The sequence below is a fragment of the Stegodyphus dumicola genome, chromosome 8, assembly GCF_044657685.1.
Source record: "Stegodyphus dumicola isolate Sdum_Otavi_A_Nest chromosome 8, ASM4465768v1".
NCBI lineage: Eukaryota > Metazoa > Arthropoda > Arachnida > Araneae > Eresidae > Stegodyphus > Stegodyphus dumicola.
The window spans coordinates 126,542,334-126,657,915 of record NC_140775.1 but is presented as its reverse complement, the minus strand read 5'-3'; the positions used below and the strand labels follow the sequence as shown (position 1 = coordinate 126,657,915).

At 31.3% G+C, this 115,582-nt stretch overlaps 1 protein-coding gene across 5 annotated transcripts; it reads right to left on the bottom strand.

The window, feature by feature from the left end:
* Positions 1-20,546: 20,546 nt before the first annotated feature.
* Positions 20,547-113,840, bottom strand: LOC118181978 (membrane-bound acylglycerophosphatidylinositol O-acyltransferase mboat7-like). 5 transcript variants are annotated; one of them, XM_035351224.2, is made up of 8 exons: positions 112,601-113,840; positions 100,232-100,481; positions 95,638-95,764; positions 54,318-54,465; positions 53,981-54,132; positions 42,282-42,490; positions 36,939-37,118; positions 20,547-25,414 (listed from the first exon to the last, which is right to left on the bottom strand). In XM_035351224.2, the coding sequence occupies exons 2-8, from the start codon at positions 100,441-100,443 to the stop codon at positions 25,081-25,083; spliced, it is 1,362 nt and encodes a 453-aa protein (XP_035207115.1). In that variant the 5' UTR covers positions 100,444-100,481; positions 112,601-113,840; the 3' UTR covers positions 20,547-25,080. The 5 variants fall into 5 exon arrangements, with proteins under 5 accessions (XP_035207115.1, XP_035207114.1, XP_035207113.1 ...); XM_035351223.2 differs by having other exon boundaries at positions 112,626-113,840; XM_035351222.2 differs by having other exon boundaries at positions 112,725-113,840.
* Between the last annotated feature and the right edge of the window lie 1,742 nt (positions 113,841-115,582).

Below are 115,582 nucleotides of genomic sequence, written 5' to 3'. Positions count from 1 at the left end.
CTAAATAAAAGGCTGACTGCATTAATCCCCTAAAACTATGAAATTCCCCCATCTAAATATTCCATCATGAATATCAAATTTTAAAATACCTATTTAAAAAATTTTGTTGCTAGAGCAGGATCAGAATTTTTTAACATTTTTCTGGAGTTCAGTTTAGTTCAATCATATCCAAATTCAGAATTTACGTTAAGAATATATTTTAAGTTGTCAATTATTATTCTGAAAGAAAGCTTTGAACAAACAAAAACAATAAAAAAATATTTTAAAAATCTGAAAGAAGTTGCTCAAAAGGGTTTGTTTAAGTTTTTTTTACACTCTTGCTGAGCTCACAGTCTATTCAGTCTGCTATTGCATTCACTCCTGCTAACCCATTTCTTTTGTCCTTTTAGCTTAATTATTATCCATAATTTTCTTCACACTTAATGCCATATACAATTCAAGAGTACAATCACATTTTTTTAAATTTAACAAAATTTAGAATTTCTGATGCATTATTAAATAATGGCATACATTTATATATTTTTTCACTCTTTTGTCAGTTTATTGCACCAGTGCTCAGTTTTCTTAGCAAAATAACATTTTTTTTTTTTTTTTTTTTTTAAATTTAACAAAATTTAGAACTCCTGATGCACAGTTAAGTGTTGGCATACATTTTTATTTATTTTTTTTCACTCTTTTCTCAGTTCATCATGTCAGTGCCTAGTTTTCTTAGTAAGATAGCTGGAAAAAAATGTTTTTGTCTTTTTATTCTTAATGTTTTGTGTATTAACTTTATGTATTAAATATTATGACCTACATATTTCCACCACATAAAATTCAACTCAACAGTAAAATCTCCAGATATTTGCAAACAACATGTCTTCAAAATTTTCGATAAATAGTCTCGTGCGCTGGAGATAGAAATGTTTTATTCACTACAGTGTTGCCACTACTCGCTTTCAGATCTTTTGAGTTTATTAATCAAAAGCTCATTAAAGTTTTAGAACAGATAATAAAACCAATTCAGAATTAAAAATTTGGGCTTCCAGGTGTACATGTTCAGGTAGAGGACTACATTATTCAAAATTTTGATTTCCCTAGGTGCCGTCATTTTTTCCCATTACGTAAAACATTCATGCAGATTCTTCATTATTTAATTTCTTCAAATGTAATACAGGGCAATAATATTTGGTGGCAATAATGTGAAAAGTGATACACTATTTATATAGATTCAACTCAAAATCCCGTTTTGAAACTAATAGACCATTTATTCTAATGCCCTTTTCTTGGGCTAATAAATGTGCATGTATTTTTCAAGTTTTGAAAAGGGAGAAAATAATCTTTAAGTAGTAGTGAAAGTGGTCCATGGGGCCAAAAAAAAATTGAGAACCACTGGTTTAGAGTTTTTAATTGAATTTTGAATATGAGTATGTTAAACAATATGTGTGTGTGTTTTAATTCAGGATTTAATATGAAAAGAATATTTAGAACTGAACATATGCAATATTTCTACAGAAACAAACATAACATCTATTGAATATGAAGTTGTTAAAATTGAAAATATCGTAAATAGTGCAGGAAGTAAAAATGGTAAAATAGTTCATCAAGAAATGTTGCATTTTTTTTATAATTTACATGATATTGAATTTTATTATACACATCATTCATATAGTTACTTTATGTGTATAAGATACCATTACTTACATTTTTGATGCCATTAAAAATTATTGATTTAACAAAATGAAATTTGAAGACAAATAATTCGATGAAACAAAAATCATCTGTTATTTATTATATTCAAGGAAAAAAGGATTCATAAGATGAAACGCAGTACCATAATAGAAGAAAATTTCTAAATAGAAATAAAGGGCATGTTATGTAAATGTTTTATTTCCGTTTTGAATAATCTAGTTGATTGGATCATATATAGATTTGTGATACTACACAGGGTAAACCAGAAATGTTCATGTAAAAGGGGGAAAATCTTTGCTTTATAAATATTGCCAAGGCCCCCCTCCCCGTGAATAAAAGAAAAGTATAATTTGAAAACTTGCATATAAGTGACATTGAAAAATGATAAAAATGCATTTTTGCAATTTACAATAGTAGGTGTTTGATATGAACTTCAGCACAAGGTATAATACAGCTCAAACAAGTGTTTATGTCCAAGATTGCAGAGTGTAAAGAGTATAACAAGCCAAGATGTATATCATGACATCTCTCATTTCTCACTGTATAGAAAAAAAGCATGACATCCATAAGTAAGTCATATTGTCTTTTCTAAAACAAAATATCCTGCCTAAGAGCATATTTTTGCAGGCTTATCAGTTCAATTGCACCTATAATGGAGGGAAAAATTCTGAATGAAATATCTGGAAAGGGAGATTTATTAATAAATGCTGCAAGAGATTAGCCTCCAGATTTGACACTAATTTATTTCTCATTGTGAAGGTACATAAAATGTCTGGATATCAATTGACCCCCTCCAATATAAGAGCCAAAAGATGCAATTTGTGATGAAATGAAATCCATCTATCTAGATAAACTGGATGCCACTTGAATTAGCTTCCATCCAAGTGTAAAGTATCCATATATAACAGTTATGGGCTTTGCCGCTTATCTAAATTATATCATACCTAATGATGGAGGTCATGTTGTATACATTTATTCATGTTGATTTAAATATATGTAATATTTTGGCAGTTGGGCGCACATAACTAGACGAAAATGTGACATCAGATTTAATGACACTTTTTAAACACTATACACACCATAGTTCTGGGCTTTGCGCATACCTAATAACGGAGGTCATGTGGTAAACCTTTATTCATTTTGATTATATATATGTAATATTTTGGCAGTTAGGCACACATCACAAGACAAAAACGTGACATCAAACTCGATGACATTTTTTAAACACCATACACGCCATATTTGAAGATTTAACGGCATATCGCGGCACACTTGAAGACACCTCATTACGAAGCCAATGAAAAGCAAAGCACAGGGAAATTCTGCCTGCAGATGATTGACCCACTATGCGAATGACTGTCCTTGATCCACTTTATGTTAGGCGATGGAAGTTAGCAGTGCGATGAATAAAATAAATCCAGAAGAGTGTTTTCCCACACAGATAAATCCTACCAGGCTAATTAATAAACTGTAATATTTTGGCAGTCAGGCACATGAATGAAGCTTGGCATGAAATGATGGCACAGAAGAAGTTAGCTGTTTTGATTCCACATCTTTATTCAATTTGAATGGCAAATCATTATTCTTTTAGATTTTCCAAGATTACATACACGAAGGTAATTTAGACTAAATAGGATTACATTTGCTGCGTCATACTATTCAAAGAAAGAAAGACAGTCAGGCGGGAAGAGCAGCAGTAAGGGTCTTATAGCAGCAGGAAGAGAAAATCTGATGAAAAATGGCACGAACTCTACATTTATAGTAGCGATTACATAACATGCCAGAATGTTGTAAAGCAACAGCTATAAAATATAAAAAATTTTTAAGAAAACTAATTCAACATAAGTGCAAAAACTTGAAATTTATTTTTCATTAGCATAGTTCTAATACTGAATATTTTAATTTGTCAGGTAATATATTTCTCAATTTCCACTCTGAAGTTAATGTGAATTATCAAGTAATGTAAAAAATATATTCGGTTATATTGCATATATTTGAAGAAATGTGTATCGGTATTCTGGTTAAGTATGCTAAGTAATAGATAATTTTTTACAAGACATGCACAATTATATAACTTTTCATATAAACAGTTTCAGTAGCAAGTAAATATTTTCCCAAACTTTATCAGATATTCTACATGTAAAGGTATTACACAATAAAATTATTTTTGTTCATAGAAAAAAATGTAAAACTATAATTGTAATAAATATGAATAAAAAATTTTAAAATGTTTTGTGAGCATTTTGAATCTCTTATTCATACTTATTATAGTTTCTTATTGTACTACATAACATTATAATTTTTTCTGATTATATATGCATAATTAGATATATACAGGTATATATGTAATTTTATAGAATTTCATGTATCTGATAAAAAATAAAAGTTTTTTTTTTTTTTTTTAACTTTAAGGTTTTTATTACTGTTTCATTTCCATGCAATATAAGAATCAGACAGGAATAGTAGGGAGTTAAAAATTTCTTCTTTCATGTTAATAATATCCAGGACATAATGCTGTGATTCTTTTATGTATCTAATAGTTTAAAAATAGCTATGCACCAGAATTTTCGAATACACCATGATTTGTGAGGAGAGTTGCAATCATATACGTGCAAATTTTGCTCAAATTTTGTATAATTATAATATTGACGTGAGTATATTTGCAAATGTGGAGTGTGCCTTTCAGAAATACAAGAAAATTCTAGTAATACAGGTGTCTATAATTAAAGAACCCTATTATTTTGAAGCTGCTTACAAGCGAAACCAATGATCAGAAATGTAGTGGACTTAATGAAGGGATGAGAATTTCTTTCCGCCCCCCCCATCCCAAAAAAAATTAGTTACAAATAGCATCACCAGAGGCATTTTACTTTGAAAACCTGTAGTGAAAACGTAAATCTTTGTCATCATCATGCAGCAGCTGTTCTAAAACCTAGAAACATTTGCAGAGACTTACTTGCAGAGTTTTCAACATGTATGTTGTTCATAATGACGATAAGTTTACGAGATCGTGCTTTGTTAGTAAAATTGTTCTACCAAAACAGTAATTCTGCAGTAATTGCTCTTCAGGAATTTCAGACTTTGAAGGGGATTCTAAGAGGTCCAATGAATGTTAAAAACCTTCAGAACAGGAAGAAAGCTGTTTCTGCAGAAGCAGTACAGGAGATTTCGCTTCAGGTCATAGAAGACACAGCTTCAAAATTTCAGACCAGCACCAGGGTTCAGCTTATAGCAAAGTTGCTGGAGAGACCATGTTCAACTGTCTATAAGATCTTGGAGAATATCTTTCCATATTATCCTTACAAACTTTTACTAGAGCAGTGTTTGCTTCCATATGATTTTGATGCTTGAATCTGGTTCCAAGGACAAAGTGCATTTTTATTCGGATGGTGCAGTGAATACTCACAACTGCTGAATTTGGGAATTAGAAAATCCATGCCCTGTCTTAGAGATTCCATTGCATTCTCCAAAAGTATGTTCAATTATTCTTGGCCCATACTTCTTCGAGGAGGTAAGTTCCACTCAGAGTTTAAATTGCTGGTACTTCTTAGTTTTTTGGGATAAATCATAATTCTATCAGGGGTCCTAAATAAGAAGGCACTGCCATTTCTTTTATGTAATGGAACAACAATTTCAGTAGAAATTTGAATTCAAAAATTTTATTTTATTAATAATATTATATTAAAAATCACTTATTAAATTTTAATTTATCTCTTTATTAAACTTTAATTACTTTAATCATGAATTATTTTATTTATTAATTTCTAATGATTTTATTTATTTATTTATTCTTGTTAATCTTTCCTGATGGTTCTTCGTAGGGCTCCGGAACTTCTACTCTTAGAAATTAAGCCCTGGTTCCACTGGTCCAGTAACATGCTACATCACTGTTAGAGAACAAAATTCTTCAAGCACATCAGTCCCTTGCATGCACAATCTTTATGCAAGACAGAGTTCCTCCACACAATTCTTCAAGCACATCAGCCCCTTGCATGCGCAATCTTTATGCAATACAGAGCTCCTCCACACACTGCATGGTGTGTTACGAATGTTCTTATAGGCCACTTTACAAAAGAACATATCATTAGCTGCCATTTTCATAATGTGTGGCCTCCCCAATCTCCAGACCTCAATCCATATGATTTTCAGCTTTGGGGACATTCGAAACATCTGGTATGTTGTGAAAATCCAAGAACTTTAAATGGTCTTAAAGACAGCATTTCACACCACGCGCTGAACATTTCCCTGCACACACTTGAGTCAACTGTAGAACATGCCATCTTGCATTTCATATGGTAGCTAAAAATAATGACCATCATGTGGAACATTGTTTCTGTAAGAAAATTTTTAAAGGTGTGGCTAAATGTATTATTTATTAACATAATGCCTTCTGGCGATGCTATTTGTAATAAGATTTTTTTTCCCCCTGAAAGAAGTTCTCATCCTTTAAGTCCGCCACAAAAATTCACAATTTTCTGATCACTAGTTTCGTTTGTAGGCAGCTTTGAAATAGGGTTCTTTAATTATAGACACCCTGTATTATGTGTGTAACTAAAGTAATGTAAATATTATCAGTTCTAAGTAATATTTATATTCCAAAACAAAATTCATTTCTAAAAATGATTTTTAGAAAAATAAGGCAAAAATTGGTGTAACAAAAAAAATTTCATTGAAAAAACAATTTTTCAATTACTGTATTTGACGGCATATAAGACGCACCCTTATTTAGAAGGCCACACACAAGGGAAAAAAGTTTCAATAATCCGCGCGATAGTGCGGTACCACACTAACTTAAAATGTGGTTTCTTTTAGTTCTCACATTTCGTAAAAGCCAAATAAACAATCATTGAATGCAATTACCAAACATATTTTTATTAAGAAAAATTAACAAACGGCAAGCTATTTTTTTCAGTAGGTGGTCGACCGAAATGCCTTGCTGCTGCTCTGTTTCCATGCACTTTCATGTAGTTTAACACTCCTAGTTTATACTGAATTGTATAGCTTAATCTTTTGTTTCCTGTAGTCATATTTTCCAGGGTATTTTTTTTTTAAACAAACAGTTTTAAGCACCAATACTGATACATTTATACAGAGTAGCACCGATACCGACACATGTGTCAGATGAGTCAAAGAAAGTCTATGTAAAGAAGGAAAGGCTCCATAGACGTAATGTGACCGTTTGAACCTGTTCAAACTTCGACATCAGCTTCGAGCTTTTATAGATGACATTTGTGACAAAAATTTTCAGAGACCATGTCTTATTAATGCTTCATAAAAGCTTCTGCTAAATAATATTATTCATAAAGCTTCTGCTATAATATTAGATCTATATGCATTTTCCACTGTTATGTTTAGTCATAATATTATTCATAAAGCTTAAAATATTATTCATAAAGCTTCTGCTATAATATTAGATCTATATGCATTTTCCACTGTTATGTTTAGTCATAATAGGAAAATAATAAAATATTACTGAAAATCATAAAAATATTTAAAATCAGTCTAAAAATTAGAGATTTTTTTATATTAACATCCTGAAAAACGGAAAATTTTCATGCAGGCTTTCTAGTAATGAAATACATGTTATGAAAGATGACAGGAGAAGCTAAAATAAATTATACATAAGGCTGGCTGGTGATAATGAGATTTTATGAAGAATATAATTTTGTCAGTACTATATTTAGTGATGCATTCAGGGAGCACAAATGCTCAAACTAGTGAACTTAAAAAAATTTACAGTATTTATATTATTTGCAATAATCGTTAAAAATGGCAAGGTTGGATATTCTCACATAAGGCACACAGCCAGACAGGTAGTGATGAGAAGGTATTAAGAGCAACAAAATTGTATCTAATGACACATTAGTAGAGTTAGTTCTGAGTAGTATTGTTTAATGATTTACAGCAAAATATATGGAAACTATCTATCTAATCAAAGAAATGCCTTCTTGAAGGATTTCCTGTAGGAAATTTGCTCGCATTTAACATTACATATATGGAAAAACACAAGAGTATCAACAAAGTCACTATATTTGTTGGAATTCAACCCAAATTGAAACACTTGTGTTCAGTAGTGTTTAAATTGAGGTTTTAATTTAATCACAGTAGAATAACCTAAATGGCAAACTTAAATTAATTTTCCATGTTATTCCCTTAAAAATTAATTTTCAATAAAATAGAATACTGACAGCTGTCAGATTTGAAAGGAGGTTTCTCATTTGCAGCATCATACAATACCAAGCATATTATTAAAGATTACAGTAACCAAAGGAAATTAAATAAAATATTACTTTTCTTACTATTTCTAAGCAATGTGCGCCTTACATTTCTAATATATACAGTCAAAAGTCGTTAATTCGGAATGATCTATAATCCGGACCTCAAAACTAAAAACTTTCTGCGCATTCGCCGCGTTGACACATGCGTTTACGCGTGCGCGTAAGACCTTTTACGACTGCGCATATGAGTGTGCGCAAGTGCAGAATACGTTTTCGCGTGCGCGTTTTATGTATAATGGACGTATAAGCTAAAATTATCTAATTATCTATTTCAATTAATGTTTATGATTGCGTTGTTCCTTAATTTTCGAATTGGATCCGGCTTATTATTTTTTGCAGACTGTAAGAGCAATTTTATAAAAGTAAGCTTAAACTTTCGATTATATCAAATAGAATTTCCGATATATATTTGTTAATATGTAAAGGATCTAAAGCGAAAGTATGTTTTGAAATCCGAAATCTGTTTATCAATTTCACGCTGCTCGGGGGGGGGGGGGGAACGCCGCGCGGCGGGCGCGTAATGAATTGGAAGTTATCTGTCAGCACTATCCTTATCTTCAGGGCAGATGTTTTTATTTTATTTGGCTTATAATTGAAGATCAGATGTTTTTATTTTATTTGGCTTATAATTCCTTACCAAATGTAGTATTTCATCTCGATATGCTTCGTCTTTGATATGATTTAAAACAAGTTCCTCGTCATTATAATTCGCTTCCGATAGCGAAGAAAAGTAACAGAGGTTATTGAAAACGAAAAAATTTCGATTGACAAATTAGTCGGTGTTCTTGACACAGCAATTATAGGACTTGAACAGCGGAACTTTGTAACTGAACAAGAAATTATGTCAATAGAATTAAAGAGAAAGTATTATCACATGAAACGAAGCAAAACTTAAACAACTTACATTGAAAGAAATGTTTATTTAAGTAAACAAATAAATATTAAGCTTTTTCTTTTTGCAAATTTTGATACCCTTTAGATCATAATTGTTCTTTATTTCATAAATTACGGTTTCATATTTTTAATTTCTGCATGCCATCCTACGAGATTTAAACTGATGATCTATAATCCGGAAAAATCGATAATCCGGAATCGCCCCGACGAGTCCGGATTAACGACTTTTGACTGTATTCATGCTAAGTTTCTATATGAGTCCCATGCAGTACATTCTACTTGTTAGAGATTTTTTTAAAATAATATTGCTGCTAGCTGCAGAAAACTGAAACTTAAATCAAAATGGAATCTATACAATTAGAAATTACTTCTCTATTTTGAACAAAATACGTTCTGAAAATTTTCTTAATGAGGTTTTTTTTTTAATTAAGGCTATGATTTATAAACCGTTTTTAAAATTCATACAGTTTTCCTTTGCTTTTAAATGATGACATCACGATTACAAAGTACACTTCTCTAAAAACGCTTTGATTATTAAAATTATTTAAATAATATTTACTTGTATGTTGCTTCAAACATATAGGAAATGTATCCCAAATATATAAAATTTTAGCTTAGAAGATACCACAACTGATAGCATAGATCATAATTAAAATGTTTGACTCTTGGGTATTACTGTAAATAGTTCATAACACTCCTTTTACTTTAAAAGGAACTAAAACAAAATACATTTAAGTCTTAAATACATTTATTACAAAATCAGTGAAACAAATGACTCTTTTCGAAATGTATTGCAAATAACAAATATCTTTGGGTATAATTTCTATTTATAGTCATTGCAAACGAATTTGAATAATTATAATGAATGTTAGGAATTTAAGTACACAAAAAGATAATGTTGTAAATATTTTATAGGCTATATGAAAATCAAATCTCTTCTAAATTGTCACTCAATGCATGCAAATTAACATAAATATAATAGGCATAGTAAATATTAATTAAAATTGAACGTATTTATCACATTTATAAGTTCATGCTTCTGATTAAATTTCAGATAATATATCTTTGAATGCTGCATTCTTTTACTAAAAATTAATGCAATAAAAATATGGGATTTAAAAGATTCCTCAGTACATACATGATTACAAAAAGATTTACTCTTAAGAATGAATTATGTCTAAAACGTATTCATTATACATAAAATAAGAAAATGCTTAAAAAGGAGACTAATATATAGGTGTTCATACTGGAAAATCACATAATTACACACTAAAACACACATACAGTAATAGTTTAAAAATGAGAAATACATTTCAATAGCTATCACATTAAGTACATAGTATATTTTACAATATAAATATGGGAAAAAAAAATCTTCAATTAAACTGATGGTACAAATCACAGTATATTTTACAATATAAATATGAAAAAAAATCTTTAATTAAACTGATGGTACAAATCACAGTATGTTTTGCAATATACATATGAAAGAAAAAAAGATCTTTAAATAAAATGAAGTGCAAGAAAAACTGGTACAAATGAGCCTATGCATAATATAGTTTTATATGCATGTAGTTGTTTGCATCCATCTTTTTGTATTTTAGTGATAAATATGTACAAGAGCTTTTAGGGTTGTTTCTATTCTGAAAATGGCAAGTTTTTAAATTAATACTTGTGAGATAGATCATAGCATTTTGAAGGCAGAGGTGAAGTTTCGTTTTTCACATGCGATATCATCAGATATCACCATACAAATTCCGACAAAAAAAGGATTTATGATAATAATGTGGCTAAAAAAAGTTAAGTTATAGAGAACACATCCAGCATCAGGTTGCCGTGTTCATTTCACAAGAAAAGGATACTACAGTGTTTCAATTAATTTCAAATTTAATGTTGGAGCCTCAAAATGCTCTTGATATAAAGCCACACAGATCACTTGGATTTGGCAATTTGGACACTAGACCTTGATTTTAAACGAATAGCTTTATCTGATCAGTCATGTTTGCAGCTATGAATTCCAGCATACCACATACTAGGCTGTAGTGGTTCCGTACTAGAATTCCACTGACATTCAATAAGTGGAACTTTACCACTTCCTTCTCTGACAGGTAAATGCTGAGTTTGTATCTTTTCAGATAATTGCACCCATTCATACTCTTCATTTATTCTGATGTGTTTGGCTTCTTTTAGGAAGACAATTTACATAAATCTATTGATGCCAAATTATAGGTAAAGAAACACTCATTTGAGTTTGAAATCCTAAGTCACCAAATCGCAACATTTTTTAACATCTGCAGGGAGATGCTGTTTATTAACTACAAAATACTTCTGCATGTCACCGACTCTATACAGTCAAAAGTCGTTAATTCGGACACCCATAATCCGGACCTCAAAGCTAAAATCTTTCTGCGCATGGGCCGCGTTGACGCATGCTCACAGGCGTTTTACGTGTGTGCGCAAGCGCAGAATACGTTTTTGCGTGCTCGTTTAATGTATAACGGACGGTATAAGCTAAAATTATCTAATTATCTATTTCAGTTAATGTTGATGATTGCATTGTTCCTTAATCTTCGAATTGGATACGGCTTATTATTTTTTGCAGACTGTAAGATCAATTTTATAAAAGTAAGCTTGAACTTTCGATTATGTCAAATAGAATTTCCGATGCTGGAGCTCCCAAAGGATCTACAAAACGAAAGTATGTTTCGATGTCCATCAAACAAAAAACGAATTGCTCCAAAAAATGTATAAAGGTATATCCTTTGTTTATGTAACCGTTCCGAAATCTGCTTGTCAATTTCACGCTGCTCTGCGCGGGGGGGACAATGAACTGGAAGTTGATCTGTCAGCACTATCCTTATCTTCAGGGCAGATGTTTTTATTTTATTCGGCTTACAATTCCTTATTAAATGTACTATTTAATCTCGATGTACTCCGTCTTTGATATGATTTAAATCAAATTCCTTGTCATTATAAATATCACGAATACAAATCAAATAGTTTTCTGGTTGCAATTTTCTAATTTCGGCTATGCGTAAGGTATGCTTTACGCATGCGCGCTTTGAAAGAAATGTTTAATAAAGTAAACAAATAAATATTTTCTTTTTTTTTGTAAATTTTGATACCCTTTAGATCATAATTGCTCATTATTTTATAAATTACGGTTTCATATTTTTAATTTTAGAATTTTGCATGCCATCTTACCAGATTTAAACTGATGATCTATAATCCGGAATCGCTCAAGTCCCGACGAGTCCGGATTAAAGACTTTTGACTGTACTCTTTTATTTCTGCAGTTCTGTGCTTGTATAAAAGACTTTCTAAGTATTTTATCGAGGTACCTCAGTTTTCTGGCACTTCAGAATATAAACGAATGAAACTTTTTCAGAAGCATTTATGAAAATCCAAAAAATTAAATTTGCAAAAGTACAACAATAAATCTAAGAAAAAGATTATTCTATCATCTTTTACAGAAAAATGCCTGAAATGGATTTCAATAAATGTAAATTTATAGATATACACACACACAATAATTTCAGATCTATTTTAGATGTATAATAAATTAAAGTAACATAAAAATATAGCAAATAAATTAAAAACTAGTAAAGTATGTTAATATATCAGAATGAGTATTGAAAGTGGTTTTTATTATAAGATTGTTAAGTAACTTCTAAGCTTTAAATATGATAGAAACCTTAAAAAATAAATTATTAAAAAGGACATTAAAGACTCTATATTATCTAGTGTTTTACTTTAATATCACAGTTTAAAAAGTATGTCATAAATCTGCTCATAATTTAAAAGTGCTTATAAATAATTTTGATAAAATCTCTTTTATGAATTACTCATTTTCATACAAACTGGAAATTTATACAAGATGAGGTTACACTTTTCATTAACAATTTTCTGTATTTCAATAATTAATAATTTAATATTAAAACAACTGAGAATATCTTATTAAATTTAACAATTTTAATTAACTGATGTTGATTTTTATCACATACAGCAATAACAAAATCAGCATGAAATTAACTATGTTGATATAAATATTTTAGTAGAAAATGACGGTTTGAACTTAATTTACTTTGCAATAAAGAAACTAATATACTTAGAATTATCTTCTACATAAAAAAAATGCATACCTTAAATCAGTGGTTCCTGAAGTTTTTTACTTGTGGAGCCATATTTAGAATCAATTTCTATGGTACAGCACCTTGTTTAACTCTGTTTTTTAAAAGTTAATTGTGTTTAGGAGTAGTGTCAGGGAGGAAGGAAGAGGGATAGTAAAGGAATGCAAAGAGAAGAAATATCCAAACAACAGCAAAATACCCACGCAAAGATCTTTTATAAAAACTTTCAAATTACAATAATAATATCTTGGTTTATACTCAGCTACCAACCATGATTTCATCAAAACACTGTTGTACAAAAAGTTATTTCAAAGTTCAATAAATCAAACCATTTGCATTATACCAGATTATTGAGGAAGTAATAAAAAAGAATAGAATAAACATAATTCCTTCAGTTTATTCATTATATCCAACTCGGTTAGAATACATTGTTCATTATTTGTTATTCAAAATTTTTTGTTTGCTTATTTATTTTTTATTTTTCATAAAACAATTTGAATTTAATTTTCTAATTAGACAGCATTGCAATGGGACAATAGGTCTAAATTAAGACACATCAGTAACTTAAATTAAACATCTTCTGTATTTTGTTTCGGCACTAGATGGAGAATCCTGATTCACAGAGGTACGCAGTTGTGGAAAACAACAATACTAATTTTGCTTTCTTAAACAAGATTTTGAATTCATCTTTTAAATGCAGCCAAAACTTTAGCAGATATTGATTTTGAAACGCAATTTTAGTTTGCTGTGAGATGTCAAGGTCTTTACAGACCTTGCTTTCTGCTGAATTTGGCTTTTTTGGGAGGAGGGAGGGGGTTCACAGTCTTGAACATGTTCAGAAAAATTGTTTTGTTATTTGGCAAACGTGGCTACTGTGAGTCGAATTTTTTCACAAATTCTGATATTATTTTCATTCAAAAAGCTTTTTTAAATAGGGAAACAATTGATATCCTTCCTTTTCCATGCCATCCAACCAATACTTAAGTTTCTATTTTACAGAAAACATTTGAGAGTTTGCATCAAAAACCATGCTAAAATTATTGGTCAAATATGCCAATTTGCATATCCAGGCTTCAGAAAGTTATGGTCCATCACAAATACTACCACCTGTCCATACAGTTCAATTAAACCAGTCAACGCTTTCATTTTCCACGGCAATTATCTTCAGCATCTAGCAGGAGGGACTCATGGTAACCTCCCAATCTTCACATAACATTTCGAACAGCTTACTTTTAAGAGATCTTGATTTTACACAAAATATTAATTTTATAGCATCATTCAATAACATCACAAGCTCAGAAAACATTTTTCTTGCCTGTCTATGACAAATATAGAAACTAATGGGGGCGGGAATACTGAAAAATGCAGAAAAGTATCACACAAAGTTGAAGTGATATTTTGAGTTAATAATTAAATTATGCTCAATTAAATCAAAACCTACCACTTTGGAATTACTGATTTAATGCATTCTGGCAACTTTTAGTTTAATCTTTTATTTTATTTATTTATTTTTCAATTTGCCCGGTTTGTAAAATTCATTAGAATTTCATTATCCATCCAAGTCTGATTACTTTGTTCAGAGATATCCAATTGATCACATTGTTCTTAAGTTTGAGAAATTTAATTTAATAATCTAAACTTCAATATCTTATTACAGAATATATAGTGGAATCAATCAAGTAATTTAATGAAATTAGGAATTTGAAAAACAAGGAATAAACAACGTACTGAGTTTATTTTATGAGGACCGTATGAAACATAGCTATTAATCTGAAAGCAAACTTTCCAGAAGCACAGTGGGAGTGAGAACTTTCGAAATCACATTAGTTTTAGAGTATATAAATAAGTAATAAAATTCTCAAAGTTATCATATTGATATCTAGTATTAATCTGTATTTAGTATAAAAAGAATGAAACACTCCTATTTTCATCATAATGGCAGTGATTTAAGTTAGACTGTTAGACTAAACTCAAAGGAAACTGCAGTCAGTGATAATTTCTTGTTTATTGGCATCAATAATTCATTAAACTTCTTCGTTTATTTATTAATACATATTATTCACTGACATATAACTTCCTCATTTATTTACTTTATTTACTTACATTTTCATTTACTTACTAATATGCATAATTAATTGACATGAAATTATTACTGAAAGAATCCACAATTATTTATCTCCACATGAAACTTTATTATGATATTATTTAAATAGTATACAGAGATCTCAACTATAATCTTGCATAAAGTTTGATGATCGTAAGGCAATGAAGATGCTATTATTTGAATGTTGAATAGCTTAACATTAAATTAAATGTTATTAAAATGATGTTACTATGTTAAAAGGGAGATTTACATTATTAAGTTATTTTTTTGTATAGAAAGTCATTAAACGTAACTTCATGATGGTTGGTAAATGGCTAAATTAAAGCTATAAATTTCCAGAAAGTTTTCTGAAAATCTAAAAAATTATTTCAGTTCAATGTAGTAGAATTTGTGTTCTGATATGTTTTTAAATTCAAAAGAATCTGGTCTTATGTGGATTAGCTCATTTTTTATGCATCATTTTTATATAATTAAATAATCTTGAATATTGAAAGAAAAGGTCATGTTAAATAACTGATAGTTAGTTGCTTTTATGGAAGATCTTTACCAATAACTTGGATTATATTTTTGTTACATACGAAAACAACACAAAACAAACAAATCAACTCGACTACCAAGATTTAAACTTTGAATGAAAATGTCAGTGCTCTGTAGTTTATCCACTTGGATAGACTTTATGCTTAAGATTTGGATTAAGAGGATAAGAAGTAAATTGGCATATAGTGTACCAAGGATTGCAAAGCACACAGCAAATATATTTTGTCTATCAAATTAAGCATATTCAATTTATATACATTATAATGATATAAAGCAAGTAATTTTGCTGATACAACTCAAAGGTGTTCTGGAATCTACAAGAAACTTCTTTACATTCTCCTAAATCATGATTATTCAGTTTCTTGGGCTATATTTTCCACAAAATATAAAAATCAATAATTTTTTTTTTATTTCGAAGTTGCCTAAATTAAAAACTATGCATAGCTACAATCCTTGAAGTAAGAAAATTTTTTTGGAAAGGTTCCATGCTGGTTTACATATGTGGTGGCACTATTTCAAAAGAACTCCCAATTGATTTAAATTTCTTTTATTGGAGCATGATTCCGATTATTTCTTTATTTATAATATTATTCTGGTGTAATATATATCAGCATTAAATTAATTTCCTCACAATTTTATACTGAAAAAATCCGAAGTTGAGAAGGAAAAATCGTTCAAAACTGTGATCACATATCACACAATTCTCTCATCATGATCCACAGTGTGATACATGTGACCTGCTCCTACAAGTCTTGAGGCCCGTGATCACAACACTGTTATTTCAAACTGGAACATTTTATTTAAGTTTCTAAATGACACTAGATGGCATTTGAAGTCAATTATATTTTTAAATAATATCTTAAGGAGCATTCATCTTTAAAGTGTGCTTTCCATCGTTCCGAGAATGCGTTTTTTTAAATTGGAATTTTAACATGCAAACAATTAAATGTGTTTCCTTCTTTCGGGAGGATAGAATAAATATGAATAGTTAATTTATTTCATTACATTTATGAAACTTGTTTGGACATATCATGCAGTTTCACTACTAATTTATTGAAATATTTAAAGTGTCCATTTTTCCCTGTGGTAGTATATATGTGTGTGTGTATCATTTTCTTTTATTCTTTTTTAAACATCATGAAAGCTTTATTACAGTATATTCTGATACTATTAATGATAATAAACTGAAAATTTGAGCGATAATTGCAGCACTGATATTAAATGAACTTTTAAAAACTTCTTTTTCCTTTTGGCAGTCCTGAACAGGTTACATTATCAAGTTTGAAACACCATAAAAATAAGATGAAGAATTAATGTTTATAAATTTAGTAATGTACCCAGTGGCAAATAAAGCCAGTGGGCAACCGGCATATGCCTGGCAGGCCGGAGCGATTTTGGGCCAATCAAGAAACTTGAACGATCGAATCGACACAGGTGACTGGATGAAACAGCCCTGCGTGGACTGCATTCTGCACTTAAACTCACATGAGATATGGTAGCTGTAGGCTGTAAGGTAGGGATAGAGCAGAGCCTATAGTCGACAGGCATAAAGTAGATTATGAAAATACAATACACTCACATTCTAATTTAATTGTGAAATTGAAAGCATTACCTTATAACTGTAATTAAAAAAGACTCTCTAGCGAATTTTACTGTGTCACTGAATAATGTAAGTTGATAAAAAATATTGTAGTTGAATTTTTTGCATTACATTTTAGGTACATAGAATGGATAAACGAAAAATCAAAGGAGGTGCACAGAAACTTCGAGAAAAGAGAAGCCCCCAAAACAAATTTTTGGCATGTTTGATTGCAAAGATAATTGTTTATACATAGAATTAATACATGCACTCAAAAGTATGGTCCCAATGATATGCAAAATGCACAGATACAACAAATGTCAAAATCTATTCTGAACAAAATAACAACATTTTGAATAATTTTTTCTGCTCATCTATATTTGAAATTATTTCAATATGCTAAACCAGTAACGAAATATTTGCAGACTAAAAGATTAGATTACATCCTAGCATATAATATGGTTGGAGAGGTTACAAGCTCTTTAAAAGCCATTTCTAGAAACTTTGATTTAATATTTAACGCATCAGAATTATGTGCAACAGATTGCAATAATAAACTAGAAAAGCTGGGTTGTGATATAAAAGAACTACTTGCTAGAAAATGCCAAAAAGTGAAGAATATGGTCGGCGAACTTTTTCGACTATTTATCTATATTGTTAGGGAACTATGCAGGTGTGACAATTGATAATCTTATGGATGAATATCAGGACCTACTAAGTAAATGGAAAATACTAAAAAATTCAATTGAAAATCATTATTTTCAATCTGACACCAAGTCAGGAGAGAGTGCTCATCTATTAATGAGCATTCATCCAAAGCTACATGCAATTTTTGCAAAAATTGCATCTTTTGTGTATATAAATTTGTGTATTAAATATAATTTATATAGTAATGCATAAACTGATGTGTTTTTTGCTTATAAGTTTGTACTTAACCTTACCTATAACGCATGTTTAACGCGAAAGAGCTTTCTCAAAATAAATAATTGTAAAAAGTAGTTTAAGCAGTACTATGAAGCAAGCTAATTTGGAGTCATTGCTGTTGATGGGCAATAGAGAACAATATTTTGGCTAAAGGAAAAATTGAAGTTATTAATGGAGGAAATATTTGCCCAGGTGCCTGGAATTAAAAAATATTTAAATGGTTAATTATGAATTAGCTGCTGTTTTGTTTATAGAATTATTTAGTCATTGTTATTCATTGTTTGTAGTTTATTTGCATATATATACATATATATGAATAACATGTGTCTTTTCTTGCAAAGGTATATTTTTAATTTATAAATTTTTTATGATGATAATTTATATGTATAAATGACATTTCATATGAGGTCTTAGGGCCTGCATATTTTATCCTGCCAGGGCCGATTTCTTTGCCCAATCCGCCACTGAATGTACCACATATAAATGTAAAACAAAATTAATTCAAAACAATTTTTCCCACTTTTCAAATACACAGAAGATATATAATACTTTTAGTTAGTTTAAATATATAGTCATCTAGTATCGTGTATTTTCACTGTTCCACCTGGGCCACCTCTGTTGATAATCTCAAATGATACACCATATTAAATTTTAAAACAACCCTTTTGGGTGATCATTAAAATCTGAACCCTCTCGGATTCCCCCCCCCTTTTTTTTTCTTTTTCTTTCTTTCTTTTTTCTTCTTCTTATTTTCTCTCCACTAATTTTTAAACCTGAAATTTAGAATGCTAAGAGCTAGGAGGGATATACTATATCTGGTTATTATTCACAAGGTAGTAAGTACATTGTACATTCTGCCTAGCTACATTCTAGTCTAGCTATAGTCTGAAACTGGTCTATTTCTCTTTAAATATGATAACATGCCTAATCATAGAGCAACAACAATTAAGTCGAGGAAAAGGAAAGGATTGAACTTGATCAACTGGCCAAAGCTCTGATTTCAATCTAAACTGACACATCATTTGCAAGCCACAGGAAAAAAAAAATAACACATAAATGTCTATCATACCACAAGAGAAATAGCACAGATATTTATAGAAGCTTAATAAAAAGTCTTCTTTAAATGATAAAAGCTATCATTGTGGTGGATAAGAGACCTACCTTATACTAACACCATTTAACTGACACATAAATGCATTCTCCTGGGCATTTTTCATTATTAATAATAAACAGAAGTCATCAGACATAGTTTAGGAAAACGAGCGAATCTTAAGACATAATAAACTTAACAAGTTGTAAAAATCATGAACATGAATACAATACGATAGCAATTAACAGCTAAAATATTTTTTTAAATATATTTACACAGACTTTTGGAGTGAATTTATAGACTGACTGGCTGAATAATACATCACAAAGGAATCACATTTCACTATATATTGCTAATGTTTCACACAGGAATAAAGCTTTCACTCTAGCATTTATATTTAGGTGTGTGTGTGTGTATATATATATATATATATATATATATATATATATATAAAGGACTAGTAAAACAAAATATCAATGGATATGAGATATAAATTATTCTGAAAGACTATATACACATGAAATGAGAATGCAATAAAAGAATTTTTCGGTCAATATTATTGACATGTGCATACTGAAAACTTATTTGCAGTGAACAATTTCAGCCACAATATTTCTGATTTACTACAATGAACATGAAAAGTGAATTTATGAATACACAGGTTATGCATAAATATAAAATGATTAATTATTCTCTATATAATTATGATACTTTTTAACTATAATATTTGTATCAAGTTTACATAACCAGCTGGGAAAAATAAAGATTGAAATAAAACCTGCCAAAAATGAAAACAAAAAAGTAAATAATAATTAATATAGAGAATAATATACCACCACCAATGTATATATATTTTCTGATTCAAACAAACTAAAAATAACAATATTTAAGTAATTACAAAAAAATGAATGCTGGCTTCATACATTCATACAATTATCTGATTTTTTTTTTTTTTTTTTTTTTTTTTTCTTCCTTGTATTGTGTATAGTGATCTTTCAATCCTCTGAGCAGCAAAACCTTTTACAGCACTAAAGAAATGCTGAAGTTACTTAGCATTTATTATATTGATCTGTGCTGTAATTCTACTATTTGCTTTCACATTTTATAGAGAATATTAGAAGAATTTTCAGATCATTAAAAAAGTAAAAATGTAAAGAGCAATAAAATACAAATTAGAAGTATATCTCATAGCTGAATGAAAGTACTTCATTGAATGACAGTACTTCATATGAAAGGCCATTCTGAGAAAATTAAATTAAATGTAATAATATTCTCTGGAGCAAAAATTTGCAACTAATATGCCAGTTTCTCTTCAATATATTTTGCAAACAAAAATATGAAGACTTTTGTTTTCTACTTCTTTTTTTTTTTTTTTTTTCTGTTACCAATTTTTGATTCATTTAATTTCTTACCAAGTTTAAGTTATTTTTATTAAAAAGTAGAAAATTCTGTTTTAGTTTTTACATCATTTGAGCAATTTTTCTGCCCAATATAACCCTATCTAATTTTTCTTCACTACTCCTTACACACTTATGGTCATGGATTGAACAGCTTCTTTCCAATTTTACAAATTAGCTCTTGTAATGAAAAGGTGTTTCTCTATTTTTTTACATCCTTTTAGGGTATAAACTTGGGCACAAATTGTTTACGATTAAAGAGTTCATTACATTACAATTTTAAAATTTAACAAACATTTTTGGTTTTTGCATATTTTTGTAAAGTCTGGTTCTTTTTATCAAGTTTAGCATTTTTGCCCACATATTCCATTTTATTGCATATTCATTCAGCTTCATTTGGAATAAGATCCACGAAAATTGGAGGTGAGTTTTGTTAGTCTTACAAGAAGTCTTTATTTAACCCTTTGATGCGCAGTGGTCGCGCCTTGAAACCACCATTTTTCGAATTTTTTTCTCCTCTTTTTTCCGAAATTGAGTGAAAACCAATTGATTACTGTTCTTTTACCTCTAAATAACACAAAATGACTGTAGAATCATACATGTTTTAGGCATTAATACTTCATATTGGATGTCTTTTAAAATTCGTTTTGAATGAGACAAAATAACTTCCTTTTATTAATATAAACAACTTTAAATTTCAAAATCATGAACAATAAAAAATTGCAATAATTAAACTGCATATATAAAAAAACCCTCTCTATATATGGCATTTGCTATGTGGTTTCAGGGCGAGACCACTGCGCCACTAGAGCATTGTGCCACAATGCTCACAATTCTCTAGAGGCTTGGTGGTCGTGCCTTGAAACCACTGCTCTTCTCAATGGCGTTTGCTAGCTTTCCAAATAGGAATGTTTATTTTTACCCGGATATAGATAAGGGGTTTTGAAACCACAGAGTTATTTTATTACTAAACAATACATGCACATGCCCAGTAGAAAGGTCTTTTTTTTCCAGAGACTTTTCTCTGACCTCAACACACTTGCTCCCCAAGCTAGTATAAAGATTTTATAAATTATTTCCTGCAATTTAAATTTAATGTAAATATACTTTGCTACAATTAAAAATAAAATTAAAAATATTTTCTGAATATTTTGGGATGAAATATGAATAAAATAAGTATGAATGGGAAACAAACAATCCGTACAAAGCCGAAAAGACCAAGCCCCCCCCCATTAATATATAAAACCACAAATTTCATGTGCCAGATGAAAAGAAACTAAATAACGCTGGACATATACCAGTGAAATTTAGATCCAGGCAGTGTACATTTTGTAGCACAAGGAAGAAACCTCATAGAACAAGATACATGTGCAAAACGTGCTATGTGGGTCTATGCATGTACCAAAAAAAAAAAAAAAACATGCTTTGAACAATGTCACAAAAAATATTTTTCATTGAAATTAAAAAAAAACACCGAGGTTTTTTTTATCCTTATTTTACTGAGTTTTTTAATCCATTTATCCAAACGTCCTTATTATGTAGGTACTTATATTTTCACTGCTATAGAAAAATTACATAAAAGCTTATTTTTAAATTTTTTCTGACGATTTACTTTGTAAACTAATTGAAGCCAGAGAATAAGCCGAAGTGCATATTTTGCAGACTCTGCCACGTGAGCAGCTACAGGGGCTGCAGCGAATATAAGAAAAGGTTTGAAAGGAAGAGCAGTCCTCCCTAGCCTAAAGTACCTGATTTCTCTGAAGAAAACTTTTCCAGTTCAAAGACAGCCCAAACCCCGGTGAAGAAAACCCCCCTCAAGCCACATACGGCGAGAAACTGCAAGGAAAAATCACCCCACTGCCAAAAGACCTAAACGATGTCTTAATTGTATCCAAGATGAAAAAATCAATGCATTCCTAACTGCCATCGTATCCTGTATTGTAAAGATCAGAGCGGCAAAAAGTTCAGCTGAAAAACTACAAACCAGATTTCAAGCAGCAATGTTACTCTTAAAATTTGCAGAATCAGAAGACTAGAATAGATTTAGAAACGCCCTCCAGGACTAACCAATAGGAATACAGGAAATCTTCACGACTATGTTACGGACCTAATTTGTCTCAATTTGTTAGGCAGTTTACCTTCTTCTCCAGAGGCGGTTTACGAACGGCTTTCACCATCGCAACAACTTGTGAGAATCTCTTATTTTGGAATTCTCTGCCTACTTCAATCAAGTTATGCTAGGAATGTCATGCTATTTTGCCATGAGTTACACTCAGGATGAGGCTTTAAGCCTAGGCACCTTTATACATGTGCTCCGTACCTGAGCCTTTGTAAATTAATGTAAAAAGTTATACAGTCAAAAGTTGTTAATTCGGACACCCATAATCCGGAATGATCTATAATCTGGACCTCAAAGCTAAAAACTTTCTGTACATGCGCCGTGTTGACGCATGCGCATAGGCATTTACGCGTGCGCGTAAGACCTTTACGACTGCGCATATGCGTGTGCGCAAACGCAGAATACGTTTTCGCATGCGCGTTTTAATGTATAACGGACGGTATAAGCTAAAATTATCTAATTATATATTTCAGTTAATGTTGATGATTGTGTTGTTCCTTAATCTTCGAAGTGGATCTGGCTTATTATTTTTTGCAGACTGTAAGAGCAATTTTATAAAAGTAAACTTGAACTTTCGATTATGTCAAATACAATTTCCGATGCTGGAGCTCCCAAAGGATCTACAAAACGAAAGTATGTTTCGATGTCCATAAAACAAAAAGTGGAATTGCTGCAAAACATGGATAAAGACATGAAAAAGGTGACAGAGAGGTTAGTGAAAATGAAAATTTTTGATTGACAAGTTAGTCGGCATTCTTGGCACAGCAATTACGGGACTTGAACAGCAGAACTTTGTAACTGAACAAGAAATTATGTTTGTTTATAGAATTAAAGAGAAAGTATTATCACATAAAACGAAGCAACTTCAACAACTTACATTGAAAGAAATGTTTAATAAAGCAAACAAATAAATATTAAGCTTTTTTTTTTTTTTTTTTGTAAATTTTGATACTCTTTAGATCATAATTGTTCTTTATTTCATAAATTACGGTTTCATATTTTTAATTTTAGAATTTCTGCATGCCATCTTACGAGATTTAAACTGATGATCTATAATCCGGAATCGCCGAAGTCCCGACGTGTCCGGATTAACGACTTTTGACTGTATATAATGCAATTCTCACATACATTTTTTTTAATTCATAAATTTCGTCATTTATTGGAAACGCGCACGGAAAAAGGTAAGTTTTCTTTTTCCTACTACCTCAGTAAATTTCTCTTAGACGCACTTCAGTTAAAGTAGCTAAAATTAAAGACACCAGCGTCAAAGTCCTAGACACACGGTGGTTTCACAGTGCGACCACCATTCTTAGAACAATGGGTAAGAGTAGATTATTTTTAATTCACATATTATTTGTCGCTAGGATCCTAATATTCAATTTCTAGAGTTTTCAGTTAAAAAAATTATAAAAATAATATCGCGCGCGTCAAAGGGTTAATTCTAAAAGAATATTCTGGAACATTCGCAGGACACAGAAATGTTTACTGGATTTTAGAAATATGACTTGTGGAAGTATTCGGGTCTGACCTCCCATAGATAAAGTTTAAACTCCAGGTATTTTAGCTACTCGCAGTTTTAGCTTTCTACCAAATTTTAGACTAAGGCTTTCAAAATCTTTATTACAAGTTGCCTTCCTGATCACTGTAATGTAATTATTTTGAGAAATTCTTTATTTTTATTCCCATATGATTTTCACACTTTTTAAAATTAAAAAAAAATTTCTATCTTTGGAGAAGAAACTTTATTAATTTATGCAAATTAAAATTTAATTTTAGCTGCTTCAGTGCTTAACTGTATTATTTTTAAATGTACTCAAAATTTATGCATATTTAAAAATTTTTTCGTTTAAAAATCATTAATTATCAAAATATTTAGCAATTATGGCATACTCTATTGGGAAGGCCATTACTCAAATTAATCTCTTTTACTCACTGTTAAGATTATTTATTAACAAAAAATATCATTGTAAAGCATGCATAAAAGGCTTCTATTTTAATGAACTAATTTGCCATTCATATAATACTGTGTGTGTATATATCCATACATTAACTACGTTTTTTTAAATGTGATAAATAAATAAATAAATATGTAATTTTTTTTTAAAATATCTACTGATTATGGCGCTTGCCTAATTTGAAGGCCACTGTCCAAATTAACCTCTTTTCTGATCTTTAAAGTTATTTTCAAACAAAAAGTTATCACTGTACAGCATACACGATATAATGGCACTTCAAAGTGAAGTACGTTTTTATACATACAAGAATATATGTGTATATACACACACATGTATACATAAATTAAAAAATATTACAAGCTGCAGTATTAATTACAGAAATTAAATCAGTAATTTAATACATTAATCCTTCTTTTCTTTTTTATTAAACCAAAAAGCCACAAAATAAATTAAAATTATAAAAATATGTCCACAGAAATATATTGATTTCCAAAAATGCAAACAACTTTGAATATCTAAAAGAAGAAATGCCATTCCCATGTAAGAAAATGATTGCATTTTTATAACCCACCATATCCAGTCAAAGAGAACGTGTTGAAGGTATGTTGCATGCTTACTCATTGCTTTTTCAACTTCCATTTCAACAAAAAGAAATAATGGTGCACTACATAAGCACAAATAATATCCAGGATGAACACCATGCCAGAATGAGCTGACCATCATTGTTATAAGCATCCTAAAAAAGGAAAGCCGTGTTATTTCTAAATTGCACAATACGGAAAGATGTTAATTAACAATAAATTAGTCTAACGTATTATTAGGCTAAGTAATTTCATTTTAAAGAGGTAAATTAAATTTTTAAGTTAATCATATATTCAAAAGATATCAATATAGTTTTTCTTATAGATATAAGAAACAAAATGTCACAGACTCTTATAACTAAGATGTATATAATTAATCAACAAAATCAAGTTAATATTAATTTAACCATGCCCAGGTTATAGCAGCATGTACATCTGGGCAAAAGGAGTACAGATGGCCAAGATAGAAAGCTATGTGCTGTGTAATTAAAATAGTTCTACGCATACTAGTTAGGCTTTAATTTTATAAGATCTGAAGATATTCTGCATTGCTATTAAAACTCTATTATTATGATTAATGTCCATTTGATAAACTATGGCTTTATTTTATTTTTGTATTTTAAAATACTGTGTGTTAAATAAATCAGCATTTTAGTACAGTAGAAAGTCCGTAATCCGGAATATCCGTCCATTATCTGGAATAACCTCAAAGCCACAAACTTATGCATGCATGTAATGTCTTTATACATGCGCCCTTCCGATAGTGAAGAAAGTGACGGAAAAATTATTGAAGATGAAAAAATTTCGATTGACAAGTTAGTTAGTATTCTCGACACGGCAATTACGGGACTTAAACAGTGGAACTTTGTAACTGAACAAGAAATTTTGTCTGTTATAGAATTAAAGAGAAAGTATTAGCACAAAAAATGAATCCGATCCGATCCGAACAAGTATAGCGGAGTAGCGCGCAAAGCGCGCTATTTCCAGCTCATGAGGAGAGCCAGTAGGCACATGACGGTAGGAAGTCTGACGTGGTAGGAGTTAAGAGAATGAGGTGAGGCAGAAGGGGGGCAAGCAAGATGCCGCAAGCCTAGGAATTAGGCCAGACAAGAAGACGCCCCGCAGATGGGGCAGTACAAGGTAAAGCAATCACGAGTTTTTATGATAAGCTACTGTGAGAATATACTACATGACAGAACGAGTTTGTAGGAATACAAACTCTCAAAAGCATACATTTGCAGATATAGAGTTGCAGTGAGAAAAGTGCAGTTTGTAAGATCAGATATCATATAAAAGTTTCGATGAAATAATGCGAAAAGTATTCATAAAAGCTATAAACAATATATATAATTATATATATATATATATATAAAAAAAAAAAGCAATTTGAAAAACTTACATTGAAAGACATGTTTAATAAAGTAAACAAATAAATATTAAGCTTCTTCCTTTTTTTTTTTTTTTTTTTTTTTTTTTGGAAATTTTGATAACCTTTAGATCAGGGATGTCAAACTCATAGGTACACTTGGGCCAAACAAACAAGATTTAACTTTAGGCGGGCCGCAAAAAAAAAAAATCAATATTCATAGAAACGTAGATTTATTTAGGTAGCTGAACGCAAGCTACTCACACGCATTTGTAATTTAAGTAGTGTGTGTGTCAGCTTGCTGTGAGTAATCTAACAACACTGAATAAATTATCGTTAATTACTTAGCAGTAAACACTTCATTTTTTTCTTCGTCGATATGTTATTTATTTATATATTATTATTTTCCGATATATTGGCCAGGCCGCAAAAATATTTGTTGTAGACCGCGAGTTTGACATCCTTGCTTTAGATCATAATTGCTCTTTATTTCATAAATTACGGTTTCATAGTTTGAATTGTATAATTTCTGCATGCCATCTTACCAGATTTAAATTGATGATCTATAATCCAGAAAAAACCCTAATCCAGAATCGCTGAAGTCTTGACGAGTCCGGATTACGGACTTTGTACTGTATATTATTTACTGCTATATTCTTAAAAAAGTAAGAATCAAATAGTGTAAAGAACATTAAAATACAACTAGAAATAAATCTCATAGCTGAATGAAAGTACTTTGGCCATTCAAAGAAAATAAAATTAAATATAATTATGTTCTATTCTGATGAATTATATTATAACAGGGTTCGTACACATTTCTGCACATGGGAATCAAGGCCTTTTAAAGACAATTAATGAAAAAAATTAAGGACCCATCAACAAATGGGAACTGAATGAATTCAAGTAAAGATACTAGCTATGCCTGAACTTCACTTTTGAGGTACCATCCTAAGAATAAAATAGATCCACATATAGAATGCATTATTATTAAATATAATTTAATAAACATAATTATAAAACAAATTCGAGAATAAAATCAACTTTATAAAATTTATCAGGTGCATTAAATATTTTATCCTTATAATAGTTGGGCATATTTGAAAGAAGATTAGTGACATTTTATTTACATTTTACCAACAGGTAGCTTTATGCTGATTTTTTCTTTTATATCTGATTTTGTCATGTACTTGCTCAGTTTAGAGGTTTAGTAAATAGCAGGTAGATTTTATGTCAAACAGCATAGATTAAAATGAGAAGTAAAATCAGCATGATTTATTACAGAAGACTGGCTGTTGCCACTGCTGCTGCTTGCCTACAGAGAAGACCTGCTGATCAGAACAAATCTGAAAGCCAAATGTAGGCATGGTTAGCAAGTTTTGAAAGTTGGTTGTGCTCTGTCTTTCTGATGCAGTTAGTGTCATAACTTCGTGTAGAGTTCTTAGGGTTATAACTCAGTTATTTTTAAGGTTCCAGTTAGCCACTATAGCACCAGAGGTGATAAGTTGTTTTGTATTATTTTAAGTCTCACTAGATGCAAAAACTTAAGATTTACATTAATGTTTAAATTGTTGTGCTTTATCTTATGATTATGGTAAAGATTAATAAAAAGCAATAACTCACTTTAATATGCAGATAACTTTTACATGTGACCAGTTAGTAATAAATAATTAAATTAGCTAGTTAGATACCCTTAGTCATTATAAATTTACATGGCAACTATTAAATAAAAATATTTGTTAAAAACTCGCAATCTATTAACATGTCACAGTTTAAAATACATGTAATTTATGACATTAATTCTTAAATGATATTAAGATAACTACACATTAAAAGCTACAAACCATTTACATTTTGTAGCAATAATTCTCAACAAAATAATTACACATCTTTTTAATTTGAGACTTTTCCAGACATTCTGGCTAATTTATATCAATTTCCTTCTCTTTAAGCATCTTTTCTAATAATAAGAAATTTGTTTCAATTTGCATGTTTTATCTCCTAACTTGTCAATTCCTCGACTATGTACCCATGAGGTTCTACTTGATCTAATAAAAGTTAAATAGTCCAAAACCCTTGACATATGTGAAGCAAATTATCACTATGTCTGAAAATAACTGCAAAATCAAATAAATGTTTAAATAAACCTTTTATTTTAAAAGACCTTAGAACATAAAGACATGTTCTTATGCTAGCAAAATGAACTACAGCTTATGGTGATCCAATTAAACAGGAACAGTCATATTCAAACTAAAAATGTGGACTACTAGTCAAAGACTACTTAAATTAATTTTAATCTAAATTTGCATGATTTCATTCTGGTGAGGAAACAGAAAGGGAAAATTTTAGCAAGGGCTGAAATTATAATCGTATTTGATTTCTTTCTTCAATACATTTCTTCTTCGTTTCAGAATTTTTGGATTTAATTTAAGATTTCTGTTATTCTAAAATGTATATTATTATTTAGAATGTATAGGAAAAGATGCTTACTTTATTTTAGTAATATGAACATTCAGAATAAATATGAAATGATATATAGTAAGGGCCGGTTGCAGAGCCGGCATAGCAGAATTTTTAAAATTTAGTGACACAACAAGCAGCATAATCTAGAAATGGCAAATTTTAGAATTTAGGAAGGCACTAGATAGCAAGATTTAGTATCCACAAAGATTGCATCAGGTGCGAAAATGTGTAACAGCCCTGTGTATGATGCACAGAGCCGTAGCTATGGTTTTCAGCGCCCAGGCACAAATTAAGATTTTGCACCCCCATCTGTATGCCAAGAATGAAGAACATTGCATTCTAAAGTTTTGTAACATCAATTTGGTACCCCATGGATGATGTGCACAAGGACAGATGCCTTCCCTATCCCATCCTAGCTAAGCCACTGATGATGTATTGAAATATATAAGTAAGATCAATCTTCTAAATTAATTTTTCCAATTTCTTTATTAATAGAAAAATTCCTTTCTATAAATGCCTGTCCATGTGATAAGATTAGACACATTTTTGATATTTTCCATGATTGCGTCTAGTGAAAAGTAGGGAAGATAAAGAAAAGATAAACATGTTAAGAAAAAAGATTCTAGTGTTGAAGTAAAACATTAACGCTCCTTTTTACAGCTTTATTGCGCTATACAGCAGATCAAGTTTTCAATGCCAAAGAAACTTGGCTTTGGTTAAGGGGGGGTTAATACCCAAAAGAACTTTTATATCAAAAAAAAAAAAAAAATTGCACATAGATTTAAAGTGTTTAAAAGATGCCTAAAAATACTCTTAAATATAAATAATTCTCATTTATAACAAAAAAAGAAAAAATTGTGCCCCGATTTAAAGTATCTAAAGATCATCTAATGCTCTTTTGTGCACTAGTGTATCAAGGGACTTTATAAAACTCTTGCTAGTTTTAAAGCCATAAATAAAAACATCTTATTGGTATACTGGAAAGCAAATCCAAGAGCTTGGTTAACTGCAAATTTATTTAAAGATTGGTTTTTAAATTGCTTTGTGCCAAACATTAAACGTTATTTAAGGCAGAAAAATTTAAGCCTCAAGACTTTATTACTATTAGATAATGCTCCATGTCACCCACAAGATCTGAATCATCTCAACATCAAAATACTGTTCCTACCACCTAACCTTACTTCATTGCTCCAATTATTGGATCAGTGTATTATTTATACCTTTAAAACATATTACATAAGATGAGCATTACAGTAGAATTTAAATGTACCCAATTTGAAATCAATTAATGTAATGGAAGCTTGGAAGAAATTTTCAATCAAGCATTGTATCGACACCATATCTTTGTCACTGAAAGAACTGAAAACATCAACGTTAAATGTGTGTTCTTTTAATAAGATATGGCCCTCTTCAGTTAAAATACAAAACATGTGTGAATCATCAGAAAATTAAACTGGTGGCTTATTAGAACTTGCTAAATCAATCGGAGACAAAAGTTTTGTGGATATGGTTATTGAGAATGCTCAAGATTTATTAATGGACGAAGTTGATGAAGTGGATTTGATGGGAAATGTCATCCGAAAATGTAAATCAAATCGATTCTGAGGACAGTAGAACTGATGAAGATTGTGCAGTTAATAATTTGATATTAAACAAATAAAAGAAGACCTGAGCTTAGCTGATAATCTCAAGTCATTTTTCTTAAATGCAGACCATTCCACTGAAAGAAGCCAAACATTCAAAAGGGTGTTGCAAAACTGTCTAGCTTCCTACAGATAAATTTACAATGACCTAGTATGCAAGAACTTTTAATGCAGAAAATTCTGAAAATGAAGATATCATTCTACACACACACACACACACCCAAAAAAAAACATTCTTGGTTGATTATACGAGCAGTGATGACGAAGAAATTTATGAAATAAAAGTTGCATTAAATTAAAACAATATACACATATATATATTGTTCACTGTTATACATACATTTATATTTTTAATAAAAAATTAAGTTGTTTATGTATAATTTAAAAATATATTTGTGTTAATAATAAGTTTTTGGAACATAACTTATTAAACTTTTTTGTACCAGCTCTAGATCTCGTACAACATAGTTTCACACAACCAGGCATTTTCTAGGAACCTATCTACCATGTTACAGGAGGGTTACCTGTACTTGAATGAAAGGATAAAAGATTATCTTTTGGATAAAAAATGAGCCTGCATTGTTTGTTGCATGGTGGTGTCACTTGTAATTATTCACAATCAACAGGACTGTGGTTCAAACTCCGATCCTTGTACTCACTACCTTTACAAACAGTAAATAATATGCATATCGTGCACAGATGTGTGACAAAATGCATCAAATCAGGGTGCAAAATTTGTACATTATTGCAAACAGTATATGAAACCTCACACCTGTTACCATGAGATAGCTATAAAACAGCTATCTCTTCAGGGTTGTAGGTTAAAGCTCATGGTCATACAGTGATTTTTCAAAGAATGATTATTGTGAAATGGTTCTACTTTATGGTGAATGTGGCAATAAGATGCGATTGGCAGTGTGATTGTATCGACAACTTTTTCCTGCAAGCTCGCATTCTTCACACAGAATCATCCTACAGGTTGTGAAACATTGATGAGAGACAGACTGCATGACTAGCCAATTCAGCAGACCATCTAAGGTAGGATGGGAAGTACAACTGGGAGATGTATTATATATAACATGCCCTGACATATCCAAATAGCAGCACAAGAAAAATAAGCCTCTCAAAATGTCATGTTTGGAAAATCCCCTACAAATTAGTTGCTACTACTACTCATCAGGTAGCCAACTACTCATCAGGTATTGCTGAAAAAGATGCCGAGAGATGTTCTGTATGGAGCAACTTCATACAGAACATAACTTATTAAACAAGTTAATTAATAAGTTATGTTCATTGTTTGAACCAGAGAGATGTCCAAACAACAATCTTAGGAAATATAGTGCGGATGGATGACACATACTTTTCATAGAAAGAAATGTACAATAGGCAGAACACCTATTGATGGACACTGGAAAATCCATCATGTTCTGCCGACATTCGACACCAAATATGGTTTTTGATTAATGTTTGGTGTGTAATTTATAACAGCAAGCTACTCAACCTAATATTTTACTAGGTTATGTTAATGGTGGCACGATATTTAGAACTTCAAGATATGACACCCAATTTTTTTTAGAACTTGCCATTGCTTCAACTCCGCAATGGATGGTTCCAATATGACAGCATACCTATGCATAAGACAAGCAGTACCTGATGGTGGAATTCAGAGAACAAATAATCAGGTACAGAGGTTTAAAAAAAAAAAAAACCCTCCACATTCACCAGACCTAACTCTAATGGACTTTTTCCTGTGGAGATGTCTCAAACAGCAGGTGTCTGCGATCCGTCCACAAACATTGCACAAACTTCAACTACATATTACAGATGCTTGTCCAAACATGTCACCCACTATGCTACATCATGTGCAACATAAAGTTCTAACAAGGTTCCAGATGCTCATTTCAGTTGATACAGAGAAGTTTGAACATCAAAAATAAAGGTATCTTCTGATAACTAATTGTTTCTTTCTTTCTCAGATCATTTTGTCACGTCACAGTATAAGAAATCGCTAACAAACAAATGCACATATAAAACATTCATGTCCACTAGGTGTCTTTTTGTACTAAATCAATAATGCTTTACAGCTTTGTATTTCACTTTTCCTTTTTTGTGATTGTTTTTTCAATAACGAGGTATGCGTCTGCAGCAGAGGGGGGATCAAATGTGCATGCGTACAGTACACACACAAAATATAATAATAATACAAAAAAGTTGGTAGCGGCCTTTGAGGTCCTGATTTTAGATCATTCCAGATGTTGGACGTCCGGATCTTGGATTTTATACTTTATTCAATTCCATTACAATTTAAAACTTCTACTAAGTATTTTTCCATAGTTTTATCTCATTCTTCAAAATAAGTAACTTATAATAAGATTAATTTTGCAATAGTTTTTAATCTTCATTTTTTAGAGAATAATCGAAAATAAAAAATTAATGATTAATTTCAAATTTATTTTCTTAGCAGCAATAACACTAGATTTTTAAAAGTCCATTTAACTGCTTTTCTTCTTATTTATATAATACTGTTAGCAACAACATTCTATATAACTACAACTCTATATCAGTATTATCTTTAAACCGATGTTACTAATAAAGCATTTTATTTTATTTTATTTTATATTTTTAAAATTTTGTATTTATTTTATTTATTTATTTATTTCTAATTTTGTAGATCATTAATTTCAAATAATCTCTATAAGCACATTTTAATTTCAATTAGTTTCATTTAAAAATTGAAATAAATATTCATTATATTCATTTATATCAAAACAAAACTAAGTTTCATGGGATGACCACTATCTTTGCTCTTTTACAACAAATAAAGCCTTTGTTTCAAAGATGACAATTAAAATTTTATTTGATTTAAAAAACTGACTAATGTTAAAATCATTTTGTATCGAATTCGCCAGCAAACCAAGTTTTCAAGAAGCAGCAAATTTTCAAAGAAACCTAAAAAGAACAAGTTTACAAGCCTTCATTAATTGATAATTAAATGTTTTATATTCAAAATTTTAAAAACAATGGGAAAACTGAAATTTCATAGGATGCCAGTTCTCTTTTGCATTGCTCCACAAAACTTTTGCTTGAAAATTAATGCTGAAATGATTTATAATTGGGGAAAAAAAAAACATAGTTTTGTTATGTCACTTTAGATCAATTTTATTTTACATTTAAACAATAAAAACAGCATATGCTAAAAAAAATCCTATGCAATTTAATTTCAATACCACAGATACTTCTTCAAAGACAGATACTTCTTAAAGTAAATTATATATATTATCTAGGTTGAAATTATGTTTTCTTTCTACTAAAAGCAAATTATCAAAGACTACTTGCATATAAAATTTTATATGATAGATTATTTTTTTTGCACATCAAGATTAAAAATATTATGCATATAGTATTACATTCCACTAATAAAATAAGCTGTCATTTGTCTAAACTCCCAAAATTTGTTATAAACATGGTAATTTCCATTACATGTATATATGTTACTGTGAAAGACCGAAATTGGAGAATGTCGACTTTCACCAAATACGTCAGTGAAAGATCGAATATTTCTTTACATTCGGACCCTCACCGGTGTATGTCGACAATCACAGATATGCTCTGGTGTAGGTCGAAAAGAGAGGAGTATATGTACACGCTGCCATTCCAAAAGGAAGTGTTCCACAAATAAATGCAGTTGTAAAAGCAAGGGCCTCTTGTGCAATTCAAAGTGTCATAATAGTTTAAGTTGTTGCAATAAATAAGATTTGAATCACATAATTTGGTAAGTTTATAACTTTTATTATTTTCCTTTCTCATTTTGAATGTACTGTGTGTTTTAAGTTCTTATGTTCTTAAGTTCTTATTCTGAGTCTCAAGTGCGTTTTTTCGCGAATGAATTATGGAGAAGGAAATATAATATTCTTATATGTTCAACATTCACCATTAGTAGATGGTGAATGTCGACATTCACCAGTGTAAATCAGAAATAAGAGTATTTGGAAAATATTTCAGACATAAACCAAGCGACTATGAGAATGTTGATATTCACTGGTGAAAGTCGACATTCTCCAGATTTTGGTGTTTCACCGTAACATATATAAATATGTGCACATAAGAAATCATCACTAGATAAATCATTATGTAGGCCAGAATATGAGATAGACTCATATATAAAATGACCAAGCATTTTGGCAGTGTTTCATGTAAAAACGATCTGAATATAAGACAATTTCATAAATATAAAGACATTATGTTAAAGGACTTCTATTAAAAAAAAAAAAAAAAAAAAAAAAAAAAAAAAAAGAAAAAAGAAGAAGAAGATTAAAGGGTTTAAATGTCGGATCTTGAGGTAAAACTAAATACATTTTTTCACGCATTAAAATTAAGAAGTAAATGATAAAAATTAACATATATTATCATTAACCCTCAACTGGAGGGGCTGGCGTATGAAGTACGCCAGGTCGTTTTTCGAGCCCCTGCTTCGTGTTTGAAACTATTTAATCTTATACGTGGCATTAATAAGGTAAGTCATCATAGTAAAAAATATATAAGAAAAAGAATAACAGAAAAAAAATTAATTTCAAATTATGAAAATTAAGAATTTTTAATTAATTCAAAAAATGGAATGCACTGGAAATGTAATTTAAAGTTATAGAGCATTATGTATTCTTTTATGTATGAAAATTATAAGATCATAAATCAAATTTACAAATTATAAATATTCCATAAAGTTTGGTAAGTAATAAATTTCACAAATGAAAAAATTAAAAACCTTTTGCTACTTTAATCCTCTTCAGATTGTCCCTGTTCACTGCAGTAGGCTTTACAAAGTTGTACTGTCTTGCCCAGATAAATTTTGCAGGTAAACTCAGAACATTTTATAGTAGTGTAATTATTCTTCATTCTATCGCACTCAGCGCAGCGTCCTTTGATCTTTTTTGCAGGTGGTTCTTCGTTCCTTTCGGCCGTCTTGTCCTCCCTTGTTGTTACCAGCTTTCTAATAATAGCTTTGAAATGCGACAGGAGAAATGACATTTTCAGGCAATTCTGAAGATGTGGTTTCATCAAAGATGTAGCTAGATTTTTAAAAAAAATATCTTCTAAACTTGATGGTTGCATCAGGTTTGGCAAAGTTCAAGAGCACTTGCGAATTTAAGCCCGCTACGTTTAGCAGTGCAAAAAATATTGCCATTGTTCACCTCTTGGTTTTTCGGGCGACAGTGAATCATGTATCATACTTGCTTCTCTTTGAGATGCTTTGGAGATCATCTGCAGTCCTGTTACATTTGAGATAAATATTTGTATATTGTACGATAGCATCAATCATATTTGTATTTATGATTTTCTAGAAATCAGAAAGCTCATCATTTATATAGTCACAAGTTTTGGCACTTGGGAATATTTTTTTCATCAAATGTTTTCGAGGCGTTCTGGCGAATTTAATCTTGAGGGGAACTTTATACCATTTATAAGTTTCCTTTTCTTCTTTGAGAAACTTTCCTCCAACTTATATCTTTTTGTAAACTGTGTTTACAAAAAGCCCTCATATTTTAAATCACTCATGTCATTTTCATCATCACTAAAATCGACATTTGTTGAGGAAACATCATTTGAGGAAGGAAAATGAGGATGTTTAGAAACATTTCCCTCAATTTTTGAATTCCTTTCATGACCAGAATGTTCGATGACTTCCGATTCATCGACATCAGTTGCGTTATCCAAATTGTCGGTGTCTTCAACAACCGAGACTTCATCAACCGCTTCTAAAATGTGCAAATAATCTTCAGGAGGTACAATATTCTTTTGGTACATACTTGGAGGAGCGGCGTACTGAGTTCACCTACGTGACATGTTCACAATAACTGTTTTCGGAAGGAAAGCGAAAACCAGACTCACCAGAAATACCAGATGCATTGCACTCATAGAATGTTTCTAGGAGGGTAGAGGAAGGGAGGAAGCTCGGGAAGGAGTAGTTTGAAAATTACAGCCCAAAAGATGGCATTGGCATACTCTGTACACTGACTCCTCCATTGCAGGGTTAAGCAGCCCAAAATGACAGATAGTTTATAGATAGGCAGTTCAGGTGATGCTGCTTTATAGTCAAGCCACTATATCACTTTAATAATTAATTATTTTATCAAATACAATTGGTTCTTTAAATAAAGTTTTGTAATTACAATGCACTTTTTAAAATTAATGCACACTTTTGTATGTACTTACTTGACTGGTTTAGGTGCTTTCAGACGCTTATATACAAAACATGCTAGCCAATACTGGACAGTTCTATTCCATGCTCTAATGCCCTCTCTAATTGTTGGCCAAAATTCACTTCCATATTCATAAATATTATTTACTGTTTCAAATGAGTATTCCACAGATGACCAACTTTGTTTTTTTTCCCTACAGTAAAAACAAGTCATTAAAAAATTACGGCATTTCATTTAAATATATTTATTTGTTTGAAAAAATTAACTTTTTCAGTCTGCAATATTTATGAAAAGTATGAACAACCCACAATTACGAACATATACTATATATTTTTAACATTGAGACTAAAGGAGAAGAAATCTTCACAAAAAGCTGAAAATCTCAAAAACTGGGTAGTATATATACTGAGTAGCAGTTGTATTTCATAAATGAAAAGCAGTGGTAATAAGATGGAAGAATAAAAAGTTGCCCATTTTATAAATTCAATTTATAATATTAATATGGGCAAACAACAAATAAATTTGAAGTTTCTGAAAAATAATGAATTATAATATCATATTGATATTATTAGGGTTGCTCCTTGGTTATTATTATGTTACAAGTTCTTGTAAAGAAAGTATTATAACAATTTTTTTTATTTTTTTAATCAGACTTGCCTTTTATTGTTATCTATTAACAACTTTACAGATTTTACAACTTACTAGAGATTTTATCTATTTACAACTCATATGAAATGTGAAAAATTAATGAAAATTAAGAAATTGGGTAAAAAAGTCAAACTTGAATTAGCATAAGGAATTGCAGAAAAATATCAGGGAAATGAAATATATTGAACTGAAAAGTAATATTTTAAGAATGATTGATCATTTCTCCAAATTATATTCTCCCCATAGACAAAATAAAAAGAAAAAAAAAACTACAAGATATGAGGTATGTTAAAATAGATTCTATTTCAACAGCAAAAATATCCATACATTATCAACTTATTGAAAAGCTCCTTTATATATAATTCTGCATTTCAAAGCAAACTACATGCAAAAATAACTTTTCAACAAAAACATTCTTTAATGTTTAATTTTGGTGGTGATATCAGTTTATTGTTTATTTAACATCATGGTGTTTGTTAGAAACGCAATTTAAAATATGTACAAAATTTAAAAAACAACTGCAATCTGAAGACTTCAAAAAAGGAATTTATCTATAAAAAGAAATATTAACCAACCATTAAAAAATAAAAAATAAATAAAAACTTTTTAATTTGACTGCTTAGCTTTAAACTGCTTCATGTGTAAATAGAATCTGATTTCTATGTAAGATTCCAGTTTAATATATGAAGCAGTTCTGAACTAAATATGTATGACAATACTAGTTAAGAATTAAATCTAAAAAATTCATGATACAGGTTATAAAATCATATAGTTAAAACAAACTACTTACAATAGCAAGCTATTCCTACAAAATCAATTAATGAATACCATGTGAAAACTTCAAGTCTTACTTAGTGTTAATTTTTCTTTACTCTTAAACTTTACACTAATTTATGAATAATTAAATATCTATACAGATGGAAGTAACACATGAAATTTTTTTTAAATATTAATGCTTAGTCACCTTAAATATAAGCATGCTATTAATAAAAACTACAAACAAAGTATTTTTAAATATTAAACTTTGTTTCATTACTATAATGATACTTAAAAAAAAAAAAAAAAAAAAAAAAAAAAAAAAGCGAGAATATAGCAAAAATTAAATATATTCAAGTATCTTGATGGGACTACTTAAAGTGATACTACAAACCATAAGAAAGAAAAAATTTATCTTCACAAAATTTTGTATCTTGAGTAATATAAGATATATGTTGCATTTATTGCCACTGAGTGTTTGACAGTTTCCTCCTCTCCAGTTGATTAATATATTTTTCATTTTATTCTTCTCATTAAATTTAATAAAGGCATCTTATTTTATTATGCCTTATAAAAACTGAATAAGTATAACTGAGTAATTTAAAATGCAAATGCACTTTCTGTTGATGAGATGCATATTTATCATTCAACCTGCATTGACTGAAACTTCAATAAAAAGCCCCATTTTTATGATTGCTGTCAAACCCAATAGCGCATGGCTTAAATGGCTAATGTAAACAGCTGCTGTTCTTATAGACTTGATTATTAAATACAGAATGACAGATTACTGACAGATTCTGTTTCAAAAATCTAGTTCTTGTTCTTAATTGGAAAGCAAGACTCCTTTTCTATTTGTCATTAAGTAACAAATTAAATTAGATTCAAAAGATATAAATATTCTGTAAAAAGTGCTTAAGGAATATTTAAATATTTTAATTTGCAAATCTAAGTTTTAAAAAATAAGTTTTCAGAAATTGCCTACTGCAGAAACTTTTCATTTCTTGATGGGGAAAACTACTAAACAGATAATTTTAGAAACAATGAAGAAAATTTGCAAAATAACTATGCATATTTATGAGTAAACACATTTTCAAAAATATTCTATAAGCTCTGCTAACTTTTCAATAATACAAAAAAAGTACTTTAAATAAAAAGCAAACTGTTTACTAAAAACATTTTAATATTAAAAAAATTAAGCATAAAATTAAAAAAAATTGTTTAAATAATGAAATACAAGAATAACTATCTACGTTTTTTTACATGAACCTGATTTTTTTCCATTTTTCTTTTAGCGTATAACAGTATTAGGAAAACATACACACACACACATTCAAACAAACAAACAATTTTCATTATATGGAGCATTTGGTGGCTTTTGAATTAGCAATAAATGCAAGTAAAAAAAAAGTCCAAGATCCAAGCATCCAATATCCAGAATGATCTAAAATCCAGACCTAAAAGCCACGTATGCTTTACGCGTGCGCATTTTATCTCCCCTCGCAAAATAAAACATGTGGAGAGTCCCAATTCTTATTTTCACTTTGGCACTAAATAAAATACCTCATTACTGAAAAAACAATCATTTTAGCATAAATTTGTATCATCAATAATTTGGCTTTGTAGCTACCAAATTGCTTGCTTCGCTTACATCTGAAACCAAAATTTATCCACATAGATACATCGTTGAATTTACTTTTACTAATATTTCATATCTTTGAAGCCAACCTGGCGAATCATTATTTATTATATTTTGCTTTTATCGCCGCATGTTTATCAACACATGACAGCTTGAATAATGACTCATATAGCGATGCCTAAGCAATTTTTTTTATGCTAGTAATTGAATAATGAAGAATATGGTAAGCTTTTATGTTAACATTATGCTTGGCAATGATTAGAGATTTAAGTTAAATGTGCTAAGAAATGTTAACGAGGAAAAATAAATTTCTTTTCATATGCTAAAAATGGATTTTGTTAATGATACTCATAGGCCAAAAGATTACTCATAGTGCTCTCTGAATTACGAATAACTGATTTCCTATTCACATACACCCAGAACCAGCACCAGGGCTCGTATGGCCGCAACGCGCAGCTAAATTTAAGGAAGACAAAGAACGCTTAGTAGCAGAATAGGACTCACAGAGACTGCATCAGTCAGTAAAGTATATAGCACCGGCCCTCCATACGCCTTAAGTATAAGTGGGAATTTATTTATTCAGGACTTATATAAGCCTTAAACATGTGCAATAAATAGATATAAGTATAATGAATAACTAAACACAATTCAAGCGCAATTGCCACAGTGCGCGATAGAAGCAAGATAAAATTTAGGGAAACAACTTGTCTTTAGTCCCCAATCTCATGATAAATAGCCAAATATGTATAGTGAACGATAGCTAAATTTTATGATGATAGCCGTGAATTTTAAAGGTTTTCTGATATCGCAAACCAAAGGTCAAATTTTCCTATTAACGGATTTTGTACAGAAATGTGGAGGAGAAGTAATACATGAAGATGATATAAAAAGTTTTTCATTGAGATGACAATGCTCCTCAATCAAATCTATAGTATGGTTCTAGATCCAGAAAATACCGCTACCGATAGTGAAGAAAGTTACAGAAAGGTTACTGAAAACAAAAAAATTTCAATTCGATTAATAAATTAGTCGGATTTCTCCACACACCAATTACAGGACTTCAACTATGTAACTAAACAAGAAATCATGTCTGTTCACAGAATTAAAGAAAAAGTATTAGCACAAAAAAAAAAAAAAAAAAAAAAAAAAAAAAAAAAAAAAAAACGAAGCAACTTAAACAACTTATAATGAAAGAAATGTTTAAATAAGGTAAACAAATAAATATTCAGCTTTTTTTTTTTTTTTTTTTTTTTTTTTTTTTTTTTTTGTAAATTTTGATATCCTTTAGATCATAAATGTTTCATTATTTCATAAATTGCGATTTCATATTTTTAATTTTATAATTTCTATATCCGGATGATCTAATTATGATGATACATGAATGATCTATGATGATCTGTAATCAATAATATATGATGATCTAATATCCGGAAAAATCCCAAAGTCAGAATCGCAGAAGTCCTGACGTGTCCGAATCGCAGACTTTGTACTGTATATAGATTAATAAAAATATCGGAATATGCTAAATAGGGCATTGAATTTGGAAAATTTCAAATAAAGTTAAATATACCTGAGATAACTGTTTAAAGAAAAAAGTTTAGTTAGCATCAATCTTATACATTTAAAAAATATGATATACATAATGACAGTGTAATATTGTCCTTCACCTTCAACTTTATCTGATTCTAAACAGGGTAGCAATTACAATGCAATTAACATAAAATTCAGTTTCTATCTGATGTTAAGGAATCTTCTTTTGACTTGAAAATTCATAAGCTTCAAGGAGGAACTTTTAAATTGGAATGGAAAAAAGGGCTAATATGATTGTTAAAACATGGCTTGACACATGAATTAGACTGAAATAATTCTATTGGTGAAGAATATGTGTAAGCAATGGGAAAAAATTGTAATGATCAAATTCCTTATTATTTTATTTATTAGTTTCTGTATTAATATATACATTTAAACTGCCTTAGATTTTTTTTAATCCAAAATAATTTTAGTGAAATCGATTTTTAGCTAATATATGCTTCCCTTACTTTGTGTTCCATTTTTTAGGCTTCCCTCTAATTTCAGGTTAGTTTTACCCAAAGTAAACAAGTGCTAATAAAGCTCCATTCTACTACTGTTTTTAGATAATATAGAAAAAATTGTAAGATATAATAAGGATATAATAATAACATATGAAAGGATGCTATCACAATGCACATTGAGACCAATTAAATGAATTATTCAAGCCTCCTGAATTATATATTTAATTACTTAATTCATGTAACTGAAAATTTATAATAAAGGAAACATAAAACAATATCTTACAGTTCTTCTAATGCTGCATAATTAGTAGGCCCAGCTCCAGGCAAGGGATTACTAGATTTGGGATATGCACCTAAACCCATGGCAATACATACACACTCTCCAAGGATAAAGCCAGCATAAATTCGCATTCGGAAGTTGAAAAAAGATGGGGTCATATAATAAACTCTATACCAAAAAGGCTGTTTCAGAAGTTCTGGTGAAGATGCAAGCTAGAAAGTAAAAAAATTGCATCGATATCTTATAATATTAGTCCTTTTTACTTTTCTACACATTTAACTCATTGAAAAACAAATACACGAACAAGTAATTTATTCATAAGTTAAGAAATAAAATGATGAGATGAAATACTAAAGATTAAGAAAAAGGTAATTTTCAATATGGAATTTATAGACAGATCCCTACAACTAATTAAATTACTCTACCATAAAGAACAAATTCTCAATTTTTTAAAATTTTTGTGTAAAATCTGTGCTACCAAAAAAAAAAAAAAAAAAAATTGTAATGCAGTGTTTCCCAACCAGGGTTCCCTGGATACCTAAAGTCTGCAAGAAATAGGTAAAATAACACGTACATAATAAAAGAGGAAAAAATATTTTCCTGATTCAGTATTGTACTCCGGTGGGGTAAGTGGGTGGTGTGACTGTGACAAGAGCATAGCCGATGATAATTGAGAAGTTGCCTTGGATGGTATGGCTATGCTCAGTCAGACATCATCAACAGTTGTATGAATTTTTTGTTACTTGCATTACCAATTCAACTGCTTTAAAAAATCATATTATATGTATATATATATGTAATAAATTCAGGAAAGTGTTGATCCATAATGACTAGGAAACTGGAGGCGAAGGCAGATTAAATCTTCAGTTTTATTTTCCGCTACACGCAAGTTGACACACTAAGTGTGCCTATTCCAAAAGGCTTACATTTTTTGATAACTTTGTAGCAAGAAAGCAGCAGCAGACAGACAGCAGTCTAGCTAGGCCAAAGCGTTGAAAGCAAGTGCGTAATGTTCAGGATGAAATCTTAAGTCACTGAGTTAGCTTTGGTTTTCAAAGCATTTTGCTGTAAAATTATTATTGGCTGATTGAGTTTTAGTTCCATTTACATCATTATATATGTACAGTCAAAAGTCGTTAATCCAGACTCATCGGGACTTCGGTGATTCCGGATTATAGATCATCAGTTTAAATCTGGTAAGATGGCATGCAGAAATTATAAAGTTAAAAATATGAAACCGTTATTTATGAAATAAAGAACAATTATGATCTAAAGGGTATCAAAATTTACAAAAAAAAAAAAAAAGCTTAGTATTTATTTACTTTATTAAACATTTCTTTCAATGTAAGTTGTTTAAGTTGCTTCGTTTTTTATGTGATAATACATTATTTTTAATTCTATAAACAGACATAATTTCTTCTTCACTTACAAAGTTCCACTGTTCAAGTCCTATAATTGCTGTGTCGAGAATACCGAATAATTTGTCAATCGAAATTTTTTCGTTTTCAATAACCTTTGTCATTTTCTTCACTATTGGAAGGTCTTTGGCGATTCCGGATTATAGATCATCAATTTAAATCTGGTAAGATGGCATGCAGAAATTATACAATTAAAAATATGAAATCGTAATTTATGAAATAAAGAACAATTATGAACTAAAGGGTATCAAAATTTACAAAAAAAAAAAAAAAAAAAAAAAAAGAGCTTAATATTTATTTGTTTACTTTATTAAACATTTCTTTCAATGTAAATTGTTTAACATGCTTCCACAAAAATTCAAAAAGTTCCTTTTCTTGTGTCATATATAGCGGACTTCCCAATGCCATATTTCTCGCATAATTTTGAGAAAGATAGGCCTTTATCCATTTTTTGAAGCAATTCCACTTTTTGTTTAATGGACATCGAAATATGCTTTTGCTTTGTATATCCTTTGGCAGCTCCAGAATTGGAAACTGTTTTTGACATAATCGAAAGTTCAAGCTTCATTTTTATAAAATTATTTTAACAGTCTGAAAAAAATAATATGCCGGATCCAATTAGAAGATTAAAGAACACAATCTGCAAAATTAACTGAAATGCCTTAGATAACTTTAGCCTACCTTATACCGTTCGTTATACATTAAACATGCATTCGTAAACGCATTATGCACATGCGCATAAAGTTTGTAGCTTTGAGGTCCGGATTACAGATCATTCTGGATTATGGACGTCTGGACTGTGCAAGAGCAAATCATTTCATAATGAGGGCAAGGAAAGATATTACAAGACTCACGCAGTGGAACAAATTATAAAATGCACTTTTGAGGATGATACTACTACAGGCACAATATTTGTTGGCCAGGTTTTGGGTGTGAGCTAGTTAGCTAACCAACTACATAGGTCACTGTGAAATTTTTGAGATAATCCCAGATAAATGGCAGAAAAATAAATTAACAGTTAGATTTGAAAACATGAATTATTTTAACCTAGCAGATGTTTTTTTATAACCCAAATGCAAGTAGCTTAGCACAGAATAAATTTTAGGCAGAAGGAAAAAGGAAGTTGAGAACATTATCATATTATCATTTTCTATGATTTTAAAATGATCTACAACTAGCATTTAAAAATGAAGGTGCATCTCATGTTACTGTATTCAGATCATTTACAGAATTTCAAAGAGGTTACAACTCTCTTCAGGATGAGTAACACACAGAAAGGCCGTTATAAGCAGTAATCCCAGATAATGTGTCTAGCATACAGAAAATGTTAATTAATGATAATCACTCCACCTATCAAATAATATAGAAGCAACTTAACAATATTAGATCTTCCATTACACATAAAATTATTCATGAAGAATATCATATGAAAAAACTAGTTTGTCATTGGGTTCCCCATAATTTAACTGAGCACCAAAAAGAGGAATATATCAAAATCAATAAAGATCTTAAATTACTTAAAAATGGTGGTCACTGCATTATTTCTAAAATCGTAACTGGACTTGATACATAGATATCATTTTTTGGTGTTCCAACATGACAAGAAAGTAAAGTATGGAGTCTTTGAAGATAATCCCACACCCACAATGGTGAAAAGACAACGTGCCATGAATAAGTAATGTATGCCTTTTCTTTTTCAGATTTACTTTTTAAGATTACTCAAAGCTATCAAGCTGAAAGGACAGACACACCAGACGAAGGACATCCGACCAGGTCCTATATTCTATGGGACCTATACAGAGTTTGGAATATCTGTCGTCCGTGGAACCTCGTCCTCGCGGGCGCAACCCCCGCAGTTGCTGCGTGGCTTTTACAAAGCATAGGGCAAAACTAAATTGTTGCAAATTTAAGAACTCTGTCACCTTACCTCCACGCACCACTCCATTGGCAAAAATTCCATTGTTAGTGGGTGCTCTGTTTACTCTGTCAGTCCCCGCCACGAGAACTGAATGGGGTCAAACCCCCGGGGACTTAGTCAATGATCTCCGATATAGCTCCACCACAACCAAAGGAACAGACACAACAGTACCAGTATGGTCCCTGCTGAGCCTGAACCAACCTGAGTACAATACTCGGGCTTTAGTACTGTGAAATCAAATTACATACCCCCCATGGTTGAGACTGCCCTAACCAGTACACCTAACCAGTACTTTCCAGGCAGATCTTACCTTACAGATCCTAACCAGTACTTTCCAGGCGTTTGCCTTAGTCAACCCCCGGGGAGGGGAAGCTGAAAGGACAGACAACAGTAACAGGTAACTGGTACACCACTGTCTTCCAGAAATACTTCAAGATGTGAAGGTTACAGAACCCATGCTCCACCACAGCACTACATCTAATAAGATTTACTGATGAGGCAGCATTAGCATGTCCTGATATGTTAACACCCACAATTCTCACTTTTAGATAAATGATAATTTACATGACATGAATTCAAGTGCCTACCAGGAATGATTCTTCATTACAGTCAAAAGTTGTTAATTTGGACACCCATAATTCGGAATGATCTATAATCCGGACCTCAAAGCTACAAACTTTCTGCGCATGCGTCGCTTTGAAGTTTGTAGCTTTACAGCTGCGAATATGCTTGTGCGCGTGCGCAAAATATGTTTACGAGTGCGCATTTAATGTATAACGGATGGTATAAGCTAAGCTAAAATTATCTAATTATCTATTTCAGTTAATGTTGCAGATTGCGTTGTTCCTTAATCTTCGAATTGGATCCAGCTTATTATTTTTTTCAGACTGTTAGAGCAATTTTATAAAAGTAAGCTTGAACTTTCGATTATGTCAAATAGAATTTCTGATATATATTTATTAATATGTAAAGGATCTACAAAGCGAAAGTATATTTCGAAGTTCATTAAACAAAAAGTGGAATTGCTGCAAAAAATGGATAGAGGCATATCCTTTGTTTATCTAAACTTTAACGTTTGTTTATCTAAACTTTTAACGCCGCGGAGCGCAATGAATTGGAAGTTGATCTGACAGCACTATCCTTATCTTCAAGGCAGATATTTTTATTTTATTTGGCTTATAATTCCTTACTAAATGTAGTATTTCATCTCGATGTACTCCGTCTTTGATATGATTTAAATCAAATTCCTCGTCATTATAATTCGCTTCCGATAGCAAAGAAAGTGACAGAGGTTATTGAAAACGAAAAAATTTCGATTGACAAATTAGTCGGTAGACACAGCAATTATAGGACTCGAACAGCGGAACTTTGTAACTGAACAAAAAATTCTGTCTGTTTATAGAATTAAAGAGAATGTATTATCACATAAAAAACGAAACAACTTACATTGAAAGAAATGTTCAATGAAGTAAACAAATAAATATTAAGCTTTTTTTTTTTTTTTTTTTTTGTAAATTTTGATACCCTTTAGATCATAATTGTTCTTTATTTCATTAATTACGGTTTCATAGTTTTAATTTTATAATTTCTGCATGCCATCTTACCAGATTTAAACTGATGATCTATAATCCGGAAAAATCGATAATCCGGAATCGCCGAAGTCCCGACGAGTCCGGATTAATGACTTTTGACTGCAATATTTATGCTGGCATGGTACACAAGTACTTAGCAGAAACCCATACAGTTGCTTGAATAGTTATATGTATGGAATATTTTTAAATGATACCTTATTAGAACTTTTCTGATGTTCCTGCAGTTGTTCCAGCACAGTGGAGCTCCAGGCCCACTTCAGCAAAAATTGTCTTGATGCTGCTTATAGCTACCATTAGATTGGAGTTATGTAGCAACTGTATCACTGTTGTAGGAAACTGACTGTATTGAGTTATGTAGCAATCTTACTTCAGAGAAGTTCACCTAACATTAACTGCTTTGTTTCCAATTCATTAAAAATGAAAAGCAGGTAATTTTGGTGTGATAGTAAGTAGCTTTGCAGGCATTGGTGAAAATAGATAAACAAAAAATGTAGCATAAAGGATTCTTGGGAAAATATTTTAATTTTTAGTTCCTCATAGCAAAATACAGCATACTTCCCGTTGTTCTAACGCGACAAATTGTTTCAGAACCCATGCGGACTCAGTGAAAAGGAATAAATGTCGTTCCATAAGAAAATGACTTTTTGTTCTTGGCTGTTTTATTGCTGAAAACAGCAAATCTCAAAATAACTGGGGGAAAAAAATGTTTCGGTTAGAGATATCAGTATCTGATCTCAGAGATTCTGTGAGTAGCAACTTTGAAAAAATGTTCCTAATATATGTTTGATGCCATTTATTGTTAGGACTGCCCTTGGATTTAGAAAGGAATAATAATAAGACAGACTGTCTGCTCAGTCTATTATTTCCTATGAATTATTTCATCTGATGTATTTAGTCTTCTGCTGTAAGCACGTTTAACCAGGGAATAAAATTTTGTGAAACTTATTTCCCACTGTGGGTTCCCCCCCCCCACACACACAGCGATAAGTAATGTCATCACCCTCAAGTAAATAATAAAAGAAAATTGTTTTTAACTTATTGATTTTTTTTTATTTCCACAAAACATTTTATGATATAAAGAATTAATTTCCAGTATGATACTTCTTAAAGCAATGTGGCATACTTTTAAACAAATAACTTTTAGTCATATTTTATGGAAATAACAATTATTGAAATAGCTAATATATAAAATAATGAAATGCAGACTAATATGAAGTAAACTGTGCAAATATTATTCACAATGTATAAGCGGACAAGCACTTGCATCGACCAATTGCTCACAAATAGTGCTAAATTACTGAAATAGCTAATATATAAAATATGGAATTGCACACTAAGATGAAGCAAACTGGGCAAATATTATTCACAATCTATAAGTGGACAAGTACATGCACCAACCAGTTGCTCACAAATAGCACTCAAGTACCATATTGCAAGCACATGATTGCACACATACATGACTCATCAACAATATGATACCATATAACACACATGGCCAAACTGCGGCTCTTTGCCACCTTGACTGCAGCTCGCGAGCTACTTGTGATTCTTTGTCATCTGAAATGCGACTCGTTTTGAATAAATATAGTTTAATTTTTTAATGCAAATGGAATTTGAAATAGAAATCATGCATTGCCATGTTTCTTTATTAATCGCTAATTTAATTTCTGATATTATGCATGTAAAAATGTGATAGCTTTACTGTCTGCTGTTGGCTTATGGTCAGAGCAACAAGTACGTAAAATTACAAATAATTCCATTTCTGGTAATTACTATTCCGGGTTATGTTACTTTTTGAACAGGTCATTGGAATGCACTATTACGAAATTGCCTAGTATAAGTGTTACAAATTTTCAATTTCTTGGGACTTAACATGATGAACACAAAACAGTAGATATAAGATGTATTTATTCATATTTATACATAATCATGTTAATCACATATTCATTAATTTACTTCAAAAGTTTCTTTATATTCAAAAACTGTCTCATTATTTTTAAAACGATTCAAATTTAGACTTGCGACTCTCGAACGTTCATAAAATCAATCATGCGGCTCCCATCGTCTTAAAGTTTGGCCATCCCTGCCATATAATCAGGCTAATTAAATACATAAGAAATAATGCTTTAAGCACAATAGGGTTAATTTCAATGATGAAAAATGTTGTCATTGGCATTTTGGTAGTCTTTTGGGCATAATGAAAAATATCATTTCCATTTTGATAGTCTTCCCCACATGATGAAAAATGCTATCATACACAGTTAACAGGTCAGAGTAACATAAAAATTAATCTCTTCTATTGGGGTTAAGGAGAAAGCATGCTACATAAATTTTTCTCTCGATGGTTCTACTTGGTTTTTGAAGTCAGTTTTAATTAATAACTAGGTAACACAATAAAGAGAAAAATATTAGAGGAGAGAGAAAAGGAATAAAAAAAAAAAAAAAAAAAAAAAGATGGCAGTGTTAAGAAGGAAAGACAAAGAGGACAAGATTTTTAGAGTTTAGTGACAAAGAAGAAATGGATATATATATATATATATATATATATATATTTAGTGAGATCAGGAATGCATAAGAATAGAACAGATTTGTGAGAATAAGGATGATAACAATTTATCAGATGATATCTAATAAAGGATCATCCTTTGAAGAATGACCAACAGAACTTCACTGTAATTTAATGTGTGTTTGAGACTGCTAGAGTCTATTATTTAGTGTGTAATGAAAAAGAAAAAAGAAGAAGAAAATGAGGAGGAAAAGAGGATAAAATGAAGAAAAGAGCGAAATTGATGTGATGTTTCACTCTACAGATATTTAAGAAGATAAATACTTAAGAATAATAATTAATTAATAAGACTAATACTTAAGAGTGTGGATATTAAACATGTTTCTGTTTAATATCCACACTCTTAAGTATTAGTCTTATTAATTAATTATGATTAATTAATTAATTATTATTAATTAATAAATTTATGCCAATCCAACAGTGATGATTAAGGAGAGGCTTTCTCTTGAGCATTTGCGGTGATTACAACCTCGGAAGACCTGGAATTTCTGTTTCTTCATTGTAATGTGATTAGTGATAACAAACATGAAGTATTCCTGCCTATGACACCATAGCCAGAGATTATTTTCTGAGTATGTTCTTTGATTTAGACATGTGGATTCCTGAATAATTCTGATGGCTCAGACCTGTGTTCTACTGCCCTAAAGCAATTATGTAAACTGCACTGAAAAAAAAAAAAAAAAATGAGAGAGAGAGAGAGAGAAGAAGAAGAAGAAGGACAGTTTATTATCTCTTGTTCTACTGGGCCAGTTCACGAAATTCAAATTGCGTTTTTCATGTCTCAAAAGCGCGACTTGGATTTATGCATAATATTGATTTAATATAGCTATTTTAACACAAAATCATACCTTTTCTGAAATTACATGCCAATTTTTTCCATATTTCGATTCTATGACTCAAATTATGTCTAAATATTAAATTTTGTAACATTTGGTGTAAAATTTATGGAAAAATTAAAAATTTTATCTTGGGATATTTTTTTTAATTTGGCCCATGAATAATTTACTTGGGGAACTTTTTAATTTATAGCAACCTATCCTCCTTTCCTTTTTTCATTGTAGATGAGTAAAAAAAAAAAGTCATCATTCATACTTTCAAATAATTTTAACAAAGTGCCGTAAACCACATCTGACATTATTATTGCTAATAACAAATACGCCAAATTTCAAAATGTGCTGATATGTAAATTAATGTATATCTTAGAAAATTTTGAATAAAAACCTCTAATTTTTTGCAGGTGTGCCTAGAAATACATCTACTTTAGAATGACGTTACGAATTTTATAGGTTATAATAAAAAAAATTTTCGAAACATTTATAAAAATTACTTAAAAATACAAATTTTTTAAATAAATCATAAAAACTGACGAATTTCATTTGGAATGAACCTAAATTTTGAAATGTGAAAGGAAGAATCAAATAAGTTTAATAAAAAAAGGGGATATTAACAAATATATACCAAATTCAATTAGCATTGAGAAGTTCAAATTTTGAGGGCTAATTTTTTAAAAACTATTCATGAAATTTTTACAAAACTTAGCCATTTGGCATAATTTGAGGCGTTGAATCGAAATATGGAAAACAATTGGCATGTCATTTCAGAAAAAGGTCCAATTTTATGTCAAAATACCTATATTAGAACAATGCTATATATAAATCTAATACATATCCTAAGTTGCGCTTTGGAGACATGAAAAATGCAAAAAATGCAAGTTGAATTTCATCAATCGGCCCAATAGAACAGGAGATATAGAACTGTCCCATTTTTTCTACCTTCAGATTCAGCTGCTTTAAAAGAAAACTTTCCATTTGCTTTTCAAATTGAAGAACTTTCATGTGCTTAAAATTAGGAAACTTGCTAGTTAGTGTGAGGTCTTCATTTGGTAACCTTGAGAAAATGTTTTCAAAAGAAATTGTTAAGTTATAATCAAGAAGGTATGATGTAACTCTTCACATCATCCTGCACAAGTATTTCTCACCTTCTCTTAGCATGTATAAATGATTTTGTAATCTTTAACATCTAATTCTATCTAGGTCAAGTTTCTTCTCCTATGTCTATTAGATATTTTTTTTACCCTATGTCCATCTTTGGCATTTCTGCCATTAGTCAACGAGCAGCCCAATAAAATAATGAGAGTGTAAAAAGCAAGGGTAAAAATTAACCTAGATAGAGTTGTCTGTAATAAACTTAGAATGTCTGTAATAAATAATAGACCAGTTCTTGAGGTGGTCACCATCCATGTCACCTCTGACACAAACGGCAACAACCTGAAAATTTAAGTCCAATCTAATGTAAATGCTGCTGTAAATAATCACAGCCAGTTATCAAATGAAAAAGCAACTCTAAGAGCCCAAGGCAAGGAACTGGAGATTTTATTTGTGTATTACAGATATGAATAGTAAATTTATTCATAATTTGTTTGTCTTATTCAAGATCTAATATCTTTCTAAGGAATTTGGTTCCATATCAGAAACTGATATATGTTATGTAAAAACCTAATGTATTAAAAAATGAATATTTGTGAATTTATACATTTGTTTTATTTATCTGTCTCTCACAGTTTTACCAGCTTGAGAGTTAAAACTATTTTATGCAGTAGAACCCGGATTGCATAATAAAAATCTAGATTAATATGAAGTAACTTTTAATTTGTGCACCTTAGCTATTTTACCACACTATACATCCACATACCAGATTTGATGTACAAGGATTTCTTCTTCTGGGGGCACATTGAGAACATGATCTACAGAAGTCCCATTGTATCCAATGAAGATCTAGTAACCACATTGTTAGCTTCTACAGGAAATATACACAAAATGTCTGGGATCTTTGCTAACATATGCTAATCCATGCACCACTGCCATGAACCTTGTATTATCATTGGCAACTGCACTCACGGTAAAAAGTTAAATCATTAAAATGTTTCTTTTGATTTTACTTGTCTTTTACACCTAATGTTCATGTTTTCATATGTGCTAGTACTTAAAACACCATTTCCGCAGACATATTCCATTACAGAATATGCTTATTTGGGTTTGCTTTACCTGCCTTTAAATCTTTGTTAGGTATTTTAGGTTCACTCACTAAAGTCATATTCATGCACAATAAATAAATGGATGGATGTGAAATATTCAATATCTAGTTAACAAGAACATGTCAGAAATTATATCAGCAAATATTCCTCTTTCATTATTTCTCAGAAATATAATACAAGATTTTATACATGTCAAAATTTTCACAGTACATAGAGCCAATTTTAATTTGTTTTATTACTGTTTGCTGAAGAGCAACTTTCTCAGAAACATAATATTACCAAACACCTGTATTTGATTTCTATATATATTATATATATTTTTAAGTAAAACACCTTTAATCTAAGTTCCCTTTATCATTCTGCTTAGAAATAAAATCCAAAAACGCTATTATGTCAGCAAAGAAAATAAGGAGTGGGTTTAAATTTGATTGCTCTTATATCACATATTGAAAATGAATCTTTTCATCCATTGTTCATATAATACATCGTAATAATTTATTACATTGTAGGTTTCATATTGCATTTCATTATGCAACAATTTAGTAATTTAGTATTCTTTTGATTTCTTTAATTTTTAATTATTATTGTTTGATATGTAAATAATTATAATAAGTAAAGTTTAAGTACTTTTTAATAATGTTTAATTAGACAGTGTTATTATGTAAAATATGATTTTCTCATTGATTCAATTTTAAGGAAATACATAAGTTTTTACTAGTTAAGAAATTATTAAATTTTTGTATGTAAATATTTAATAATCAGATATTAAATTTCTGTCTTCCAATAAAATTTCAAGAATTATGTGCTGTAAAAAGTATAGTTTAAATGACATAAAAATTGAGTATAATTTACTTGATGCTCTAAAAAAGATTTAAATTACACAATAATAGGAAACACAAGAAAAATGAGTAAATGCTCTGGTGATTGATAGCTATTAAAAGTCTAGAATTTAAACTTTGAATAACTATGCTACTTCTTCTTACAATATAATTGTAAATCAATCTGAATATCCACTTCTTTTGTTGCATAATTTGTTGCAAAACTATACTGAAAACAACTGGTGACAGCATTACATTAAAAATAATTTTATCAGTAAATATTAATGAAAGTTAAACAGAAGAAATAGATTTATGAGAAAAATAATTTATTTATTTTAAAAAAACAGAGAACTTACTTCGAGTGGATAAAGAAAATTGCCTACTAAATAAAGTAAGACATAAAATGGCACAATCTGAATTCTTTGAATCAAATATCTATTTGCCGGGACATAAGAACTGTATGGCAAATAAAACATATCCGAAAAGGTTCTATATTTGTAATAAGGTCCTGTGAAAAAGAAATCCACCATAACCACTCAAATTCAAGATGAAATAGTGTCATAAATATATATAACAAAAAAATATTTTTCTGAAAAACCTATTATTTTAAATAATACAATTTGATTCTATAAGATGTAAAAGAACATCATTTTTAAGAACCTTTTAGAAATTTGCATAAATATAAACATTTACCTATTAAGACTCCAGCAATACAAAATGCATAATGGAAAACATCAAAAAATGAGGGCTTTATTTTTCTGTATTTTATTTGAATTTCAGAATTAGGATCCTTTGCTTGAAGTTCTTCTTCTTCTTTGATTTCAAATGCAATACCTACCATCTGAAAGACATTTTATTATTCATACTAAATAGAAAAGAATGAAAAAACATTTTACATCATAATATCTATAAAATTTTACATTTCTTAAAGATAAAATTACCGAACAAGAAATTTTCAAAGAAAATTTTGTATTTTCCACACACAAACACCAAACCCTTTACGAGTAAAATAATACATGACATATATATTTATTCAGGCTATGCAAGATTATTTGAAAAACATAGCTATGATGTCAACTCCCAATTTTCTAGGAACAGAGTAACTAGACTGTTTAAATAAAAACAAATACAACAGTTTAATTTGTTTATTGAGGAAAAACGGGAAATTTTACCACTATCCAGCCCCCAAAAAAGAATTTTAATCAACTTTTTTATGAGAATTTGAGCAGAATGATATTATTCAAGCTGTCTTGTAAATATTGTTCTTTAATTCTATGGTAAAATACCTAAGCCAGCTTGTTTTTCATTTATTTAATGTGTAGTCTTCGACTACATTATCAACGTTTCATTTGAACTGTCTACTATGCTAATTTAAAAATCTACAAGCAGTGAAAACTTCATCTATAGCACTAGCTGTGCCTCTATGTTTAATGTGACTAGAATAAAAATGTTATTTAAACTTTCTTCTGCATTTTGAGAGTTGTTTAAGATGAAACAATAACTCACAATTTGTCTAACAGGTGTGCAGACTTTTAAGTCTAGCTCCCAATTACACTACAAACATCATTGCAAAGAAGGTTCACGGCCCTTTGATGCAGTTTAGTTCTATCATTATTTTCCTTCTCAAGCATCTAAATCTAAATAGCAGATTAAGAATTAAGTGACAAATTAAAGCCCTTTGATGCACTTTAGTTCTATCATTATTGCCTCCCTCAACCATCTAAATCTAAATGCAGATTAAGGATTAAGTAAAAAATTAGTCTTCTCCATCTTCTCCAGATTTGATTGCATGTATTAGGCTATTTTTTAGATTTATAATTTTCAATTTGGCTTCCAGCAATACTATCATGGTTTATTTATCTTTTACCAAAGAAATAGCATGTATGCACAGAAAATAAAGCAAAATTTTTAATCTTAAAGGTGAAAATTTCAGTAAAGCTGAAAAAAATAATGGAAATATTATTGAGAACATTGGAGAGTTAAAAAAAATTAAATTGTTGTAAAAATTAAATTGTTTTTGGATAATGAGTGATTTCACCAAATGTTTCACCTAATCCTATAAATATGAGTTCAACATTGATTTAATATGAGTAAAAAGGATAAAGAGAGGATGATACATTTTTTAAAATTATGATTTTGAATGCGGTTAAACTTTATTCACTTGCAACCACTGCTGAATACTCATTTGCCTAGAGAAAAAAAAGCACCATCAATGGGCAATTGGTAAGGCTGAATACTGGGAGTTTATCCCAGGCGAACAGGCTGGCTGCATGGTTGGATTTATGGCTGGGTGCATATCTTATTCATAGCACATTACAGATTCTCACTGAATTCATCATGAACTTTAATCAAACATAACGTACAATTAAAAATTGTTCTTTATTTCAAGACTTCAAATGTGGACCACTCTGTGCTTCTACCAGAAGCTTCTCCTTAGGGTTATCGTATTTATCGGCAATACAGGTACAAGGCACACTCTTTATCACTATCACCACAAAGTCCCTCTTCCCTCAGTTCCTTTAATGGCAATTCATAGAAATGATATCAAATATTTCAGAGGATCTGTACTGTTGATATTTCTTTTCCCTTAACAACAAAACTAAGATGTGAAATTAAAAGACATCAAAATGTAATTGAACATATGGCAAGGTTATAATGCATACATATAGAAAATATGTTACAAAACAAATTTTAAAAAAACAAAAACAAAGAGGAGTTTAAACTGTAATGTAAGAAACAAATTTTTCTGAGAAGTGTACTATATATCTGTACAATCCGCTATAAGTTTGCACTATAAGCAGTTTGGAAGAGATTTATTCTGTTAAACTGTCTTTAAGTCTCTGTTTGGTTTTGGTCCAGGCAAATCAGCATCTGAAAACAAACAGGCTGGTTTTGAATGGATCTAGTCATAGTAGATTTAAAGCCATTAATTTCCATTGTCAATGTTCTGTCTGTTCTTGTGAGGATTTTCTGAAGATCTGAGTGTGGCTGGCACTGCAAAAGCTTGACTTGATCAATATGTAAGTATACATGTTTACATAATTTTAAAGTAGAACTTGCATAATACTTACCTTGACAGTGTCATTATTGGGTTTAGTTGTTGCATTCAATACTAGAAAATCAGTGACAAATTGAGTGTCATATGGATCTTAGATGTCACCTTAGATGTGTTACTATATCACTAAAAAGCCTGAGAGTTGCGCCATACACAGTTCTGAGCAAGACATCAACAACTCCTCCTTGATGGCTGTCCAAATACCAAGCAAAGCAGCTAGGAATATTTCAGTCCAGTTATTAGTCTCATGAGTATTGAAAGAAGATTTTAAATGTCGATGAAATCTTTCAACAATGCCACTTGACACTGGATGATAGGCCATCATTGTAATCCTGTTTGTACCCAAAATGCATGTAAACTCCTCAAATACTGCAGATCTCCTTTGAAAACTTGACCTGCTGTTATGACCAAAAGGCAGCCAAAGTGAAATATTCACATGTTGAAAATAGCTCTGAAATAAGTTACAGTTTTCATACCAGGGTTAGGAATGACTTCAGGCCATCTGGAAAATATATCTATTAGACTCAAAAAGTACATGTTACTTTCTTATGGAGCGAATAGGCCAACAATATCCATGTGAATTTCTGAAAAACATGCATCAGGAAGAGAGAATGCACAGTGGTGCTTTAGTGTGCTTGTGTATTTTTCATCTCTAGCAAGATTCACAAGATTTCATTCAGTTTTCAATATGAAGCTCCATATCAAGCCAGTGACTAATTTTGAAAATAAAATACAAATGGTATTTAATTAATTCTCAGTCTGAGTATGCTGTAATATTTGTGGAATAAATGAAGCGCAGTGAAATGATTGCACCACTGTTTGGAAAAATAAAAAGTAAACCATATATAGGAGATGTTATTACACTGTCTTCTAAAAGTTATACACACGATGGTAAAATCAACAAAAACAGAAAAGTAAAGCTTTTAGACACCAAACTGCAAATGAAGGTAGAAAATGTGTTTATGCATGAAAAAATTACAAACATATGTACAAAGTTGAAAACAATATTTAACTTTTGTAAATTTATGAAGATTTCATATTCGGGTCATTAACAAACTGGTGTTTAAAGCTAAGAAATAAACACACAGAATTTATTTTAATGAGGCATTTGACCATCCCAGATCTTCATACAACTATTGCAGAGATTTCCAATGCCTTCAGTAAGGTGATCAACATTCGCAAGTGCTATTAATGGCCATTCCTCCAGCAGGGCAGTTTCCAACTGTCTAAGACTGGCTGATAGAGATAAACATGCAGAAACAGCATATATGAAGACATCTCAAAGATTTTTAATGAGATTAAGTTTGATGAGCACAGTGGTCACTCCATACAAGAAATTACTCGTTAATAATGTTAGCCCCATGGAGTTGGATATAATAATTCATAAGGAGGAAAACAGAACCAAGTGCTGCAATGTGGAATCTCACATAGGGGTGTAAGACTTCATTCGTAATACCAAACACACATCATAGAACCATCTTTAAAGATTTGCAGCTACGTGTGATATCCCACTGAATTTCCAGCCTACACCATAATGCTGCCATTCTGAATACATGATGTTCAATGATTTATACACTTATCATCTGATTTCAGAACACTGTTTTATCTTGTTATTTAACAAATAAATATATTAATTATTGAAGAGGCAACGCCATATTTGTATGACGTAAATGTTGCTCAGCAACAGAAGAAAATTGTTTTAAGATTAGAATTCTGAAGTTTGACCAGCTAGCAGATGTATGAAAATTTTGCCACTTAATTGTATACAAATTATCTACCTCTACACACTAAAAATAAAATTTATGTTCTACTACGATTATTTGTTTTGTCAATTACTGCAAAATACATTACAGTCTTATTAAACTGGAGGTTCCACTGAGATACTGGAAATTAGGAGTGCAATTATCAATTTCGATATGCTGGTCTCCTAATCACAGTAAGTTGAGGAAATTTTGAGAACAAGTTTGCTAGTATCAATTGTCGAGTTTATTCATTTCAAGGAGAAACAGATGTCAGAAGTCTGTGGTTTTAAAGTTAGATTTTGAAGCGGGTCATTCAACAGTTATCTTCTGTGTTTCTATAACTTGCGTCCGAGCAAAGAATTGTCAGAACAGGATATTGCTGATCTTCGAGGATAAGATAAACTTTTCGTTTTCATAAAAAAAGTATTTATTGAATTTAAGTATTTCATTTTAGAATTATATTTAAATAGTTTAATTTCTGTGTAAAATAACTGATACTAAAAATAGGTGTAATTTATAATTGATATTTGTGGTAAAGAAGTATTTTAAAAAATTATTATTTAGGCTTTACTGTTATTTGTTTTGATTTGGGGGGGTTGATAATTGATATATGGAAGCCATCCCGGCATTTATAAAAAATAAAAAAAATTAAAAAAAAAAAAAAAAAAAAGAACCGCTAGCTGAGTTTTTGAATTAGTTGCCAAGCAGGCACGTGGAAAATAAGTAGTAATGTCAAACTGATGTAGTGTGATTTGATTATACTGCAGAATTGGCAAAAGTTTTTTCATAGTTCTCGCCATCCAGGCGTGTGGTAAATAGTAACGTCATCCCGACGTATTACAGATTTTCTATTGTAAAAATTGTATTGCCAAAGTGGCAAAAATTGTATTTGTTATCGCCAACCAGGCATGGAGATAGACATTAAAATCCTCAAACTGACGTGTGTAAAATTCCATCGTAATGCCTAACTGTCAAAGGTGTTTACACAGTTATAGCTAAAGAGGCTTGTGAATAGTGAGTTAGAACGTATGGAAATTTCCTGTTATGTTTTTACCACCAATCCTCGAATTCCATATCACAGATTATGTTCTTACTGCATTAATATAAATATTAACAAGACATAGTGCACAATAAAAATTAAACTTTATTTAGGAACTTCGCGCACACTGCCCGACAGCCTGCCTGTTTCGCTCTGCTCGCTACTCGTAAGAAATTTCTCCTCTAGGGTTGCCACACTTATCGGAGGGCGCAAGGCGCGCTCCTTATCGCCATCACCACAGAGTTTCCCCCCAGTTCCTTTAATGACTATACAAAGGAACGACATAGGTTATGAAATTATCTTAGAGGATCCGTACTGTCGGGTATTTTTTTACATAATTACAAAATTAGAATATAAAATTAGAAAAGATCAAAATGAAATTCAATATATAACAAGGTAATGACACATATAATAAACATGAAATAACAAGAAATATGTTAAGATATGAATTTAAAAAAAATGTTTTAAATTGTTATGTAAGAAGCAAGTTTCTTAGGGAAGTGAACATGTCTTCCCGATCTGGTGACAGTTTGTGTCTTAGAGAGTTCGTTTGCAGATTTATTCTGCTGAACTGTCTTTAAGTCTTTATTTGTTTTCAGTTCAGGCAAATTAGAGTCCGAAAGCAAATAGGCTGGTTTCAAACGGTCTATAGACACAGTACATTTCAGACCGTTAACATCAATTGTGAAAGTTTTGTCTGTTCTAGAAAGGACTTTATGCGGACCTGTATATGGTTGGCACAGAGGTGGCTTTACTCGATCGACACGTAAGTATACATGCGTACACGACTTTAAGGTAGCACTTACGTAACATTTTTCTTGGCAATGTGCAGATGTTGCTATTGGATTCAATTGTTGCATTCTATGCCTAAGATTCGTGATAAATTGTGTGTCATACGGAGATATCTTAGATGACGTTATCATATCACTAGGCAGCTTGAGAGTTGTGCCGTACACCAGTTCAGCACAAGATGACTGTAGATCTTCCTTTACGGCTGCCCGAATACCAAGCATAACAACTGGTAGTGTTTCAGTCCAGTTATTGGTCTCGTGAGCCTTGAGAGAAGATTTTAAATGTCGATGAAATCGTTCAACAATGCCGTTTGACATTGGATGATAGGCTGTTGTTGTGATTCTGTTCGTACCCAAAATGCGCGTGAATTCTGCAAAAAGTGCGGATCTCATTTGAGAACCTTGGTCTGTTGTTATGATCGATGGGCAGCCAAAACGAGATATCCAACAGTTGAAGATGGCTCTGCAAATGGTTTCCGTTTTCATATCCGGGATGGGAATGGCTTCAGGCCATCTGGAGAATCTATCTATTACAGTCAAAAGGTACACATTGCCTTCTGATGGAGGTAACGGTCCGACGATATCCATATGGATTTCTGAAAAACGTGCATCAGGAAGAGAGAATGTGCCCAGTGGTGCTTTAGTATGCCTAGTAATTTTCGATTTTTGGCAAGATTCACAGGATTTCACCCAATTTTTGATATGACGTTTCATATCGGGCCATACATAACGAGAACAAATAAGCTTCGTAGTAGCTGCAATTCCTGGATGTGACAGATTATGCAGATGATTAAAGATGAGTCTACGAAAGGAATTCGGAACAAATGGACGAGGAATGTCTGTTGATATGTCACACAGAATATTACCATCAGAATATTGGCACGGTTTAAATTCCAGTTTCAAAGATGATGTGTTGTTTTTGAGAAGGTCTTGTACCTCCGGATCATGCCGTTGAGCTTCCGAAAATTTTTTAAAATCCAAAAATGGAGATTTTGTTATGGAATCAATTTCGATTCTTGAAAGAGCGTCAGCAACGACGTTTTTTGAACCTTGCACATGCCTAATATCAGTAGAGTACTGAGAAATAAAATCTAAATGGCGCAATTGTCGAGGTGAACATTTATGAGGGTTCTGTTTAAAAGCGTATATTAACAGTTTTTGATCCGTATAAATTATAAAATTTCTGCCCTCTAACATGTGTCGGAATTTCTTAATTGCAGAATAAATAGAAAATAATTCCCTATCGTACGCGGACCATTTCTGTTGACTTTTATTGAGTTTCATAGAGATAATTGCTATAGGTTCCCATGTTTGTTGAGACAACTGCATAAGTGTGCCGCCGATTGCGACGTCTGAGGCATCTACCCAGATGCTTAGCTGGGCTCCAGGAATAGGGTGTCTCAAAAGGGTAGCCTGAGCAATGGCATTTTTGGCAGCAATAAAGGCTTGTTCAGCATTCTCGTTCCAATTTAATTGTGGGGATGAATCCTGAACACGAGAACGAGAATTCTTTTTATTCATATAGCCTTCTAACAATTTTATTAAAGGAGAAAGAATATGTGCTGCTTTAGGTATGAAACATCTATAAAAGTTAAACATGCCTAAAAATCGGCGAAGCTGAGTGAGAGTGGTAGGTTGAGGAAAATCTAAAATACATTTGACTTTGTCAGGAAGAGGTTCAATTCCGTTTTCACTAAGGTGAAAACCTAAGAAATCAATAGATGTTTGACCAAAGGTGCATTTTGAAACATTTATGCAAAGTCCATATTCCTGAAGTTTGGAAAATAAAGCTTTCAAATGCCTGCAATGTTCCTCAGAATCTTTAGAGGCTATGAGCAAGTCATCGACAAAAGCGTAAACGCCTTCTAAATCCCGCGTGACTTCATCTATAAAACGTTGAAAAGTCGCGGATGCATTGCATAAGCCGAATTGCATACGGATACTTTCGAATAAACCGAATGGTGTGCATATGGCGGTTTTGTGGATGTCGGCTGGGTTAATTGGTATTTGATGGTATGCCTTAATCAGGTCGACATGACTAAAAATTTTAGTACCGTGCAATGCAGCAGTAAAATCGGCTAAGCATGGAATAGGGTATTTGTCTTTTATTGTTTGAGCGTTCAATGCTCGATAATCTCCTACAGGTCTCCATTCCAGACTTCCCTTTTTTGGAACCATGTGAAGTGGGGATGCATAATTGCTGCTCGAAGGTCTCAAATGCCCCAATTGCATCATAGTTTGAAATTCTTGTTTTGCTATTTTTAAGCGATCTGGAGCTAACCGACAAGGTTTTGCAACCACAGGTGGACCTTTAGTTATGATATAATGAACAGTGTTGTGTTTAACAGGTTGGTTAGGATCTGGTAATCTAGTAACTGAAGGAAATTCTTTTAAAATTTTGTGATATGGTGTATCACTAAATACAGTTTTTACTGAATAAATGCTTGCATTTTTCACGCAACCGACGGTTTTAAAATGCGTTTTTAAATCTTTGAGACATTTGTTTCTGAGATCAGGGACCAATTCAAAGAAATGGAGAAAATCTGCTCCAAGAATGGGTGTACTAACATTTGCTATAAGAAAAGTCCATGTAAACTGTCGTCTTAATTTGAAATCCAAAGAAAGTGTTTTTTGACCATAAACATGAATAGTAGAAGAATTAGCAGCGAAAAGTGTTTGTTGGGACGAATTCCGTTTTTGAGAAATATTTGCTGGAAGTAAGGACACGTCAGAGCCGGTATCGACCAAGAATGAAAGGTTTGTTCTACGGTCACGAACGAACAGGCGACGTGAAACTTGAGGCAAAGAATAAGTCGCCTCTATTCTTTGCTGGTTTCGTTTCCCTGCCATGAACAAGGTTTAGTACATTTGTCATCTCTACACTTTTTCCCAAAACGTCTATGATACCAGCAAACAGAATAATCTCTCCTTTTGGAATTGCTTCTTTCCTTATTGCGATCTCCGCGATTTGGCGAGCGACCACGAGAAAGAGAAATGCGATCAATACGTTTGTTTAATTTTTCTATTTGTTTAAATAATTTATCCTCAAGAGACTGATCGACTGTGCGAGAAATGGCACAAGTCCCTGGGGTTGGATTTACTTCTAAAATTCTGTCGGCAATTTCTGCAGCTTTATCTACAGTTAAATTGGAAACCGCTGCCAAAATAGACTGAACAGTCGAAGGCAAACGTTGAAGGAATAATTCTAACATTAAGTTATCAGGAACATTTAAAGATTCTGCTCGACGTTTCATATTTATAAGCAAATCGGAAGGTTTTCGAGAACCTAATTCTTATCCAGATAATAATTGGCGAATTTCTTGCTGAGAAGATTCTCCTGAACGATTTATTAACTCAGTTTTAAGCTTTGCATATGGATCAATAGGGTCTGGTTTCATAAGTAAATCCCGTACTAGTGATGCGATATCTGGAGGAAGATGAGAAACTACATAATTATATTTAGTAATGGATTCTGTGATAGGTTTGGGGGTGGCAAGAGCAAAAGTACTTTCACACATAATAAACCATAAAGATGGGTCTGATCGGTTATAAACCGGAATTTGGACGGCATGAACATCAGACATTGTGCAAGGTTTTTAAGCCAAAATAAAAGCAAAAATTTAACTAAAGAAAATGAAATTAAATGATAAGTAGAAAACAGAATTATAAAATGATCTATAATTAGTACTCATCTGTGATTCGGAGGATGAAAACCGATGTAATCCATTACTTCTGGTTTGGAGATCTTGAGTGATGGCTTGTAGTCAAAACCGAAAGTGCTTGAGAACTGTTCATACGATTTAACACAGTCCGGGTTACCATTATGGAGTTTTCCGGTTATGTTTTTACCACCAATCCTCGAATTCCATATCACAGATTATGTTCTTACTGCATTAATATAAATATTAACAAGACATAGTGCACAATAAAAATTAAACTTTATTTAGGAACTTCGCGCACACTGCGCGACAGCCTGCCTGTTTCGCTCTGCTCGCTACACGTAAGAAATTTCTCCTCTAGGGTTGCCACACTTATCGGAGGGCGCAAGGCGCGCTCCTTATCGCCATCACCACAAACGTCAACCCGACATAGTATTATATTATTTTGTGCCAACCTAGCAAAGTTGTTTAAATAATTCTCTCCAATTGGTTAGTGTGAATTCCCTAATTGACAAATTAAGTCTCAACAGAAATTATACATTCTTAATACAAGTACGATCTTTTAGATTCAATTTTAAAAGAGCGCCTATTAAAGGTAACTTGTTCAGCATGCCATTCTTAGCTAGGAGTAAAAAACATTTAAAGGTACTGGCAGAAGAGTTAGGTTTAATTGTGAGACCTGAATTTAAGATTGCTCAGTTGCATAAATTAATTACTGAAAGTCCTGGTTATGATGAGGAGTTTACTTGAGAACTACTGGCTGCAATTAGAGAAGCAAGGGAAAGAAAAGAAGAACGCAAAAGAGAAGAAAGAGAAAGACGAGAAGAACGTGAAAGAGAAGAAAGAAAAGAAGAGCATGAAAGAGAAGAGCTAATTAAAGCCTTTGAGCTACAGAAACTTCAGTTAGAAGCAATGGCTGCAACAGCACAGCCAATAGAAACTACACAGTTACCTGAGCAGCCTTTAAAAATCAGAATTCACAATGTCATGCCACGTTTCAACCCTAAAGAAGATGAAATAAGTTTATTTCTGGTGATATTTGAGCGTCAAGCCAATATAATGAATATACCTGCTGAAAATCAAGTGTCTCAACTTATTTCGTTGCAGCCTCCTGACGTTGTTCAGCTTATTGCTAGAGAACCAGAAAAGGACATGAAAAAGGATGACTATGTAAAAACTTTACCGTTTAAATTGAGTGCGGAAAAATTTCAACAACTATTTAATAAACACCAAAACTCTACTGAAAGTACTTGGTATGATTTTTACTATGAATTAAAGAATTATTTAGAAGGATGGCTTGATGGATTAAACATTAAAACTTTTGAACAGCTAAAAGGTCTCATGCTGGTTGATCATATTAAGAAGCGTAATTCTCCTGATTTCAAAGAATATTTTATGGATGAATGGACTACCATAATTTCACCCACTAAGCTGGTTAAGGAAATAAAAATTTTGAAGATGTGAGAAAAACAATAAAACCGAAATTTTCTGCCAGTCAAACGAGAGATTTAACAAAGGATTATTTAAACCTCATTCCGATAATTTTGTGAAAAAAATACATAAGCATTCTGATAGATGGGATAATTCAAAATACCAGAAAGATCATCGACAAGGGAATCAGTTCCAAAACAAGAACCAAGAAAATTTATATGACAAAAGATATCGACCACGTTGTTTCGAGAGTGGATCATATGAACATTTTAAGCCTCAGTGCCATCGCTTAAAACCAAATGAAAAGGTAAATTGCGTATTTTCGAATGATGATTTGTTAAAGACATATACAATTAACGGTTTAGTTAATGGGTATGAAATGCCTATTCTTCGAGACACAGGAGCCACAGTAGATGTTATTTCTCCAAAATACATAGATAATGCAAAAATGACTGGAGAACATGTCTGGGTACAATATCTTTTAAATGACCTTTTAGTATGTCTATCATTAGCTGAAGTTGAAATTAATTGTGAACTTGGTCATATAAAGACAAAGGCAGCTGTTGTTACAAATGATCCTGGCAGATATGTTTTGGGTAACAAAACTGCTCAGTTGTTCAAAGATGAACAATTCTTAAATTTAGAAAGGATAAATGCGGTTTTGACATGATCTTGTGAAGGAGATCGAAGTAGAGACACCGAAATGGGGAAAAAAGAACTGTCTGTTATTGAGACTGATGAAGATATTTTACCGCAAGCTGATGAGGAAGACAAAGAAATTAAGAAATTATTTTAATTTCTTTGTCTTCCTCATCATTAAGAAATTATTTTAATTTCTTTGTCTTCAAAGGAATTAATTGAATCTCAGCATCAAAGCAGAGATCTAGCCTCATTGCTTAGCGAAGCTTTCCAGAAATGATTTCAAAGTAAAAGAGTACGGGCTGATGATGAAAAAGAAATTAGATAAAAATGGAATGAAATAGAATTAATTGTTATTCCTGAAAGATATAGGGATCAAATGCAGAACTATTCATCTTTGATGCAGATCCAAACAAAAAATAGTGCTAAAACTCAGGGTAATTTAGTCAATTCTCACCCTCCTAATAGTCAAGCTTCTGTCAATGCTTCACAGAAATCTGACCGACAGTCTAAGCGTTCACCTCCTGGTGTGAAAACTGAAGTTATTGATATGGAAGCTGACTCACCTTGTTCAACTGGTGTTACATCTTTTATGGATAGTGTGATTAATCCTCTACAAGTTCATCAGTTCCTTCTTCTCCAAAAAGTAAAGATGTGTTTGACAGTTTGTTAGCAGCAGATCAAAGAACTTCTTATAAAAGAACTCATGAAGGTGCTTCTAAAGCTGAGAAATTAAAAATACGTTCAGAATCTAAGCTCACGTCAGAAAAACTTAGCAAAGAGGCATAAACATGGTACAGGATACTCAAAATTGCCATATTCAATGAGAATGAATGTAACAGATAAGAACAAAGGTTCATCTCGCAACGAGCAAAAAACTATCTGAAAAGAAAGAACTGACAAAATTAAACGATTCTCCATAAAGAGCTCTAGATGAATTGCCAAGTTCTGGAGTTGATATGCAAGTCAAGGAGAAGTTTTTAAACAGATAAGAGCGAGTTGTTGAAGAAGTAGAACTGCCGCAAAAGCCTCTATTACATTCACCTGATTTCAATAAGGAGTTTATTTTGCAAACTGATGTTTCAGACTCTGGTATGGGTGTCATTTTAGCTCAAAAAGATGAATGAGACAATGAATATCCAGTATTATACCTCAGTAAGAAGTTTACAGAAACTGAAAAAAAGTACTCTACCACAGAAAAGGAATGCGCCGCCATAATATTTGCTGTAAAGAAACTTCAATGTTATTTAGACGGGCATACTAAATTCCTCATCATGACTGATCACAATCCCCTAGTTTGGCTCAAAAATAATGTGAGTCTAAATCCATGACTTATGAGATGGGCACTAGTACTACAACCCTACAATTACACTGTCATCCATCGAAGTGGTAAAAACCATAAAAATGTAGATGCATTAATTCGTACTTCCTGGCCTGATTAAATAATTTGTTTCTCTATATAGATAAAAAAAATATTTTGTTCTTTCCTCTCTTCCTCAGTGCATGTTGTTATGTTGCTTGTTGTATTTCAATTCTGTATTGTGCTGATATTGCTGTTTAGGGAAAAAAATTGTAAACCTTAGTTTATAAAAATATAAATTAAAGTTTATCTGGAAGGGGGGCCATATTTGTATGCTCAACAACAGAAGAAAATTGTTTTACGATTAGAATTCTGAAATTTGACCAGCTAGCAGATGTATGAAAATTTTGCCACTTAAGAATTGTATACAAATTATCAATCTCTGTAAACTAAAAATAAAATTTATGTTCTACTAAGAAGATTATTTGTTTTGTCAATTACTGCAAAATACATTACAACACATACACACTCAACTGTAAACAACACCCTGAGCCAGTCTAGTTGACATGTAGACAAAACCACTTTAATCTAGGCCTTCTGGATTAGGTGGTTAGTAGAACACAGACTCTTGGTACTTAGACATACACTGCCATAATGTGAAGCCTTCGGAGCATAGTGCTGACACATATTGTCTTATGATGTACTAATGCTGTAATCATAGATGTAAGAATTGGGGAAGTCACCTTCGATTCCACTTCACTACTATATCAATATATATCTTTCTTCAGGAGGGGTGGTAACCCTTGGTTGACAATTAACAGGTATCCAGACATATGTTTGATTGTTTGGAATTGGTTGCATTATCAACAGATTACCAAATGATCAGTGGCAAAGAAAATAATGACATCTTTGATCAACTGCCCTGTTTCAGTACATTTGACACTATGCCAGTGCTCATTATCTGCCATTCATCTTCTGTCACCCAGAGAATGAATACAGTCCAAAGACCGTAATCCGGAATAATCTATAATCCGGACTTCAAAGACACAAACTTTTTTTTTGTATGCTTTATGCATGTGTGTAACACATTTAAGCATGCATGTTTAATGTATAACGGATGGTATAAGCTGTTGGTATGCAAATAGTGATGGACTGTTGCCAATAGCATGATAAACTCTATGAACTGGAAACCCTGCAAAAGAGTTAATTGTGTAACACACTTATTCATTACACTTACTCTTCTCACTCCTTCAGGAAAGGACAGTGATGTGACACTCTCTATAATATAACCCCCTTTTTCAACATATATTTGGAATACTAACGAATTTTTATCTATTTTTCATGTATTAATAAAGAATGTGTTTTGTGATCTTACAATTTCATTTACACCTATTTTTGGATTACATGTTAATTAGGTATGATCTCGCTTGACGCTGTGCTGGATACAAGGTAAGAAGAATCATTTTGCTCTCTATTTTTATTCATTTGTTGTGAAATTTCAAGGCTATAAAAATGTTTTACTACATAAGCTAGGCTAAAATTATCTTTACTGATTCTAAGGCATTTCAGTTTATGTTGCAGATTGCGCTGCTCCTTAATCTTCTAATTAGATCCAGCTTATTATTTTTTGCAGACTGTTAGAGCAATTTTATAAAAATTAAGCTTAAGCTTGAACTTTCAATTCTATCAAAAAGAGTTTCCAATTCTGGAGTTGCCAAAGGATCTACAAAGAGAAAGCATGTTTCGATGCCCATCAAGCAAAAAGTGGAATTGCTGCAAAAAACGGATAAAGGCATATCCGTCTCAAAATTATGCGAGAAGTATGACATTGGAAAGTCAACTGTATATGACATAAGCAAAAAGAACAAGAAACATTTTGAATTTTTTCTGGATTCCGACACCCCACTTGCAACGAATAACAGAAAAAGGGTTCTTTATGCTAAAAGTGGCAATCATGACAAAGTGATGATTGAATGGGTCAAACAGCATCGCAGCGAGGGCGTGCCATTGACGGGTCCAATGCTAATGACTCAAGCCAAAATATTTCATCAAGAAATGAACTTAAACACTGAGTGCACATATTCGATAAAAATTTCAGGTGAAAAAGCTTCAGCTGATACTGAAGCTGCTGAACAATTTGCAGATGAATTCATTGATCTCATTACTAGTGAACAATTATCTCCAAGAAAAATTTACAACGCTGATGAAACTGGTCTTTTCTGGCAATATGTACCGCGAAATACCTTGGCAACCTTTACAGAAAAGGCTCCAACTGGTGTCAAAGATTCCAAAGGGAGACTAACAATTTTAGCGTGCAGAAATGCTGCAGGAATGCACAAGTGCAAACTTTTCGTAATCAGAAAACATACACAACCTCGAGCATTTAAAGGAGTAACGATTTTCCCAGTTATATATCGTGCAAATAAAAGAGCATGGATGGAACAAGCATTGATGAATGATTGGTTTGAAAATCATTTTTATATCCGAGGCTCGGCGACATTTGAATTCAGTTGGTTTACCTGATGACTCAAAAATAGTCCTGATTGTTGACAACTGTTCGGCGCATATTTCACTTAAAGTTTTAGTGAAAGATAATGTATCCATATTATTCTTCCCTCCAAAATGTACGTCTATCATTCAGCCTATGGATATGGCAATAGTGCACGTGCTGAAATGCAAATATAAAGTAGCACTTTTAAAATCTAAGTTAAATTTCTTAGCAATGGCAAGACTATTCAAGATGTTTTGAAATTTTTTGGCATAAAATCTGCTGTGTGGAGCATCACAAGATCATGGGAGGATGTGTCTCCAGATACTTGGCATAATTTATGGCCAGCTACCATATTTCATGGTGAGAACAATGACGATGATAGCCGCGAAACTGAAGGTTTTTTTACATCGCAAACTAAAGGTGAAATTTTTCAGTAATTAGATTTATTAAAGAAATGTGGAGAAGCGGTAACAAATGAAGATGATATAACAGAAGTTTTTCACTGCAACTACAATGTTCCAATCATCAATCAATTAACAGACGGCAAAATCTGTAGTATGGTTCTAGATCCAGAAAATACTGCTTCCAATAGTGAAGAAAGTGACAGAGAGGTTATTGAAAACGAAAAAATTTCGATTGACAAGTTTGTCAGTATTTTCGACAGCAATTACAGGACTTGAACACTGGAACTTTGTAACTGAACAAGAAATGATGTCTGTGTATAGAATTAAAGAGAAAGTATTAGCACAAAAAATGAAGCAATTTAAAAAAACTTACATTTAAAGAAATGTTTAATAAAGTAAACAAATAAATAAATATTAAGCTTTTTTTTTTTTTTTTTTTGTAAATTTTGATACCCTTTAGATCATAACTTCTCTTTATTTCATAAATTATGGTTTCATATTTTTTATTGTATAATTTCTGCATGCCATCTTACCAGATTTAAATTTATTATCTATAATCTGGAAAAACCCCTAATCCAGAATTGTCCGGATTACGGACTTTGTACTGCATTACCAAAAATTATTCTATGAAAGATACAAACACTTCATATCAGCATTTAATTTCTTTAAGCTCTTCAGAATGCTGGCATCTTTAACAACAACATAATAGCATATTTTTTATAGTAAATCATAACTGGCTATAACATACTATATTTATATACTGCCACCTGCATCTACAGTGATTTTCAGTGACTCAATTATAATTATGAAAACCGCTAATTTGCATTGCAATGCTTAACTTTTGCCCACGTATTTCCTTTTTGAGAGGCTGTTAATGTTGTCAGTCATTGATGTCTGTTAACAGTTAAAACATCAAGCATCATTTGGTGATTTATTTTCTTGACAAAAGAATGCATAACATCTGCATGTATCCATGAATGTATGGTTGCTGTCTTTGATCGTTCAGCATCTTACTATGCCATTGTTAAACGATGGTCTGCTAAACTTAGACAGGATACGGTATTATTCAAAAGTAATCCCAGTACAGTCGCAAGTGAGGATGTGTTCACTGAAAGTCAGTGAATATACCATGGAAAATAAATTATTGACAATTTCTTTTATTACTCTGAAAATGAGAATCAATGGTAGATCAGTAGAAAAACTCTTGCATGAAAAGCTAGAGATGTTTAAGGTCTGTTCCAGATAACCACACAGAACATACACCTGAAATAAAGAAACATTGCATCAAATGTGTTTTAAAAACTCCATGATAAGGGCCAATAAATTTTCTTATTCGTAGCTAGTAACAGGAGATGAAATATGGCTTCATCACTATGACCCAGAAATGAAGCATCAGAACAAGGTGTAGAAACATGGTAAATTTCCAAGATCTTGCAAACTCCATGACCTCAAGTTCCCACACACAAATCTGCATAGAGTATTTTGAGCGGCATTTCTGAGATGAAGAGGGACTACTGTCTTTTTTTTACTATGTGTCACATAATGCCATTATAATATCATAACATGTTTTTCCATCAACCTGTTGACTCAACTTCAAAAAGCCATAAAGATGGGGTTAGCCAGATATTCAGGACTGACTGGTGCAATCCTTGATTCATTACTTTATTTAAGGACACTTTCATTTGAACTTCTGCAAAATACATTCAACCCACTTTTCAATATTCTGAATACAGCACTGCTCAAATTTCTTTGTTTTAATAACCCCTAAAATACAGCAACTATATATAAAGATAAAACACCATCAGAAACTCAGCAGAAAAATGTTGCTTTTATACAGCGGTGCTCCAGTATATAAGGTTCAAATTTCCAAGACCACTATTCAACAATGTGAATTTTAGCTTCTCCCTTACTCACCGTATTTACTAAACTGGGCCTACATAATCTATTTTTTTAAAGTATCTGTATGGTTCATATTAGCAGAATTTGCATGGTTCATATTACAACAATGATAATCATTTTAGTGCTCAGGACTGCTTTTAAAGTTGCAGTAAAACATTTTAATTAATTAATTTATTTTGTGCTAGAATTTGACACTTAATAGATCATTCTGCTAAATGCACAGAAGTCAAGGTACTATGCAGAAAACCAAGAAAGTAATTTTAGACATTTATCTTGCATAGGTGCGTTAGGCTGAAAATTTATTGAATATTCCCTATAAATCCCCTTTTTTGGGGGGGGATGAAGTTGCACTAATTTTCAATTAAAATAATAAATATTATTATGACAACAAATAATACACAACAAAATCATACATTGGATAGCTAATCCCTGTTACTAAATATTACATTAAAGTCTCCTTTGAGTAATATAAAGGATACCCATCAATATAAGTTATGAAACTTATTGTTATGAAACTACATTGGATAGCTAATCCCTGTTACTAAATATTACATTAAAGTCTCCTTTGAGTAATATAAAGGATACCCATCAATACAAGTTATGAAACTTATTGTTATGAAACTACATTGGATAGCTAATCCCTGTTACTAAATATTACATTAAAGTCTCCTTTGAGTAATATAAAGGATACCCATCAATACAAGTTATGAAACTTATTGTTATGAAACTACATTGGATAGCTAATCCCTGTTACTAAATATTACATTAAAGTCTCCTTTGAGTAATATAAAGGATACCCATCAATACAAGTTATGAAACTTAATTCAACATATAACTGAAGCAGTAATCCAAATCTAAAGCAGAAAATTAAATTAGAGTTTCTAGGATATTTAAAAATAGGTAAGTGAACAAAAATATACCTCAGAGATAAGTGACACTATCGAAAATAATGTAGAATAATCTGGTGTTAGAGCTGTAAAATATTGCTAGTATTTGCACAGTCTTTTAATAACCTAGAGTTTTGCTGAAAATATAACACTTTTTATTATTTGGAGTTCTATTACTCACTATCTTAGACATCCCAAGGCAACCTCAAGAGTTTGGTACAGTGCACTGTTCAGAAATTACTGCCATATCATAATTTACATTCCTCTTTTCTTTCTTTCACGTGGTTCTGACCCCTGTAAATAATAATACTCTGGGTAAAATATTTCTTTCTATATTTTATACATGGTTTCCCAAACTATTTGGAATATTTTCTTGAAATTTTAAATAGATTTATTAATTTTTTTTAAAGATCTTTTAAGGGAAAGATATTTAATATGTTTACGGATTTGAAAAATCTTATGCATAAGCTTTTAATGATGGATATTTTGTAATTTAAAGTTGAATGAAATAAATTATATGCATTTATTAATGCATGAGAAAAAAGAATCTAAGAAGTAATGGCAGGGTAATAATATGACAGAATTTAATAATATAGCTGATGATGACATGAGCATACATCAAACTAGAAAATTTCAGTAGGCAAAAATGAAACAAAAAAAAATAATATTCATACTAATAATTTTAAATAATATCTCTTTATGTAACATAATTTTAGAAAACATAATTAAATGATTGAACAAGCACTAGAAAATTTTATTAAAATTTAAATGACGAATATCTGGAAATAATCTTAATGCAACAAAATCTCTCATGATAATCACTTACAGAAATTACTAACATTTCCAAGATTATAAATAAACAATACTATTATTCTTGAAAACAACTACGTACTAACTAACCTGAGTGAGACCACAAAATATTTTTTAAGAGAATTACTAAAATGTTGTAATTTCTGCATCAAATATAAATATTTTATGTATTTAAGTAAATCAAAAAGCTGGTAAGGACAAAATTCCAATTTTTTAAAGTATTATAATTAACTATAATTTTTTCATCATTATTTTTAATATTTTACAGTGTAATATAATTTGTCATTTAGGCTGAAGTAAGTATTTATGTTAGCCCTAAATGATTCATCACATTCCTATTTTACCTTCATTTAGTATATACAGCTGGCCAACACAATAAAGTCAATGTTCAAGTGACAACGCAATGTACATATAACATTTATTTCTAAGTTTAGAATTCAATATGTGTGTGTGATAAAAATAAACTTAGAATATGTGAGCTAATAAACTTAGAATACTTAGCAATATGTGACCACCTATAAATATACAATAATATATTTATTATTTGCTATTTGTAACTATAAAAATATTGGTAAAAAATAATTTGAATATTATGTTTTTTAATAAATTTAATATTTTATTTTAAAAAATTATGATTTTCTTTCATGGTTATATTTTTTATCTGAGTGAATAATTTGCAATACATTCAGATCATTTATTAAAATGTCATGAAATTTCTCACATGAATTATATTTTACGCTTAATACAGATTTTAAAGTTTTAATGTTCAACTGCATTTTTTTTCAATTGCCCATATTTTATTGATATTTGAAAAAACATATTCTATTGCTGCATTTGTTCCTGGAAGGGAGAGCATGTGTTCTAAAAGTTTCAAAATATTTTCATAAGGAATATTATTCTGTTTAAAATGAAGGAATAACTCCATCCATTTTTTGTCTGTTTCCACATTTGCAGTCATCCAACATTTAATTTTTTCATCAGTAACGTATCTTTTTACCAATGACACCTCATCAAAAAGATCATTTTTGCAAATATTATTTTTCGGAAAATGGTTACTAATATATTAAAAAGATTTTTCCACATATTCCCATACATGAAAGTTTTTAATACCCTCGAATTGAACTATCCATTTTTCAAGATATTCCAAGCAGTTATTATAAAAATTTCTGATTTCTTTCAGAAACTCAGGTCGCTTAATATGGCAGCTTGTTCTTCCAACCTAGTGGTGTCCTTTCGAATAACTAAAGAAATGTAATTATTTTCAATTCTTTTCACAATTTTGTTTTTAAATTATTGATTTCATTTGACACTTCCGTAATTGAAATTTTATCCCCTTCAATAATTTTTCAGAGCACTGTGAAATAATGTAGCTTGGTTGTGGATGAACTGAAGACAAATTCGTGATGTGTCATTTTCAAAATATAGCTGCAATATTCTTGGACATTTATCTTGTGATAAAAAGTATAATTTTAATGGTTCATATATTTTTAAAGCATTTTCTACAGCTAGTAAAAGGGTTAGCCATCCTTTTTTGCTGTAACCAATAATTCTTTTCGATTTCTGCACTTTCACAAAAATCCTTCAACTTTCAACACACAAAGTGTATATATATAAAAATACGAATAAATTTTTGAAGTAATATTTTCAACATCCCCTGGAAGTAAGTCAGATGCTGTTTGAATAGTATTGTGCAGAATGTGCGATGCACAACCTACTCGAATAATATTTTACTTCAAACGTTCGTTAAGTTTCATAAAAACATTATTGATGCCTCTTCTAGCTTTTCTCCCAAAATTTGTGTTAGTGTCAACAATAAAACTATTGCCTCACACACAATAGGCAATAATTTTATTGTTCAAATTATTCTTTTTTAAAATAATACTTATTTAATCAAAAATTATTTGTAAAGTTTCACCCAGCAGCCGCCCAGACTGTATAGTGAAGAGAGCCTGAATGCGATACCGAAGGGCCTGGTTTCGAATCGAGGAGAAGGCATGGTTGTAACTGTCTGTCCTTTCACAGGAGGCAATGATAGCCCACCTATTAGATGCCTCTATAATAAAGAGACCACCATGTCTGGCCTTAGTATAGATTAATGGACTCTGTTACAAAACTGCAACTGTTCACAATCTGCCATTGGGAAAAAAAAAGTTTCACCTGGCAATGAAAGAAAATCTAATATTCTAATTTTAATTCCTGTTTCTGGATCAAAAAGTCTAACAATTGTGCGAATAATTTTAAATCTTTGTGGTTGGAAGCATCATAATATATGGACATGAATGTGCATTTAATCTAATGCTTTCTGCAATTGTGAAAACGAATATGGTAAAAAAAAAAAAAAAAAAAAACATCACAAATAATTGCTTCGGTTTATGTCCTTGCACATGTAAATTTTTTGTCGTAAAATGTTTTGATTATTTGCAACATACAGTCAATTGACTTGAAACTTTGATTGTGGTTTATGGTATGGAAAGCAAATAGCCCTTCAGCTAATGCTAGCTGTTCCTCCATTAATAATACATATTCCTTGACGAGACGCAACGGCAATGATCGAACACCACTGAGTAAATCTAACTCGTTACATCACCTAATCTACTCTGCATGCATTTTATGTGTTTTTTTATTTCTTTATATTCACTATAATAATTAATAAATAATAGGTAATATATTTTTATACTACATTTAAAATAAGAAATGCAGATGTTTTTTAAAATGCAGGACATTTTTAAAAATCGCCGGGACGCGGGAAAGTCCTCCAAAAAGCGAGACATGCGGTCATTTTAGACTAGCAGGAATTTTGATGGCGTAGAAGTGTTGATTCAGAATGAATAGGAAATTGGAGGCGAAGGCAGATTAAATTTTCATTTTTTATTTCAGCAAACATGTTGTGGCCACAAACAAGTAGGCACATCAATTGTGCCTATTCCAAAAAGCTTACATTTTAGATAAATTTGCAGTAAGATAGGAGCAGACAAACAGCAGTCCAGTTAGGCCATGCGTTCTGTTCAGGGTGAAATTTTAATTCGGACTGAGTTAGTTTTGGTTCTCAATACATTTTGAATGGATAGTTAATATTGCTGTAAAATTACTATTGGCTGCTAGAGTTTTAGTTTTATTTACATCAGCAGAATTATGTAAGAGTCATATGGCATGGATTAATCTAGAAGACTTAGGTGTAACTGTCACTTTTAGAATGATGCAGTACACAGACAGGTTACTATTTTTAGTACTATTGAGAAGGGAAATTTATGCTGCTAATTTAATCTTTTTCATATTCTTTATTTTTCTTACATATCCCCCCCTTCAAGGAGAAAAAAGCATATATGGAATGGAACATTATTCTTTAAGTGGATTTCAGTAAAATATCTACAAAAGTTCAATAAATGCGTCTGCTTATCTTTTGCAAGTCCAAAAGTGCTAACGTTAATGAAAATGAAGTGTACGGGCATCTCTTATATATTTAGGGAGGGAGAAGTTGTTTTAAATCATCAAAGTGTGCCTGTGTTTCACAGAAGTGTTATCATCAAAATTGTGGCTACGATTTTGAAAGGGAATTAATTAATTAATGCCTTCATGTTCTAGTTTTCAAGATATCTATGGCTAAGTCAATCTATGTGTGCAACCTGGAATCAGCAAGTCAACTACACCCAAATCGTGCCAAAACAAGTGTGTTATAAGTTTTAAATTTTTTAAAGTCAAAATCCATTCTTCGAAATTTAATCCAGCATATACAGTGTTTAATAAGTGCTATGCAATTCAACAGCAATATGATAATGTGAAAAAAAATCTAATCATAGATTTAGTGTGAATGCTTTGAAATCTAGTGCCGGCCTTTCGAAAGTAATTCAGCATTTGTTTATTGTAGAATGACAAATGTTTTCCGAGTGCCAACATTTCAAATCATGCCAGTGCTTTCAAGGTCAGTTACTTCTGACTTTGTTTTTATCACAAAATATGCACTGTTTTTTATAAATGTGATTAATCTTTTCACCTAACAAGCTTTTAAAAAAATGGAAAAGCATTTATTCTTTCTTTATTTATTTTTTAATGTATAAACAATGCTACACGTTATTCTATAACAGCTGCCTTAACCTATCACAAAAGAAGTCTGGAAAAGTATGAATGTAATCAAACTCAGATTTGAAAACATTTAAATGAAAAAAAAACTGAAAAAAGCACCTTGACTGCACTCCCTCCCAAAAAGGAGAAATTTTTTATCCTTATGATAAAATAAGCTTGTTTTGAAAAAGCTTTAAGAAAATTATTTTCAATTGTAAAATTTTTCAATAAAAATATATAACAACTGCAGATCAAGAAATTCAGTTCAAGCAGCAGTTGATGATTAGAAGACTTCTGTTCCCAAAACAATATTTCTTTAAAAAGGACTACATGGTAAAAGTGAATTTCTTAGTAAAAATGTAATTAACTAGTTGTAGTACATGTCCTTGCTAATAAAATAACAATTTCAAGAACATTTAATACATTAATAAAATAACTCTTTGTTATTCGTCATTATAAATTAAATCAATTACATTCAATGATTATAAAGCACAGATACTAAGAAAGTAAAGCAAAGGAAATGCAGATGCTGAATATCAGTGCTTTAGAAGAGAAAAAAAAATCAACATTCATAATATAATTTACAAATTTACGGATATTTTAAAAATGCAAAGCCAGCAGAAGTTTAAGGTGTAATAACACGCAAATCAAAACTCTTAATGACAGCAATATTTTCAAAATGTGGTTTGAAAAATTAAATAGAAATATTCGATACTTCAAAACATTTACAGCATTTGACAATCTATTTGATAGTATCAAATAATGCTAATTTATTAATTTTACTTTTTAATATAACTAGTAAATCCTATTTTTGGATTTTGGAATAATTAGATCATTTCCACTTTAGTACTGGCTTCATATAATGATAATATATAATATAAATGTTATTTGATTGTAAAATCTTACTTAATATATAATATATATACAGTCAAAAGTCGTTAATCCGGACCCGTCAGGACTTCGGCGATTCCGGATTATCGATTTTTCCGGATTATAGATCATCAGTTTAAATCTGGTAAGACGGCATGCAGAAATTGTAAAATTAAAAATATGAAACCGTAATTTATGAAATAAAGAACAATTATGATCTAAAGGGTATCAAAATTTACAAAAAAAAAAAAAAAGCTTAATAAATATTTATTTGTTTACTTTACTTTCTTCGCTATCGGAAGCGAATTATAATGACGAGGAATTTGATTTAAATCATATCAAAGACGGAGTACATCAAGATGAAATACTGCATTTAGTAAGGAATTATAAGCCAAATAAAATAAAAACATCTGCCCTGAAGATAAGGATAGTGCTGATAGATCAACTTCCAATTCATTGCGTGCCACGGCGTCCCCCCGCCGCAGAGCAGTGTGAAATTGATAAACAGATTTCGGAATGGTTAGATAAACAAAGGATATGCCTTTATCCATTTTTTGCAGCAATTCCACTTTTTGTTTAATGGACTTCGAAACATACTTTCACTTTGTAAATCCTTTACATATTGGTAAATATATATCGGAAATTCTATTTGACATAATTGAAAGTTCAAGCTTACTTTTATAAAATTGCTCTAACAGTCTGCAAAAAAATAATAAGCAGGATCCAATTCGATGATTAAGGAACAACGCAATCTGCAACTGAATTAGGTAATTTTAGCTTAGCTTATACCGTCCGTTATACATTAAAGGTGCATGCGTAAACGTATTTTGGGCATTCGCACATGCATATTCGCAGCCGTAAAGGTCTTACGCGCATGCGTCAATGTGACATTTTTTCTTCAATAGCATGGGGACAAGAGGAATGCAAATATTACTGAAGCAACCCGGCCTAAAGTCTTAAATGAACTTAAGTATTTGTTTCTTAATTTTTTTGTTTTCAAGGGCTATTTTGGCAAATGAGACCCCTTGGCTCATTGGCCTATGGGGCTTGGATCTCAGGGATTAGCAGTGATCATTAGCTGGCTTTCCGTGGTCCTCTATTATATTATATTCTCGTATACATAAGCCAAATCCTTAAATTTCCCTCTACTTTAAAAAAAGATATGGAGGAAAGCCGAAATTCCAAACAATCTGCAACCACAACTAAACCTATATAATTCTATACACAATTTTGCGGGGGAAAAATATAGCTTACACACGAGAGAATATGGTACTTTACATTTGGATCCTTTGATTGACACACACTATCTCTTCCTGAAGTGGTATTTAACAACCACGAATAGTAATTTCTTTATCCACATTTTACCACCTTCCAACATTCACAGACATGGCTGCTATACTATATCTTCACCCACTGTTTAGTGAATAATAAGGATAAGTACTAACAAAATAAGCATATATGATCTCTTCCAATAAGAAAGAAACTAGATGATAAGGCAATCCAAAAAGACTTCCTTCATTAAAAAAATGGGGAACGTGCACAATCACCCACTGCTTCGCGCATTTCTTAAAATCGTCAGCTTGAAAATAACAAGTCAAAGAATTGCACAAACTTGGTATTCATGTACACATCAAATTATTTTCACTTCAAAAAAAATCAGAGAATTGTAAAAACTTGGCATTGCACACTCCCTTGACTTTGTCCATCAATATGTGCCATATAAGCGAGCGATTCTGCACTTTCCCAAACAAAACAAAAACAAAAAAACAAAAAAGAAAAGAAAAGAATGCTAGCTTTAGCTTTAATTTTTGATAGAAGAAAAAAAATTGGGGGACGTGATCCATATGGCCCTTCACAGTTGCGTAGCTAGTATGGATGCACCCGGTGCGGACGTTGTGGTGTGACCCCAAGATAGAAAACTGTTTAAAATGATAAACATTCTATAAATGTAAACTTATATTTTTATTTATTTAGTGATTTTTTCTCATTAATAATCAAATTACAATATTAATAATAGCCCTACTTTATCTTTTAACATTGATGTAAAAGTGAAATGAAAATTAGGCATTGTAAAAGAAGAGAGTGAATAATCTGATTTAATATTGGGGTTGTAAATTAAATAGTGGCAACATATCCTTGAAACTCGCAGAAGGCCGGGCATGCGCAAAAAGGATATGGGAGCGGTGAGGTGGCGCTGTTGTCGATGTGAAGAGTGCAAAAAACAGTCGATCTGCTTAGTAGTTGTTGTGTGGCGTTAAAGTGAGGAGTTTAGTTTCCATCAGTCTAAAGCATGTTTTCAAAAGATGATCAAGGATCGTGGCTTAAAAATCTACGTTGTCCGTGGCAAAAATGCTATCCAGAATGCTATCAAGGATAAGTGGAAGCCTGCGGCACAAACGCTTTACCATATAGGACAGTAGCACGATGAGTTCAAGCATTTCGTGCGGGTCGGAATGAGACTGCGGATTTGCAATGCACAGGTCGGCCCTCCATTCCTCAAGAGTAGATTGACATCTTGAGCAGTCTCCTTACCATAGACCGCCGATGGACTGTCCGAGAATTATTCTTAGAGGTTGGTCAGAGTATTCAAACGGTGTAGAAAATGTTGTAAAGAAAAAATATCTCAACATGAGGAAAACTGCTTCCCGCTGGGTTCCATATCGACTAACCGAAGTACAGAAATGACACCAGTATCAGTATGCACTAGCTGGCACCCACTTGGAGAGATACTGCAATGAAGGAGATGCATTTCTGCAGCATATTGCCGCCATTGATAAGACATGGGCACGAGCCTATGAGCCTGAATTAAAGCATCAATAAAATGAATGGCATCTTCAAGGTTCGCCACGTCCACAGAAATTTCGACAGGAACCCAGTTGAGTGAAGGTTATGCTGATTATGGCATTCGACTAGGACAGTGTGATTCTTATGCATGCTGTACCTGATGGACAAACTGTTAATGCAGATAACTATTGCCGATTTCTACAGCACCATCTGCGTCCGACTATGTGGCACAAACGTCTACGTTTATGGCACAACCAATCTCCCTATCATATTGCAAGACAATACTCGTTGCCATGTCACTCTCCTTTTGCGACGGTGGAAGTGGGAAATCCTGGAACACTCTCCCTACTCACCCAACATGAGTCCTTGTGACTTCGATCTGTTTCCAAACTTGAAGGAACAACTCCGAGGTCGCCGATTTATAGACGTTTCATCTGTACTTCACGCAGTAGAGCGCTCAGTCGCTCAGATCAACAATCAACACCTTGCCACTGGTCTACAATGGCTTCCTGACATTTGGCAAAAAGTTATAAGCTTTGCTGGTACATAGAAGGAATGTAATGCAATTGTACTTGTTCATTAAAAATTGATTTATACCTATGTTGCCATTACTTAATTTACAGCCCTCATAATTAAAAAATTACGTACAATCACTTTCTGCTTTCTAGCTTTAACAGCTGCAAACTCGGAAATCATATCATCAAAATTTATATACTGTGTTCCCTCATGTTCTATTGTTAATATCCCAAGCCTGTTGATTTTCGTTTGGGTCATTGTTGCTCGCAAGCAGGTTTTAATTAATTTTAGTTTGCTGAAACTCCTTTCACATGAAGCAACTGATATGCAAACTGTCATAAATAACCTTAGTGCGACCATAAGATTCAGAAGATATTCTGTAAAATTCTGTTCCACAATGAATTCAAGAAGTCAAAAGACACCCCAATTAGAAGTTATAACTTTGGCCCCTTTTAAATGTTTTCTTTAATAAGTTCAAACAAGCCTAACTAAGGCAGGTGGCGCTCTCTGTAAAGACACCGTAATACATGTACTTTCTGCTTAACTCCATGGTTTTCCCAGCCTTTTCCTATGGCTTTTTGCTTTAATTGAAAAAGCTATGTTTACTTGCCAACTGCTATGTTCACTCTTACACATTTTTATTGCTTTGAAGCTTTCTTTTTGCTTGCCTTATCATTCGTGCTTTACAAATATTATTACAGTACAAAGTCTGTAATCCGGACATCCATCATCCGGAATGATCTATAATCTGGACCTCAAAGCCACAAACTTTTTCTTGTGTGCTTTATGCATGCGCATTTAATGTATAGCGGACGGTATAAGCTAGGCTAAAATATTCTTTACTGATTCTAAGGCATTTCAGTTAATGTTGCAGATTGCACTTTACTTTAATCTTCTAATTGGATCCGGCTTATTATTTTTTGCAGACTGTTAGAGCAATTTTATAAAAATTAAGCTTGAACTTTCAATTATGTCAAAAAGAGTTTCCAATTCTGGAGCTGCCAAAGGATCTACAAAGAAAAAGCATGTTTCGATGTCCATCAAGCAAAAAGTGGAATTGCTGCAAAAAAATGGATAAAGGCATATCCGTCTCGAAATTATGCGAGGAGTATGACATTGGAAAGTCAACTGTATATGACATAAACAAAAAGAACAAGGAACGTTTTGAATTTTTTCTGGATTCGACACTCCACTTGCAATGAATAACAGAAAAAGGGTTCTTTATGCTAAAAGTGGCGATCATGACAAAGTGATGATTGAATGGGTCAGACAGCATCGCAGCGAGGGCGTGCCATTGACGGGTCCAATGCTAATGACTCAAGCCAAATTATTTCATCAAGAAATGAACTTAAACACTGAGTGCCCATATTCGATAAAAATTTCAGGTGAAAAAGCTTCAGCTGATACTGAAGCTGCTGAACAATTTGCAGATGAATTCATTGAACTCATTGCATTCTCATGCGTGAACTCATTCATATTAGGAATCATACTCAAGGGCCCCATTCCGGATATGAATTCCTGGGGGTATTTATAGGATTCCTTGCCAGTGTGGTTTAATTTACATTGGCCAAACTAAGAGAGCCTTACAATTCCGCGTCAAGGAACATGAGGCATATGTTAGAAAAAAGGAAACACAGCAGAAGTCTTCTGTTGCTCAATACTGTTGGTCCAAAAATCACACTTTCAATTTTTCTGCTGCCAAAATTATTCAAAAGACATCTTCCATTGGAGAACTGGATTTTCTAGAGGTATTTCACACTCAAAAAAAATCTTTCTGTTCTAGTTAATGATCCTAATTCCAATCCATCTTTGCCTTCGGCCTTTAAAGAAATTATGTTTTAGTTCTGGTTTCACTAACAGATGGTGCCACTTGCTTATTCTTGTCCAGGCTTTCTTATCTTATCTAATCACTATTTCCTATCTTGTTCATTTGTGGTTTTGCAGCTGAGGATGGTGGTTTGGTAAAACCATCGAAATTAGTCCTGTGAACATTTTGAAAATATAACACTGATTTTTGCTGTTTGACTTCTGAATTAGTAAATGTAGTTTAATTTAAAAAATTCTGTTTGTTTATCTAATTTGTGTATTCCTTTTCATAATATGGTAATTTATGGTGATAAACAAAAGTGTAACGGATTAATCAGTTTAATAAGTTTACCGAACCCTTAAAAATAATATCTATTAGAAATCATCAGAGTTCGTTTTTAGCAAGTTCAAGGTAAGATGTATCATTACCTTACATGCTGCTGTTCGGTAAGGTCAGAAAAATAATAAAGTATATTTATAAGAAAGCAAAAGTTCAGAAGGTAATGAAAAGCCATTCTAGAAAACACCTATTTTACCAAACCATATTTTAGAAAAAAAAAAAAAAAGATTTCTTGTCAATAGATAGGATGGAGAGGAAATAATTTATTCGGACACTATTCATTTACTGACCATTCTGTGGTTCTCAGTTGGTGGGCAGGTGGGTCCATTTAACTTTACTGAGAGGGTATCAAGCAGCTTTAGACAATCGCGGCACAGACCAGTGACGAAATTTATAGCACGCACTGGCTGAAGTTCTAAGAATATTCTCCCATTATTTCACTAACTCACACGCTGCATTTGTAGTTCAAAAAAAATGGTATTATGACCAACACGCAGCAGAATATGCTGCTGTGTTATGTGAAGGAAAATCCCGTTTTTTAAGGGAAAAGTTAACGCAGGAATTTAGGGCTAAGAGTATACTAATCTATCCTGTATATGTGATTAATTCGTATTGCAATTTTTGTCACACAATTACTAATACTTTTTTTTTAATATCACATTGCTGTTATTTTAATTTCTTATACATATAAGAACTGCTTACTTTAAATATTCTTCCTTCTCAAAAGATTTTATTCTGTGAAAATAATTAAAAGACAGTAATGTCATTTTCACAATGCAAGCACTAAAGTAAAAATAATCAGTGTAGGTCTCCTGCAGTTGAAGTCCTTGTCAAATCAGCGTTTCAACACATTAAATAGAAAACTAATAATAATCAATATCTCTTTTACGATATAAAAATGAAAACTCTGCTACGAACAGTATTTTTTTTTTTTTTTTTTAAAGTTTGCACAGAAACAATGATTTTTTAATACTATTAGATTACAAAAGTACTATTCCATGAACAAACTCTCATTCTTATAGCATAGTACAATAACAGGGTTGCCACTCAAACAGGAGAATGAAATTCCCTGACTTTTCCAGGTTTTCCAGGTATGTTTCGAGAAAATTCCAGTCTATCCGCGTAATGTACGTTCGCTGTGCTAAGAGGTAAATTAATTATGGTATTACTTGTACTGTGTAGCAAATTCACTTAATTATTCAATAAATCCCAGAGGACATTTATTCTTAATTATTCTTGGTACACTTTGTTTGATAATTTTGTTTACTTTTCCGCTTAAAAAACTTAATAAAATTTAAGATATATACATTGGATAACAACTGTACGTTTTATTTAATTATTACTCATGATCATCCCCAGTTCAACACGAGGCTAATCCGGTTCTTATAAATCACAATGCAATGCTAAAAGTTAGGTTACATTTTAGGTAAATTTAATTTGTGTGAGGTGTATTCTTAAAAGGCAGCTTAACACTTGAAAACACAAATATAATTATAATAGGAGTTGTTTTCTCCACTGAAGATTTAGAATCTGCCCAATCTGGAATAACATAAGGCTTTTTTTGCAGACATTCTGCAGCTAAACGAAAGAAAGAAATCTATTTAATGATATTTTTTTACTAAATTGAGGTATTTTATATTTATTTCGCAGCATACATAAGGAAAAAATATGTGCATTAAATTTCGTGATGTCATCATACTGCTAGAATTAATTTCAGGATTATGTCAGAGAAAATTTCCTGAAATTTGGAAATATTATTTACTAATGATACATAAATTTAGAGGGAAGAAGCAACATTAAATGATATGAATAACATAAACATAAAGATAATTACTTAAAAATTTAATTAGAATAATCAACGATATTTTAGCGAATATAGTTATATTACATGGTTATCCTAGATGATTGATTACTATTTTTTTGTTTTACTGCAAAATGACAAGGTATTTATTAAAAAGAAAAAAAAAAAAAAAAATGCGGTACAATCCTAGTATATGATACGGCCTTCGCATGATTTTGAAAATTGTCGCCAAGAACAAAATGACCCACATGGAGATTATTCTGACCAAAGAACGTCTATGTAAAAAGCGGAGGGAAAATTTGCCAAGGGATTTGATGACGGAACGGCCAGAATTTCCCTCTCCGCGATGTGTACATGAAATTGAGAAACACGTATTAAGAAAAAACGTTCTTTGACAAAAAAGAAAACTACGAAAATCCGTTTTTAAATTATTGCGAAAAATCCAAGAAGAAACGTTTTATCAAAGAACGTTTTTTCTTGGATTTTTCACAATAATTTTAAAAACGGATTTTCGTAGATATTCCCCCCCCTTAAAATAAGTAATCCATGAATTAATTTACTTGCGCCAAAAAATATTTTCTTTTCCTATAAAGACATTTTAAACGATATTCATTTTATGAACTCTTGATAACGTGACCTTTGAACTTCGACACCAGTTTCGAGCTTTGGCGACAGATATATTGTGCATGCACAGCTCTTTCCCACTATGATGGAACCGAGCCACGTCTGTTGCAGAGAGGTTTTCCTTCTTTACAACACATATTTTTTTTTATTCTAACCTTCATGGTACCGTATACTAGGATTAAACCCATTTTGTTTTATACGAGAACAGGTACTTTCTTTAGTTCATGCACATGCGATTCTCGAGGTTACTGGAAACCAAAAATTGCGGGAAACTTGCTTTGCCTTTCTAAAAAGACAATCAAATTGGAGCTGTGAAAATTGGCTCTATGCCAGCTGCCCGAATGACACTATTTATAACACTATATTATAAAGCTATTTTATAGTTTTATAATTTTATTTTAATTTTTATTTTACAGTCGTGTGAATTTCATATAATAATGAACAACATTCCTTTTTGTGTTCACAGTATTGTTCGTAAGGTATTCAACTGTTAGATTTTAAAATAAAGGTAATTGTTGCTGTACATAAATTGAGTAGAAGCTTATCGGATGTCTGTATTTGTATTAAATGAAGAAGGTTTATGTGCTTGATAAACGTATTATCTTCTACATTTTTAAAGCATATGATTACAATTTATATCTATAATTTCAGGAATAGTATAAATAACCTTTCCTTCAGTAGAAATTGAATTCTTGTTTTCTGAATGTGGCTCCAAATACTCTCTCAGTTCATCGCAAATTAAAATAACTATAAATTTTGGCAATCTGAAATTCGCAATGAAAACATCTTCTAGCAGAGCAAAAGCATCAACATATCTTCTATAAATTCATCACCGATTCAGAGATCTACAACTGTATTCTTCATTTAAATATGAAAAAAACAGTGGCGAAAACACATACAAAGCCACTATCTACTTAGTATGTCAACTGCACAACCCTGATTGATGACGCGGCAACACATTTTTGCGCGCTTTCAACAACTTCCGTACTCAAAGAATATAGGATGTCGGGCAGACCTGTTTTTCACTAGTAGCGACATCTGGCGGCTCACAGCTTGCTGTCGACTTTCGTAGCGTAGAATAACCATCATGGTGTGGGCCGCCCCTACCTATAACCACTGCCCTTTGTAAATCCCCCCTCCTCAGATATGCAACTGATTGACATCAACGTGAAAATTATTAGCAGAAATATGTTTTTTAAATGACGCCCTGCATTACAGTAATAAGAAATAAAGTCATAATACATGAAATATTATGGCTTAATTTCTTATTGCCATAATTTAGAATAAACACAGTTATGAAGTTTAATTAGGTTTAGAAAAATAAATAATTAAGTAAAAGAAAATATACACTGAATAAATGTACTAAGAAGCATTAGTTAATACAGAATATTTTAATAAGTTCAAGATTTCATTCCTAAATTTTTATTTTGCTGTTGTGTATTTTTCTAATTAATTTATAATTTCATTTATTGTGTCAATAAAGTTGTATACTGTCCTGAATAGTACAGTCCAGTATTCAGTAGTATAAACCTGTCCTTCTACTATAGTATTTTTCTTTCATGCACATGAAAAAGGCTTCGAATAAGACAAATGTTACACAAATTTAATTGAATATTTTTTGGGATCCACAGCAGTGGTAAGTTTGGATAATAATTAAGTTATTAAATTCAAATTTGGAATCTGTAAGGCTACGTTCTGGGCTTTCCAAGAGGGCAGACTGTTAAGTTTTATGCATGAATATATTAGCAAAATCATACATTAGAAGATATATCAGAATTAAAGTGTTAGAAGGGTAATGAATTGAGGGAAATGGTATCTATATTCAAGCGTCATTTCATAATAATCGCATCAGAGGCCAAGTAGTTACAAACACTGAACATTGGTAGCTTAGTTTGGCTACATGGTTGGTTTTCCCCATGTATAAGATTAATATGAGCTATCCATCCATCCATGTGCAAGTACATTTGTTTGTTTAAAATTTGGAAATTAAAGCAATTTGATCATGAATTCAATCTGCTGTTGGGCTCTAAAAGATAGTCATCAATTCCCACTCATATGACAGTGTTATTTTGGAACTATAGCTGCAATTATGCTAAACATCTTGTGTCTTTATATCCTTTCTATTGGCTCTGGAAATGAAATTATTTGACTTCCACTACAAATCCACAATATGTAAATTGTCAAAAAAAAAAAAAAAAAAAAAAAAAAAAATGACGCTTTAGAAGAGATTACTGGCATCTACACCTAGAACCATGATAGCAGTCAATTTGATTATTCTATCAATAAAGTATCAATAAATCATAAAAAAATTACTACCTTTTCAACATACATAACTTTCACAATAAAGAATGAATGAAAAAATGTGTATATACACTCAAAAAAAGCAACATCTGTACATTTTCACATTCAGTAAATGAAACAATTCAGTAACTTGAAATCATAATACCATAAATTTTATAATGTTATATTTAATCATAATTTCCAAAGAAGAACCGCAGCTATATTTAAAAAGCATTCTTTTTAATAACTACATTGCTTTTAATAATGCTTTTGTTTAAAACAAATAAATGGAAGCCCGATGGGGACCAGCTCTAGTTCACTGATTTGTAATTTGTACCTTTTCACCACAGAATTTCATTTCTAATAACAGTTATCTCAAGTACAATGTTCATATTACACTAACATCTGCAGATACATAGATGATATTATTGCAATCAAAAACTTCAATAAAATTGAATTCAATCATATTTATCCTTCATGTTTTAAACTAATTTTCAACAAGGAGATATTAATTACCTTGATTGGCAAATTATCAATTTTAAAGATATCAAAATTTATGACAAAAGAAGAAATTTTGATTTCCCTACTATTAAACACATCCATTGACACTCCAAATATCTCCAAAAGAGTAATACAGTCAAAAGTCGTTAATTCGGACACCCATAATACGGAATGATCTATAATCCGGACCTCAAAGCTACAAACTTTCTGCGCATGTGCATAGGCGTTTACGCATGCAAGTTTAATGTATAATGGACGGTATAAGCTAAAATTATCTAATTATCTATTTCAGTTAATGTTGCAGATTGTGTTGTTCCTTAATCTTCGAAATGGATCCGGCTTATTATTTTTTGCAGACTGTTAGAGCAATTTTATAAAAGTAAGCTTGAACTTTCGATTATGTCAAATAGAATTTCTGATATATATTCATTAATACGTAAAGGATCTACAAAGAGAAAGTATATTTCGAAGTCCATTAAACAAAAAGTGGAATTGCTGCAAAAAATGGATAAAAGCATATCCTTTGTTTCTTAACCATTCCGAAATCTGTTTATCAATTTTACGCTGCTCTGGGGAAGGGGATGGCGCGGCACACAATGAATTGGAAGTTGATTCTCAGCACTATCCTTATCTTCAGGGCAGATGTCTTTATTTTATTTGGCTTATAATTCCTTACTAAATGTAGTATTTCATCTCGATGTACTCCATCTTTGATATGATTTGAATCAAATTCCTTGTTATTATGGTAATAATTTTTACAACCGCATCCAATGTTTGACACCATCAAACATAAAGTTTAACAGGATAGGATTTTTTTAAACACATGTTTAGTTCTGCTGTTAAACACTTTGAACCTTATCACATGCTTTTCCCAAGAAATACCATTTTCTGCTTCTCCAGAGCAACTATGAATTCTACAAGAAACACAGTTTGATCATCTGAAAAATTAAGTAAATTTTTGTTCGAAAGTCACATGACATGGCAGTAAGTTTGCGTTTTTTAAATTTTGTTTTTAATAAGTTTTTAGTTTTTGCCAAAGTAGGCTCAGATTTTGATTTTATTATTTAAAGCAATCTCTATGAAATTTTTTCATTTTCTTGGAATTAAAAGTTTAGTTAAGCATAATCGGGGAGTGCGTGTTTCAAAGTTTTTCTATCGTAAAGTGTTTCGAAGGTGTATTGGGAAAAGCCTGGTACATTTGAGATCCACTTTTTTTTTGGTTTTATATGAATTTTAATGTAATGAAAATTTTTTTCTTTTTTTCAGTTTTTAATCTCAAATGAACCAGGAGAACGAAACACATTTTCGAAGCATATTAATCGATTTTTATGAAGCTTTAATTCACTTTCCCCTGATGAGTTCTGAATTCGAGTTTCATAAAAAGGAGATTAATTTTTATATTTTTATTATCTTGTATATTTTTTCCCTTTTGCATTTTTAGTTTTTGAGTTTGTACTACTATGATCCTTTTTTAAATTTTGAATTGTTTAGATATTGTAGAGAACCTCTCTTACAAGGATGCAATTATTAATATTGTTGAGAAATTGCCTTGCTTTGACTCCAATTTACTTTTAACTTTAGAAACTTTACTTAACTTTAGAAAGTTATATATATACATATATATATAATATAACTATAATATAACAAGCAAGGTAGTTAGTACAATACTGTATGACCAATTTGGTCTAGAAAACATTTTGCGCACTATGCTGCAAAATAAGTAAATTAGAAATTGTAGTAAGCTCGCCTAAAAGTTACCAGGAGCTGTGGCTCCAAAAAGTTCAACACATTTTAAAAAACAATGTCATTGAAGGGTGAGAAATTATGCTACAATTAAGAGAAACTTACTAGAAATTACACGAGAAAAGAAAATAAACACAGTAAAATACTTAGCGTTGGAAACTAGTAATGGCAAAAAATACAGTAAAATACCTATGGATGTGACACTTGAAAAATTAAAACATATGAAAATTAAATCAAGGAACAAGTTAAAACATAAAACAAACAAAATCAGATAAAAATAGAAAGAGGAAAATGGTAAATTAGCTGAATTCAACTTCCAATCTGGCTTTTCAACGAAAATATCTGATTGAACGTCGAATCAAGCTAACTCCATCTGTATATATTATCTAGTAATCCTATTAATTTTTAAGCCATTTTTAGAATTTAATTTTTCTTAAGTTTAACTAAGCAGAAGCAATGCAATATATTCTTTTTAATTTATTTCATCACTTAATCCATGTTCTATATAAAAAATTATCACGTTTGAAAGTTTTCTTAACCATATGAAGGTCTCATATAACTTTTTATTATTTTAAGTTTATTGAAGCTCCTTTTCCCACTGCCAATGTTAAATATATTCTGAAAGCTGTTTTGAAATCTGAATATGACATGAATTATTTTTAAAAGATCTAACCTTGAACCAGCTCTAGGGTGGTCGAAATTATTAAAATAATATAATTTTTTTTAATTTAATATTTCTATTTGAGTTTCTGCAGCATTTATAGCATATTGAAGTGCTAAGTGCTACCTTTAAATTACCTGAACTAAATGGCCTTTGACTTTTAATTTTCCAACAATTAAAAACAAAAATTGCAAGATAATTTGAGTAATTTTTCATTCATCTACTCGTATATCTATTGTGAACATAACACATATATATTAAAACACCTGAAAAAATAGTTTTCTTATCAATTGATTCTTGATAATATGAATTACTAACCTGTCTTTTCTATTTCTGTTTAAATTTTGTTAACATATCTGAACTTTCTTCTTAAACGCTGTTTTTATATTTTAAGAATATTTTCTCTTGTCTGGTGGAAATAAAGATATAAGCTTTGTATTAACCCCTTCAGGATGGGCGTCCCATACACGCATACCCTAAGAACTTCTCTCACAGATGGGAGTCCCATCCACACATCACTAGACATAGTATTCAGAGGACAGGTGATGCATATATGCATTTTAAGCTGGAACGTTTTCCTGAAGGCCACTACATCGCTTCCTATGTCCATTATTTTTGAAATGAACACAGTTTTAGTTCCTAACCTTGAGTTTGATATATTCTGTCTGACTTTGGTATTTTACTCATCAACTGTTGCGAAGGTTGGTGGGGATAGCGTAAACAAGGTAGGCTCTTTAAATCGGGGCGTGCTAATATAAACATTCACGTGTCTGATTTATATCCAATTCCTTTTTTTATTCTATTTTTCCCTCTATCATGTATGGTCTTTTAGGGTTAATATGTGGAGGTCAGTTATGTTTTGCATTGCTTCAGACATATTTTGGATTCTTCTCTTTTTATTTCGGAAAGCCTTCCCTTCAGTCTATTATGGCGTGAAGGTGCTATTTTTCAGAGGAAGAATACACTCCTATGGCTAATGAACCATTTACTAACACAGATAAGAGTGATGATTCATTTTCTAAAGAGTTAGAAAGTGATACTTTTTCTAAGAGTTAGAAAGTGATACTTCTCCGTGCTTCAAGATTTACCACACTCAGTCTTCATTTTAAATTTTGTTACTTCTTACTGTAAAAAGGCTTTTTGTATTGTTTTATTAATTTTAAACATTATTGATGGGTTTTATCAATTAAAACTTTGTAATAATTTGAATAGCGCTTCCAAAAATTACTTTACAAGATAAGCAATTTTTTTAATATATTTTCATGTAAAATAAAGAAAAAAAAGAATATTAAATGCTAATTTTAACATATATCAGAGCTCAAGTAATAATCTAAAATAATACTAAAAATTATGAGGCTAGAAGTGAAACTTTTTTCTGATTTTTTTTTATGAAATTAGGCTTAGCAATACAAAACCCCCCGTCCTGCACGGTGACTGCCTTCAATTCCCTTACGTACCGCACGAGAATCTTAAACAAAGCATTTGATTGGATATGCAGTTATAGTGTCAGATTTCAAGGCTTTATTATTTTTTTCTGTTCCTTGCAGCATTAAATTCCACACAGACAACATACATAAAAATATGAAATTTATTTGCTTCAAAATGTTTCCCCACTATTTTCACCACTTCAATGATTAATTTTTTAATGCCACATGTTTTTAATAGCCAATGTATGTTGGATATTTGTAGATAATTCTTTGATAGTGTTTGTTCTTGATGTTCAATGTGTATCCATGTAACCTTTTAATAGTATTTTTAAATCAGGCATGACAACATCCCTTCTACTTGTTGAAAGTGCATTAAAAAAGAAAAAAATATGTTTTCTGTACAGCTTTAAAAAATATTAACCAGCTTAAATTTTTAGAAGCAGGATTTTTGCAGATAAAATTTAAACTAGAGCTGAGAAGAAACACAGTATTTAGCTTGATAATTTCTTTGTCAGATAAGGGCTTGCATACCTTTGTACAATTAAGCATATCATATGCTTAGCCTTGAACATTTTGAATGTCAAAGTTATCTTTTCTAACTTATGACCAACTTTTACTAAACCACTGCTACCTCTTTCTAATTTTTCCTGTAAAATAGATAAAAGTTTCTTCAATAGTTAATGCATTCATTTTTAAACATTAGCTCAGGGGACATCAAATTGTTACATTACATTAGGTCTTTATGAACTAAATTTTATTCGCAGATTTTAATTTCTAGTTTTTATTTCAAATCTTTAAATGAACAGCATCTCTAACAGCAATTGCTCTCATTTTGATCCTTCCTTTCCAGTTCAATATTTCAAAAAAAAAAAAAAAAAAAAAAAAAAAAAAATTTTTTTTTTTTTTCAATTACTTACAATCAATGGAAACTAAACTTTTTAAAAGATATTTTTTCTATCATTTTCAGTTATATTAGTATCAGCCACAACTTTTTGTCTTAAATCTCTTACAAAAAATTCAAAATCGTAATTTTTTTTTTTTTTTTTTTTACTTCTTTGATACTAAATTTCCTTTATTGTTTCATTATAAAAAATAGAACCTAACTTAAATAAATGAAACAAAAAAACAGTCATTTCTTACATATGTTTACATTGCAAGTTAAAAAAATGTTACAGACTAATGTCATTTTATTTAACCCTTTCACTAATGTCTCGAACTTTTCCAGAAATAAGTGTAAACAAGTGCACAGTTCCAGTGCAGAATAAGTATGGATTTAACAACACAAAACTTCAAACTATGCTCTCCTTCAACAGCAAATTAATTGTATACAAAATGTGACGCAAAAGACTGATTGATAATATGGTACATTTCATTTTCAAACATCTTTATTTAGTCTCCTGGTCTATTTCAACAACCCTTTTACCCACTAGATAAGTTGCAACAAATTAGGAAGTTGCATCTCAATCTATGCTCAGTTAGTGGACTTTAGACAGCTTGTTATGATGGAGTAAGACTGTAGTTAAAATTTAGGGGAGCTAGTAGAGAACATTAATGCTAGCAACCTAATGCTTCCTAAGAAAGTTTATTTAGCTCTTTTTTAGCTTTTCTTTAGAAGTATAAATCAAGTAAAACTCTTTTGTTCAAATAACATATTATAATATTAGAAAACTGTACATATAATGCTGTGAAACCTGGCATTTTGAGAAAAATTAATATTGCAAGTTCTTCACTTGATTCAGCTGGATTATTTATAACAAACAAAACAAAAAAAAAAAAAAAAAAAAAACATTTACACTTGTTAACATGTTCCAAAGTTGAAAGCCAACAATCATAACTTCTTTTTTAAAAATGAATTTCTAAATTTTCATAAATAATTTGGTGCACCTTCTAGTTGTTCACCTGAGACAAGTGTCTCACCCACATCCGGGCTCTGTCTGCGATCCTTTTGAATATTCCGTATAGGAGTTCAAATTGAAAGGATCACTAAGACTCCTTGTGGCACTCATATCGAATTCTGAAAAATAACTTGTCAAGCATTTTAAGATTCGAGTTCTGAAATTTAAAAATGCACCTGTCTTCACTTCCAAGCATGTCTGGAAGCTGCAATTGATGCTGAAGGTGAATTCACAAGTCATTTTTGCTCTTATTTCAAAAATTTTTAATACATGTTCAAAATCAGAGCTTTAAAGATGTTGTCCCTTAACATATTTTCTATGCCAGTTCTACCACCCTGTAAATCCTATAGCAGACTTCACAGGATTTTCATGGTCTTGTAAAATTACTTTAATCCAATGAATTATTTGTTGCTATTGATACATTACATCGTATAATAGAAAAAGATCAACTTTTTATTTGAGATACAAACATAACAATGAGTATAAATATAATTACAGAATTTTGCCCCCCCCTCCCCAAGAAGCAAGAAAAGTATATATTCAAACAATCATTCATTACCTTTAATGTAAGTATCATTTGTATAGCATTAGTATGAGGAGGAGGAATAGGAAGACCAAAATAATGAGTGCTCCGGAAAAAAGCAAGATAGACAAAACAGAAGATAGCGCTGACAATATGACATACCCTGGAAAAAGAACAAATTAAAATATTAAATAATAGCACAAATAAATAATAAAATGCATTTCTAGTATTTTTTGCTATACACAGAAATACTTTAATTCAATGCCTGAAAAGTAGAATAGGCTACTTAAAATACACCAAAGGGCCATTGCATTATATCCACCCTGTTAATAACATGTACGATCATCTTTAGCCTTCAAACCTGCCAGCACCCAGTGTGGCATTGACTCCACTAGTTTCTGCTAGGTAGTCTGAGATATCTGGTACCACACACTCACCAACTGGTCCTGCAATTCCCGAACATTGCTAGGGGGTAGCATGGCAGCACGAATTTGGTTTTCCAGGTGGGACCACAAATGCTCTATTGGATTAACGTCAAGTGAATTTGGAGGCCAAGACATGACTTGAAAGTCACTGGAATGTTCCTCGAACCACTCTCTGACAATTCCACCCTTATGACATGCTGCATTACCCTGTTGGTAAACACCATTCCCTGCTGGAAATACTGTTGTCTTGACTTGATGAACCTGGCCTGCAACGGTGTTCATATAGCGAACAGATGTCGAGGATTGTTCGATGGGGATTATGGGTCCTAATGTTGAAAACATTGCCCACACCATAATACCACCCACACGCTTGTCTCCGTCCAATTTTGCATCCGGGAGCGAGGGTTTCATTTGGAAATTGGCATATTGGCACACGTCCGTTGATGTGATGGATAAGAAAACGTTATTCGTTGGACCATGCAAATTTCTTCCATTCTTCTAATGTCCAATTCCAATGTTTCTTGGCCCACTGCAGAAGCAGCCGGTAATGACGTGCCATCAGTGCAAGACATGCTTCGGTCTCTGGCTGCGTAGGCCCATATGCAGCAATGTACACTGCACAGTGTGTTGAAAAACACTGTCTGGGTCACCACTGTTGCAGATGGTGGCGATTTCGGCTGTTGTAACTCTTCGGTCATAGTGAACAATGCATAACAATCTCTGCTCTCATCTGGAATCAATGAGCCAGCAACTTGTTGTTTCACCATCCATACCACACTTTCAATATGTGCTCAGAATAACTGCACATTCACAGGCCACTAAATGCACCATTTCTGATATCGAAGTCCCCAGTTGCCAAAACATAACGGTTTGACCTTTATTATTAATAATTTTAATGTACATACAATTGTGTAGATAAATTTAGTAATGTAAAATATGTTGATATAAAGCAATATTAAATATGAACATTAACTACTTAAATACTGGTTAAATCTTCATATGAAATTCTAGAAATATATACAGTAGAATAAGACAATTCAAATCAAATCAAATTTAATAAGAATAGTTATGCTGAAAATCACTTAAAGATAGGGAACACAATTTGCACAATTTCAAGTTTCATTAATTGAATAAATTTCACCTATTGCTGAAAAACACTTTCCTCGGCAAAGTCTAAAAATTAAAACCCAGCAGATTTAGTGATCTTTTGGGAGACTGGGAGATGTGATGAAAAACTGGGAAAATTGGTAGCTATGCTAAAGTATTCAGACTTTATTTTTAAAAGAATACTGTTTTCAATTTATTTACATTCTCTGCATTAAAAATAAAATAAGCTTCTTAGGATTCCTGTTTTTTGGAGGTGGGCTTATAAATGAAGGAAATTAGCGAAGAACTTAAAATGTAAACAAAACCCAACAAATATGAATAATTCATTCCAGATAATATGGAAATGTATAATTTTAATACAATATTCAACCTAATTAAAAAGACAGAAATTTCATTTCTCCCCACTTTTTCTTTTCTTCAAAGCTATATCATATACACACATCTACATCCATCTACTATGTATAAATTTAAATAAATAAATAAGCACCCATCAAAATTTATAAATTGATATCTTACAAAACAGACTGGTCATTTATGAGACTCATACACGTAAAGATCATTTAATAAGTTCAGGAGAGATGCTTAGAATATACATATTTTCTGTGTTATCAGAATGAAATGCAAACTAAGCATTCTCATTTATGGTTCTACAAAAAACTCTTTGGCCTTTGGTTTACAAAAAGCATTTGGCAATTCTGCTCATTCCTTGGTTAGAAATTTATTTAGCACATTGCTTTTAGTTACCCAAAATTTTCTCCTGGTTTCTTACTTGAGCATTCTTTATTTGATGCTTATTATCTTTCTTTTAATGCTTATTTTTCAAAGATTATTTTAGGGTCATACAGGAGCAGAATATATCATGATGATTAATTAAATTTAAAACATTTGTTAAATTCTACTTTTTTGCACTTTAAAACACTTATTTAATATTTAATATTGATTACTTTAATATTCTTAACTGTCACTTTCTTCTAATTTTCAGATGTCTCAAGAATTGACAATCATCTAGATATAATTCAGAAACATGGCTCTGTTGAAAATTCTTCGGCTGCATTTTGAAAAAGACCGAAGATTTTTCAACCATTTCATATATATTATATCAATTTTATTATGATTTTAAATTTTAATTTTATTAACCTGTTTTTCCTTCAATTTTGATTTAATTATTATCTCTTGATTATAAATCTATCTATATATATATATATATTGAAACAGAAATTCATCAGTAGTTATATACAGCTGAAAGACACTAATATAACATGTATTTATCTTTTCAGTTTTAGGGAGATATTCCCTAATATGCCAGTTAGTAATAAATAATCTGCTACTTTTCATTATTATTCATCTTAGTAAGCCTGTGTACGGGTGTAAAATGGTATAAAATAATATTTAAACTTAATTTGCAGTTTTGGAAATATTTCACCAATAAAGTCAACCCTTTGACTAGTGGATAAGCATGGGACTAAGATTTTTGTAAATTATCAAAAAGTACACTATCACCTAACTCAAGGGTATATTAATGAAAACTGTCTTATAAAGTATAATATAATTTAATAAAAATTTGATTCTCTTTACAAAAATGACACTAAGAAAGACAAGTGATTGAAAGAAAAAACTGTCTTTTTAAATATAATATTTGAAAATGACAGCTATTGCTTCACATTCTTGTCGATGTCATGAAGAATTTCAGAAACCTCACTCTGCAATCATTCCAATTAACAGTATTGAATAAGTGTGTTTAAAAGGTTATACCATGCTTTATAAATGTTTGTAATTCTTGGAAAATTCAGCAATATAAATACGTAGTTAAGTCCAGTATAGCAGCGAAGAAATTAGTATTCAATGGCCTCATTCATGGTATCTTCCACAGATCATCACAAATAGCTTGCATCACAAATAGCTATAATTGAAGAATATGATCAGCTGTCACTATATCACACGTCATTGATTGGCATAAGAATAAAATATTACATAAATAGTGCTATACTAAAAACTAATATAATTTTCACATGAAAAAAAATTATTGTAAAAGGTTGTAGCTTTGACTTTTTAAAACATATTGTTAAGTTATGGATGCATAGTGCAATTATGAACTTGCAGTAAAATTACAAATCAGTTATCACAGATACTAAGTAATCTTCTTTTCTCCTCAGTTTTATCCATTTTCAACCACAACTTGATCCTCTTTAAGCTAAAGTTTTAATAAAATTCCATTTTTATCAGTGAATGATCATTTTCCAACTTGTCGATGTCATGATGAATTTCAGAAACCTCACTCCGCAATCATTCTAATTAACAGTATTGAATAAATATGTTTAAAAAGTTCTGCCATGCTTCATAAATGTTAGTAAGTTTTGGAAAATGCAGCAAGATAAATTTGTAGCTTGTCCAGTATGGCAGTGAAGAAATTAATGTTCATTGGCCTCATTCATAGTATCTTTCACAGATCATCACAAATAACTCGCCGTCATCAGTAAAACTTCATTTCTGATCATATCATATATAACTGAATATGATGAGTTAGAACAAAAGATATTGGCAGTAATAAGTGGTAATTACACAAGGATTTTAATATTCTCATCCATACTTACAATCCAACAAGGCTTTCAATCTACAGTTCAATACATGCACTGCATGAAATAAAAGCAGCAGCCAGCAGTTTATGCTCGCATGAAAGTATTTTTCACTTTATTCCTACTACTACTAAACAGTTATATGCTACATAAATGGATTCAATACACATTAATCCTTCCACACTCTAAAACACTGACAAAAGTTTATAGTATCATGAAATATCTCATTTATTGCATCATTACCTTATCACAAACATACGAGTATTTACTTTCATTTATATTATTAAGAGGTCATGAAATAACTACTAGTGAACACTATAAAGCTACTGCGTTTTTCAAAATGATACTGTGACAGTAAAAGGGTTACCATTTGTTTATATTTGCAAATATAGGCAATAATATGATATTAATAAATTTTGAATGATAAAGAATATCTATTTATTTTAATTTTAGATTTAAATTTGATACTTTCTTAATCCAATAAAACTTTTATATTAATAAAATATGATATACAGATGAAATTACCTTCTACTACAGATTAGTAATATCAATGCATTTATAAAGGTGACAAATAACGGATGAATAATGTGAAAGCCAGATACGATAAATACTACAACAAGGCCTGTAATAGTAGAAAACAATTTACGGTTGTGAAGATTTGGCACATTTCGTATGATGGGAGCTAGGGCTACTGATGAGCACAACAAAGAAATGTAAATAATATCATCCAAAATCATGATGAAACAATTCTTCAAAGTTTCTGACTGAAAAAAACCTAGAAAAAAAAATTGTAATAAATACATATTTTAATTCATGTACTAAATAGCATATAAATTTAATAAATACAAATTTTTATGGTACTTACAGTAGATGGACAAAAATATGGAAACACCTTGTGAAATGCATGTTTGAAAAGAAAGATTGATTTTAATGAAATATGTAGGTGGCGCTGGCATTTTTGACTACTGACGCCACCTATACAACTTCATAAATGTGCTATACAGTTCAGTTGTTGTCGGAGTACTGTTATGTGAGGTTTTCATTGCATTATGTCAGAGTTAACAGACTTCGAACGTGGGCAAATTGTTGGAGCACGTATGGTAGGTGCTTCCGTAAGCAAGGTAGCCGAGGTGTTTAGTGTTTCAAGAGGTACTGTATCGAAGATTTATTCCGCATATTTGAAAAGCGGAAAAACATCATCTGCTAAATCACAGCGCGGACGAAAGTGTGTCCGGAGTGATCATGACAGACGATCATTAAGGGCAATTGTTACGAAAAATAAGACCACAGCTGCAAAAGTTACTGCTGAAATGAATGTTGTGCTACCGAACCCTGGAGTACCAAAACAATTAGAAGGGAGCTTCATAAACAGGGAATTGCTGGCCATGCTGCAATTGAGAAGCCACTCATCAGTGATGCTAATGCCCGTAGCAGGAAAAGGTGGTGTTTAAGTCATAAAGCCTGAACTATAGAGCAGTGGAAGCGAGTAATATGGTCTGACGAGTCTTCTTTCACATTGTTTCCCACTTCTGGCCGAGTTTACGTCTGGAGAACGCCATCTCAAGGCTATAATACAGACTGCTTGTTGCCAAGAGTGAAACATGGCGGGGGTTCTGTTATGGTTTGGGCAGCCATATCGTGGTTCTCTGATAGCCCCATGATAACTGTGTCAGGGCACATGACTGCCAAGACTTATGTGAACATTTTGGCCAATCAAGTTCATCCCATGATACAAACTTTGTTCCCCGATGGTGATGGTGTCTTTCAAGACGACAAAGCCCCTGTTCACACAGCTCACATTGTCCAGGACTGGTTTTCTGAGCACGAGGATGAGTTGTCCCATCTCCCCTGGCCACCACAGTCACCAGACCTGAATATTATCGAACTTTTGTGGTCTACATTGGAACGGAAAGTGCGTTCTCGTTATCCACCGCCAACATCGTTATCTGAACTTGCCACCGTTTTGCAGGAAGAATGGTATAATATTCCCTTGGCAAACATACAGGAACTGTATTTATCCATTCCGAGAAGACTGCAAGCTGTTTTGGATGCCAACGGGTTTCCTACACCATATTAAGCAAAGAAACATGTTTTTTTAAAGGTGTTTCCATATTTTTGTCCAACCCCTGTATGTATTAGTTCAACCAACTTAATGAAGTTTGGCAGATGAATGAAATATGACAAAACCAAAAATTACTTGTTACATACATGTTAACAAGCATGCTTAGTTTCATACAATATTAATTAGGTATTTATCTCAAAAATCAACCAATAAACTTGCAAGTGGATTGCTGTATCTTTTTTTCTGATAAAATTTCCTCACGATCATTTTGAAAATAGATACAAAGCAACTGTCCCTTTAATGACTTTAGGACAAAATACTGCATTCCTGAAGAAATGTTACTGCAAATACTTCCATTACAGCAAATTTTAACAAGCAGATATTTTAAAATTGAAATCAATAAAAAAAAATATCACATTGATAAAAACTGTTGAAACCCAAAATACAAAAAAAAAAAAAAAAAAAAAAATAATGATATTGCTTGTAAAATATCAAGAACTGGTTATAGGAATGGTAGCATGAAGAATTGTTATGAACATGGTTTTCAGAATAACATGCATTCTGTAAGTTTGGCAACTTTACAAAGGGAGTTGTATTAATACTTAAATACCATTTTTATGTATGATTGCATATATTTCAGCATTTTTGGCACCTTGTGCAATTAATACATTTGATATCCCGTTTGAATTAAGCACATTAATTATTCAAAGCAAAATATAACTTAGTTGTCACTTAAAAAAAAAAAAAAAAAAAAAAAAAAACTTAGCAACCCATGGCATTTATGCTTGGAGACAGTTCTGCGTATATACATAAACCAGTTTTCTAAATAAGCATCTATTTCGAGCATATTACAAAAAAATGCACAATGAATGAAAAACGCACAAAGGTAAATTAAATTTTAAGAGCACCTCAGTTTTTCCACATAGCACATTCACACTTCTCATTTTTTTGCTGCGTTTGTTCTCCCCACATACCCAATGATGTATTTTCACTAAAAAACATAACAGAATTGGGCTAATATTCCATAAGCAGGTAAGTTGGCGCCAAGCTATTTTGGCCTTCAAAACTTGGCAAATTTTTTGGGGGGCAACGAAAGAACTAAGATGTGATTTTTAAATGAAAAACAGAATACTAGTAACTTTTAGGTTTTGCAGTAGGGAAACGCCATTATTTTATATAAACGGGATAGTAAAATGAGATGATAAAATATTAGATGAAACAAAGTCCAACAGCTTTTCAAATAAAAACATAGTCCTACCTATGTAATATTCATCATGAAATAGTAGAATGAACAATTCTTTTAAACAATTATTGAGTAAATAAATCTGTACGCTCATCAGATCAGAGCACTGCAAAGTGAGCTATAAACGTAAACAGAATAGCAAATTTTTGTTTACAGTGGTGAACAGTGATATTATTATATGTAAACAGAATAGTAAATTGATTAAACGATAAAACAATGTCATGGAATTCAACACACTAAACAACTTTCATTCGAAATTTTAAATATTCCACATCTTTCGATTGCCACATGCAAGAAATAAAACTAAAAATAATAATAATAATTAAATAAAATTAAATGAAAACATTCATAACTTCACGTCATCTGAAATCCAGCATTCTCCCACTAACAACAGCTTAACCTTCTGCAAATATTTATATAATACAGTCAAAAGTCGTTAATCCGGACTCGTCGGGACTTCGGCGATTCCGGATTATCGATTTTTCCGGATTATAGATCATCAGTTTAAATCTGGGAAGATGGCATGCAGAAATTACAAAATTAAAAATATGAAACCGTAATTTATGAAATAAAGAACAATTATGATCTAAAGGGTATCAAAATTTACAAAAAGAAAAAGCTTAATATTTATTTGTTTACTTCATTAAACATTTCCTTCAATGTAAGTTGCTTCGTTTCATGTGATAATACTTTCTCTTTAATTCTATTAAACAGACATAATTTCTTGTTTAGTTACAAAGTTCCGCTGTTCAAGTCCTATAATTGCTGTGTTGAGAATACCGACTAATTTGTCAATCGAAATGTTTTCGTTTTCAAAAACCTCTGGGTCACTTTCTTCACTATCCGAAGCGAATTATAACGACAAGGAACTTGATTTAAATCATATCAAAGACAGAGTATATCGAGATGAAATACTACACTTAGTACGGAATTATAAACCAAATAAAATAAAAACATCTGCTCTGAAGATAAGGATAGTGCTGACAGATCAACTTCCAATCCGCAGGGTGAAATTGATAAACAGATTTCGGATTTCAAAACATACTTTCGCTTTGTAGATACAAATTACATATTAGTAAATATATATCGGAAATTCTAATTGACATAATCTTTCTAATCTATCATAATCTAATATTGACATTTCTGCCCCCCCCTCTGCCTCCGAGCAGCGTGAAATTGATAAACAGATTTCGGATTTCAAAACATACTTTCGCTTTGTAGTAAATATATATCGGAAATTCTATTTGACATAATCGAAAGTTCAAGCTTACTTTTATAAAATTGCTCTAACAGTCTGCAAAAAATAATAAGCCGGATCCAATTCAAAGATTAAGGAACAACGCAATCTGCAACATTAACTGAATTAGATAACTTTAGCTTAGCGTATAACTCCGTTACACATTAAACGCGCATGCGCACAAACATATTCGCAGCTGTAAGGGTCTTATGCACTCTCGTAAACGTCTGTGCGCATGCGTGAACGTGACGCATGCGCAGAAAGTTTGTAGCTTTGAGGTCCGGATTATAGATCATTCCGGATTATGGGTGTCCGAATTAACGACTTTTGACTGTATTAAACATATATGGTACAAAGTCCGTAATCCGGACTCGTCGGGACTTTGGCGATTCCGGATTAGGGGTTTGTCCGGATTACAAATCATCAATTTAAATCTGGTAAGATGAAATGCAGAAGTTAGACAATTAAAAACATGAAATTGTAATTTATGAAATAAAGAACAATTATGATGTAAAGGGTATCAAAATTTACAAAAAAAAAAAGCTTAACATTTATTTGTTTACTTTATTAAACATTTCTTTCAATGTAAGTTGTTTAGGATGCTTCCACAAAAAATTCAAATAGTTCCTTTTTCTTGTGTCATATATATTGGACTTTCCAATGACATACTTCTTGCATAATTTTGAGACGGATAGGCCTTTATCCATTTTTTGCAGTAATTCCACTTTTTGTTTAATAGACATCGAAACATGCTTTCACTTTGCAGATCCTTTGGCAGCTCCAGATTGGAAACTCTTTTTGACATAATCGAAAGTTCAAGCTTAATTTTTATAAAATTGTTCTAACAGTCCCCAAAAAATAATAAGCCAGATACAATTAGAAGAAAGCAACAGCGCAATCTGCAACATTAGCTGAAATGCCTTAGATAATTTTAGCCTAGCTTATACCGTCCGTTATACATTAAATGTGCATGCATAAACGTATTATGCGCATGCTAAAGTTTGTACCTTTGAGGTCGGGATTATAAATCATTCCGGATTATGGACGTACGGATAACAGACTTACTGTACAATAATAATAAACAATAAAACTTTTAAAAACAAACACAGTATTTCAAAATTAAATTTTTAAAAAAATTTTCTGACTACACTAAATTTGCACTCTTAAAATTACTGAAATAAAGCTTTAGGTTTGACACAAGAAAACAAGCAGCCAGAAACCAAAACCAAATCAAAATTACGCCAAATAAAAAACTCTCGCCAAGTTTAATGCTCACCCCGATTATGGAATATTAACACAGAATTGTATAAACTGAGTATCATGCGATACTTTAGCATCAAAATTTTAGAATCAAAAAAGAAGCACATGATGCCATTACATGAGCAACCTTACACTCAATGCATGCACGTGCAGAAAGCTAAGTCCAAGATTCTGCCAAAAAATGCAGTACAGTACAAAGTCCAAAATCCGTATATCCATTATCTGGAATGATCTAAAATCCGGACCTCAAAACTACCAACAACATTTTTCTTGTAGGCTTTACGCATGCATATTTGATTCCCGCCTCCACGCATAATAAAGCAGCTGGAGAGTCCTAATTCTTAATTTCATTTCGACACCAAATAAAATACCTTGTTATTGAAGAAGCAATCATTTCAGCATAAATTTGAACGATCAGTAATTTGGCTCCATTGCTGCGTATCTGTTTGGCACACATCTCGAACAGAAGCATTGCACATAGATACATTCGTTGATCTGACTCTAACCTGGCAAATCATTATTTATTATACTTTCCTTTCATCATTGCATGTTTATCAAAACATGACAACTTGAGTAATAACTCATGTAGCAATGCCTAAACAATTTTTTTATGTTAGTAATTAAATAATAAAGGAGTATGGTAACATTTTATGTTGACATTATGCTTGGCGATGTCATGCTAAAAAATGTTTACGAGGAAAAAATGTCCATACGCTAAAAATAGATTTTGTCAATGATACTCATACACCTAAACATTACATTTAGGGAAATTTGAATTAAAACTAACTGATTTGTTATTCGTATATAAGCCCAGAACCAGTGCCAGGACTCGTATCGCCGCACTGAATCGCAGAACCCACAGAGACTGCATCAGGCGGTAAGATATCTAGCGCCAGCCCTCAATAAAGCTTAAGTGTATGTGGGAATTCATTTATTCAGAACTCTGAAAAGGCAGCATGTGCAAGAAATAGACATACGCATAATAAATAACTAAACTAATACAATTCAGGCTTAATTGTCTGAGTGCGCAATAGAAGCAAGATAAAAATTTATGGAACAGCTTGTCGTTAGTTGCCAAGCTCATGATGCAAAGCCAAATATGTATAGTGAAGGATAGCTAAATTTGATGATGGTGGCAGCTAATTTTAAAGGTTTATGGATATCACAAAACAAAGGTGAAATTTTTAAGTTAACGGATTTTGTAAAGAAATGTGAAGAAGCAGTAATAAATGAAGATGATATAAAAGAAATTTGTCATTGTGATATCAATGCTTCTCAATCATCATTCAATTAATGTATGGAGAAATCTTTAGCATGGTTCTAGATGCAGAAAATACCTCTACTGATAGTGAAGAAATTGACAGAGAAGTTACTGAAACAAGAAAATTTTGATTGACAAGTTAGTCAGAATTCTCGAAACAGCAGTTACAGGACTTAACAATGTAACTGAACAAAAGATTATGTCTGTCTACAGAATTAAAGAGAAAGTATTAGAACAAAAAGCAAAACAACTTACATTGAAAGAAATGTTTAATAATCTAAACCAATAAACATGAAGATTTTTTTTTTTTTTTTTTTGGTAAATTTTGATACCCTTTAGATCATAAATACTTCATTATTTCATATTTTTAATTTTATAATTTCTACATGCCATCTTACTAGATTTAAACTCACGATCTAATATCCGGAACCCAAATCCGGAATCACCGAAGTCCCGAAGAGCCCGGATTTCGGATTTTGTACTGTATATGGTCTACCACTATCCTAAACTGCTGAAATTCCCATATGAGGGATCATAATCTGTAGTCGAACAGGTGAAAATATGTTTAGAAATCGAAAGCCATCTAGGGCGAGGGACGAATATGTTAACACATACCATAAAACAGGAAAAAATATACACTGATTATATCCTTTTTGTTACTTTCATTTTAACAAACATTTCCCAAATGTTTGTTAAAATGAAAAACAGAAAAAAAAAATAAGTATAAATATTTGGTACGTTTTGCCAGCGCAAATCTCGCCAAGCAGACTTTATTGGTGACAATATACTGCATACAAGTATACACATTAAAATTGTTAACAAATGTTAAATCTAAGAATTTTTTATTTTGAAGGCATACACATTTTAATATCATTTAAAATTTTGTAAAAAGCCAATAAATTTGTAAAAAGACATTAATTTAAGAATTTACTATGCTTTTATGTTTCAACATCCTGATTCGCGGGTTCATATAACGTGACCCCAAGTGATCTCATCTTACGTAAACTACGCTACAAAAATTTAATTCTCTCAGTAATTATTTACATTAATTTCAAGTTAGATCTTAATTTGGAGTACAAGTTTAAATGCAAGAATTATTTCAATACGTATGAATAGCTTAGCCAAAAATTATGTAAAACCACAGTGCTGTACTTCACTAGTGCATTCTCATTAGAACTGATGAATTTTAACTCTTGATTTTGCCTTCAGGTAAGCAATGTGATTGCATCCTAGTTGACTTAATTACCGTGAATTGCTTTAGGGCACAAAATTGAACTATCTGGTATAAATTCTATGTAATTGTATGCCAGTATTGAAAGAAACAATCAATCTGATGAGAAATGGCTACAACTTGATGTGAAGAATATTCTCGCTGTAAAAGGTTACCAGCGAGAATATTTTGTTTGGCATCAGTTGTACCATTATTGGAGACTTTATTGCCTGCGCCGGCAAAACGGTAAAGTACCAAATATTTTATCATTTAATATGTCTTTCTTGACACAAAAAAATGACATATTTTGACTTTTATATGTTTTGGCACTCATGTAATAACTGGCATCTGCGGATATGCAGTTAACAATCTATCACTGCTCTTTTATGAAAAAATACATTTTCTACATTGGCAAATCAATTAAATAAGTTTCATGAATTCTGACAAATATTAATGGGAAATCAAATTCAAAATTACATCAAAGAGATTGTTAATGCTGTACAATTTGTCTCTGCCTGCTTACGACTTCTACTAAATAAGATAGCAAGTGATTTCTTTAGAACCAGTTCACAGTATTTTGTTGCATTTTGTTGGCTGCTGTAGGCATGGAGGTAGGAAGTAAGAGGAGAGGCCCTAACCAGTTTTTTCAATACACTGCTTTGAAGCACTGGCAATTTCTTCATGGAGACTAAAACATTCAATGACATACAAATATGATCAATGGACTTCGACACGATCAGATGTAAACATTTTGTAATTATGTCATCAATATACATATAAATGTGCAGATTTTCTTTTTCTACAATATTTCAGAGTCCTAAGTATGTGAAAAGAATACATTTTTAAACAACATTTCATTCTGAACGGAATTAGATGCTATACTTTTCACAGAACAGTTTGCTCAGAACAGCTTAATTTGAATGAAATATTTTCACAAGTTTTTGCTAATTACATTAAAAAAAAATTTGTAAGGTAAGTCAATTTTATTCGGTTAAGGATTACAAAAATCAGGATCAAAGTTTACTGTATTATTAATATTCAAACTGTGGATTATTTCTTTTCTATTTATAGAGCTTCTTCCTAAAATACTTTTTCAAATATGACATGGTTTTTTAGCTTCTGAGGCATCTTTTAAATCGAAAATCTGAGTTAGTTTATAATTAATGTCCATTCAGACCATTTCAAATTAGAGCACCTTTTATTTTAATAGTGAAATACGTTAAATATTGGTGCTGATTTCCATGTTCTTAACTTTCTCTGAACATTTCTGAAAGGGAATAAAAAAAGGATTTTTATTTTATGTATTATTTAAAACTTGTAACTGAGTTATAAAATGTAAGGGAATAATTCTTTTAATACTTATCAGATTTCTTTTACCCTTAATTTCAACAATACATATTCTAAAACTCTTCTTTCCTACTTCCTTAAGTACGCATCTCGTAGAATTTGCTTTACAATACCTTTTAACAGATTGCTTTCCAGTACGAAAAATTCTTGCTTAAATAGTTTTAAAAATATATTTGTCAACAGAATTTCAATTTATGTTTACAATTAAATGTTAAGATTATTACATATTTAGATATTTACAAACATTATAAATTTAGATATATTTTATAACTAGCTTTCTTCACAGTAATTTTAAGAGGAGTCTATAAGTCAATAATCCTTTATCGCGAAATACATTTATAAATAATTTAATAAATACTTATGTATTTTGTTAAAGGCAGATACATGCTTTTTGCAAGCCTATGCATAAATACCCATTCAAATGTCATATTTTTCATTTTCAGTGTGTACAAATCTTTAATTTCTGTGCATTCACTATGTTTTTCGAATAAAGTAATTTACAATAACTTAGCATATACCAGAAATTTTTACATAAGTATAAATATAATTTGAATGAAAATTACATTAATTATTTTTAATACCCACTCAAAGGTCAGTTTTTCTTCGAAATTCCTCCACGATGGCATTTCTCCCTTTAGGCAGACTCTATTCAATAAAAACTTAACTTGGCCTATGTGCCTAATTACAAATATTTTAACATGCATAATTTGATATTTACATTTAGCCATAAGTTTCAAACTTTTGACTTAAAATACATTTTAAGATACATTCATTATCAAATTTAAATCTAGTAACTATATTTTAGCAGAGCACTTGATACCTCTTTTAGCAATTTTACCCAGTTTAATAATCTGATAATATAAAGTAATAACTACCCATTTCACATTTAAAAATTAACCTCATTGTCATTAGGTCGCAATCCATCACAACGAATGTTTCTTTTTTGCGCAAGTGTCCCGTTCTTCGATTCGCATGGAACTGTCATATGTCGAAATACTATCAAAGCTGTCAAGTGAGCTTCTGGATGTAAACAAAAAACACCCTATCTGGAAGAGCAAGGCGTGGGAGCAGTGCTTCACTCATAGTGTGGGGTTTGCCTCTCCTTTCATTCTTACCTTCATGACTGCCAAATATTTTTGGTTAGAAACTTTACATTTTTGCTATCCAAATTTCTTGTTTTTGTTTTGGATTTTTAGCTTAAATTGTGTGTTTAAAACATGGTTTTTGCATGTGCGAAAACCACCTTTTTTGAGATATTTTAAGCTTAAAGTTCGAAATGTAGACAAAAAATTTAAATAGTAATATGGCACCGTGGAGTTTTACCTTTTTTAACACAAACGCGTTACTGTATTTAGCCTCAGGCAATTTTCGCTTAGCAAGGGTTTCTCCTCTATATCAGGCTCAAGAGGGAAATTTTGCAAAACGTCTTTTGACGTCATTTCCCTCTTGGCGTCAAAAAAATCCTTCAGAGGATTTGGCGATTTTCGCCGATTCAAGATAGCGGAAAAAAACTAAGTGCTGGTTATCTGAATCTTTCCGCGAGAAATTTGTCGCCAAGTGAGGGTGTATATAAGAGTAGTTCCAAGCAATTTAATATAAAACTGTATTTTTATTTTATTTATTTATTTTTTAAATGTTCCAAGGTAAAAAGGATTTTTAAAATGGTGGGTTCCCAGCAATTGTGAGGAGAAGCAATAGATCAATAACATTTCTAATGCAGAAAATACCAATTAAAAATGAAACAAATATAAATTAAAATTTGCATTTAGTTTCTTACCTTATTTGCAGACTTATAAATAATTTTAACATATTACGAAAATGCAAAGTAAAAAATTTCAATATTGTCTCTAGTATACATCCTGCACCAAGCAAATTTCCCTATGTAAGAGCCAAATAAGTGTGAAACTTGCTGATGAAAATGGTTTATACTCTACAAAATTTTGCCATTCTGTCAAACCAAGCATTTATACTTTGAAGCTATATGTTATTCATTCCTATGACATTTTAAAGCATTTCTCAAACTTTGATTTTTCAGATGACTAAAAAAGACCTTAAATTCAGTTAACCATTCATACTGAATTTCTAAATTCTATGATAAACATAAAGATTCATATTATTATACTTTTCTGGCTAAGAAATACAGCTCCAAAGGATTTTTATGTATAACAACAATTTATCAAATGGCAGCATAAACTAAATACATATATAAATATTCAGCTATTTCTTTAAAAATCATTCTGCATTTATTTCATCCAATAGCAAAAGAAACAGATGATTTTAATTCACAAGAATGCATACTTGCTTAACAGGCATGAAGATAGAGGAACTGAACCATAACGAAGTAATCAGCCATAATGATGTGACATAAATAAACAGCAGCCACATTTGACATTTTACTGCCATCTTGGTAGTACATTACTCAAAGCCTGCTCTGACCAACAATTCCCATGATCTATTTATATCCTTGACTTTGAAAAGACCATAATAAAAAGAACATAGGATAGGAATAATACTGATAGCAGGTCAGCCTGGGACTGAATTTTGACAGAAGTAGTTTATATATATATATAAAGGGCATATATTCAGAATTTCAAAGTGTCATCTACTGGATATAACTACAATTAAAAATAATTTACATCATAAAATGTCTTAAAAAAATTGTTATTTTATTTATTAACTGCATTTTGTACATTGTAAATTTATAGAAATGTATATGTATATTAAATTTTCATTGGCTTTTGGACCTCTTTGTATTTTAAGGAAACTATTTCAAATCATCTCTTAAAAAGTGTAAAGTTTTTTTCAAAGTCAAAACCCATTTAAAATGTTAATTTTGTCTAATTTTAAAACTGAGCTTCTATTAGAGTAAGCTACTAAAATTTTGGGTTCTTGAAAATTCTTTATTGATATTTAATTATTCAAATTAAAATGTATATGCATATATTTATGTAGAAAATAGCCATCTTATAATACAATTTGTTTATGGCTATTTTTATATTTTTTGTTTAGCAACTTCAACGTGTATTGTAAGAAAAAGGCTATTCACAAAGAATATAGGAACATAAAAATGCACAGCGTATAGTGAAAGAAATCAGAAAATATCGCGTAAGCTAGATTAGTTTTAAAAAAATTATACCTATATTTATATTATATGCTTAACTAAGCATTGAAGAAGGCTTAGATAAAATTGCATTTCACTTAAAGTGATTTTCGTTAAGGACAAAAAATGCTCTGTATAGGAGATCTAATGTACATCAGATCATGGAAAACATACCGATGGTAACTGAGAATCTACTTACAGATCAACCAGCAAAGGAAAGATTGATCTCATACGAAGTTAAAACAATTATAGGTAGTACTATTCTTTAATATGCTAGAGTTTTTGTGTATATCATTACCAAATTTTTTAAGTACTTCAGAAAACCAAATGTCATTATAAATACAGACATTAGCCATATGTCTTGTTTTGCAGCTGCAAAGTCGTTGTACCCGCCGAGGGAAATACAGACAAATTGCAACAACAGCAAACAATGCAAACGACAGTCAGAAACTTTCCAGCTGACGGAAAAATTTCCGACGCGTCGATCTCTGTAATGATCGAGACGTTGGCACCAGCCTCGCTCTCTGTCGAGTAGATCCCAAAAAACGACCTGTTCTTCTATCTTGACGGTGTCCAGACTAGGGCCCCAAGAGTGCACTTTTTTGTGTCTGTCATTAGTTTAAACCTTGAGCACATTATTGGTGACATTATATGTGCCCAGCTCTGTCTCACTTTGAAACAGTGACGGGGAAATAGAGCCAAAAATCACCTATCCCTCTTCCATTCATACTAACTCTTGAGGACATTTTGTTCCATGCTATTTAAAGTGTACCCACGCCACAAAGTAAAGAGAGATTTAAATGCCACCAACCTGTACCCCTTTCATTCTCATTCTAAACTTTTCAAAATAAATAAAGATTTAGCATATGATTACAGAACATCAGAACAAAAATATATGTGGTACTCAAAATCATTCTGGGTAAAGTTAAGAATCACCCACTGCTTGGCGCATTTTTAAGAATTACACATACTCAGTATCCATGTACACATCAACTTATTTTCACTTAAAAATTCAAAGAAAATTGACAAAAATCCAATTCTTCTTGCTCTTGTAAAAAGCGACAAACACATAAGTGGGCTATTCTGCACTTTACCCGGGTTTTTTTTTTTTTTTTTTTTTTTTTTTTTTTTTTGTTCATTCTATAAAAATCTCTCTTATGTGACCAATCATTTGAAAGAAAAAATGAAATTATATCTGAGCAATGGCAAGTTTTGTATTTTTAGTAGAAAACCCACTCAATCCCTAAATATTTAGGATTAATAAATATTTTTAATCCTAAATATTTAGGGAACTATATATAGTACTTGGAAATTTATTATTCCTAAATTAAATGACTATAATAACTAAATCCTTATCACATATATCCTTTATGTTGTAGCCTTGGCTACTAATGTTCAAAATTAATTTATGACTAGGAACATCATAAATTATAAACAAATAGCTAAGTTATTGCATTTTATTTTTCGGCTATCGAAATGCGACACTACGAGCAACGTTTTGAAACCAAAACCTCGCAATCATGAATCAGAACTAGAACTAGTTGCCATTCAGCATAAAAAAATTTAAATATAAATATGAACTACTTATTGCCATTCAGCATAAAAGAAATATAAATATGAATATTAACAAAATATTAAAGTTAATTTTATAAAATAATTAAACACATGAACAAATATATGAAATAAAAAAATAATTATTTCTCATGCAATAACTGGGCCACTACAATGGCACTTCCCTTTTACAGAAGTATAAATTTACTCTCAGAAAGAACTAAGGGTTATACAAGAAAGCATGGATTTTCACTTTTCTAGAATAAAAAAATGAAATTATTATTTAATATTTTTTAATGTAATGACTGCAAAAATGTACGCCTTAATTTTAAGAAAGTATACTGATCTAACACAGTTTTTTCAAAATGCTTTGATCATGTATGAAAACAAAATTTTGTTTATTGAATACATTAATTTTAATTTTTTATGCCAACCATAACACGCTAAATATAGTTTCCGTATAAGTGATTTTAAACCAATCACAGCTCAGAAATACGTTGGAGTTCCTACATTTAACGATGTGTCCTTGGAAGTTGTGTAGTGGCCCAGTTATTGCATGAGAAATAATTATTTTTTATTTCATATATTTATTCATGTGTTTAATTATTTTATAAAATTAACTTTAATATTTTGTTAATATTCATATTTATATTTCTTTTATGCTGAATGGCAATAAGTAGTTCATATTTATATTTAAATTTCTTTATGTTGAATGGCAACTAGTTCTAGTTCTGATTCATGATTGCTAGGTTTTGGTTTCAAAATGTTGCTCGTGGCGTCGCATTTCGATAGCTGGAAAATAAAATGCAATAACTTAGCTATTTGTTTATAATTCATGCTGTTTCTAGTCATAAATTAATTTTAAACATTAGTAGCCAAGGCTACAGATGTTTACGTTGCTGCTTTATGTATGCATGAAATATGCATGAAAGGAAATTAAGTCAGTGTTGTGTGGCTGTGGGCTGTAGCATGAAAACTAAAACTAATTTATTATCTAAAATAAAAAGAAATCCATCACGTAGGCGCCTGTGGGAAGTTGCCATTCGTAGAGAAAACTGGACTGGGTATAATTCATCTGCTCTTTGGAGTACTCCTTTTATTATGGGTAGTTAATATTTATAAGCATTTTATATCATACTAATGGATATGTAAACATAAACCATAAAGATCTTTAACAAAAATAATGAAGAATAAGCTGTTTCTCCCTTTTTTGGCGTCAAGGCTGTTCTCCGAAGAATGCGACGATTTTCGCCTGTTGAGATTATATTATCATCGGATGAGGATAAGGTTCGGAGATCCCTAAAACAAGGCGAGAACACATCAGCAAAAATAAGTAAGTAAATAAATTACAGAGTTTTTTTTATTTTAATATCAATTAATTTTTTGAAAAAAATAAGCATTTTATTTATTCATTAAGTTAATGGTCATAATTTTTTATATGTGTACTATTTTATCAATTTGAGGTACACTGTATTAATATATGCTTTTAATTTAAATAGATAGGAAATATTAAAGGAGCAAAAACTACAAATCTATACATTCATCGAAGCCCAAATCGTGTTTTTTCCCTCTCGAGAAATTCCTCAAAGGGGCCCCAATGGGTAG

Bases quoted from the DNA above. Each gene is read 5' to 3' on its own strand.
- LOC118181978 (XM_035351222.2), bottom strand. From the start codon at position 112,782: ATGGCTAATGTCTGTATTTATAATGACATTTGGTTTTCTGAAGTACTT. The intron at 95,765-100,231 runs GTAATTTCATCT...TTCTTTTTCCAG, and splicing joins TTACTAATCTGTAGTAGAAG to GGTATGTCATATTGTCAGCG. The intron at 54,133-54,317 runs GTAAATGTTTAT...TCTTTTTCACAG, and splicing joins TATTGCTGGAGTCTTAATAG to GACCTTATTACAAATATAGA.